The sequence below is a fragment of the Amblyomma americanum genome, chromosome 9 (assembly GCF_052857255.1).
Source record: "Amblyomma americanum isolate KBUSLIRL-KWMA chromosome 9, ASM5285725v1, whole genome shotgun sequence".
In the NCBI taxonomy this organism is placed as follows: Eukaryota; Metazoa; Arthropoda; class Arachnida; order Ixodida; family Ixodidae; genus Amblyomma; species Amblyomma americanum.
The window spans coordinates 99,147,137-99,284,609 of record NC_135505.1 but is presented as its reverse complement, the minus strand read 5'-3'; the positions used below and the strand labels follow the sequence as shown (position 1 = coordinate 99,284,609).

Genomic DNA, 137,473 nt, shown 5'->3' with positions numbered 1-137,473 from the left:
CTCCCTCTATTTGAGTACTAGGAAAATACAACATACTGAGAATTTTTTATTAATTGGTACTAACAAGATACTAATCTCTTAGCATATAAAACAATCATAACTCCTATTCATGACTACGATCACACTTCGTTTCCTTAAGCAACCACTTACATAGCAAAAGAAAAGAGTACAAAAAAATTCACTTCGGTTCTTTTATAATAAATATAACTAGACTGGCAGGCTACCAACCATTCAGGTATTCAAGGTCTTGCGATTCTCTCAGTAAGAGTAAATTGCACACGATTTAAATTTTAATAGGAACTGTCTCCTAGCAACTATGACCTAATTATTTCTAAATATAATTCCAAACGTCAATCTGGGCCGACAAGGCGTGAACTTCAACACGTATTAGCTCAAAATTCTCACCACAGGCGCGATGATGAGGATGAATCTCTATGGCGCAAGGGCATCTGTGACCAAACAGCGGCATGCCACAAGGTATTTTCTTCTACTCAAGGTGATATCAAAGACCGATTTCCTAAGAATTTCACCCAAAAGAAGCAGAGGTCAAGGCACGGGAAAGCTTGTACCCATTTTATCACCGGTGGGCACCCAGTCGAACAGGGAATCGAACCCCGCTTCATCTGCATGTGAGGCGGATGCTCTAACGACTAGCCACCGCTGCGGTATGTATTTAAGCGTGCGTTTGCTTTATTTTGTTTTTCATGTCAACGTGTGATATTAGAACTAACTATACGTGTCGACTACCGATGTGCATTTATTGGAGGAGAGTAAATACTTGTTGTGGGGGGAGGGGGGCGACAGGCTCTCATTACTCTACTTGTTTACAATGAATACCGAGTTAAGTTTCATTATTCCTTCTTTTTTCTCGAGTTAACAGCGCATGAGCTCTTGAGTCATCTCCGCTTGACTTCTTGCGTTCAGGTGTCCACATTTCTTTTCCTTTTTAATTGTCATACGCGCAATTTATCTTTTTTAGCCAGCATTTGGATCTTGTTCTTACGTGCATGTTCAATCTTGTTAACTGTCTTTAATTACTTTTATCCACAATCTAATCAGCAATCATTTGTACACTTCTGTGTTCAATTACTTATTGCTGGCTGTTGTGGCTTTATTTTGACACTTTTTGATGACAAGTGAACTTTAATGTACCTGCTATGTCGTCGCCCTTTCTTCGTGTAAACGTTGTGCCTGGCTACCTGCTGCGGCCTCGTCAAAAGCTTGGAGTAATTTAAAAAAGGTTAAAGAAATGACAAGTTCCTTTTTCTGGGTAAGTCCTGCGTTTTTTTCGTTTTGCTGCACCATATATATGAATCAAAACCAAACTAGCGACACTAAGTTTCTCTCAAGTCTTAAAGTATTTTCATTGAGAGCATGATGCAACGTACAAAGCCATCTTAAAGGTTAGACTATGAAAGCATAATTCGAAAGCGACCATTTTCACATTGTCTTTTTAAAGAAAATACGCGAAGCAAATGCTTGCGCCGGCATTTGGAGAAAGATATTGTCATCTACGACGCATTGGACAAGACAAATTCTATGGAAGCGGGCGTTTATGGCAGTACCATGCTGTCAAGGCTATTCAAGCAAGTCATTGAAAGCATATCCAAGGGCCGAATTACAGAATGCCCTGGATCTGAAGGTACTTCAGAAACAGTCTAAAAGCCTCCCCGCCCCCCCCACCCCCACCCCCGCCCCTCTTGTGGTTAGCCCTGGTGTTGCGCTGACCGTGCTCAGGGCCTAGCCCACGCCTCATCTCCTGTTGTGCATATTTTAATTCAGTCTATCCTCCTGCGCACTGCTGACTCTAATATATGTTTTCTTGCAGTAAATGAATGAATTAAATGCGCGGCGCGGTTAAATTTTTCATTTGTGCTGGTTTTAGGACCGCTTTAAGCGGTCTCTTGGTCATGGGTTCAGACAACGATATGCTGTTAATGTTGTTCATTGCATTAATTAGCAAGGCTAGCGGCTTGACAGCTGTTATAAGGAAGAAATTAATTTGTGTGAAAGTATTTATAGGACACTTAAACTCCGCCTTAAGACTATGACGAGATAGCGTTAATGGGTGGACTGTTGAGCGCCCTGTGGTCCTCTTTGCGTATCACCTCGTTTCGAGGGATACTTTTCTTTCTTGCACCGTCATATATACCTTAATTTACCTTTACGTACACAATGACAGTAATTTAGAGATCCCTACCGCGCAAGTATGCCTCCTCTATCGCCTTCATTGGTCGTCTCTACATTATATTCATAGATCGGGGGATCTGCTCATACCACTCCTGGCGCAGCGGTGCAGCGACTAGACTATACTCCACCGCCTCGGCAGGCGGCTATTTCAACTACAGCCCCCAGTAGGGCTTTTGAGACCCAGGCTGCTGAAGGAACCTTTCGCGACCAATCACTTATTAAATGGCACTAAATTTAAATTGCAATCACTTAATATTGCACGGTCTCACAAACCAGTAGGCAGGTTGCCGCCTGCCATGGTGGGCTGGTTTTTGTAACGTTACAAGGTAATATGACCTCGGTGAAAGGTGGGTGACTTTGCTTTCTTCGATTTTTTTGCTCACGCCGCCTCTGCTGCCGCCGACGACACTGCTAGGTTTTTCGCTCAACGGGACCCTTAACGCTGCCGCTGTAATATTTTCAAACAGTATGTGTTTAATATAAGGAACACCCACATCAATTTTGACCACATGATGTCGTATCTCCTCGCAGCATCTATCTGTTCGACATAAAGTTTGACTGCAAGCCTCCTTATTTTCGTATTCTGTAAAGTAACACAAAGAACATCTTCCTTCTGTATAGATACTCCTGTATAGAAGTGATCCCGGAATTTTTTTTTTCTAAAGGTGCAGCTTCTAGGAACCTTCCTGCATAAGCGCTTGATTCAAAAGCATGTCTTTTGTAGCAGTTGTTATTGTGCCAGTATAAATACCTGGTCGTGCCTAGTCCTTCGTTCCTAAACCGATGCCACACAATATGGTAATCTGGGGAAGCCGTTCTTGAACCCTGTGTCGTACTAGAGAAAAAAAAAAGTTTCTTGTTGCCTTCGCATTCAAAGAAAATGAAAAGCTCCCGACTCAGGAATTTTATTCGGGTCCTGCCATTGGTGCGCCGCTTTTTGTGGCGCGAGCTTTGGACGACCGTTGTTGTTCAGGTTTTCCCTTTCAAGCTGAAGCCTGGTTCTTTGCTTTCAATTTCATATGAATTGCGAGCTCCTAAATATGGCCGGGACAGAACGAAATGGCACTGCCGGGCAGCAAACGTTTTAAAACTCGGTACGCCCTATAGAAAACATGCCTGCTTAATGAACAATGCTCTTTTTAAGCTTATATGCGCACTCTACGATCTTTCTTATTCGGTAGGGTACATCTAAGATCTACGTCTAACATTCCCACGAATAAAAGGACGGCGCCACGAATAAAATGAGATGAGCAGTACTTGTTTTGTTTCAAAGCTTGCAAAACTCAAGACCTCTCGCAATCGCTACTCAAGCCATGGCCCGTTCAGGAGAGTTCCTAACACAGCAGGGAACCACTATAGAGTTAAGGCTTCCCGCCGCTGCTCTGTTCGGAGCGCTGTCACTACTTTTAATGGTGAGTCCTCTATACACAATATTATTAATTTCAGCAGTCAAGGCAACCCAATTATTTAGGCGAGACTAGGATCCTGAGACAAAAGGAATCATGCATTATTGAACACCCGCCGGTTTGCTTCGGAATCTTCCCTAACCAGAGCTATTTGCAGTCACAAAGACTGTGCAACATGATATCTCGGTCTTTATGACACTAGCTCCTATTAATGGCTATGTTTCACTCACCGAGCAAGATATTTTCGTGTTCTTCCGCTTTAGGATCATAATCTTTAATGCCCGTCTACGATAAGGACGATGAGACATGCACGACGGAGAAAATTTTAAAAGCCCTGATGCGAGTTTCTGGCGACATAACTTCACTTACGGGCACTCTGCTTTAAGCAGAAATTTTCTATTATTTTTGAACTTAACCTGGCTTTGACATCTAAAAATGTTCTGCGCGTTTCAGAGACAAGTATATGGCCAAGAATGCAAAACTATTTCTATCAGTTTACTTCTAAAAACGAGTTATCAGAGGCCCGTTACATTTGTAAAGGCACCATGTTCAGCTTTTCAGCATTTCTCGAGGAGGAGGAGGAAGATGAGGAGGAAAGCGGAGAGGTTAAGTAGATGAAGCCAATTTTCTACCCTCCACTGGGGCAATGAGATGAAGGAATATAATGGTGAGGGAGAAAAGGCAATGATAAGAAAAAACAGAAGACGAAAAGGCTTCGGCAAAGTCACAGCCTGTCTTGCAGGCCGGACACTCTTAAGAACCGCAGGAAGGCCTGGCAGGAATTCACAGCCGTTTATCGGCGCGACCAGTGTCCAAGAATCTTGATCTCTGTTAGTGGGTGTGAATCGATATGTTCCAGCGCACGGCGTAATGTCTTTCAGAGCCGTATACGCCGGGCATTCAAAATATTATAAGATCTGGTCTGATCGCAGCCACAGATCCTCACATGCAGGGTTATCAGCCACGCCGATCACAGTGGAGTAATGGTTTGTCAATGTGACTATAAGTCACAGGCGACACAGCAAAGTTACCTCACGTCGTGGTAGGCCGGATGGAAGCCGTAGTTTCAGGTCAGGATCCAGAAATAAAAGATGCGGGTTCAAAAACTGGCCAGAATTCCACAAGGCAAGGGTGGTCTCCCGCGCCAATGTTCGTAGCCTACCAGCTGCGCCGGCACTCCAGAAGGGGATGGAAACAAAATCGCCCTCTTGGGGAGCAGTTCTCGCGACATCGTCCAAGCGGTGGTTGCCATTTCATCAATAACCTTGCAAAAAAAACCTCTACACTAGCGAAAGAGGAGAGAGGCTTTATTAGCATGCGCCTTGCACCTTACAGTGGTACATTTGCACCTTCTATGCTTTTCATTTCATAAATGAACTGGAAAGGCATAGGAGGTGCATATGTACAGCTGTGGTGTGAAGGGCGCATACTAGTATAGCCTCTTTCCTTTTCCCCTAGTCTAGAGGTATAAAGGTAATTTTTATCGTCTCCCGAATTTTTATGACGTATCCTTAAGCAGAAGCGAATTTTCACGTCCTGGGATTGATGGCTAAAAAAACGGTGCCTAGATCGAAGACCTCTAGCACTATCGTTACACGGTATTGAATAAAGTGCGTTTCCGAATGATGTAAACACGTGCAACGCTGTGAAGAACGCACCTTTATTAAGCTGATAAGCATGCCAATCAGAATTGACCCTCGTTTCTACAAATCACATGCTCTACGGTCGGTTTTGATAAGTAATTTCTGTTTTGTTTTCCAGCACATTCTTCATTTAATTATCTGCTGCTACCAATATCATTAAGGAGTCAAGGGTTCTATACACGTTGATCAATGACTTCATTCTGCTCATTTATTATTTTACTTCTCAGAAGCAAAAATTATTTAGCATGAAACTTCATGAAAGAAATTTACCGTGGCTAAGGTAGGACTCAACATAAAAAAAAACAGCAGTAGTTAACACTGGGTCATGGTCCGCGGCGTCCTTTATTACTCCGCTAGCCAATCACAACAGTAAACGAAGCCAGCCTTTTAATGTTTGACTATATTAAACCATCCAGGTATAAAAGCTCTAGAGCTTAAAATTTTTGCTTGTGATTATCTTGTTGTTCAGGCAAAACGAAAAGTTTTAACAACGGACTACTTCCTGTCGTGAAGGAATCCTGTGCAGTGGTCCTGAATGTGGCCGGCGAATCACTGTATCCGACTATAGCAAGTGGGACCACGTTAATATGTGAAATTTCTGTGCACGCTGCACCTGAGGGCCGTGATGACGGCTCCGTGCGCATCAATAGATCCTATCACTAACAAGTACGATACGGTACAATGTTTTCCGCATTGCGTTCAGCACCTCAATCCGCATAAACTCTAATCCCATAATAAATGCATTTCTGTTACCGATTGTGTTCGTAGAAAGGTCCTGCGCCCATACATTCCCAACAAATACAGATGGAATGGACCACACCACGTGCGCCCACCAATCGCAGAAAGGTGAGCACGATCAGATTCGTACCTATACTTTCTTTCGTGGCAGATTCGTGTTTCTGAGGGATTCCAACGAAAATGCAGGAATAAATGAAAGAATAAGGTTCGCGATTGCCTCTTAATTCTCTATTATTCTTCCCTACAGGAGCTGGATGCCAACCTTAACAGAGAGGGTAAGCAAATGATCCGTTGTGGTGTCACTATAAGCCGTATGCCTTGAAAAGCGACTATTTCTGGCGACTGCACCAGTATCGACCTGGTTGCCTCTTCAATTCAATTAAATTAAAACAACTACACTGCAATATTGAAACCTTCTTTTACGCAATAATCGCCCATTTTCACACACCCTGCAATTCTGGAAAAAGGCATTTTTAAACGGAAAACCATTTACGAAAGCAATTTTTTAATATAATGTAAGATTTTACTACAAAAATCAACATATCTGCAGATCATCTGATGGCAGTCTCGAATTTTCTTTTCTATTAACATTTTTTCTATCGTTAAAAACGTTCCCATTGATTTCTGTAGCAGTCATCACTGTTCGATACTACCAATAAAAACATTTTAAAATAAAATTTTTATACAAGCCAGAAAAACGGACCATTACCTTCAATATTATCGTAAGGGTATCTCACTGTTTTGCAATGTTTAATATTTTTGTTTGAAATTGCTGGACATGTTTTGAACCAAGCAGGACAGCACTGCTTTGCACTAAAGCGATGGCTACAAAAATAGGAACGCTGTTAGAGATTCGTGTAAAAAAGAGACAGTGCCAACATTTTTCAGGTGTCTATGATTGCTTAGACATAGATCTGCCTTGGCTTAGCGAGCACGATAAAGCGAAGATGTGCTTTCAGCAGTAGAGCTCGCTGCCAAACTGGTTTTCTTGTAAAAACAGCTTCGAACACGTCTTCGATAGAGAGCTGTGGAACGTTTCCGAACGTACTAGGGGCGGTTCTAAAGCCATCACAACGAAGACCCTACTACATTGCAGATTTCGATAGGCTACGAAATTTTTTACAGAAATTTCGCTTTTGCGCTGTAGCAAGCCAGCTCACAATATGTAAAACAATGGTTGTTCAATAATTATTCTGCTTAGCATGAGACTGAAAAAGCAAAAACGCTGATAACGAATGAAAAGTTAAAAACTTACACTTCAGTCTCATTTGGAAACCTTGCTCACCGCTGCAATTCCGTGGTGTAACCGATAGCGCAGCATTTCTTTTCAGTGGTGGTATCCTTTCTGCCGTCTGCTGTCCATGACAGTTTTAGACTATAGACATAGTTTTACTCAATCGTCGCAAGAGCCTAGATGTGAATATATGGTCGGAGAATATGGGTATACATATGCTCTTGAAAACAGTTGTACAGAATTGTTTACGTACTGTTTTGATACCGCACAGATAGAGTGTGTTCACGCGCGTACTGAGAAATTCGAAAATATTATATTTGACACGAATGTGGTGATTCCGTTCCTGATTTTTTTAGCGAACATTGTAAACAAATTTTCAAGGTTTGCCGCCGCGGTGGCTCAGTGGTTATGGCGCTCGGGGTTCTTACCTGAACCACGCGGGTTCGATCCCGGCCGCGGCGGTCGAATTTCGATGGAGGAGAAATTCTAGATGGCCGTGTACTGTGCGATGTCAGTGCACGTTAAAGAACCCCAGGTGGTCGAAATTTCCGGAGCCCTTCACTACAGCCTCCCTCGTATCCAGAGTCGATTTGGGATGCTAAACCGCCACAAACCAAACCAAAACCAAATTTTCAAGTTTTCTTTCGCAAAAACTCCACTCTGGGAAGAAACTTTTATTAGGTACTCGAAAGTAATACTGGTCATCAGTGTGCAAGCAACCGCACAAAATCTTTTCATCCACAAGCATTGAACCACTAGGCCTGGAAAAGAACGTAATTCCCAATAAAGCAATCGTAGCTGTTTGCGCCGAGGGCTGTGAGAACGAAAAAACACGTTAGCTAAAAAGTCGGGATATGCTCGGAAAGAGCTGGTGATCGGCATATACGCGTTAAGGCCTTTTCACGCTGCAGAAACACAGGATTGCGCAAGAGCAGCAGCGCGCCTAAAACCAGAGAAAAAAAGACAGCCTGCACTCTAAACACGAAAACACCTAAATTGGAGTAGAAAGAGAGTCACAACACTTCTAGCGCACACGCTTTTATGAAAGGGTGTGCGCTAGAGGACAGTTTTATTCTCTTTTTTTACTCCTTTCCGTTTAGAATGTAGTGTTTATAGCTTTCGAATACAACAGCAGGCATCTAACAGCGCTAGCGAACACATTGACGGTCTCCTGGCAAGACAACACGAGCGAGTGCACGAACAATTCCGTGGTTAGCTGTTTTTTTGCCAGCAAATATTGTTGTGATGTCTTGCCTGCAGATATTGTTGGAAAAACATTATTTTACTCGTACTGTGCTCGGATGAAGAATCTTCAAGTGCCAGCAGATAAGTCTGCTGCAGCCATCACCGGGGGCCTAACTGCGCTGCGGCTGCTATGCTTCGGAGTAACACTTTGTGACCACCCATTCTTGAAACGCCAGATACATTGTACTCCTGAGAGGCACGACACGAAACCGCGGCTTGCTGGGATATAAAAATCCCTGTATTCTGTAGCGTCGCGATGGCTTGCGAGCCTATTTTCATTTCAAGGGCGCAGCCTAGTGAACTCGCTCGCTGTAGCAAGCACAGACTCCGCGCGCGTGTGTCACGTGAAATGAATTTACGACTTCGACGGGCAAAAATGGTAACGTTTTTCTCCTCCAGAAAAGCGAGCGACCTCACTGTGATAGATAAAGTCTATGTGTTGGAATCAATATCACCGTAATTGGATGGAGCACTTTGACTGCGAGAATGTGGGGCCAGATTCGTTAGGTTCTCACGCAATTGTATGCTCTCTAAATATAGTGTTACACATTTTTCTTGCATCATTTTCTGGTGCAATGATCACGGAAACGCGTCATTTTGTTAGCGCACTCATGGGCCATAGTTCGGAAGCGAGGACACAGAATATGAAGAACGTTTTCTGTCATGTGTTTGCGAATTTTTCTAAATATTAATTTATTCCCACAATGTTTATTTGTTTAAGCCATTACTCTATCGTAAACACGTTCTTTTTGGAGACGTAAACCACCACGCATCTAGGATGTAATTTAAGAATTTATGCACACTAACAATTGAGATTGCACGAGAGCTTAATACCAGAAAAGAGGCAGTAGTGTGTCGCCAAACTTGTTTTTCTTTCTTTATAGCCAGTTTCCGGTCAGGTGACGCACAGGTTGCTGGCAGATGCACCTGGTGGTGGGAAACCACTTTATTTCGAACAATTCCTGGTGACGTGCTGTGACAGAGACGTCAACATTAAGTCTGCGTCTTGATGGCATACGGAGTTCACGAGCTGTTTGCGCAGTGTTAAAAAACTTTTACAGCCCTAATAACGCACGGATTGGTAAAGCCATTCTCAATACGAATGAGCATCCTTGTAATACATGATTGATTACACTCGATGTTCATATTCTACAAAACAGGCTGTGGGGAGGCAGAGCCGATGGCATGGATACACAACGGCAATCCGATAAGGAACAGACAGCAATTACCTTGGATCGTAAGTGACGCCCCAAGCTCGAATTTGTACCGTATTTGCGTTTGACATGTACTTAGCACTGACTCACCTAAACGAAAACCGGAGGCCAACTCTAGTGCTACGCACGAAATTCAGAAAGAATGCAACTTTGCGCAAGCGCCATTTTCTGCATATGTGGAGGAAATGAGAATAGTCGGATGAAAGTTAAACTATAATAGCACAGAGTGCACAAATGACGTCATTCGGTATAATCCATTAGAATAGTTATTTGTAAAACGCAGTCTTTCGTTAATTCCAGAAAACAAGAAGCATACTAGTCTTTGTTAGTTTAATGAAACCTCTTGAGGTGCTCGGCCTCGTTTGGGTGAAAAGTTTGGAAATGGGTCTTTCACCCCACCGTGACAAAATGAAAACGGCTTGTGTCATGGCGCTCTTTGGTCCTAGGTGCCCTTGCGAAATAAAAATTCACAATCCACACTTCATATCCAGATACAAATTTCTCCCAATACTTGCCTGTTCCAAAGCAGCCGCTATATATGCTGGAATTGTTTATTCACTGTTTTGTTTTTGCTACGAAACCACTGACTGACTGCACTGTCGAAATACCAACGCTTACTACGCACGTGCTTGACTGGACCACAGAACGGTACAATTCCGGAAGTCAAGAATGTGCTGTCATGGTTAATGTGCCGGCCTAGACTGGCAGTTGTATATATGTGCTGGAGCCGGCTTCACGTGCGTCTGAACGCCTTTAACGCATAAGTCTTTATATTTGTTTTGTGTTTTGCCACTCCGCAGCGGCATGAAACCGGTAAGTGTGGGTAGACTGATGCGTTTTATTCTTACTGCGTGTAAAGACCACCAGTGGGCTTCGAAAAGATACCCACGTGCTGCTACGTGCCACAGTATATAGCATGGTGTGGTCATAGAAAGCCTCGTCCAGTTGCACTGCGGCTGATTTTGTCCGGGAATACGGCACTGACACCTGACACCAGTGAACTCGAATTAGCGTTGGTCTTGCACTGATGCAGTACAATCAGTGATGTTCCAGTGCAATTAAATCAGAATAAGCAACATCAGTCCAGTGACTTCGACGAAGCAAGAGAACGAGAAGCAAGCATGAACATTTTTCTTATGCAGTAAATGCTATAAGGTGCAGTTTTTATACCCTTGATAAAAATTGTAAATAATGTTTTAGAAGAGGCGTTTGCTAACTTGTCAAGCGCGTTAGGCTTACCACCAAGCACTACCGTAATCATACCAGGATACGTAAATAATCTGCGCTTCAGTTAATATTTATGCTTAGGCAAAAAAATTTACCTAAGGTATTGTCTACTGTAAACATGCAAAACAATTTTAAAATTAACAGCTAGGCAAAAAGTAGGTAATGACTAACACCACAAAAAGGACTACACGTTATGGCGTCCTTGTTTTCTCCCGCTTGAGCCCATTCAGGAAAACGGTATTTGTGCAGGAAGTTCGCTTTAGAATTTTGTGACTTTCAAGCATAAAAGCCTTCCAGAACCTCCTTTGCTCCTTGCATATGATGAACAGGGGATAAAAGGTTGACTCTCAGCTTATCCTTACGAACGCCGTCAGCAACAAGCTAAAAAAAGAAAAACATTTCTTATGAAATGTTGGTATTTCTTCCATATGAATGAACTTCAGAAAGAAAAACATGCAGCCCAAATCGTCTTCAACCAAATCTGTACCAAAATATGCGAACATCTTTCGTATTTCTGACACCCTTTAGCATAATTTGTGTGTATGCAAGCCCGATTTAAACCGTCGCACTACTTGATTGTTCGTTCCTTGGCATCCTGCGGTGACAATTTATAGAACGGACTTTATATTGCATGCGGTGTAGGATTATATTCTATCAGTCTAATGTCTTAGCACTTTCCTGATGCAGCGTTCTATCGTAATCAGACCAATAAGTGACAGGCGTACTATTCCTATGAATGCTTTTAGCCACTTTAGGTTGTTGCGTTTCATTAGAGCAGTGATACTACAAAATGACGAAATTTACGAGGAGCGAAAAAAATTCATGCATAAAGCCATCAAAGCAGGTACATGCTTTGACTCCTATGCATACTTACTGGCTGTCTGCCCACCCAGGTTTCAAGGCCCAGCTGAAATAATACGGACTGCACCTTGTAAAATTTTTATATTTCTACTTGTCTCTTCGCTACCAGCACCTCCTAATAAAGTTCCTTTGAATTATTTTGATAATCTTGTTCTCAACCCAAAAATTTTTACAAGAGGTATCTGTGGGTATGCAAGCCCGATTTAAACCTCTGGGATCCTATAATTAAAAAATTATGTTTTGAAATTGTTGCTGACAACAGATTAGGGAGAAACCTCGACGCGTGTTCTTAGCCACCGCTAACACGATGACGCGAAGTGGGCATCTTGGGCTAGACCTCTCATTGCGAGGTACGGGATGTAAATGGGTGGACTTCCGAAATGCTTTCTTTATTTTATTTATGGTACGCAGGCTTGAATTATATCAGGAGGAGAGGAAGGCCACGCTTTTAATCAGAAATATGTTCAGTGTTTAAGAAGCTAGTGCAGAACTTTTGCATTGTGGGAATAAAACACGGATCGCTCGTATGCTTTTCCAAACTTCTGTAAATATCTTTTTGTAGTGAGTTTAAGCGCTTCAAATCTCTGCACAACATGGCTGGCTCTGCGGTTTTGCATCTTACTGAAATATTTCGTCGCCGGGTAATAAAGTCCATTCTAATTACGGAAAAGACTAATCCCTTTTCACAGGTGGCCGTCGACAAGAGCACTAGAAGTGAAACTCTGTTTTGCAGGAACTGAGTACGCGCTAACTTTACGCGACTTTCAGGGGTAAGTGTGATACCACAGGGGAGCTAAAGTTTTTCTCACCTGTTAAGAAAAATCTTGCTGCAAACATTTTTCAGCCCTTTTTTCATAGCAGACGTTGTAACCAAATTTCCTCGTCATAGAGTGCCTTTTCAGTGTGTTCAACATCATTACTTGTCAAGCACTGGGTTTGAGTAATGTAGTGTCGTTGCTTTTTTAGGCTGCCAAGGGTAACTGCCTTTGCTTTAGTGCATTAAAGCGGCTTTTACATGATATCCTTCCCATGACATCTCTCGGCTTACCGTCACGCATATGCTTCAAGTTTTTTTTATAGTTTTCTTACGGTATATGACGCTGTCAAGCTCGTAAGCTCCTGAAGTTTCGGTCCTCATAATCGTTGCCTAGAGCCTGAGCAGCCGAGAGAGTTTGAAATTTTAGGACTTCATATTTTTTGTCACAGTAATTCTACCCTATGAATTTGTTCGCTTTGAATACAGGTCGAACTGAAAGTAATTTTTGGCACTTTCGGGATAGAATGCGCTGGAAGCATCATATCAAGCAACGTTATATTGACTGCTGCGCATTGTCTTATCAAACCGTGAGTATAAATGTCTAGAGTTTGAAACTGACCCAGTTAGTAAAAGTAGACACTGTTTTAGGTGCATCACAAGCACGGACAAAAAACCCAGTGGGTCATGGGACAAATAGCACTGCGCTATGCAGGTCTTTCTTTGTGTTTTTTCGCGCCTCCTACAAACATGAAAATCGAAAGAATTGCTTCATTCTAGAATACATTACATTCCTAATCAGACGAGTGGTTTTGTTCTTCATACACAGCTACGAATACAGCTTGCCCTAATTTTATGCAAAAATCCGCGCAACTCAAGGACACGGGGCAAACAGGAAAATGAAAAGCTGGCGGAACGAAAGCTAAATGCAATTGACGGGGTAATTTGATGCAGTAATCTACATAACAGCCAACGCAAACCTCAAGGTATTAAGACGGTAAGAGCAGTGCATAAATTGTGCACCAGGTAAAAGGCGGTGTGGATGACTACCAGTAAATATCCGCGATGTCATTGTTAGCCCCTATGTTAACAGTTTTTAGGCTACTTTTGCAGCAAACATTTCTGATAAATCTCAGGGCTTCAACGCTTGCCGGTTGTGCTTGTCATGCTTGTTATTGAAACCCCTTATTGTGTTGTAAACACAAACCTCACCCAATAAACGTAATGCTTCCAATTTCTGAAATAACCGACCGAGTAATAAGCGAGAGTGAAAAGAAAGCTGTATTTTCATTTCTTTCATGCGCTATTGCGTTAAAGGTTTGCTGTTTTCAAGCGTCCTTGCGGGCACTGATCAAGGGGGCTCATGTACTTTTCTTCAAGCTTTATATCATAGTCTTCTATGGTACACTAGATCTGCTCCGGCAAGAAAATAATGTTCCCTGGTAGTTCCTGATGATTCCCTGATTATTCACATACCCTTCATGATTGCCTGATTGGTTGGTAACTGAGAGAAGGCATGCTTCCTGTTTACTTCAGGAAGGGACGTAATATCCCGGTAAGAGAGGTGAAGGTGTACTACAACTCAACGATAAACTGGATGGGTCCTCTCCTGTACGCCGAGAGCATGATCCCCTATCCAAAGTATGACGAGTTTCATAATTACGACGTGGCGCTGTTGAAGGTGAGTACCTGAGGAGATTCGAAGGACCTGGATGAAGCGGAATCTGCAGTTTAAGTAAGCGTTTTATAGAGATTAACAGAAAACTGTCAGAAAGAAAAAAAAACGGCAAGTATGCTAAGGAGGATAAAATGAAAATAAAGAGCCTCAAACGCGAGAAAAGAAAGCAGAGGATGAGAAATGCATTACTTCAATGAAAAAAAAAAAGATTTGCTCAATAGAGAATATGCAATGTGAAATCAAGAGGATTTTTCATGTGATATTTCAAAAGGCAGCGCCCTGCTCTTTGAATCAAGATCAGCCTGCCTTGGAAGGGAAGCCAGCACAAATTATTTACCAATGATATTGACAAAGGTCCTGTACGCGGTAAATGTCTAAAACGCGTTCATTGTATTTGGTTAGGATGTGGCAATGTTCGTTCAAGTGCTGATAAAGGCAGAGTCACAGTCGATGAGGCGCTAGGGCTTAGAAGAGAGGGGTAATGAGATTGAAACTGTGGTCGGTTTCGTAAAAGCATTTTGAAACTTTTTTACTTAAAGCTGGGCAGTGTCGTAAAAATACAAGTGCACGATTGAAAATTCAGAATGCCTGAAATGTACATAATTTACTTAAATTTAAAGGAAGCATTTTTAAACACTAGCTGCGAATTGGACAGCTGCGGTAAAAGAATATGAGAAAACAACCAACAAAAGACAATTAGCACATAACTATTGGCATAGCAATAGTTCTGCAAGCTTGCAGGCTGTACCAGCATTACCACTTTGCAATGCGCTGTTGAAAACGTTAATGCGTGTTCTGTCTACAGCTGCAAAAACCACTCAAGTTTGACGCCTTCGTCAAACCGATATGCCTTCCAATTGACGAGATTCCACTAGCGGGCAAGAAGCTGATTGCCGCTGGCTGGGGAATGACGTATGCCGGTAAGAGACTGCTCATCTGAAAAGCACATAATTGAACACGTTTTAAATTTTTAATACCCTCACCGTGCGTAGCACTTCTCGACGATAGTTTTCGTGTTAAAGAACTTTTTGTGTTCCGTTACATAAAACAACTCTCAATACGCTTCGCTTGCCTTTTAACTACATGACTACACCTGAATGGGTGCTTTTCAGAAATACTGTCGAACTAAAAACTCAATGACAGGGTACTGCCCTGAGCACATTGGGTTTTTTTTTTTGCTTTAAACAATAGTAAAGTGAAGACCGAAACGTGGGCGTTTCAGTCGTGAGACGAACACTGCACGTCAGGCACGGGGTAAGAGCCACCACAGAACCGGAATCTTTCTAGAAGACACTTCCTCCAATCTCGACAAGTCATAAGGGAGGCGGAAGGTGTACTGAGGAATCAGGGAACGTGTGCTAATCTTAAGAGAGGAGGTTTGGTTTTATTGGGCGTCCGCTGTCCTCTGCTCAACATCCTGGGGGCCTTCTTGCACCCATTCTTTGTGGATGCATTTTGTTATTTGCTTAGTAAGATCATGTATCTTCAGAATTGTGCATAGGGGCTTTGTAACGCTTTTGAATTGTTTAATCACCTCTAAGGAATCCATGTAAACATAGGCTATCCTTACATACGCAATTTTATTCGTAGTTCTGATGGCATCACAAATAGCGTAAAGCTTCATCACAAGCACGTTGCGGTGTTTCAAGAACACATCCCCGAGATATGCATAAACTAATATGTGCAGGAATAGCAGTTGCAGTTTCTCCGTTCTTATCCAATATCGATGCGTCCATATAAGCTACATACCTCAATTTGCTTATAAAAACCGCATTTGTATTTTTGAGCTTCGCTTTATAATGAACTTTTGTTTTCTTCTTTGTAGTCATCGTCCCGCGTGGTCGCTAAAGGGCGTCTGTTCTTTCTCAATCTTGTTGCTCTCACCTCATTGTGCACGGCTGCAAGGGCCACAATGCACATTCTGTATGGATCCGCTTTCGCAGCGAACATTCTTTTGCCTTAGTAAGGCCCCTATCGAATGCCAGGGAAATGAAAACTAGCAGAAAGATTTGTATGAAACTTACTAGCTGTGCGCTGAATTATAAGTCCACTGAGTGGGCTGATATTGTTAATGACAAAACACGTGTTCCAATATTGGCATTACCCGCCGTGGTGGCTGAGTGGCTAGGGCGCTCGGCTACTGATCCGCAGTTCCCGGGTTCGAACCCGACCGCGGCGGCTGCGTTTTTATGGAGGAAAAACGCTAAGGCGCCCGTGTGCTGTGCGATGTTAGTGCACGTTAAAGATACCCAGGTGGTAGAAATTATTCCAGAGCCCTCCACTACGACACCTCTTTCTTCCTTTCACCTTTCCCTCCCTCCTTTATCCCTTCCCTTACGGCGCGGTTCAGGTGTCCAACGATATATGAGAGAGATACTGCGCCATTTCCTTTCCTTAAAAACCAATTATTATTATTATTATTATTATTATTATTATTATTATTATTATTATTATTATTATTATTATTATTATTATTATTATTATTATTATTATTATTATTATTATTATTATTATTATTATTATTATTATATTGGCCTTCTCTGAAGCTACTGGTGTTTTTTTTGCATATGTTGCCAATAAAACCTCCAGCATAAAGTTCTTCGCCGACGAAAATGCGACGCTATACTTGTGCCGGGAAATGCCGCGTGTGTTCTTGAACATCACCGATCCTTGCGCGGACGTCATTGTGGGAGCGGCTGCGAGGATATACAGCGCTGCTCGCGAACTGTTTCTGCTTTTTCCCTGTACGTGTCTCAGCGGAAGCAGGTTGCATTGGGTTGATTTCTACAGCACCTTTATGACCACTCTCAACTGCTTGAATTATCTGCAGTCATTTCAACACCTGCCGGTGTGTCTTAGAAGACGGGAACACGGATTCCCGTGGGCGAAAACTTGTAGGCGTCATCAACAATTTTTATCTGTGTGCTAAAATCGTTTAAAGCTACACTTTCCTTTCACCGCCATCCTCAGCCACTGCCATAGAGGGGGTGGCATTCACCTGACATGCGGATGAAGTGCTAAGCGGCAACTGACTGTGCGGTGAAGAGCGATTACTTAACTTTTGTGTTGCTGCCAACTTCCACCCGCCTGGCTCCAAGTTCAGTCATGTTGTCCACAGGAACAAGTTCAGAGAGCACGCAGCATGCCTGGCTTGGCTTGATATCGACAAAATGCTTTCTAGTTAGCTGGCAGCAACTACGCCAGTCAAGTTACCCGACAGTTTTCAGGGCCTCATATGTAGCCAAGGAACCTTTGCGCAACGCGCAGGAGGGTGCAGTGGAGACTCGTGAGGAAGATTAACTGAGCCCTGAAAATGCATACAGTATGCTGAATTCAGCAATTCTATGCCACACAAACTCTGCAGGTCACACTTTGCTTCCTTTTGCACTTGCTTGACTTTATTCTCTGCGGTGAGGATTATCTGGCAAGTCATTGAAAGTCTTGCTGCTCAATCTCGTCATTCGAGGCCATTTGATGCATTCGCGTTGCTCGAGCAGTATCCTCTTCCGCGATAGCATTTAGGTCGTCGCTATGCAGTTTTCAGCATCCCCATACCGAAATTTTCTGATCGGCCAAATTTCGATGACGGCAGCAGGGTCATGTGATTCCAAATAACCAATCATAGATCACAGCAAAATTTTATGTTCTTTGCGTAATCCCATTCTTATTCGACAGAGATTTGTGACCTTGTAACGTCATCATAACTCGCCAATCGTGCAAGATCACAACCTGGCCGCAGAATAATGAAAAACCTTCCCTCTGCTGCCAAATTCAATGTAGTCGCCACCTGGCCACCATGGCACTGCGCATGAGCTCTACGGGAGCTCACAAAAAGCAATGTGGGTCGACAAGCCCCACCGGTGGCTGTTTGAAACAGCCACTGATACAGCCACCTGCCAGGACAGCGGTACATCGCTTGGCCGCTGTATAAGTGCGTATGTCGGGGTATGCGGACTTCCCGCGATTTACGAATGCGATTTCGAGAATCTTGACGTCATCAATACCACGCGACTGCCAGTGGACCATTCATACTTCACTTCCTAAATATAAAATGTGAGGACTTTTAAATTTGTAAGTGACTCACCACAAAAATTCTAAACGCTGCCAAAGTCTTTGAGTGTAGCCCCAGCCCAGAAAGTGGACACAGGATGATTAGTGGGCCAGATTACACTAATGCTATATCATAATTTTAAAAAGATACTCCATTATTCTAAGAGGTGGTGACTGTTACATACCTTATAAGGGGCAACAGAACTGGATTCAGCCAGAGTTTTTGCGGGGAAATTTCAAGAACTTTGAAGAGTCATTACGCATTCTAAAACATTAAAAAAATGCTATCGCTTTTTTTTTACCGACAAGGCTAAGATGGTCGCAGTTTTAACTTCTTTGATCTTTATTCACCTTTCAGGGTCTCCTTTGAGTCATAACCTCCTGTATGTTCAACTTGTTGCCATGTCAGACGCGCGATGCCGAAAACATCTCGCGGCAAGCACAATGCAGGGAGGGAGAAGAAGAATGTTTGGTCCAGCAATTTGTACGCTTCATCGAGCGAAGGGCACCTGTGAGGTGAGTAAGATGTGAAGAAAATGATTGCATAGTGGTTTCGGTTTGGTTTTATGAGGGTTTAACGTCCCAAAGCGGCTCAGGCTATGAGGGACGCAGTAGTGAAGGTCTCTGGAAATTTTGACCACCTGGGGTTCTTTAACGTGCAGTGGCATCGCACAGTACACGGGCCTCTGGAATTTCATTTATATCGAAATTCAACCGCCCCGGCTGGGATCGAACCAGCGTCTTTCGGGTCAGCAGCCGAGCGCCGTAACCACTGAGGCACCGCGGCGGCACGCATAGTGTTCTTAAAGACGTCCCTGGTTGCACTGGCACATTCTGACAGCGCTACTTGGTAACGCACATAATGGGCTCATAATTCATAAGGCTAAAGGAAGCTTTAATGTCTTGAGGATGGTACTCGCCGAGTGCCGCTAACGGTTAAATTTGAAGACATTTCACTGATAATAATTCGTATTTTAAGGACCTTCACAATTTCTTTAAATACTGACTGTATGCTGTAAAAGTGCGGTATATACAGCGAATCTCTCCGGTTAAAAGGGAAATAACTGCGTCACAAAACCTGAGTTTATTAGGTGTACTCTGTAAAGACGCTGAATAGACGGCGAATCTGTCCTGTTAAAATACAAGCCATCTCACAAAACCTGAGTATGTTTAGGCAGCCAGGCGAAGTCACCTATTTTAACGCGAATATTACATGTTATTTTCAAAGGGAATGCAGACTTGTTTTCAAATATGTTTTCGCGGATATCAAAATCCTCCTGGCCAAATAAACTCATACCCAGCTGTGGCGGTCACAAACGCGGCAGGGCAATTGGACATCATAATTTGTTCATGAATGCATCTCCTACATGGTAGTATGCGTCTGCGGACACTAGCAGTAGAGGCGATGATTGCGAGGCACCTAGGTGGTGGTTACTTGCGGTGATGAACATGCCAATAACGATGCAAGGCCCGGCAAAACGACTGCTATATAGAATGTAGTGGCGAGAACAACTTTCATCACCGTGCTGAACTGCACAAATTGCTCGCACAACAAACAAATTCTTTCCTAACATTTTTCTTCCAGAGCTAAGGAAAGTGATAGCTGTCAAAAATGCACAGGAAAAAATAAAAACTAACTTGGTTCAATATCTAGAAAAATCACAGAACCGGTAAAAGTATCGTTCTTTTTACTGCTGCACTGTCAAGTGATGGTGCAGGTTCTAATTTTTGCATTTGTCTTTTACATGTACCTGCACATTTACTTCATTTTATTACCCAAGAGGACACAGTTATTGTAGCCATTAGATAAGTGGTCGAGAACTTATGTGAAGCAAATTATAGATGTGAAATAATGAAGTAGACGTATGTTCGCTGCTAAATATGGGTGCTAAATATTTAAAATGTAGTGAGCATGTCATTGTGGCGACATCATGAAGAACACCGTTCCAGTCCGTGGCTGGGCGGGGAAAGAATGATGTGGAAAACGTAGCAGTATGCGTACGCGGCTGAGCTTTTAACAATAATATCTTGTCTTCCTCTAATTATCACGAATCAATGAATCTATTGGCTAGATTCTATACATATTCTAGAGAATTTAGTAAGGCATATTGGGCTGATGCTCCAGATGGCAGCGAAACGTTCCAGCATAGATGGGGCGTGTGATTTGTAAGCGAGCAATTTAAGCTTTGGTGGCGTGTTGTGACGTGCAAAAGAAAGGAGCATGGCAGCTTAAATACAGGGCGTTTGGCAATTTTATCGAGTGTTTGTCGTAACTGAGCATTACAGGGTTTCACAAATACACTTCATTAGGTAAACATAGACGTCGGAGCACTGGGGTGGCTTTAAAAGAAAGTTAAACGTACAAATGTGGTGGTTTATTCTCTACAAAGCGTGGAATACTGACTTCAAAATTACGAGCGTGTTCCGATACTTTTGTTGGCATCCGTACACAGAGATATGAGCAGACAAATCATTATGGACTCGCATTACGACATTCGTATTAAGCGCGGCAGCCCACGTCAAGTGGTAGCTACAGTGTAACACGTGGTGGATGCCAGCCACATCTTCGTATGATGGGATCACATTGTGGATACAGGTTCTACTGCATTATTGAAGGGGGTTGCTCACTGCTTTCATGCAAAGGAGAATGAAAACATCTCAAACTTTACGAAGGACTCAGACAGGGAAAATTAGACACAGGCGTGAGACACAGGGGTCTTCCCTTTCTAGTCAAGTTTGAGCTGTTTTCATTGTGATGAACGACCAACTAGCTCATGGTGTGCTCTTCATGCAGAGAAGTTCATGAATTCACGCCGTAACCAGTGCGTTTAGGTCGCTGAGATCAGTCTCCGCAAATGAATGCAATTTTTTCAAATTCTCCCATCATGCACACTGCGGCTTTGCTGCAGTTCAGAAAACCCTGACTTTATACTTCAGCCGATTATGGTATTTTTCCCCGCAAAACTTTCTCTTCTCTTCTGTAGCATTATGCTTTTTCTTGCTTTGTCACAATGCCGTGGACTTCTGTCCTCATTGAGGAGGTGAGCTTTTTGTCGTGGTTTATTCAGCTTCGATTTTAGCTTTCTCGCTCTCAACTGCTTTCCTGTTTTCATTCTGTTGTTTAACATACATGACCTGGCAATGTTTGCCATTCAAAACATTTTTTCATGTGCAGAATCCCCCGGAAAGCAAGGCCACGCACGCTGTGGTGATTAACAAGCTCTCTGGTTCTGACTGGAGAGATAAAATTTCCAGAAATATTTCTTCCTCAAAAAACTCCCATCTGTATTTTTCCGGCATTATTCAGAGATGTTTGAAACCGTGGAAAAAAGCGCCAACCGGCCGCTTAATTAAGTGCAATTATTTCTCAACTAAAAACCAAAAAAACAATAATGTATTTGCAAGATGATGCAAAGCATGTCCGGAAAAAATGATGATTTCTAGCATGCAAAACACTTCAATCAAAGCACTCCGTCAGTTTAGATTTGTCATCGCTGGCTAGGAAAATCCTTTTTTTGGCGGTAAATTCAGCGCGGAGGGACAAAGGACAGAGAAAGGGGACAAAACAAGCGCTGTTTTGTCCCCTTTCTCTGTCCTTCGTCCCTCCGCGTTGAATTTACCGCCAAAATGAACTACATCCAACTCGCCCAAATCACCATTTTTCTGCTAGGGAAATCCTTTTTTTTGGCAGTAAATTCAGCGCGGAGGGACGAAGGACAGAGAAAGGGGACAAAAAAAGCGCTGTTTTGTCCCCTTTATCTGTCCTTCGTCCCTCCGCGTTGAATTTACCGCCAAAATGAACTACATCCAACTCGCCCAAATCACCATTTTTCTGCTAGGAAAATCCTTTTTTTGGCAGTAAATTCAGCGCGGAGGGACGAAGGACAGAGAAAGGGGACAAAAGAAGCACTGTTTTGTCCCCTTTATCTGTCCTTCGTCCCTCCGCGTTGAATTTACCGCCAAAATGAACTACATCCAACTCGCCCAAATCACCATTTTTCTGCTAGGGAAATCCTTGCTTGTCGATCATTTCCAACGTTAACGATCAAGTGCATCTACACCAGGCCGATTTCTTAACAGTATGACCGAGTGTCGAATAAACACACAACTCTTAGTTTAAAACTGGAGCTTTTAAAAAGGCTGGAAAAGCAGCACGCATTTCTTTGTGCACATTTATCCTTGGCTTCGTCAGCCGCTGTACGGCCGTTCCTTCATTGCTCCCCAGATATCGTTGAATAATTGACCGTGTGTACAAAAATATTTGTACCCGTTCTCCTGCAAAGCCGTTTGAGAACTTCGTCTGCACATTATCGTACTGTGAGCCATTTGCTTCCCATGATAGCGGATGAGACAGGAAATTCGAACTGGCCGACATGCGATGGATGTGCGCGGTTCTTTGCTACAAAGAGCTTGCCAATATGCGGACGGCTTCAGTAGCTTGGCGGACTCAAAAACACCTCGTAAAGACCAAAAAGTAGAGTCCCGAGCAGAGCCATTATCTGCAGCAAACTCCACTTGAGAAGCTTGGCTCCTTGTCTTCTGCTGGGTGATGAAAAGAAAGAAAACACGGTGTTCTCTACGATATTTATAGGTTTTTTCTGACATTTATTTCTGTAGTTTTTCACAAAAGACGTAGGTTGCAATCCGGATGACAACTTATTCGGTTGTACTCTATTTTTGAGGGCTTTTGAATCGGGGGCTTTGAGTTACAAACAAAACGATCCACGCGTTGAGAGGAAAATGCCGCTGGTTCATGGAATCCCAAAAACCCTCTGTCTTAATATCTGGATCTTATAGATAGCATTAACTATTTTTCTTGGTAGCGTACTTGCCAACAGCAGCGCCACTGTCAAAAGAAAACATTTAGGAACTTTTCTAAATATATTAGGAAAATGAGGAGCAACACAGATAAACTGCGCAAAAAACGGCGAATTCTTAGAATTATGAAGAAAGGAACAGAGCAGAAGCAGCACGAGAAAGGTGAGCGACACAAGCGCTCGGTTGTTAACAACGCCAGGGTCGTTCCCGTTCTTCGCGTTGTGTCTGCGCAATTCCTTTCTTCATGTCGAACCAACCAGCCCACAACAGTGGCTCTTGGACTTGTGCAAGAATAATTGAAGCTGTCTCAAGTATGTTTCAGCAAATCTAGTGCTCCGTATGGCTCTACGTATCGCCCGTAAGGCGCGGCTCCCAACTCTGCCTAATCGTCAAATATGAACACAGTACAGCACCTCTGTTCCATCTGGCCTGACGTTTCTTCCGAACTTTAAATATAAATTTCTGCAAAACTGCGAACTACGGCGGTGAAATTGTGATCAAAGCAAATGATCTTGAAGAATAATACAATATTTTATTGACCTTTTTTTGTAGGGCACTCTCCACTTTGAAGATGTCAGCAAATGAAATGCAGGGTACTAAATGAAGGCACAGCGCACGAAAGGCGGGACTGAGAAAGAGACAAACACAGCGCTTTCTCAGACCCACCTTTCGTGCGCTGTGCCTTCATTTAGTACCATGTACAGACTAGCCCAGACAAACACCTTATTGAAATGCAGGATTCAAGCCATCATGTTCGGGCACTGAGACCAGTAGCGGTGGCCTAGTGGTTGAGCATCTTCCTCGCATGCGGGAAGTGCGGGGTTCGATCGCCAGTGCCGCCGGGTACCCACCGGTGACACAATGGGTACAAGCTTTCGCCTGGCCTGGTGCTCGGCTTAATCAAAGTGAAATGCTTGGGAAATGGGTTTTGGGTTTTTAACCCCGCCTGTCGAACCCGACCGCGGTGGCTGCGTTTTTATGGAGGAAAAACGCTAAGACGCCCGTGTGTTGTGCGATGCCAGTGCACGTTAAAAATCCCCAGGTGGTCGAAATTATTCCGGAGCCCTCCACTACGGCACCGCCTTCTTCCTTTCTTCTTTCACTCCCTCCTTTATCCCTTCCCTTACGGCGCGGTTCAGGTGTCCAACGATATATGAGACACATACTGCGCCAATTCCTTTCCCCAAAAAGCCAATTATTATAAACCCCGCCTGCAAGTGGAAAAGAAGAAGCACTAGTAGTGTCACAACACCAAAATTCGTGCGTCCCTCTGCAGCCTCGAATACTGACGCCGCCATGCTCCAGAAGCACCACCCACCGTCACCCTCGATTCACCTCCCTTTTCCACCCCTGCTCACCCTCTCTCTACAGAAACGCCATCTAAATCGACCACTTATTCGGCCAAAAAGAGCGCTCCGCTACCAACCAACCTACCTCTTCCATCCAGAAGGCCTTTCCACAGTAGAAGCTCATGCAGTAGTGAAAAAAGAACTGGCAATCAGTGTGCCAGGCAGAAGAAAATGCGTAGCATTACACTTTAATTTCCGTTTGCATGACCTGACGCATCACACACATTTCTTTACATCTACCTTCACTGCACAACTGGTCTCTTTAGTACTTTTGCCACTTGCATGTTTCTGCTTGTTCTCCCTTCGAGAGCATGATCTCCCGTCTGTCACGGACGCGGTCTCCGAAAGCGTAGCTCTTCGGCTTGCAGGGCTCGCCGCGCTTCTTCGACACTTTGTATGCTACTTTCTAAAAGTTCCCCTTCCATGAAACAGACTCACAAGGTCCTCAGAGCGCAGTTGCAATTCCAGGACAAAAGCATTTTTAGTGTTTTTAAGAGACACCGGTTTGGTGGACATTCTTTAACAAGTTTGTGTGTGCGTGTGTGTTTGTGATTGGGTAAGTGTGCTTGGTTTCACCATTCACCCTTTCTTTCTCTCTTTTCCTTTTCTTTTCACCATCCTCTTCTCTACTCTTCTCTTCTTTCGCCCTCATCTGGAGTAGCATGCCAGGCCGACAACCAGGCAGACATCTCCTATTCCATTAAAGTTCTTTTCCTTCCTTCCTTCCTTCCACGCACACAATCACATCACCATAAGTGCGGCATCCGCCCCTCCCGCGCCACTCTGGTATCTATGTTCATCTTATAAGCTTACTTTCTCATCACCCTACACGGTAGCCACCCTTCTTGCTTCTCCCGTGGAGACCACCCTGAGATTGCGCATTCCTACGCCAGGGTGACAGCATCCTTCGTCCACGCTAGTAACCCCGTGTGTTCTTCTCATGACAACCACCTTTCGGCATCCCTCTCCTTTCCCACACAAGTGGAGAGATTCCTCTTTCTATTTTGTGCCATGTCAACCGAATCACGTGGACCCGTCAGAGAAAACCACGAACAGGCAATTCATTTCTCTGCATTGCTGTTCTAATGCTACTTACTACAAAGTGACGGCAAATACAAACAGAGGCTAGGGGTGTTGAGGAGAGAGCCTTCTACCGTTTAGAGGTACCGTACACCAGCCGCAACCCCCCCCCTCCCTCGAGCTGAGGATTTCACCACCCTCACACTGCCACTGTCTGCCCACCTCTCCAGCCGAACTCCACTCTACGAAAGCTTCAAACCAAGTGTGTGAAGCCTCTGCTTATAGTTAAAGCATCAAAGTAATCAACGAGGATAAATCCAGCTCCTTTCTGGGATTCAGCAACATTACCTATTGGATCAACACACAGCACATAAAGGTCGTGTCTACCTTGATGTGCCATGTGTCGGTCCCTTTGTGTTGCGTTACGAAGGTTCCTGGATTGAATTACGAGACCACTGGCGCCAGAAAAGCGCTGCTTACAAAGAACTGTGCTGTCGGATGTGTGACCATCCCCTCTTTTTTTTCATAAATTTCCGCAGCTTTGCGAAATTTTTTTTCATTTCTGTAGTGGTGTGCTCTTTTGTTGGTATAACCATTTTCTTGGCTCGAAACACTTAACGCCATTTAAGACACAAAGACTGAATTTTATACATGCTAATAACGAAACAACTAACCAGGTTCCTATCTTTTGTTCTTCTTTAAAGGGTGACTCTGGCGGACCGGTGTCATTCCTGGGCGCTAACGGAAAAGCATTACAAGTCGGTGTGGTGGGTGCTGGTACTAACTGCACTAAAGGCGAAGTCTCATTCAAAGTATTTGCACGGGTATCAGCGTACACATCGTGGATCAAAGAAGCACTCACCGATCTTAAAGGATGGAAGAAGATTTCTAAAGGTCACCATATATACTTCAGCTAAACTCATATGCAAATGCTGAGCGCTACACAGCAGGAATTCTACGGACAAGTAGCCCTAGTGCATCGAACAAGAGCCTTCCAATTCTCCAATTCCTGCATAATGGTACGTAACAAGAAACTTATGTTGGAAAAACAAACATCAGCGACTGCTGAAAAAATAAAGGGGTCATGTAACTTGAGAGTATGCCTCAAGTGACACCAATAAAACTTTTTAGCGAGGCTTTACAATGTTTCTTGGGAAAAATGAAAGATACATGTGGGGTTCAATATTTTGCAGCTTCACGACATGTCGCGGTACATAGCCGCGAGCTTATTTACTAACCTACGGTTCAATAGCGTCTATGATAGGTAAAGCCATAGGTTAGTAAATAAGCCCGCGGCTATGTACCACGACATGTCGTTCAATAGCGTAGGTTCAAAAGCGTCTATGAGAGGTAAAGCCAGGAAGAAGACGAAGACGTTGTTTCATCTCTTGTCGCCTCAGCTCTGTTTATTTACCTAATTTTCCCTAATTTACCTAGTTTTATTTGAATATTCGAGGACGGCAGCATCTTCAAGGCGGTACTATCCCTATGGGAAGAGTACGGCTGCTCCGGCGCCGGCAAGCCTAAAGGGACCACGCCATTCAAAGGAGGCGGGCTCGGAAGAAGCGGCCATGGCTTCCCAGGCTGTGGAGCGACCAGAACATGGACACGACCAGCCATCCAGCGATGCCTCATCGCTTAGTGGGGATGAATCAACTATCGTGGACGGTGACGAGTCAGTGGCCGATATGGCTGACGTGGACAACGAGAGCTTCAAGTTGGTGAGTCATCGCAAGCAACGAACGGTAGGGATCCCGGTAGTGGTTGAAATCACAAAAAAGGGGGTTGATTTAAGAGAGAAGAATCCCAACTTAATTTTCGCGGCCATTCAATCACTGCTGGGATCAGCTCTGATTCGAAGTCGGTTCACCATGCACGGGGCTCTTCAGCTGAATGTCTTGACCGAAGAGCAGGTTGACAAGCTCCTGCAGAGCTCTCAGATTTTTGGCATCACTGTTAACGTGCGGTTGCCCCATTCCTACATGAAGAACACCTGTGTTATTAAGGGTGTACCAAAGTGGTATTCAGAACGCGACCTACTTGATTATCTGAAACCACAAGGTGTACTGCACGTGAAACGACTTGTGCGTCGTGTGGAGTCTCCAGGAAAAGAATGGCCTGCTAAACCCACCAACTCTATCGTGTTGAAATTCACTCCCAACTCAGAGCACCCCGAAACAATTGATCTGGGATTCACAAAACACGCAGTTGCGGATTTCACTGAAGCTCCTCCACGGTGTTTTAGATGCCAACGGTTTGGGCACGTGGCCAAAGTTTGCACAAAGGATCGACGCTGTAAGCGGCGCGGAGGCGACCACGACTTTAAAACATGCAAGGCAGATTTGGCTTGCGCCAATTGCGATGGTGATCATCCAGCGAGTTTCGGAGACTGCCCCTTCCATGTGAGCGCTCTGCACCGTCGGATATCCTTTATTGCTGGTCCAAAAACCCCACCGACTGAGACGCCTGTCCCAGGATTATACGAGTTCCCAATGTTGGAGTCTGATGTTGCGTCGCCCAACAATGCCCTAAGAGACCTGAGCCCAGCAAACCGCCAAAGTCCAGTGCGCGCGAGTCGGCTGTTCGATCTCCAGCAAAAAGCTTCCATGTTCCTGAGCGGCCGGATCACAGCAGGACTCCACGGCAAGGGGGACCCTCATATGCACAAGTGACAAAAGAACCAGCTACTGCGGCCAAGAGTGTGTCCCCGTCGGCATCTTTTGTCGATGTAGTAAGTGGGTGCGTTGCGCAAAATAAGGAGCTCAAAAATCAAGGTATGTATGGCCTTCTTCACGTTTTGTTTGGGGCCCTGCGTTCACATGCTCCAGTGCTGGCGCCTGGTAACCTGAAGAACTTCCTACAGCTCGTGCTTTCTTTTGAGTCCCTAATTACAACCTTCGCAGCAAACTTCCTTGCGATCTAAAATGGATGGTGTTAAACCTCGTGGATCTCATATGCACCGAAAAGTGCCGTTTATATTGCAGTGGAACTGCGCTGGGATTTTAAGTCGGTTAGCTGAACTAAAACTATTCTTGAAACTTGTGTTCCAGTATTGGCACTGTCAGGAGCTGACCTGCCAAGCAGGAGACGTTTGACTGGATATGTCGCCCAAAAAAACTGCAGCGTAAAGTCATTTCCTGTAGGCAGTGCTGCGCTTTACATAAAAAGGGAAAGTCCACATGTTTCTCTAAGCGTTGCCTATCTTTACATGGATGATATTGAGGTAGCATCTGTGAGAATACAGCTCAGCTCTCGAACCCTTTCTATTGCATCCGTGTACGTGTCTCCGCGGAATAAGGTAGCATTGGATTTGTTTCTACAGCAGCTCTGCGAGCCCTGCCCAGCTCCTAGAATCATCTGCGGTGATTTTAACGCCCATCATGTCATCTGGGGTGACAGGAGCACAGATTCTCGTGGACGCAAACTCGTAGAGGTTATTGACAGTTTGGAGCTGTGTGTTGCCAATGACGGAAGCCCCACTTTCTTCCGGCCTCCAGCCTCAGCGACAGCTATAGACATGACACTGCATTCATCTCACGTCCGCGTGAGTTGGTCAACAGCACCCGACCGCATGGGAAGTGATCGCTATCCAATTTTTGTGTTTGTTGCCGACTTTCGTATGCATGCTCCTAAAATTAGCAACGTGGTCAACTGGGACAAGTACAGAGAGCACCTATCACGAGGTGTGCCTCAAGGAAGTGTTCTTTCTCCCACGCTCTTTAACGTCGTAATGGCTGCCCTTCCCGATTCGTTGAAAAAGAGTTGCAGGCAAGTGCGTATGTCACTTTATGCTGACGACATCTGTATTTGGATTACTGGTTACCAACACAAGTGAATAGCCCTGATAGCTCGACAGGCTCTACTTTATGCACAAGCTTACCTTCAAGGTGTGGGGTTGTCTCTCTCAGTGCAAAATCCGGCTTTGTTCTGTTTCCAGATGTAGGAAGACGCCAAGCGCGGTTGAAGATAGACCTCGGTCACTCTTGCATCCGTCAATTCAACCACACGCGTTTCTCGGGCGTCATTATTGACTCCCGTCTACAGTGGCGAAAAGCTGTAGACGCGATTGTTTCGTCTATATCTTCTCGTCTCAATGTGATCCGTAGAATTGCACGTGAGCAATGGGGAAACCATCCTTCTTAAATGGTCAAACTTCATGAAGCGCTGGTGGTCAGTCGCATGATGTATCAATTACCTTTAATTTCTCCCTCGGCATCACAACTTGAACGTCTCGAAGTTGTCCACAGAAAGGGCCTAAGAAGAGCCATTGGAGTTCCCCAGGCGGCTGCGAATAAGGCAGTACTTCATTAGTCCCTATCGAAACCTCTTAGCCTTATCGCTTCTCAGAGACTATTAATGCATCTTGACCGCTTACGAGAGACGGTAGCTGGGCGATCCCTTCTACAGCGGCTCTGCAAGAGATATGAGTCGAAGGCTTACTTGGCACTCAATACTCTTAGTTCTTTAGGCATTATTGCCCGAAGGCAAAGGAAACGATTGAAACCCCCCTGGTCTTTTCCGACACTCGACTGTAAGGTCACAATTCCTCATATGAGCGCAAAGCGCAGCTCTCCTTTGGCAGCAACGCGTTCGCTTGTACTTGAACACTTGGAAACAGAGTATGCCTGCCATCTTCAAATTTTCACGGATGGCTCTGTGGACAAGGTCAAACAAGCTAGCGCAGCGGCTTTTTACATTCCTTCTATGGACTGTAAGTGGTCCGTACGCTGTACTGCTGTCGTATCCTCCACAACGGCTGAAAGTGTTGCTATTGAGGCGGCTTTACGGAAGTTAGGGTCTTGTCCGGCTCAACCTGTTGTCATCCTAACTGATTCAAAATCTGCCCTTCAGAGGTTAAAGCGCGGATTCCCCACTGGCGCCTTGTCTATAAGCTATCTGCGCTTGGTGCAGAATCTGCACAGCAGAGGCTTTACTATACATTTCCAAAGGGTGCCCCCTCAGATAGGAGTCAACTAATGAGGTGGCAGGCAATCTCGCCCATAAAGCGCTCTCAAGGATTCCATCAAAAAAGCACCTTAAGATGGAAAAAGTCTCTGCAGGAAAACGGTGCTCGATCACTTCAGTACCCTGTGGAGTGCGTCCCACAAACCATGTGTGACCGAGGGACTGAAAAGATCTCAGGCGACCCTTCTACATCGAATTCGCACGGCCTCTGCTCGGACTCCTGCATGGATGCATAAGACCGGCATAGCATCGTCTCCGCTCTGCTCTTTATGTGGTGCGTGCGGGGATATCGATCATTATATTATGTACTGCCCAGAGTACAACGCGGAAAGGCATGTGATGTTCGCTTCCTTCAGGAAGACATGAACCCGTCACAGCACAGTTCAGGACATTGTCTACCCGAGTGGAAACCAGACATGCAGAAGGGAGGCTGCACGCCTTCTTTTAACATTTCTGCAGGACACGTATCTTGTTTCTAAATGGTGACAGCAGGAACGGACTATGGACTACTCTGATGGAATGTGTGCGTACATGGTGTCTTCCGGAGTGGACTACATTATACTGTGAGTGCATTGTGTATGGATTGTGGCACAACAATGGCTTATGTTCTACTGTGACTGAATATGTGCATAGATAGTGACTTCTGGAGTGGACAGTGATGTGGACTATGTGCATTGATTGTGTGCATAGATGGTGACTACGGGAGAGAATGTGTGCTATTATAAGAGACTGTGCGCATAGCAGTGTAGATGCGAGAGGCATCAGGACATTGTTAATATAGAAGGGACGATACGGTGGAGCAATTGCCGGCAGATAAAGCAAGGCTAACCCCACCTGTAGCTTTCAACTCCTCAACTCAACTATGGTAAAGCCACGGTCGGTTTGCATTCAGTAAGCACAAAAATGCAGCTGATGGGGCAAAATAATTTACACCAAGCCTCAGCGCTGGCTGAAAAGACAGTACAAGAAAAAAATTGTACAAATCCTTAAGTGATCTTTTTGAAATAAAAGACGTTGTTAATAACGCGAAAATCTCACTTGGTTGGAGCTAGAGTAAACACGTCGAAAATGCCCGCTACCTTAGGCATTTATCGTACAATAATAGAAAACAAATGCCGAAAAGCCATAGTCATGTTTGAAAGATAGCTTTCTATTTTTTCTCCTCTCATTCCTTGATTAAGCCGCATCCAGTTTGTTTCATATTACTTCTCGAATTAGCCGGCCGGTATTCTGTCTCCACGAGACACACGACAGCCTTCAGGCTGTTGGGAGGCGTTTTCTTGATCTTATTCTCTGAAATTCAAACAGATCTGCGCCCTTCTATTGAGCGTAAGTCACTACTTTGCCCCAATAATGTATAATATCTCTATCTATTGGAGGGAGCTTTTGATTTCATTATTCTCACGGCTGTATTGCGCTTTAAGCGCCAAATGAGAACTAAACAGATCGCCTATGCTGGAAAATCATATTTTATATAAAGGCAGAGTGCACTTTTTACGTATGATCTTCACTAAAATCAGAAGTTTTCGCTTTGTTCTTGCGTCGTCCAGAATCTTTCTCGTAACCTGATTCACTGGGGGTACATTATGGGATAAAAAGACACCATTGTAGTTCACTCGAAGCACACTCATTGCTAGGCATATGACTGGTGCAGTACGGGGACACTCAGCGGGCACAGCGCTCCAGGTTCTGTACTTTTTTTAAACACTGTGATTAACAGAACGCGGCAATTTATGTTATGCCTTATACAGGCATGCCGTCATGGTAATCTTCGGCATCACCCAAATAAGCCTACTGCAGGAGGTCGGCGTCTCCTAACGGCGTACATTAAGCCCCGTACATCGGCGCTAACGCCTACTTGTCGCAGCCACTTTCGTATTCACGTATCCTTATTTAATTTCTCGCCGGTCAATAGCTGCGTACCACTTCGCATGGGTAAACTCTCCTGCGCTTATAGTCGAGCTCTTTAGAAATCCTGCGCTTGCAATAATGCTACGACACCTTTAGGATAGTATGTCGCTACTTCCCTTTTTTTATTATAAACTCTCTAACGCTAACAGTTAAATGCTTGTTTATGTTGCGCTTTCAGTATATAGCTTAATCCACTCTCTCGTTGTATCAAGTTTTCCGGCCAACATTTAACAGCGTATCTTCTCGGCACTTTTCACACGGCATATATCCTTTGAATTTTTGTCAGATCCTTTACGAAGAGGGGAAACTTTATAATTCTACTGCGGTGTATATATATATATATATATATATATATATATATATATATATATATATATATATATATATATATATATATATATATATATATAGTCTTGAGTCTTGAGAAAGGACAGGCTCTGTCCGAAACGTCGACTCAAAACAAATCTATGGCTAAATGAAGCGTTTTCAACTTTGAATTTTTGCCTCTAGCAACCAAATACGTTTATCTTTCTATAATATATATATATAAATATATATATATATATATATATATATATATATATATATATATATATATATATATATATATATATATATATATATATATATATATATATATATATATATGGCTACATGCGCCTCCCCACGGTATTAGCCCTCTCACGATTAAAGTGCATCGCTTACCAATACTTCTCTTCCATTAAATTAGAATATTCGAATACAGGAGTTTGGTCTCTAGTTTTTGCTACCCAATTTTCTTACCGGACGTTATCTGAACCGTTCATGATACTGTCACTGATGCTGTTCATAACACTACCGCGCTCCAGCGTTTCGGCATATTCGTGCTTCCGTCCGGGTTTATACGTAATTGTGTATGCCAATTCCTAGAGGGCGAAGACTTCACCTTCCTCGGTTTCCGATTGGTCCCAGAGACTGGCCAGCAAGCGCAAGGAATGGTGATCTACCACGACTTTGAAATGGCGGCCATGGGGAAATTGTCGAAATTCCATCGTGGGCTACACAACCGCTAGGCGCTCGCTTTCCGAGGTAACATAGTTTATTTCGGCGCGAGACAGAACGCGATTTGCATAAGACATCACTCGTTCCACACCTTCTGGGCGTTCGACTGGAACAGCACGAAAGTCGATGTTGATCGCGTCCGTGTAGATATCGGTGGCAGCGTTCTCATCTAGATGAGCAAGAATAGAGCTTGCGAGAAGTCATCACAGCAGCTCTGAGAAAACCTCCTGTTGCTCGGCTATCCAGACGAGTATGTACCGTCACGCGTTGAATAGTGCAGTGGCTCGAAAACCTGAGAGGAGTCGGCGATAAATTGACGGCAGTAGGCGCATCGACCAAGGAAGCATTTCAGCGTCTTCTTTGTTTTAGGAATGGAAAACTCGCCTACAGCGCCAGTTAGGTCAGAATGGGGCAGGACGCCGTAGGCGCTGAAATTTTTGCCGATAAACGAGGCTTCTTCGTATTGGATGAGGGATTTTCCGACTTGGGATTTAAATTGGCCGACCACAGAGCATTTAATACAGTCCGCAGGTGTTCAAGATGTTGGGCAAAGGTTCCAGAAAACATGACCACGTCATCAAAACAGGTTTCCCCTTTGAGGCCAGCAAGGACAGTATTCATCATTAGCTAGAACGTCGCCTAAACAATGACCTAAAGGGTAACACCTTAAACTCATATAGGCCGTCGGGTGTGACGAAGGAAGTTTTTTTCCTGCACCATTCATCACCTCAATCAACCAGTACTCGCTCCTTAATTCACTCGAGAAAAAATAGTTGGCGTAGCTCAGTCTGTCGAGTGAATCTGATCACTTTCTGCACCTCCTCGGGCATGACGCTAGCAAGAGAGCCAGCCGACCGTTGGCTGCGAGGTACCGCAAAGCATCTGGAGCTCAGCGCGCAGAATAAGGCAGACTGTGTTCCTGAGGAGGTCTGGTTGCTTCGCTCGGAAGGCCGGGAGGGACTGCGTGGCTCACGAAGCGACTACCAGTCTGTCGTACACGCTTGAATGTTGCTGGAGGCCCTGCGTCATCATAACCGCCTTCTTCAAAAACTCGGCGGCAGTAGGAAAGTGCTGCGCACGAGGCCAGCGAAAAGGGGTTCTTTCTCTCAGCGCCTTAAGTGGCGCTGCTTTTTACGGCGTAAGCCTTTCTTCGCTCATGAGTGGTGTGGACAGAAGTTGTGGACGGAAGTTTGTGAACGGAAGTTGTCCGCTCGAAGAATCAATCATAAGTTGTATGGTAAGTAAAACAAAATGTATAAGTAGATTGAGCAACAGTTCGTGAGCAACATATATGTAATGAAATAAAAAGCAAGAAATAGAAGCAAAACAATAAAAACAATAAAAATAGAAAGAAATATAAAACGCGAAATAAAAACAAACCACATAAAAACAATAAGTATAAAGATTCAGGAAGAGTGGACAGGGAAAGTCTCGCATTTCCGCTCTTTAGCCGACAAGTGCAATCCAGTAATTTTTCTCGCTTCCTACATGGCTGGGTAAGCTCGCCCAAACAGCGGCGTCATGTCTTCTACTCAGGCTTACTGAAAGACTCAACCGAACACTTACATATAAATTTTATATTCATGTCCCTGTCCAATACCACGATGGGGATGAGGTTTTACCTGATGTCACATTGGCTTATATTAGTGCGAAAGCGCTATTCCGATGTGTAAACCATCAGCAAGATCTTGCAGTTTTTTTATTGCTGCCAAGTGAAATAAATAAATGAAAATATATATCTGCCACTAGTATTCCAACCCGCGGCCGCTCGAACACATTTCTTATGGTTCTTGTGGTTCAAAATAAGCTATACCACACTCCCGATATCTCAGAACATTAGCACCGGGACGGTTCTTTTGCCGACAAGGATTGTGTCACGGCCGCAGGCGTGCAGAAAGAAGAGGACGAAGTGGCTGCTCGGGTTCGTCGAGAACATCAGCGCTGCTTACCCTAGCTGCTTCTGGCTGCACTTCTGCCAGTCTCTTTCAGTGCATATATTTTCCTTCTGTAAATACATTGCCCAGAATATTTCTTTGGACTGTTCGATCACCTAACTGGCTTAGCAAGGCATATGTTTTGCTTGATCAATAGCAAAGCGAGTTGCCTTTATGAAATTATGCCTCCTTCAAAGATTTTCCCCAAATCCCATTTACTTCTAAGTTCCGTTTGCAGAACACGTGAACAGCGGTCTTTGGGATTCATACTAAAGATCTGAAAGCAAAGCAAGTGCCTCCACAGATTCAAGAGAATCAGGTGAACGAACATGAATATGAAATATGCTGATAGGTTAAGAGCAGTGTAATATGTACCAGTGTTATATATATATATATATATATATATATATATATATATGAAAACATGAGGTACTTGACTGCTTAAAATGATATACATCGAAGTATACGCTTCATTTAAGGAAACATTTTTATTTGTCTCGACGTTTCGATCGGAGGACCGATCTTTTCAAGAGTGACCATACAGTCATGGGCGCGTGTTCTTATAGCATGGGACTTGACACACAGAAGGCTTAAAAAGAAAAGAAATAAAGAAAAGTAAAGAAAAGGAAAAAAGGGGGAGGGGGCGGCCGGGAGAATGGAACACAACTGACACCGATGGCATATTAGTGGAGCAAAAGTGCCGCGCCGCGCACCCGTGAACTCACTGCACACACACACACACACACACACACGAAGCGAAAGAGGGAGGCCGAGCTGGGTGCGTACGCGGCTACTGCGACAAGAAAAAAAAGAAAGAGAGAGAGAGAAGCAAAAGCAGAGAAAAAGGGGAAAGCAAAGAAGAAACGTGGTGGGGCTTAACAAAAGAAGGGATACGTCCGCCAATTGTGGGTTTCGGTATGCCTCTGTCCGCGTATGTGCGGCCCCGAGCGGCTCCGAAAGATGGCCCGGACGAGGCGGAACAGGTTGAGACCGCCCAAAGTGGCTCCACATGGTGACACGCGAGCCGCTAAAACCGGATTAGCTTCCCATAGGAAGACCAGATGGAAAGGCTTGTTGACTTGAATGCAAAAAAACAAGAGATATAGCACAGAGAAATTTCAAAAAATAAAAAATATATAAAAATGACAAAAAAGAAGAAAGAGAAGGGGGCATATGGCCCTCGCGGGACCAAAGAATGAGTTGAACGGCAGATGGAAACAAGACGAAACTGACATGCAACAGGGGTATGACCTCAGACGACTCAGTCAGTGGTGGTACTTTGTCTATTAGGGTTGAAATTCTCTTTGGTTTCTGCCATCGAAACAGACGATAGGGTGCAATGGTTTTCGTTGATGCCCTTTTGCACTGTGTTAAATTTTAAAATAAAGTATGATTCGCGTTGTTCGCGCTCCCGGGTGTTTTTAAAGCTACTCGGCAATATTGTTACTTTAAGTTTGTCAAACTCGTGGCCTTTTTCGCGGAGGTGTCTCGATAGTGGGAGGCCAGGGAGAGATTGAGTATGTGAGCGCTGGTTATTAAATCTTAATCGGAAGGAATTGTCAGTGTGGCGAATGTCAACACGCGAGGGCCACATGTCCCCTTCTCTTTCTTCTTTTTTTTGTCATTTTTATATATATTTTTTATTTTTTGAAATTTCTCTGTGCTATATCTCTTGTTTTTTTTTGCATTCCTGTCAACCAGCCTTTCCATCTGGTCCTCCTATGGGAAGCTCATCTGGTTTTAGCGGCTCGCGTGTCACCATGTGGAGCCACTTTGGGCGGTCTCAACCTGTTCCGCCTCGTCCGGGCCATCTTTCGAACTCGCACGGGGCCACACATACGCGACCGGAGGCATACCGAAACCCACAATTGGCGGACGTATCCCTTCTTTTGTTAAGCCCCACCACGTTTCTTCTTTGCTTTCCCCTTTTTCTCTGCTTTTGCTTCTCTCTCTCTCTCTTTCTTTTTTTTTGTCGCAGTAGCCGCGTACGCACCCAGCTCGGCCTCCCTCTTTCGCTTCGTGTGTGCGTGTGTGTGTGTGTGCAGTGAGTTCACGGGTGCGCGACGCGGCACCTTTGCTCCCCTAATATGCCATCGGTGTCAGTTGTGTTCCGTTCCCTTTTTTCCTTCCTTTACTTTTCTTTATTTCTTTTCTTTTTAAGCCTTCTGTGTGTCAAGTCCCATGCTATAAGAACACGCGCCCATGCACTGTATGGTCACTCTTGAAAAAGATCGGTCCTCCGATCGAAACGTCGAGTCAAATAAAAATGTTTCCTTAAATGAAGCGTATACTTCGTTACGAAGTATACGCTTCATTTAAGGAAACATTTTTATTTGACTCGACGTTTCGATCGGAGGACCGATCTTTTTCAAGAGTGACCATACAGTGCATGGGCGCGTGTTCTTATAGCATGGGACTTGACACACAGAAGGCTTAAAAAGAAAAGAAATAAAGAAAAGTAAAGGAAGGAAAAAAGGGAACGGAACACAACTGACACCGATGGCATATTAGGGGAGCAAAGGTGCCGCGTCGCGCACCCGTGAACTCACTGCACACACACACACACGCACACACGAAGCGAAAGAGGGAGGCCGAGCTGGGTGCGTAGCTGGCATCCATATTTTGGGGTTTTGTATATATATGGATGCCATGGATGCCAGCCCTGTGGTAAGGGTCGCTGCAAAGTTTGCAAGCACATGCAGACTACGTGTTCCGCAACTAGTACGAGGTCAGTTTTCCAGCATTCAATCAACGGTAACTTTGACTGCGACTCATCAAACATTATTTACCTTCTTGAATGCACTTTGTGTAACCAGCAATACATAGGACAGACAAACACTGCATTCCGCATTCGATTTAACAATCACCGCGCACACGCCAAGTCTCTCCCAAACCTTCCCCTATCCAAGCATGTAAACGCAGAAGGACACCCATTTGACCAACTAAAAGTAACAATTATTCAAGGGGGCTTCAAAAACAGGCGAGAACGTGAACAGCGTGAATCCTATTTTATCCACAAGTTTAATACTATTCAAGAAGGTCTTAACGAAAAGCCTGGTACCCTTTCTTTTATTCACGACCTCCAAACAAAATAATACTACACTTCTCGTTAATTGGCTAACTCAGATATACCTTTTATAACTCCTAGTGTATATCCCAGGCAATCATACCCCTCCTTACTTACACTATCCTGCCTCGTGCAGTATTGATAAGCTTTTGACGTTCTTTCCTTACATTTTCCGACAATTTGAAATCTTTGCACACAGCTAGCCCAGCCCTCCTCCCCTACAAACAAGTTTTCCCGGCGAGGTCGGTTCAACGACCCACCCACGGAGAGGGGTGCACCGTTCAGTGAAACCCAGACCCCGTGAGTAAGTTCTTAGACATGTGCTCGTTAACGTAGCCCACTCCTTCCTTAACGTTCTAGCCCTCGGCTCACCGGAAATTAGTGAGACCCCCAAAAGGCGCCTGGTTTGGCCTGTTCGTCACTGCCAGTGTCATTTGCGCAGCGGCTCCTCTTTGGCCACGCATCTGCAGCGGCGCCCTTTGTGTTTGTGCATTTTGTTTGTGTGTTTTGTTTGCACGTTTTGCTTTCGTACGCCTGCGGTTGCCGTGCTGCCCATGTCCCCCGCACCGTCTTCCTCTCCCTTTCTCTCGTTTCGCCATCTCCTTTTGTACCCCACCCTTCCTTACTATACTAGTTTTCCCCCTTTTTTTTCTTTTATTTCAATTTTTTTGCTTCCTCCCCCAATATTGTCCCGGTCTGCTCCCCGCACCCCCATCTTTATTTTCTTTTTTTCAGTTTTTTGAACCGTTGTTGCTATTTGCGTGTTACACTCCTTTCTCCCTCCTCTTGAGCTCACAAACTTAAAACGTCCATCTGACGCGAGACCACTACAGTCCTGAAGAAGACCGCACCGCGGTCGAAACGTTGATAAATAAAAGTGTCTTTGTAGAAGTGCCCACTTCTCTTAAATCTTTATTCTGCGGAGCCAACGCAACCTACGTTCGTAACATATACTTATATATATATATATATATATATATATATATATATATATATATATATATATATATATATATATATACACGGCGAGGGCAGAAACTGTGCGAGAGCCCTCTTATAGGTAGCATAAGAGGGCTCTCGCACAGTTTCCGCCTTCGCCGTTAGATGACAATCTACGTCACACACGCGGTATTACAGGACGGGCTACGTCCACCGCTGTGGATGAGGGTGGCGCTGGTCAACACTCTCAAGGTTCGCTTACAAGCAAAAACATAAATACCCACGAAAGCAGCAGATTGGACAGCCGTCGCCGTAGGTCAATTGGTAAGAGCACCGGACGCGATATCCGGACGCGATATCCCACCGGCGGCATGGTTGTTTTTTCTGCTGCTTTATAAGAAAATTTATTTAAACCAATTGATTGGCATTACAAATTTAAGAAAAATTAGAAACATTCCCCTTGCACCTTGGTTTCGGTGAATGCTGGATATATATATATATATATATATATATATATATATATATATATATATATATATATATATATATATATATATATATATATATATTCATGGCCCTTTTTCTCTCCATTCCCATCATTGGATGTGAGAACGAGTGAGCTGGTGGAATTCCTAGGTATAGTTGGCAATTTAGAAAGCAGGCACGTAGTCTGATGCATCAGGATTGTAGGAAAGAATTGTGTCAACCATACTTGGAGGCTTGCGTCTGTATAAAAGAACGGAGAATACCCGGGGGTGGACTGGACGGCCGTATTGTAGGCTTAAGTGAGGAACGGAACTACGAGGCCAAAGTTAGAATGGTCCGAAATCATGTACATGGTCTGCATGTCATTGAGTGTTCGGTTAAACCGTTCGATGAGGCCGTTGGTCTGGGGACAGCACGCTGTGCAGGTTCTGAGAACATTGAGGCGTTCTTCGGGAAGCGCCTGAACAACGTCCGATAAAAACACGTGGCCGCGGTCGCTCAGAAGCTCACGAGGCGCGCCGTGGTGGAGAATGAGATGGCGGAGAGTGGAGAAAGCCACATATCTCGCTGTAGCCGCCCGCAAAGCCACCGTTCTGGCATTGCCCGTGATATAGTCTACGGCGGCTATCACCCAGCGGTTACCAGAATGAGAAAATGACAGGGGAAGATGAAGTCGATGTCAATGCGATCAAAGGGACGGACAGGGCAAGGTATACGTTCGGCGTGGGCGCAATCGGCGACGGCGGAACACTCAGATAAAGTCCAATTCTAGAATTACGTCATGCGTGAATGAGCATAGGATCATGAACTGAATTATGTACAAGACTTTTTGAATAATGACTCGTGCAGTGCACACTGCCAGTGGCTCCTGCTGGGTGGTAGCAGTGCGAACTGTAGCTCCAGAAAATGGCGTCATAACTTTCTTCAGTGTTCGGCAGAATTTCGCGTCCATAATTGACACAGCAGCCCCGGTGTCCGCAAAAGCACACGTCGAGACACCTTCTACAAAAACATCAAAAACTTTTGTCGCTCACTGTTCCTGATGCCCCCTGGAAAACGGCGGCTTCACCAAAAGCACGAGGAAGACATCCACCTGTATGTCAATGGCGGAGAGATCCCCGCGGTTGACAGTATCCGCGTCCTCGGGCTAAGGATTCAGGCGAATCGGAAGAATCATGAAACGCTTGCTAGGTTAGAAGCTAGTGCAAATCAGACGTGTCGTCTTAGAAGAATAGCGAACAGGCACGCTGGGATGAAGGAGGCGAATCTCTTGAGACTCGTGCAAGCCTTCGTAATCAGTAGGATAGTGTACGTGGCACCCTACCTGAAACTCAACGGAGCGGAACGGAACAAACTCGAAATCATTATCAGGAAAAGTGTCAAGGTCGCACTTGGCCTACCCCCGAACACATCCACCGAGAGACTTATGAAGCTAGGGGTCTCCAACACTCTCGCGAAGCTCATTGAGGCTGCCCTTACCGCTCAGCATCAAAGGCTACTCGGTTCTGAAACGGGGAGGAAAATTTTAGAGAGATTGGGCTACGAGCCCAAGCATGAACATGCCCGCTCACGAGACATACCACGACAAATCAGGGACAAGATTAAAATCCCTCCGCTGCCCAGAAACATGCACCCCGGCTTTCACGAAGGCAGGCGCAAAGACAGGTCAGAAGCATTACATGCTAGGTATACAGGTCGACAGAACGTCCTGTATACGGACGCTGCAATATATGAGAGCAAAGCCGCACACGCGGCTGTGGCGGTTAAGGAAGACGGAACCCCGGTGGCGTGCTGCACAGTCAGTGGTGTCAAGACAGTAGAAGCTGAGGAAGTGGCGATAGCCTTAGCCGCCAGCCAAAAAGGGGTCAAGGTGGTCATTAGCGATTCAAAAAACGCTGTGAGCAATTACGAATCGGGGAGGGTGACAGAGACTGCCATCCGTATATTAAGCAGGGAAGAAGGACCCAGAGAACTGGTTCTGCTCGTTTGGGCACCAGCTCACCAAGGACTTAAAGGGAACGAGGAGGCTCATTCTGTCGCCCGAGGTCTCACTTACCGGTCGACCCCTGGGACCTCCCAAATCTCTGGAAGTACAAACAGCACAGAGGATATGCGCGCATATCAGGAAATCACACAATACTACAAACTAAATCGTCAGATTTATCCGGGAGCGGACAAAACGCTCAATAAAAAAGAGGAGGTTCTTTGGAGGAAATTACAGACAGGGGTTTTTCCCAACCCAGTACTCTACAGCAAGTGGCATCTTACAGTATTCAGGTCAAAGTGCAAATTTTGCGATCAGCCAGCAAATTTGGTCCACATGATGTAAACGTGCCCAGCTAAATATGATAGCTCACGCACTATAGAATCCTGGGAGGCTTTGCTCCGCAGCCCAGACCCCAACGTCCAGCAAGACATCATCGGTCAAGCCCTTGCTGCTGCTGTATCCCAAGGGATCCCGGCCGACGGCTAGGGCCGACAGGGGAGATGGACTTCTCTCCTGGCGTTCATTGACTGGTGTTACAATAAAGTTGTTTCTCTCTCTCTCGTCGTTGTCAATCCGCCTACGTCCTTGCCCTTGTGGTGCCACAGCACTATAAACTCGCATCAACTCTCGCAATTTTTAGCCCATTTGTATTTTAAAAAACGCTCTAAATAGTTCTCAAACATGAGGTTTGCGGCTATGTAGAGCAAATAATAGATTTTTTTAAAATTCTGTTTAAGTTGTTATCATATAAGGATCAATGTGCTAATTTTGGTTCTACTTGGGTCACATCGCTCGGCATACCTCAAGCTGTGCAAGATACAACTGTGGCAGGCTGTGACTTTAAGCGCTTGTGTCATTGCCTGTCGTGCTTGCAACGGACCGCATTGCTCTACTTCCTCTTATCCTTTTTGCGCCCCCTCATCCCTCTCCCCCAGTACAGGGTAGCCAGCCAGAACATTCTTCTAGTTAACCTCCCTGTCTTTCCTCTGCTACTTTTCTCTCTCTCTTTTGGTATATTGAGTGTAACCCAAACGCTGTTTGCTGAGTTGCAGATGTTCTTCAAAAATTCCGTATGGATTTATTTTACAGTAACGAACCTCCTTCGTGGTTCTTTTTCAAACAAAGACGCGAAATGTGGTCACAGCCACTTTACTGTGCGTGTGACCCCTAGGAGAACTTTGTTGAAGTTGACGTCGTAACTCTCAGTCAAGTTCAGGAAGCACTTTATTGTCAATGACTAACCACACACGCTTTCGAGTGGCAGTTTCAAGAACAGGAAATACGGAGGAAATTGTTTAACGTAGGGAAGAAGTGCCAGAAGACGGCAACGCAGATGCCGGCGTAGGCTCTGTCGGCAAGAAGTATTTGCGGAACATGCGGCGGATGTGTTGAATCATGATGTAACAATGACGCTGGCACATGTGTCAAAGCAGATAGGGTTCAAGTTATTAAATATGCTGAAGCTTCTGAACGATGTCTTCAGTAATCATGTAAATGGCCCGAGAAATCAAAACACCTCTAAGAGATTAAATATATATGCGGGCACGTAGGCATTCTTGCACTAAATAAATTTCTTGCCGGCAATATTTCTATGTTTCTGCTACAGTTTCAGGCCTTGAAAACCTTTTCGTAAAATTTATTAGAACGTAGCGTCCGTTCGCACTTCGATGCGGTAACCTAGTACGGCGCGCTTCCATGGGCTTTGTTCGAGAGTCATGTACCGGGTCATGACGGCCATCGAACCCCACAAACGCAAAGCATTTTGACATAATTTAGCGAATCGTCTTGGATGTTACGACAGCTTTAAGATAAATATTGCGGACAGTGTTTAGAATATTACCTGCTTTGCTTTCGTAGAATAAGTATGGCGTAAAAGCAATAATATAAAGGCGGAAAAAAGGCTAGGAAAATGCGATCCTCAGAATTCGGTTTCAACAGGGCAGCAAGAACGACCAACGACAGGGGCGAAAACGACAACCCGAGCCCTTCGTTTGAAGAAAAATTAATCGAATTACGAAGTAAGTGATACACAGTCAACAATGGGTTCACTGATACTTTCTGCTGCGTGAGCTGGTCAGTTTTGCTACGATTGGGAATGCATGCAGCGCCAGAGAATAAACAAGGGACAGCAGATGAGTGATGCAACCACTACTCTTTGAAGATCTATGAAGGTCTGCCTTTCCGAAGTACTGTATGTGAGTGAATCACCTGGCAACAAATGCTGTGCCGGTATATCTTAACAAACCTCGATATACTTTTTGTCAAAGACCCTTCTGAAACCTGAAATTCGAGCGACATAGCAAGCTTTTTACGAAATAACAGTTTCAATAACCATATGCTCTCGATTGACGTTGATTACCTTTTTTTATTCCCCACAAAGAACTCTTTTCTTCTGTTCTTCAGTGCATTGAACAGAATGGGGTCGTAACTTTTCAAGACACAGCTGGCGTTACTGTTGAATGCTTCCTGTCACTTTTTGAATTTTATTTGAGTGCCACGGTTGTTAGTTTTGAAGGCAGATTATTTGTGCAAAAGTCTGGCATATGTATTGGATCTTGTGTTTTGCCGGTTTTGTGCAAGATTTTCTTCTCTTTCTTCTGACCGAATTTTATATGATGTGATAGATCAGGACAAATTAACGTATTAAAATACGGTGATGATTATCAGTCATTCTGAGAAAAGTAAATTTTTGACTTACCACAACACTCTGGTCAAACTATCAGCTGCATTTTAAACAGTTTGGAAGCGGGCTAAACTTCACGTGTTAGGCTTTGACAGATAACAAGATCAAGTACCCAGCTCTTCAAGTTTGCGGTGTAGAAGAATATGTTTTCTTGGTCTGCAATCCTCATGCCCCGAATGAAATAATGCTTTATGATTTAGCCCCGTCCAACTCTGTCAAAGGGGCTGTTGCAGCCATGTGCACGGAACAAACTATAATAAAGTCATGTTGTCAGACAGCTAAGCATACTTTTTGAGCCGCCACGGTAGATCAGTGGTCATGGTGCTCGACTGCTGACACAACAGACGCCGATTTGATCTCTGCCGCGGTGGTCGAATTTTGATGAAATTCTAGAGGCTCATGTACTATGGAATGTCAGTGCACGTCAAAGAACCCAAGGTAGTCGAAATTTCCGGACGCCTTCACTATGACGTCCCTCATAGCCTAAGTCGCTTCGTGACGTCAAAACCTTTATAAACCCATAAACCCAATGTTATGACTTCCAGATTTCTAGGAGACACGTTACTGTAAAAAATTAATAAGAGTTCCGGAAATGAGGTTGCTAAGAAGAGAAAGAAAGAAAGAAAGAAAGAAAGAAGGAAAGAAAGAAAGAAAGAAAGAAAGAAAGAAAGAAAGAAAGAAAGAAAGAAAGAAAGAAAGAAAGAAAGAAAGAAAGAAAGAAAGAAAGAAAGAAAGAAAGAAAAACAGACGATCGCTGCTATTACCGTACTCGCCAAAGCTTTTAAGCTTGAAGGTGGCCAATAAGTACAAACTGCCAGTTGTCTTTTCGGCAACCTTCAAAACTTAAAAGCACTTGACCAAAAGTAAATAAAGTGAAAAGGCAGAATGAATTCTTATCAAACCATGAGCACAGATATTTTGCGTGCGAAATCGGTATTTTCTGTTAAATACCGCTCTCACGTGGGAAAGTGATCGGTCAGCTCGGACGTTGTCTCAATCACCGCCTTCGTGAGGATGAAAGATGCTTAGAAAATGTGGCCGGAAAAAAACTTAGTTGTTCATTGCAAGCCTTTGAATGGCCCAAAGTATTCCATCCTTCTTTAAGAAAGACACAAGTAATTGGAGGAAAAAAATGATGCACTATCGCGTGAGTTGATAGAGGTGTTTGACATGCGAAAGAAATGGTCGGATTGCGTCCATAATCCTCTGGTGAGGCTCTACTCTAATTAGTATAATTTTTAGATGACTTATCAGAGGGGGGCGGGGTTGTGTTTGCTTGGTTATTTATGCGAGTGTCAGCAGTGTTTTGTTCATGAGAAAAATATAAATGCGCCTCCTTCATTCGTCACTGAAACCAGTAGACCGTAGCGCTTGTCCCGCTCATCGGTTTCCCTCGTCTGCTCTGTCTAACTACATGTATTGCCGATATCAAATATTGGTATAACTATACAGTGTATCACGAAACAGTCGATATAACTAAAAAATATGCGTTTTCCTTAAAGGCTACTTAGCAGCCTGCGTAGTTTATACACATTTCTGTTAAGCCCCGCCGTGGTGGCTCAGTGGTTATGGCGCTCAGCTGCTGAACCGAAAGACGCGGGTTCGCTCCCGGCAGCGGCGGTGGACTTTCGATGCAGGCGAAATTCTTGAGGTCCGTGTATTGTGCGAACCTCAAACTGTCGAAATTTCGAGAGCCTTCTCCTACGGCGTCCCTCATAACCTGAGTCGCTTTGGGACGTTAAACTCCCATAAACCATAACCTAAAACCTTTCAGTGATGTAAATTCCCCCTAAGGTGAAATATGAGGATCTTCAAAGAAACAGTAAGGTGTAGGACTACACAATTGAGACCGGGCTGAAGACATAGAAATAAAAGCCGGACCACGGTCGCAGACATGCAAATGTTTATTGACGAGAAATGTGTATGCTAAATATGTGAGGAACTGAAGCGTGCAACCACCTTTGTCATTCGCAAAAGGTTTGACAAAATATGACACAGTGATCATATTCTTCCTCTTTTTGTAAATAAAAACCACAAGAAAACACAATTGTTTCATTGCTGGCGGCCAGAGTAAGAAACTGGGCAATCAGGTAGCATCTCGATAGAGGCTGCATGTCAAACGAAAAATAATAAGGATCGGCAATCGACGAGAATAAAGGCAAGGAGAAAAAATGAAACCCGGAGTGACAATGTAGTTGGCAGAATGGACAGTATAGCTGGGATTTCTTGCACGATTCACAAAGGAGGTTTCGCGCTTCTGTACCACGCTTATATAGCACGGGCTTTCACTCGTGAAAAACCATTCCGAAGTCTACGTCCAAGTTTTTGTTTCCGTTGCCATGTCCCCTCTCCCGTCTTATTCGCGCAGTCCTATCATTTTATTGAAATGAACCAACTAGCCTCAAATGATCCGTACGGGCCCATTCAGGCTCGGTATGTCGTTTTTTAACGGCGCTCAACACTTTTGTGTCCATTCGGAGCGCAAGCTTATTTGACCACGCAACCCGTGCTCTGCGGAGCAGCGCACAAAACATGTGCGAAACTTTTCTGTCCTCAAATGGGACCTGCTTGAAGCGGTCCTCTTCCATTCGTCGCCCTCGGCGCGTGCTTTGGCGCCGGCGCTTTACTCTTCTTGAGAAATGGGGCACGCGGCGAGATGAATATACCGAGCTGCGCGCTGTCGTCCGCTGTGCTATGCTACGCTAAGGTTGTACGCGCTACACTGCGTCATGTTAAAATTGTCACTGGAGTTTCTCCGTTCTCCAACCTGCTCACCGCGCAATGTTTATCATGATTTCGCCCTGCTATTCAGGTGCCGTGTGCAGCTGTTTTTTTGTTGTCGCAGTGCATTCGAATTCTTAAAACCATTTTAATATGTGTTTAGTGTACTTGATGGTATCGATGTCTCGTTTGTTTACCACGGCCAACTGGTGGAAAGCACAACTGCAGAGCGCTTTCCGTTCACCATAACATGATCATCAACAAAGAGGTCAGTGGTGGCGAAGAGTATCCGCTACTCCGTCACAGTTCATGTGAAAATCATGAAGGACGCTCCGAAAATGCTAAACCCACCTCAAGAGCAGGGGAGGCCTTGCGTTCCAACTCAAGCCAAGTGTGACAAACACAGATGGCTCACACGTTACAGCAAACAGCGACAGCCGAAGGAGCACTGGACATAGAGGTCATCCCAGTTCGGAGGTTGCGAAGCAGTTTAATAAATAAACTATTCATCAGCACCACTTCCACCATCAATCTGGCATATTCAGTATTCGCAAGGCACTACTCTAGCGAGCGATGAAGTGTTACAGTCCACGCGCCTGTCCGGTATGGATGGCCATCAATGATAGTGGGTTGGATGCGACGTATTCTCAGCCGCGCATTCGCGTTTATCTCTACAGATATGGGGTACACCAATTATAAAGCGGAGCTCGACGTTTCTAGTGAATATCTTCTTGGGCTGAAGACAAAATTTCTCGAAAGCTCGTTTTGTAGGTGCTGACTCCTGTGTGGGTTCGATGAAAACAGGTGGCAATTTTTGGGCGTCGCATATTCGTTTGCTGTCCACATCCTCTGCCACGGCGCGCGTTTTGGAGTCATTCTAACACATACCGGCACCGATTAAGCGCCAGATATGCTGTCGTCAATTTACAGAGCGGTAGATAGGCCCGCTACCATGCGACAATTGACACCAAGATCGTGAACGGCTGTAACGAAGCAGCGTCTATCATAGAGAAATCTTAGCGCCCTACACGCGTTTGCTTGATTTTTTTTCGAACATTCTAAATTTCCGACAACAGCAGTAGGGGCTACACTCGAACGTCCTAATATCAGAATGGCAGGGCCATTTTGTTCCCACAAAATATCGCCGCTTTTTAAAAACAAGTAGTAAAGCTGCTTTCCCAAAGACTTACGTACCCTTATGGATGCGTGGTCTCCTACAGCTAATAATTCTTCCCTCACGCAGTGAAATGTTTTACCACAGGACTCTAAAGCTCCATTTTCGTTACAGAAACTGATTTATATAATAAAGGAAATAATTTTGGGGGGATAGTTCTGCTTTCATCAATCGGGCTACAATTCTTTGAGCGCGGTTGTAATCTGCGTTGCTGTGTTCCTAAAGGTTTTGAGCCTTTATGTTTTTTCTTCTCAAGTTGGTAGCTCCTACAACACATGCCCAAATGTTCAGATTTTCATCAAACGGGGACCATAAAGCGTTTCTGAAAATTGTAGAGCGGTGAGAACTTAAAATCAAAACATCTTCTCAATGTCCTTCACAAACTCTCTCCGGGCTACCACCTGATTGTTTTGTTCGCCGTCTTACCGAACCTACCTGATACAGATGCGTTCTGCCTTAGGAGAAGAGCGCAAAACGGCCTTTGCACTGGCACAGGAAAATGTGAGCTAAAGCAGATTACATATTTCATGTAATATTTCTCCTAAGCGTTCTTGAGATTTCTTTCCAGTCACTGAGCACATTATTACCAGTATTCTGGAAAATATGATTGCTTTCATTATTTTGACATAATCTGTTCTGTACTTATGACAGGTAGTCACTGATTATCCGGATCACGAGAGTGAAATAGCTAGAAGAACAAGAAGGGAATGGGGTGAATTTGGCAGGTTCTGTAAGGTCAAGAATAGTAGTTTACCAGTAGCCCTGAAGAGAATAGTGTAGACAGTAGAACAATTGTGTTTTCCCGCATTCAGCTAATCGAAAGACACTTCGACAAAAACCAAAGTAGTTCCGTTTAAACTCAAGACAAAGCACGGAGCTATGGATAAGAAAATGATAGGTGTACTGCTAAGACAGAGGAAGAGAGCAGAGTACCACATCGAATAAACGCAACTCAGTGACATTTAAGTGGAAATCAAGACGAACTGGGCATGCGCAAGGCATGTAATGCAAAGGCAAGAAAACCACCGGTCGCTAAGGTCAACGGACTGGATTAGAAGAGATAGGAAGCGTAGCAGAGGGCAGCAGAAAATAGATGGGCGGATAAAATTGCAAAGCTTGCGAGAATAAGTTGGCTGCACCTGGCACAGGAAAAGCTTAAGTCAAAGATATGGAACAAGGCATTGCCCGACAGTAAGCGTAGTCGAGCTCACCATGATGACGATGATGATGTCCTCTTTCATTTCTAGAGGGATTCAGTGCGGTTGGCACACCAGGTTTGGGCGACCTGAAATAAGTCACCGACAAAAGAAAGAGCGGTTAGGAACCATCAGCTATTCATTAGTCGTGCTGGAAATTATTAAGCTCCTATTTTGCGATTAAGGAGGCATCTTGCGTACAAGTGCTATTTGTTGGATCTTTTTCGTATTGGTGCATCTGACAAATACTACTTTACACATGCAGGTTATATCTTTATATCCATTACTTAGGCTTTGAAAAAACTTAAGGTCGAATAGAACAGTCGTAGCGCCACTTTTTTTCGCTTTTACCCTGTGCATATCGCGTAGCAGTAAGAATGGTTCAAATAACACTATTCCTTTTGTGCACTCCTCTCAATCCTGCAGATGTTTGCTGAGGAACTTGTGTAAAGCGTGTATTAACAGGTTTAAAACTTTCAAGGCCTGAAACCAGCTTGTAAAACAAACTATCGATACTGCTAATATCATGGTGCATTCACGTTATTAAGCGAAATAACGGCGATGTGTTCAATTTTAAGAAATCGATCGATACAAAAGATGAAGACAGAACGATGCATCTTTTTTCTGACATGAACTTTCATGGCGACGTCGACATGTAAAAGCAGTAAACATAATTCTTGGAAAATCGAAACAGGTTCTGAAAAAAAAAATGGAGTATGCACTATAGTCTCAATGGCTGTGACATGGCAGCAGACTGCTTGCTGTTTCTCTTTCATTGGATTACAAATTTTTTATAGGTGCTGAACTACAATAGTATAATGGCCTCAAGGAATATCAGAGCAATTAGAAGCAATTCTTCTCACAGTACTTAATCAAATATGTGTAGTAACAGTTTCTAAAAAAAATAGCAGTGGCTTATCTCGGCTATGTCAGGATATACGTAGCGTGAGCTACGCTGAGCCGCTGACCATCAATTGCCGCTGAGCAGCAATTTCGCCCTCCTTCTCCATGGCCTTACCACATTGGCAAACGGCCCGCTATATGTATACCCCCACTGATATCTCTGCGCATGAACACAAAATGAGAGGTTCTATCAAGCGGCTCCGGCGCTGCGTCAGACTTGGCTACTGCGCAACGGAGGCGCACAGCAGGGCACGCACCGGCGCCAGTGCGTCTGCCGCGGCTATGACGTCACCACTCTGGAATGCGCAGACCGGCGAGGCGCGCTGCGGCGGAGCCTCCGGCGCGCCAGCTGTGTGTCATGTGACGTCACTCATCCTCGCGCATGCGCAGTACGGCTCTCCAGGAGCTACGCGAAACTGCTCAACCTCGGCCAGTGTAGCTCACGCTACAAATGTTATAGCGCCAACAGGCACAGGCAACAGAAGAACGACGAACACATAAGCGGGAACTGACAACTGGTTTTATTGGCTGAAGGTCGCACCTTATATAGGGCCAATCGTTTGTTGAAAATATGGCAAAGGCACGACGTTTTGCTAAAAAAAACATCGTTGTCTTAGTTGCATGTCGTCTTTCTTCTACTGTGTGTCTGAGTTAAAAAGTTTTACAAGTGCAATACGTACAAATTCATCGCAATAGAAGATTTCTGATGAAACATATTGTTCGCAATCATTTCTTGAAAATGGTAGCTTGGAAACGGCTCAACCGTCGAAATATACTATCACGAATTCTGCTTTCAATGTCTGGAGCGATCGTATGAAATATAGCATTCAAGTGTCGCATCTGCTCGTTGGACCTTTTTCTCGGAAGGGGAGGGATACTGTTCTTCTTTTTGCTAATTATATGCTGTCCTAAATAGCCGAAAACATTTTCCTGTTTCAAGAAAAGCCTCCCGAAGAGAGTTTTCAGAAGGTGCGGCTTGTTGGCATCTCTTTTCAGGAGGACTTGCTTCAGTTATGCCGTTTTCTCACACGTTCCTGTTAGCTAGAGCCGAAATAACTACAGGAGGTCGTCATTTGGCAACATTCTGGATCTATAAAAAGAACTACTTGGAAACGCACTCGTCAAGCATGTGACATCGTGGACAAAAAAGTGCTTTTTCTCGTTCAGGCGCGCACGATAAAATTACAGAAACGCGAAAACTGCCTCAATTGTCTGTGCAAAGTATAAGGCTCTTTTAGGCAGAAGTACGCACGACTTCTTGTCGTTATACAGTACAGCCCACTTATAACGGCTTCAGATTTAACCAACGCTTGCTTATTGCAAAGAAGTGCGTTGCTACTGTCAAAATATGCATTAAGGCATTGGCAACTCGTCTCGAGCACTACGAAGAACTGTGGCAACGCCTATCGCTTACAGCGAACGAGAAGGCGAAGTTAACTGCCTTCAATAAATGAAAAACTCGCGCTCCAAGGTTAACGCGGTGACTGAAAAGCATGTCAGCCTCCGCGACATAACCTGGAAAGATGTCTTCTCAGATAAGCAAGAAAAAGGTGGTAGAGTTTTGCTGTAGTTACACCGAGTAGACGTGCGAAACCATACGCTTAGTCTGGTGTGCTCGTGCGCCGTCAGCACCTCTGGTGACGATATTATACTCAGGTTAAGCTTTAACTGAGATTGAGCTGACCGGATCTGTTCGCGCCGCAGATGGGAGTTCATAAAAATGACGATGCTCAATGCAAAGCGCGAGAGTGTGTTGCAGTTTAACATGAGGCGTGATCGCCTGCAGCGACAGCACAGTACTCTCGTGCAGTGGCGAGCGAATCTGACTTCTTCGCGCCACCATCGGTTTCAAACCCACTCGTGGCATTATTTTAATTCTTCATGGGTTGTTGCTATGCCGGGTTTGGCCAAGGTCGCCCTCCAGGTCACCTCCCATTCGCTACAGCTAACGCGACGCTCTTCCAAACTTACCTCAGCTTGCTTCCAATAGCTGCAGCATGCGCGACGCTCCACCAAAGTAACCAGAAGTGACACGAGATACTACGAGTCTTCACGCAAGATCCTTGCTTGCGGCCGCATTAAGTAGTGCTTTTGCACTGAAAGGTGGTGGTAAAACTGCGGGTCACTACCAGCGAAGCGCGTGCCCAAGGCCTGTATTTAAGGTCAATCATTGTCTTCCTGTGTGCAGGATGGGTGCACCCCTAAATGAAAGAAGGAGCTCGTCGCGCGGAAGACAGTGACACCGTCAATAGTGAAGCTAATGCGCATGATCGTGGACAAACTAGCGGCAGTGATTTTGAAAAGTTTGAATGCTTTTGCTGGCTTTGCTGGTCACGTTACTGCCCAGCGGTCTTCGCGTTTTGGGCTGATTGCATGTAGGGGCAGAGCCAGATAGCAGAGAGTGCAGATGATACATTCTTTTCGCATGTGCACTGCGCTACCATCGTCGCTGCATTGGCCAATGAACGCACCATCATCAGACGCATATAGATTTGCGGTAACGCTACGCTGATGCATATTTCGGCGGATGCTGCCTCAGGTGTCTACGTTTGTGCGTAGAACAGTGGAGAGCTGTGCTCTGAAAAAAATCGGTATTCGCAAAAGGTGGGCACTTTCCTACCGTTGGGAATCTTACGTGGCTGAGGAGCCATTAGCTGCCGTAGTTGCTTCAACAACGATTTGTTTTATCCTTTTTCAAAACCAGATTTTTCGCAACGAGGATTTCGGCGAGGAGGGCATAAGCACCAGGCGAGCCTGGATAGAGCCTTGGTATAGTCTTATTTTAAAAAATAGACATGCATAATGCATTTTCTAAGCACTGGACGCCAGTTTTGGCAGACCAAGATTTTAGTTAGAAAGAACTAATTCGATGCTCCAGAGTTACCACATCGTAGCCTTCTTGTCCGGCAGGGAACGTGAGACTAGTGCCTAGCCAGGTCTCGCGCGAGTGATCCGTGCCGTGGCACTGCCCGCTCACCGTCTTCTACCAGGAACGAATAAATGGGTGAGTAATTATGTGCTGTTCGATGTCCCAGCACGTTAAATATCCCCAGGTGGTCGAAATCATTCCCGAGACCTCCACTATGGTACCTCTTTGTTCCTTTTTTCTTTCACATCCTCCCTTATCCCTTCCCTTACGGTGCGGTTCAGGTGTCCATCGAGATATGTCAGACAGCTACTGCGTCATTTATTTTCCCCAAAAACCAGTTTTTTCCCTAATACGCCATGCTTTCGCACTGTGTAGAAATATTGTACACGTTCTCTGTCCTTTCTGGTTTTAATGCAAGGAGTCCACTTATTGCCAACATATGATACAATGAATGCAACCTGCATGACCATTAGACTTGCTTTAAGTTGACTGAACTGTATTTAAGAGAAAGAATGGAGTGGGAACACTCCATTCTGGAACTGCCAGAGGGACGTCATCATGTCTGAGCTAACCAGTCTCTGCCTGCAAAAAAACATAAAAAACGATCATGTTTTAAAAGCCTTAGTGCGAGCCGTATACCATGCCAAACAAAGAAGTTTGTTTCTCTCTCACTCAAAGACGCCCATTTAACAACTATAACGCGGAAACTTGTTGATGGCCTGTGTAAAGAATTCGGCTGTTTGAGGAAGGAGTAGGGACGACTGAAATTTTTTCGCTGGAAAGTCCCACTCGATTCTTTCCATTCATCAGCGCATCTGTTGCCAGCTCCTGTTTTCATAGGCGGCCCGAAGCCATTATAAAGAGACGCCTTTAAAATTTTGCCTGCCGCTTTTCAGTAGCAATATTTCTTAAGAAACAATGCTCTTTCTCTATTGACGAACAGACCTTGTTCCTTTCTGAATTGACAATGTGTATTGAACCTTTCAAGTCTGGCATTCTCCTTTACGCAGCTGGAGATAAAAACTCCTCGAAAGTATCTTCACCGACGGCGTCTCGCTGACATCATCGCCCCAAGAGGAGCTTTTTTGAGGATATGCAAGGCATGGCTCGTATTCCGAGCTATTTCCAACTGCAGCACCGAACCATTTTTGGGCTAAGTCTCGCTCCTGGCATTTTTTCGGGCTTCTCTTGCTTGTTTTAATGGTGAGTCCTACAAGAAAAATATAATGCTTCTAGAAATGCATATTTTTCTAGCTCACAAAGAGACGACATTAACGCTGAAAACAACCATATAGCCGGTAGTTTTCTTCTGTCATTGGTGTGATTTGGTCACGCAGTTTTACTTGCGGTCATGAATGGAAAAATAAAAGGAAGAACAATATTATGATTACATCCTGTACGTTCATTTCGGAGCCGCATTAAGCAGCACTGTAAACGACAATAAGTTACGCCTATTGAACTAAATAGATGACATTTACTTCACTGAATTTGGTCATTTGATTTTTATTGGTTGTATTAAAAATCTATCAGTGTCCATTTGTTATGACTGTCGGATTCTGCATCGTGTTGTGACTCGCCTATGGTTCGTCGGCGCCCCGGGGCAGCTTGAGCTTTGGGTCCTTTGAATACATTATATTTAGCCAATGGTATCCTATGTTATTCGGTAATTAAATTTGAAGCAAGAAAAGCAAATGTATTACGCAGTTTTTGGTAATGGCGTTCAGCATCTGAAAACGTATCTGATGGTGTCCTTAAATAAACGCACATGTATAATCATGTCTCCGCAGAAAGCCCCTGCGCCCGTAGACTCCTTTGACGTAATCATCAAACTGACAGAAAACCCAAGCGAAAGAGCCAGAGACGCTCCCACCGACCACAGAAAGGTGAGAACAATATGTGCCATATGAATGATTTTCTCAATGACATACCTTCTTGCTGCTGAGGAAATAGAAACAAAATATGTAGAATGAATGAAAGAATTCTAACTAATTAGATTCACTTCTCCGTCATTCACTACAGGTGCCGGATACTAAAATTAACCAAGCGGGTGAGTAAAAGAGGTATTATGATGTCATTTCAGAGCCCTTCTTTGAAATTGTTTGTTTTGAATACTGCACAGGTAATCAGGTAATAACCTGCTTATTTCGTTTGCGAATAGCGATTAGTTTGCTATGAAAGCAACAATGCCCGAATTTTTATTCTGTACCAGGCAAATATGGCTCCATCATTCTATTAGGGATAACGAGCATATATATGGGGCTACTGAGAAACACAGCAAGAAATGGGAGGCGCGTGGAAGTATATAAAGACTCGACAGCGTAAATACTTTCGTAAATACATATGTTGGGATGAAAGTTCCTACAGCCATAAATCTTCTTGTGATCACTTAAACTTCGTAACTTATAAGCCTACCACATTTGGGGATATGATAAGGCTCTTCCTACTCAGATTATGAACTTTTTGTGTGTTTAAAATATTTCAATACAAGGCACAAGAACCAATGCACTGGTGATTTTACACCAACTATATCAAGATATAAGCTCTTCTGAATTACCGTTTTTTTCTCCGCACCTGAACACGAGAATTGTTTTTGTCTTGTTGTCAGGCCTAATGTGAACTTTATATTTAGGTGCAACGCACTGGTATCTGAGTGACGCTAAACTCTGTGCAAGCAATCCTAGTTATAGGCCCGAATATATTCGCTCCAGTATACTGGAAGGATCTATTAATGTCCTGAACTCACAGCGTTTTGAAATGCTTTACTTTTGAGAACTCCAACAGTGTCTGAACTTCGGTACAAGTGGTTATGCCCTAATCACTATACTCAAGTTTTGTTCGAAATGACCGCAAAGCTGACGCTTCAGTGAATGTGCGAAAAGCTGAGATTCTACCGCGGAAGCGTTCGGGCTCCCGAAATTGGCGTCAAGTTTTTGCCTCGGCAAGAATGCCATGGATCAACGGGCAGAGGGAACGAGGTTGTCCGCAGTTTGGTGCATGTCCTAGCCGAAGCGAAATTCTCCCAGACTTAGCTGAAACGGTACACAAAAGCTTAGGAATCAGAAAAACTGAATAATGAATTCAGGGACATTCTGGTATGATAACATTTAAAGCTTAGGAAACAAAGATATAGTAGAAAAAACACGACCAATTCTCAAAGAAGAGTGAAGAAAAAATAGTAGTCTAAACTTTCGGGCTTAGCGGCTTAATCTGCGAAAGCTGAATGGCATTAGCGGCCGAATGTTCTGGATCGGCAGACAGACAATAACTTCATTAGCAGAGTTCGACGAGCAAAGCCCTTCATAACGCAGGAGTTAAACCCCTCCCGGTTTCCAAGAGCTAACGCGCCTCGGCGACCCAGTCAGCCCGCTCGAAAATCCGAGCCAAGTCCTAACTCCGAGGTGCGCCGCGCGATCTTCCACTGCTCTTCATTAGCGATTACGGAGAAGGGGGTGATAGGGCAGGACGACATGATGTGGGATAGGGCAGCAGAATCTGCAGTTTCGAGAGTAGACGATGGGGTGTATATGAGAGAAAACTGCGGGATTCGGGAAGCCATTCGTTTGAGTCGGGTGGCAGGCAATTTCTTGGGTACGGGTAGGGATCTCTCTGCCGGTGGGTAAAGGCGTTGGTCAAGTCAGTAACTTAAGGTTATCTCCTGGTATATGGTAAAGCGGCCCCTCGTTGACCTTTGTTTCTGGCGAGGATAGAGGCGAGGCCAGGCCACGCCCGGAGAGTAACTCCTTGGCCGCAGGATTGGGCAGCCTCGTTTCCAGGGACGGAGGAATGTGTAGGCAGTGTGAGGGTCCAGATCAGCTCGATAGCGTAGGCGGGAGGTTTAGATTGTAGGAGCTGGAGGAGAATGATAAGAGAGATCCGCTATTTAGGAAAACTAACTGCAAGGAGGTTTTGGTGGCGATACACGGTGCCATCCCCATACACCGCCTCCTAGTTATTGCCATAGCGTTTGTGTAGAAACTCTGCCTTTTTCTACCGTCAACCAGTATTGAAGACATGGTGCATGTTACAGGGAGGAGGGAAAATGTCAATGCATTGGGGAACTCAAGAGAGAAAGGAGGCATTTGGGGACAATAGGTACTCGTAGCGTATGGCAACATTGCTTCGGGTGTGGCTTCTCACCGTCGTCAGCAAGTCGTGCTCATATTGACCCACTAAGTGGTACTCTCTGTCCGCAGCGTCTCGATGAGGCCCAGTGTTAGCAAGCCCATTTTGACGTTATACAGGTGGCTCCTTGGTTGCGCGTCTCACAGACCCGTTTTGATGTCCTTACACCCACTTGCATACTCGGTCTTTTTCTCTTGTGATCCTCGATTCGATCGCATTTCCGGTACACTTCATGGATTCCAGGGCCTGGTTGCACGAAGCAAGTAGTCTAACTCCCAGTGTTGTCTCATTTGCAGTCTAAATGATGCGTATCTTTTGAGAAATTGAAGGTCGCACAACTGGCTCGCTGACACACTGATATGCTGATACACGTTAATCGACTGTCAGGTGGCGGTGCTGTTCACTTACAGATTGAGGAAGTTATGAAATAAAAATTGGGTTTTGAGGAAAGTAACCGGCGCATTAATTCTCTCAGATATATCGATGGACATCCGAACCGTGCTGTAAGGGAGAAAGAGCACAAGCTTTATTACCGGAAGACAAGGGTTTCTGGATTCTTACCAGAAGAGCCACGTGGCCGTTAGCTGATAACTGGCGGCGACCTCTTCGGTGCGCTCGATGGCTCCTGCCTAGACGGCGGGGTCCGAGCTGCGCAGCACTTTTTCCCTGGCTTCTTGTGAGGAAGCTTGTATAAGAGCTTCCGGAGGAAGATCCTCCGGGAAGTCCCACAGCATATGATCGATGGTGGCAGTGCTACTGCAGTGGATGTAGGTGGGGTCTATGAGGTCGGGTAGATGTCGGCGTAAGAGTAAGGGTTCGGGCAAGAATGGGTTTGAAGCGATCTCCAAGCCACCTCTTGGTGTTTGGAGAGCGACTTGTGCGGGGGAGGACAGATTCCTTTAGAGAGTTTGTAGGATTGGGTAATGTCGTGGTACGATATCACTGCCTCCGTCTCGGGTCCCCCAGGACGATAGCCCACCGCTCGGCCGACGAAACCTCGAGCGTGTTGGTGGGCTGCTTCGTTCCCTGGGTTCCCTGAATGAGCAGGAGTCCATAACAGTTCTATCTCTCGTTCTATTCTAATATTTGTGAGAATGTTTCTAACAGTAAGGGACATTCTGCCCGCGAGAGGTTTCCTATGGCAGTCTTTGAATCACTGACATTGATGTCAGTGTCAGTATTCGCTATGGCCAAGGCTATGGCCTCTTCTGCTTGATCCCAGCACTCGACCGGGATCAAGGCCGCAGGGATGCACTCGCTTCTTTCTGCTAATAATTTGGATGCGCAGAAGCAAAGGCTCCTTGGCTAAAATTATAACCTGCTGCATCGGTCTATACTGCTTCCAGGATGATTTAGGTACTTTCTATGCAGGCCCCTTGCTCTGGCTCGTCTTTTGCCATCGTGGAAGACCGGTAGCCTATTTTTGGGGAGCGGTTTCATGACTAGTTTGTCGCACACTCCTCGTAGTAAAAGGCCCAGTCGGTTAGACATGGGTTCAGCGTTTACGCCTATTCGATCTGGAATCTCTCTTCGCGCTATAGTGTTGGCCAGTCTGGTTGTGCAACGCCTTGTGCGCAGTGATGAGTTCTACAGTGTTGTGTATACCCAAGGTCAAAAATCTGTCTGTGGGCGCATTTCTAGAAAGCGCTAGACAAACTTTATAAGCTTCTCTGAGTAACCTGTTTAATCTGTCCATGTCCACCTTAAATACTTTGAGGTATGGTAGAGAGTAGGTGATTTTGCTAATGACGATTGCATGTTTAGTAGTCCAGGAGCACGCGAGTAGCATAGGACTCAAATGCTGTAAGAGAAAGGAGGAAGGCGGGAGTGTAAGAAGAAAGAGAAAGCAGTGTCGTAGTGGTGGTCTCCGCAAATATTTTCGAGGGCTTCCTGGGGATCTTTAACGTGCAATGACATCGCACATCACATGGACGCCTGTTGCGCTTCGCCTCCATAGAAACGCGGCCGCCGCGAACGGATTCGAACACTGGCACTCTGGCTAAGTAGACGAGTGCTTTAAATATTGAGCTATGCACGTTTTCCTTTTCAAAACGAACGAAGGATTTAGACTCCGTTGGTGTTGAGGAAAGGAAACGCGCATAGCTGGCTCTCTGTTTTAATGGACATCTCAGTAGCGCTTTCAGCTACGAAGCGATGGTGTCTACCTAACGCGCTACATGCAACGCTTTAACCGGCTGCCGTTGTTCCCTCTCTAATAGCTTCTTATAAATGGCTTGTGCAAAGCTACTACGGCTTCTGTTTTAAAGCAGGTCACGCGTAATGCGTTAAACTTTCTTCTTTCACTCTCTCCTTTATCCCTTCCTTTACGGCGCAGTTCGGGAGTCTACCGGAATATGTGAGAGTCACTGCATCATATCCTTTCCTCATGAACCAGTTTTACATTTTCATTACACAGCTACCGTTGTATCCGCTGTGTGCCTTGTTCTGAGTGGTTTGCACAACGCTATCAGCTTTGCCTACAAAAGCATAAACAGCAGAAATCGCCCAGTTCAAATAAATTAACTGTGAAGAAATAGACTCACCGACGTTAGCGCATCCACTTTAAAGGTCGCATTGATGGAGAGGAGGACGGGAACAGTAAATGACCGCCCTCATCCAGCAAGGCGAATTTGCAAATACTATGATCTCAGATTTGCAATCCTGAGAGCAGGTTACCCTAAGAAATCGGCCGTCATATGTTAAGTGAAGCCGTAGTGATCGACACTCCACTGAAAACGCTCTTCAATATGGAGCGCAAAAGTTAACTTAGAGACATCGGATCAAACGAATTGCCCTTCAGCCTTCAAGTGCTGTTAAGGCTGAAACACCGCCGCAGGGCATAAGCACATGATAGATTTTGCCGGAATCTCTTTAATGGGCCAAACGTACTGAGAAAAATTCAGCGGCAATATTTAGCGTGTAGTATGGGACCCAAACCGAACAATTCAAATTCACTTCCTGCGAATAAATACCTATACGGCCGCTTTTTCGCCACGCTGAAAGGCATGTTGATGAAATTCGTCGTCGTCGGTGTGACCATCGTCGGCATTGTGAGCGGAAAATTCGGAGTGTGCAAACTGCCCACACTCGCCGGTGGCATTCTGCCCACTGGAATGTGAGCAACTGCCCACCCTGGCAGATGAACGGATGGATAGATGTAAAAACAGTATACTCCAACATATACACCCCCCCCCCCCTCAGGATGGGCTTTAACCCTCCCACCTAGAAGGCGGCTAGGAGTCCTTGGATGCCGGCTACATGTTCATCGAGTCGGACGACCCGTAGTTGAGTCTCTAGGTCAAAGCTAAGTAGCAGGGCGCCCTATCATTCTAGCGTCCTAAAATTACTATTATCAGGTGGCATCTCCAGGCATCCTCAAGTTATATGACTGAGATCAGCCCTCTCCTTCTTGACTTACACCTATCAGTGTACTTGTCCGGATAGCAATGGCTACAAGCAACCGGGTATGCATGCCAGTTTGTTCGCAGGCCCGGTCATCTTGCTGCAGGAGGTCATGTCTGCAGGAGGGTATTTGACCCGTTCCGTTCTGTAGTGTTCGGTAATCTTCCGGTACCTGAGTAAGGTGATCACAATCAACTCTTAGCTGAATTAAGACATCTCCAACACCAGGTGCAGGAAGAGGGTCATGACATCGTCTTCCAGTGGATACTGGGACACTCTAGCATTGTTGGAAACGACGCAGCTGACGCTGCAGCTCGAGCGGCTCACGGCAGTGCCAAGACTGTCCAGATACTGTTGACCATAGCAGACGCAGCAAGATATCTGCGAATGCTTGGCCGAAGAGAGCTTTTAGCGTCATGGTCCTCTACTAGCAACTCCACATGCCGTCTGCACCGCCTAGACCCCTTACTCCGACTGAGTCCTCCGTCCGGCCTCTCCCGCTGCGATGCTACGCTGTTCTGTTACAGGAGGGGTAACCAAAGATCACGGTTGGGTCTACTTCTGTTCTCATTATATATTAACGACACTACGCCCGGTGTATGTTGTTGTGTTGGGTTTAGCGGCACATAAGCATATTAGGCTATCATGCGCCAAAAACAAGGTGTAGAAAAATTAGTGTTTGTAAGAATATATAAAAATTGTAAAACTACGGAGACGTTAAGCGCCTAAATAGTTATTTTGTACCACTCTGTGGGTGAAGGGCACTTTTTTAATTTCTAATGGCAAATTCTTTAAGAAGGTCAGGTAACCTCAGCGGCCAACCATCCTCGGCATAGCAAGGATGTCGAGGCTCCCAATCAATCAAATATACACCTCAGCCCTTTACTCAAGAATGAGGAAACAGATAAGGTGTATCAAAGCCAAGTGAGGCGCTGGTCTATAACCCACAGTTTGTCAAGAAAACCAGCTTATCATAAAGAGCTAAAAATACGAGGTATGTCGACAATTGCTTGATCTCCTAAGAGCAGAAAGGGATGAAAAGAAATGTGTTCATTACAAAATTGAGCAAAATACTTTCTTGTTAGTTTTTCGAGTTTTGAGCATCACAGTAAAATATGTTTGATATTGAGCTCATCTCCACATCTTTCACAAAGAGGTTTATCTTGCTTCGTTAGTAGGAAGTTATGTGTCAAGTGTGTGCGTACTAGGCGGAGGCGACATAAAATTACTTCCATAAACCGTTTCTGGTGTGTACAGGTCTTTCATTCCCCGAGGACAGGCTTTACAAAGTGCAGCTTGTTTATTTCATTATCCCAAGTTGTCTGCCATTTAGCCTTCAGATTATTATGTAATAATTTCATACACTCTCTATGGGGTAAGCTGATTTTCTTGATTTCACGACTGCGAGCTTCTGCGGCACACAGGTCGGCTCTTACATTTCCATCTATTCCAACATGGCTTGGCATCCAGCAGAATTTTATTAAAGGTCCCTTTGTTCCGATTTTCTCCATGTTGTGTAGTATATTTCCTACTAATGGTTAGACTGCATTCTGTAGTCTAGTGCCACGATCGCGCTGAGTATGCTGTTCTTAATGCTGTTTTTTTATTATTCTCTCTACATCTTCAGAGACTGCATAATATTCGGCAGTAGAAATGGATGCACAAATAGGAAGCCTGCCTTAGTGTTTTTTGCCAGTTACCTTTTACAAACGCGATTCCAACTTATTGCGCTGTTTTTGAGCCATCAGTGTAAAATTCTATGTAGTTCGCATATTTTCCTTGTAGAGTCCGGTATTCCTGTAATATGTGCTCGTGTGGTGTTTGCTTTCCCGAAAGTGTGGTAATGTAAATCCACATACAGTAGGAAGGCGGTACCATGGGCAGTGGGTCGTGCCTAGAGGCGACATCAGAAAGGGTATCTAGTATTTCCAAGTTTTGGAAAATGCCCTCGAAGTGGTGAAGCAAAGGTCTGATTGACTGCGGTTTGTTTTTGAACAGTGTCCTGGAGGTGCAATTGGTAACTATGGGATAACAGACATGTTTCTGGTGTGAAAGGATTTTCAGGATATATGTGCATGTGAGCATAGTCCTTCTGTCTGTAAGGGAGGGTTCATTGATTTCGACATAGAGGCTATTTATGGGGGATGTTCTCCATGAGCCAGTTGAAAGACATAAACCAATGTTATGCAATGCGTCCAGTCGCTTTAGATATGATCGCTTCGCGAACCCATACAGAACACATCCATAGTCTGAGGTAGAGCGTACTGCAGAGTGATAGATTTGTAAAAGACGTTCTATCAAATCCCCAGCGTTTTCGTGGCAGCACTTTTAGTATATTCAGGAATTGGGAGGCTTTCTTTTTGATGATGTATATGTTGTGGCAGGAATATGAGTTGTTTATCAAAAGTAAGGCCCGAAAATTATGTTCTCGTTTTACTGAAAGTATAATTTCATTTAAGTGCAGGGTAGGATCAACCTGCAAGCCTCTCTTAAACGAGAACCGAACAGCAACTGTTTTTTGCGGGGAGAACTTAAACCCATTTTTGTCTGCCCGAACCGCGAGTCTGTTTAATGTCAGTTGTATCTGTCACTCACTGGTTGGCAGGCTGGAGGATGTGCATGCTTTTTGAAGGTCATCGACATACATAGATTACATGTTAGACTTTGAAACTATTTTAGGTATTGCATTCATTGGCACGACAAACAACGTAGTACCTAAAATATACCTCTGCAGTACCCCATTCTCCTAAATAAATTTTTGGAAAGGGTGGAATCTGGGCGTATATGAAATGAAAGGTCATAAAAAATATTTTAGACTGTTCAGCATCCTTCCACGGATACCTACGTCTGCTAGGTCGCGGAAAATCCTATACCTCCAGGTGGTATGGAATTCTCCATGTCAAACAATGCTGCTAGGCAATGTTTTATATGTATAAATGCTTCTCTAACCGTATCTTTAAGCGAGATGAAATGGTAATTTGTTGAACCAATTTTTTTTTTAATCCACACTAGTGGATATCCAGAAGTTGACAAGATCTAAGAACAAACATCAGCCTAATGTTCGCAAAACTTTCATACTATTTAGCGAGACAGCCTGTAAGGGCTATGGGTCTGTAACTGCTAGGGGAGGTTGGTGGTTTTCCAGGTTTCAAGAAGGGTACAATAACGGGCTTTTCCAAGCTTGGGGTATTTTTTTCTTTTCTAATCTTCATATTTTGTTAAAAAATCTCCAAGACGCTTCCACAGATTGCTGACAAAAATGTGCCAGCATTTCATATTGAATTTTATCAGGGCCGGGCGCAGTCTATTTGACGGCAGATAAAAGTGCGTTTATTACATTAATTGTGACTAATCTATTGTATGCTTTGTTTCTGCAGGTGCATGTAGGAATTCTTTGTTCATGGTGTTTTTGTATTTTAAAAATTGTTTTGTGTAGTGTGATGACCTGGAAACTCTTGAGAACTTTTCACCCCGTATGTCTGCTTGTTCCTCTATACGTTTTAGTGTAGCGGGGACTGTAAGAAAAAGAATAGTGAAAGCGGAGAAATTTCCATTTAATTTGAGAACTTGCTCATACATTTCTTTGAATGTGATTGAATTGTTTATGGAAGATATGTGATTTTTCAAGGAAGCTTTCTCGGTATTTCTACGGATACGCCGTGCATTGACTCTCGCCTTTTTAAAGTTTATCAGGTTCTCGTTCGTCGAGTATCTCCGAAAAATTCCCCAGGCCTCATTTTGCGCTTTTTTCGCCTCTCTAGATTATTTGTTGTACCACACCTTGTGGTTCTGTCAAACCGCTCCGGAGGACTCCTGCTACGCGTGCCGCAGTAATGGTACAAGATGTAAACATTTCATTCAACTCATCAATACTGAGATGATCTGCAAATAATTTTTCAACAGAGGCATTTTACCGAAATAGCTCCTATTCAGCTACGTGAAGATTCCAACAACACCGTTTACTTTGAATCATTGAGTGTGATAACGACAAGTTTATTACCACTGGAAGGTGATCACTTCCGAAGGGGTTGCTCAGGCCTTAATTCTAGCCTGCCCTCTGCGTCGCCCTGTACACCAACCACCGCTCCATTGATTGCTGCTGCTTCACCAACTCCGGCCATCCCGCCGCGCTATCGCTACCGGAATCCTGCGGACTGGAGAAATTCAAACGGCCGGCCTATCTGCTTCACCTGCTCGCGTGTCGGCTACATTTCCTGCCACTGCCGCAGCCGTTGGTTTTCCCCACCTCACTCTAACTCTAATTATGATCGTCGTATGGACTACGGACCTCGTTCTGTTTACGATCGTCGTGATGACCACGGACCGCGCCAGATGTCTCCTCGTCCCGAGTTTTCAGGCGACAACGACACTCCGACCCCGCGCAGGTACAGCCGCTCGCCTTCACCTCAGATCCGTCGCTCCCGTTCGCCGCAACTTCAACGCCCGTCCACTCCGCCCTCACGTGGCTCTCATTCGGAAAAATAACCAATGCAGCTCCCGGAGGTGACGATGCATTGACGACCCGGCCCGAAAATCTTCTCCTGACCCCCGCTCCTCGTCGCAACCTTCTCGATATCTTCGTGGACGGCGCACCAGTTGAGGCTCTCATTGATACTGGCACTCAAATTTATGTCTTGAGCTTTTCCTTTCGCCGTCGTTTGAAGAAGGTTGTCACACCCGCCGTTTCCTCAGCTGTTCGTGTCGCCGAAGGCGGTGCTGCTGCCGTAGTTGGAATGTGCACTGCACGTGTTTGCATCGCCGGGCGTACTACAGCCGTCCTGTTCACTGTGCTCAACCACTGCCCCATGATGTGATCCTGGGCATCGACTTTTTAATTACCCACGCCGCGCTAATTGATTGCTCCACTGGCCTTCTTCGTTTGGACCTGCAGCTCTGCTCTGAGACCACCGATTCCAAGTCACCCCACTTACGTGCCGCTGAATTTACTCGCCTGCCGCAAGATTCTGCAGTCTATGTTCCAATGTCCCCGGATCCCCCCGTACCTGATGGTGCCTACGTCACTTACCCACTCAAGGACGTTGTCCTTCAGCGAAATGTCATCCTTCCACACACCGTCCTGACCGTCATCAGTAACCGCACCTATCTTCCGCTTCTCAACTTCAGCCTCTCTACTCATGTTTTACCGTGTGGAATCACGCTCGCTGAACTATTTCCTTTGGCCGAATGCACAGTTTCTGCTCTCGCAGCTGAGCCTTAGACTGGTCTCCCTAATCCTCGTTCGGCAGCTTCACGTCCGGACCTTATTTCTGGAATGATCGCGGCGTATTTGTCAGTGACCACCCCAGCGCCCTCTCCTCCTTGTTATTTTCCTACAGTGACATCTTTGATTTTGGGAATCGTCCTCTCCGCCAAACTACCATCGTGACCCATCACATAATTACAGGCGATGCCAGCCCCATGCACAGAAGGCCGTATCGTGTCTCCCTCCCTGAGTGCCATGTCATCCAGATGGAGGTGGGCAAGATGCTTACGAACAATATTATTGAGCCTTGGATGGATGGAAGGCAGGAGCATCCCCTTTGAAACTTGGCAGTGGTAGCTGCCACCATGCTCAGTTTTTTCCTTTATTTTTTTATCTCTGCTGTATGTTCTTAATAAAATTCTCCATTTTATTTAAAATACGTCTTCCTACAATTTAAAACTTATGTCACCTCTCTGCTTTAGAGCCACCAATCATCCAATCGCTTTTTGCTAATTTCCACCGCAGATTTATTTACATCACTATTGTTATCTCTATACCCTAAGGACTCAGGAAGAGTGACTGTGCCTGCATCGACATCGGGATGGATACCATCACATTTTAGGATGAGGTGTTCTATTGGTTCTACAGATGTACCACACACAGCACTTGTGTCCTCTTGCTCATTCAATTTCTTTTTGTTGCAGCGCTTTCTAAGACACTCCGACCTAGCTTCAAAGAGGAGGGCACTGCCTCTTGAGTTATCATAAAACGTTTCCTTCCTGATCTGCCTTTTCCAGCATCGATATAGTTCTACACTATGCTTCATTTTCGATGAATCTACCCGATTTTTACCTTCGACTTTTTAACCTGCCGTTTAATGCTCTTTCTTTCCCCTTCCTCGTCTCTGGCAAACTTACTGGCCAGCTTTCTAGTTCGCTTCCGCTACTGTGTGTCAACGCTCATTCTGTACAGGTATTTAAATACCTTAGCCGCGCACCTGTTATCGTCCAATTTCCTCAGGCGTTTTTCGTATAGTTCTTTACTCTGAGCTTCCCGTGCTTCGAACGTTGCCAGCCCATATACCCCTGTACTGCCTCGTTGTTTGTGGTTTTCTCGTGGGCACCTAGTGCTAATCTTCCAATAGTTCTCTGATTTACTTCTAATCGCGACACAACTTCAGCCCTTAAGCATAAAATAGCGTTCCCGAAAGTAAGCCCCGGCACCATTATTCCTTTCCAAATACCTCTGAGCACTTCATACCTGTTTTACCCCCACAATGCCTTATGTTTCATTATCCCGGCATCTCTTCACCCTTTTGCTATGAGAGACTGTTCGTGCTTTTCCGTTTACATATGCCCTTTGTTTACCCATACCACGAGATATTTGTATCCGGTCATTCGGGGTATTTCATGGCCTTGTATTGTAAGCTCCTGAACAGTTGTACCGGTGAAAACCATCACACCTGAATTAGTTGCGCTAAAACTGAAACCTAGACTGTCTTTTTCGTCTCCACAGCAATTCACCAATGTTTGAAAATCTTCCTGGCTATCTGCTAACAGTACAATATCGTCCGCATACATTAAACCCGGCAGTCGTTGCTCAACAACCTTTCCTCCTAATGTGTACGACAGATAACCTAGATTGCTTTCTTGTAGCCTTCTTTCCATACTTATCATATAAAGCACGAACAGCAGCGGTGATAGAGGACAACCTTGCCTTAATCCTTTGTGTACCTGGAAAGTTGTACACTTAATTCCTTCCCATGTTATTTCAACTTCATTTTCTCAATATATTTCCTGTAGAAAATTAATTACCTCATGACTGACACCTTCGCCTTTTAATATGTTCCACAGGAGTTCCCTGCTCACGTTGTCGTATGCACCGCTTATGTCCAGGAAGGCTAAATACAGAGGTCTGTATTCCGCCTTAGCTATTTCTATGAACTGGGTAAGCACGAACAGGCAATCATCTAAGCGCCTACCACTTCTGAACCCGTTCTGAAGTTCTCCGAGTATTCTATTACTTTCTACCCATGACTGCATTTTTATTTCACCGCCTGCATCGCCAGCCTGTATGTAACTGATCTTGTCGTAATACGTCGGAAGGATTTTATGTTCGTCTTATAGCCTTTCCTTTTATAAATAAAATTCATTTTACTCTGTTTCTAGCTGTGCGAAATTTACTGATTTGTTGTCTTCCTCCAATACTTTTATCTGCTTTTCCTTGCCTCTTGGGCCAAGTTCATTAATTAGCTTGATTGGAATTTCGTCGATTACTGCGGACGTACATCTTAGAATATTTGCTTCCGCCTTTTCCCACTTAAAATTTGTCAGTTCCACGCTGTTTTTTTTTATTGTGCTGTCCTGTGTTGCTCCCTCATTTGGGGTGATTATTTTATTGTTTTTATAAATGAATGAGCTATAACTGATGAAATGTAGTTCACAGCGTCATCTCCCTCTAAACATTTTCCCTCGGCATCGTGATTCTGTTCCTGCTTTCAGTGATTCGCTTTTCCCAGACTGCTTATATGGTTCCAGAATTTTCTTGGCCCCTCTTTAGTTGCATCGCGAACTTCAGCCAGCCAGCGATCAGAGGACTGCTTTATTTTAGCCTGGACGAGGACCTGCACTTCCTGTTTCTTTTTTCGATAAGATACCCATTTTCGGGCTATTTCCTCTTCCGATAACTGCACCCTCTTTGCTTCTCTGTGTTCCCGTGATGCCAACCGTCGTTGTTCGATGGCCTCCCTAATTTCCTTATTTCACCAACTTCGTGCCTTCCTCTTTCCTCTCCAGCAGTTTACTCCTTTTACTTGTTTTCTTTTTGTACTAATGAGTAGTTCTAACTTATTATAATCCCACTTTTCCATGGGATGTGTCTCCTTTGCTTCCTCTAAGCAGGCCACTATTTGCGTTATTTGTTAGTCATTTAATTTTGCGTACTCTTTTTGACTCCCCTTCAATTCTCTTTTGAGCAGAGCTCCAAACTGTAGACTAATACGCTTATGATCACTGCCGAGGCTGTCCTTCCTCTTTTCGTCTATTTCCATTATTGCGAGCTTGCTATACATCCCCTGCGAGATTAAGCAGTAGTCACTGGTCGTTTGCCCGTTACGAGATTCCCACGTGATTTGTCCCTCACACTTGTTTCTCTATTTACAATAACTAGGTTCTGTCGCTCACAGAAGTCTAGCATCAACTTCCCGTTACAATCTGTGCATCAATCTAGAGCCTCGATGTTGCCATTCATGTGCCCCAACAGAATAATATCGGCGCCTTCTCCAAACTGCTTTATATCGTCATTGAGACACTTAACTAGATCCGTGTTCTCTTGCCTGCATTTGTCCCCTGTCCCTAAATAAACTACACCTAGCCATGTTCTTTTACTGGCAATTGTACCCGATACCTAGTCATGTTCTTTGCAAGTTGACTTTATTCTTTGCTAATTTGTTTCTTGATGTATCAGCATACCTACTCCTCCTCCCTTCCTCTTCATTGTTGTTCTGTTGCTCCCTTCCCAGACGTAGCCATCAATAAATGGTGAGTATTCTAGATCCCTGATATGTTTCTCGCATAGCGCGTATACACCTACTTCTTTTTCCTTCAACTGCTGTTCTATCTCTAACCGCCTCGCTCTCTTTCTACCGCCTTCAATATTTATGTGTCTGATCCTGGTATTAAATTTCTTTTTAGTAGTTTTCTTCCTGGGCCTCCTAGTGGTCATTTTATTGGCGTCAGCCTCCATTGCTACACTTTCTACTTTGCGTCTATCTACCCCTATGCCCTGAGCCGCAGTGGACCCACTAAAAAAGCTACCGCCCGGTTTGCCAGGCGCCACCCGATCTCAGCTCCTAGCCTTCCGTAAAAATGAATGCCATCTCGCGTAAACCCTGCGCCAAAGCCTACTCTATGCAGTTCCCTGTTTATGTCTGCCACTTGAAAGATTTTCTCCTCGCTTAACTTCCTTATCTTCCGATTAACAACCACAACGTCCTTGGCAATTTCTCCGTTCCGTCCTTGCACTTCCGGCACTGTGCACACCACGATCTGGACTTGCTAGCCTATCGCCCTTAAATCGCCAACTCCCTCCGCTAATCTTTCCACTACTTTTGCGGCTTCACGACTCAACACATTATTTAGCCCCGCAGCTATCACTACCAAATTGAGGTCTGCAACATTCTTAGAAAGTTCTTTTTTTGTCTCTCTCAGTACTGCGTCCATTTTCCTGCCTGGGAATGCCCCGACTGCTACCCGCTTATCACCCTTTACACGCTCCACTATAGTTCTTTTGCATCTACTCATATTTGAGTCACCACCGATAAGCACTTGGCTATTCCGTTTCTCCATCCTAACTTCCGGATTATTATGCCGCCTCTTATCTGTGACTGCCACCTCATTCCTGGAAGTTAGCTTGTTCCCCTTCTCTCCATCTCCTCCAGACTTCCTAGCTGCCACGTTTGCGTAGCTGTTCCCGTCTGAACCTGTCTGACCTAATTCCTTATCGCTGTCCATTCCAGCGCAGGCCCCATCCACGTGGCTGGCGCTGGAATGTCCGCCAGTGATGGCTTCGCTTGGCGGTGTCAGCAATTTTTGCCTCCGACACTTGACTAAGCTGATCTTGAAGTTTCTGGTTCTCTGCCCTCACTACCTGCCGCTCTTTTTCTAGGGCATCCATACGTAGCGCTATGCTGGTGTTCGCTTCGTCAGCCCTGTCCAGGCGTGCACCTAATATGCAGCATTTGCACGTAAAATTTGCGCCTTCGGCTTCCTCTACAGATTCGAACCGCGCTTCCTTCAAATTCACCGACGCCTCACACTCCTTGCATTTAACCTTCAGTTGCTTGACCATCTTAGCAACATTCTATTATTACTACCACAAAATGCTGGAAAAGAAAAAAGCACTTGCAACCACGTGCTCAAACAAATAAAATTCTGCTTATGGCAAAAGCCAATCACCTAGAAAGAAATACTAACTACCTGTCTAAACCAGTTAACTCAGAAATGTGCCCTGCAAATCTATAGCTGCCGGCCAGGAATGACCCGACCGTTAGGGCACTGACCTGTTCTTTCGCGAGCACTTCGCCTAACTAGCCTAGATCTAAAAATAACCTATATCTTAGCCATCAAAATATTAAACAAACAACTCATCTATTTGTTGTAGTCACCGCACTCGCAGTCGTCCGTCCGTCAGGTCCCGGTCACCACGTGTAATCCGAAGAGCACCGAAACAAACGTCCGCACCGCACAGCTGTCAACTGTCATCTACTCTTCTAGCAGTCCGTGGGCGTCCCCTGTTCTGTTGGTCAAAAAGAAAGATGGCAGTTGGCGCTTCTTTGTCGACTATCGCCATCTTTATCAAATAACAAAGAAAGACGTCTATCCTCTTCCGAGAATTGATGACGCCCTCGACTGCTCGCATGGTGCAAGCTATTTTTCTTCTATTGATCTCCGTTCAGGCTACTGGCAAATTGCTGTTGACGAACGGGATCGTGAGAAGACAGCCTTTGTCACCCCCGAGGGCCTGTACCAATTCAAAGTCATGCATTTCGGCCTCTGCAACGCTCCTGCCACCTTCGAGTGTATTCTGGACTCTCTCTTGCGTGGATTCAAATGGACGACGTGCTTGTGCTACCTAGATGACGTTGTCGTTTTCTCTCCCAATTTCGAAAGCCACCTACACCGTCTTTCTACTATCCTTTCCGTCTTCCGCCGCGCCGGCCTCCAACTCAACTCCAAGAAGTGCAGCTTCGGCCAGCGCCAAATCAAGGTCCTCGGCCACATGGTCGATGCTTCTGGTGTCAAGCCCGACCCTGGCATAGTTCGTGCCGTCCGCGAGTTCCCCACCCCCCGTTCCTCGAGCGATGTGCGCAGTTTTCTCGGGCTTTGCTCGTATTTCCGCCGCTTTATCCCGAACTTCGCTGATACGGCCCGTCCCCTTACCTCCCTCCTGAAGAAAGATGTGCCTTTCTCCTGGGGCCTTGACTAAGTTACCGCCTTCACCGAACTTGTTGCGGCCCTCACTGCTCCACATGTGCTGGCCATTTCCACCCTTCTGCACATACGGAACTTCGCACCGACGCCAGTGGCCATGATATTGGGGCCATCCTTTGCGCAGCGCCAGCACGACCACTATCGTGTCATTGCTTACGCCAGCCGCCTCCTATCTCCCTATGAACGTAACTTTTCCATCACTGAGCGGGAGTGCCTTGCACTTGTTTGGGCGTTAACAAAATTCCGCCCTTACTTCTTTGGGCGGCCCTTCTGCGTCGTTACGGACCACCATGCCTTGTGTTGGCTCTCCTCTCTTAAAGACCCCACAGGCCGAATGGGACGCTGGGCGTTGCGCTCGCAGGAACACACATTTACTGTTCTTTACAAGTCCGGCCAGTTGCACCAAGACGCTGACTGTGTGTCCCGCCATCCTGTCTATCTTCCTGATACCCACAGCCATGATACCGACTATTGTGTTTTGTCCATCTCAGACTTTCTTCACATCGACGTTGAGCAACGCCGTGATCCATCACTGCGCCCTATAATCGACCGCCTCCGAAGCGGCACTTCCGATCCTGATCTGATACTTTTCGTGCTGGATCACAATATTCTGTACCGTAGCAATATGCACCGCGATGGCGCCGACCTCTTGCTCGTCGTCCCGACACATCTCAGCCCCACAGTCCTTGCCCAGCTTCATTACGCTCCTACTGCCGGGCACCTCGGCGTGTCCCGCATGGACGACAGCGTGCGCCGGCGGTTCTTGTGGCCTGGCCTTTACTGCTCTGTCCGTGGTTACGTTGCTGTCTGCGATCAATGTCAGCGCCGGAAAACACCCCCGCTCCCGCCTAGTGGCCCGTTTCAGCCCATCGACATTCCGCTGAGCCATTTTTCCGTGTTGGTCTCGATCTGCTCGGGCCTTTTCCCACATCAACTTCCGGGAACAAGTGGATTGCCGTTGCGACCGATTACACTACCCGGTACGCTATCACGGGCGCTATCCCGACCTGCTGTACCTCCGATGTCGCCGACTTTCTCCTTCTTGACGTCGTCCTGCTTCGTGGTGCTCCTCGTCATCAGCTTACAGATCGAGGCTCCTGCTTTCTTTCTAAAGTGGTCCACGACCTTCTCCGCTCCTACTCCACCCGTCACAAGTTCACCACGGCCTACCATCCCCAAACAAACGGCTTTACTGAGCGCCTTATCCGCACCCTAACGGACATGCTGTGCATGTATGTCTCCGACCACCATCCTGACTGGGACGTCAGTTTGCCCTTCGTGACGTTCGCCTAGAATTCCTCACGCCATGATACCACCGAATACTCCCCCTTCTACCGGCTTTTTGGCCGCGATCCGTTGCTACCATTTGAAAGCTTACTGCCTTCTGACCCTTCCACTAGCAGTTATGCTTGTGACGTCATCGCCCGTGGTGACGCCGCCCACCAACTAGTAGGGATCGTCTCCGCGCTTCTCAGACTGCTCAAAAACGTCGTTACAACCTTCATCATCGTGATTTCCATTACCCTCCGGCTCCCTGGTACTCCTCTGGCTCCCTGCACGCCATGTGGGACTATGTGAGAAGCTCCTGCCTTGTTACGTCGGTCCTTACCGCGTCTCGGGGCAACTGAGCGATGTGACCTCTGAACTCACGCCGCTGCACCCCCAATCTCCTTCCGTGGCCCCCTCCACACAGCTGGTGCACGTTGCCCGTCTTAAACCCTACCACTCGCACCCACCCCCTAGACCTCCCCGGGTGTGTGCCTTCTCCCGTGGTGCGAAGGGTCCCTGCTGCTGAACTAACCCCTCGTAATTATATATATATATATATATATATATATATATATATATATGAAGCAACAGAAAAACATGAAGCAACAGAAAAACAACCATGCTGCTTCCTCAGTAATTTTCTTTCACCTACTGATTAATCGTATTATTCTCCCACTGATAAAGACAACAAAAATTTAAAAAATAAAGACATTCCTCTATGCACCTAGTCTTCGTGTACTGTTGGCCTCCATCATATATATATATATATATATATATATATATATATATATATATATATATATATATATATATATATATATATATATATGTACTATTGTTTTGAATTCGTCTTTGAGCTTTGTACCCCTCTCCCCCACCTGTAGTTCTACCGCGATGCGATGCAGGTATCCAATAAATAGATAAATATATAAAATTATCTTATTGGTGAGTGTTGCGCTCTTTCATTTCTGCTGAAAGAACAACGGCAAATAACAACATGGAAAACCCAACATCTTGGAATTGTTTTCAACAGGTTGTGGCACGGCGGAGCCGTTGGGACGTGTAATCTTCGGCGAATCAGTAAGCAACAGACGGCAAATGCCATGGATCGTAAGTGTATTGGCCCCGGCCTTTGTCGTTTACTTAGTATACAGCAGGCACATAACTTTCTTACTGTAGTACACATATATTTTGCTTTCCTAACTCTTCATAATTATAGCAATTATTGTGAGGCTTCAAGTAGGGCGTTTCTCACAGCAAATGTGCCAATTTGGGTTGTGAAACGAAACTAAATCCCACCAGCAAAGGCATTAAAACGTCCTATGTTCATATTGTTCTCCATCGCTTGTAAAGGGCGATAGAGTAATAATATGGCCCTCACCTATATCCTTTCCTTCTCCTAGGCGGATAAATTTTCACGTTGTAATCACGTTAGAAGTCGTACCAGGGAGAGGTATTTTAGGGTCAGCTAGTGGCCGACTAACTCTGTACAATGAAACAAGGGCAAAAGAGATTCAAAACACAGGATTGAGAAATCTACTGTTTGTCTTCGAGGCGCGCCTTTATTTGGTATCTACCAATAAATAACATGAAGTACTAAACGTTGTTCTGTTTAGTACTAAAGTACTAAACAAAATCATAAATTTGTTGAAGCATTTCACTTATAGAATTACAGTGTGTCGTTGCAAAAATCCCAAAGGAGAAAACATGCTCGGCGTGATGTTCGCCCGAAGTCAACCAGTAGATAGAAAGGAAAGCTTCGTGTTCTTGAAATTTTGTTGGGCTTTGGGGACTGACACTGATCTTTCACGCCACGACTGGTAGTCTACCCAGGCGTGTAGTCGATATGGCCCCGTTGGGCTCAATTCAAACCTCATCGAGGTATTAGATCATTATTCGATTGCGCTTATGTCGTTGCATATACGTAAAGCAGTTTCCTGCGTAGACCACAGCAATTTTATTGACCGTTACATTAGCATTGTCGAAGGTCAGTATAACAATTAGAGTGTAAACTCTTTCGTATTCAAACTTCTGTGTTTAAAGCCGTATTTAAGGAGCCAGTACTTAGCACTCTCTAATTATTAAATTTGGCGGGAGGAGAAAACTGTCAGCAAGTATTCTTTGGTGTGTTTTATATATTTATTCAGTTTAGCGCGGAGATTACGCACAAAGGCAAAATTATCTGCAGAGCTTTGCAAATAATAGGTTGCTGCTTTACGCTTTGTACCTTCGTTTACCTGTTGGCCTTTCGTAGTACTAGATAACTCAGCGAGTTTCTTTGATGCATAATTGCAAAAAAGGAAAATAAACGGTTTGGCAAAAGTCTATACCCTTGGTAAAATATAGAAATAAGTCCATTTCGATTATTGGCCCTGAGACATGGTGAGATTGCTAGATCAGTGTCGACTGCGATGGGCTCCGTGATGGGACAGCAGTCGCCGGGGGCAATCTTTCACTGTTGCTGACGCATGGTATTTGTTCGGCCCGAAGCCTCATCCACCTACGTAATAGAAGGTCACAAATACTGCTTACAAACTTTGCAAATGACCCTCGGCACCTCTTCCGTGCAACAGCGATCATGTTCGCCGGCCAATTAGCTGTTTTTCTAAATGCTTTACGTGCGAAGCCGTGGAACCTCAGAACAGGTCTCTCGATCACACTGACATTAGCTCAGGGCTATCACAGGTTCAACACCACTATCTACGTGCCTTACTATGTAACTACACCCTGCCCGTCCCATCTTCTTCGAAAGATAAACAGACGGTTCTTACGAAACACCTCATCATCACATGCGACGATGCCAGCCCCACACGCGAACAGCCGTTCCATATTTCACCTAAAGAACGCGAGGCCATCCAAACACAAGTGAAGGAGATGCTTAATGACGGCGTTATTCAACCAGCTCAGAGTCCATGGTCGTCGCCTGTCGTTCTGTTTAAAAAGAAGGATGGAACATTGCGCTTTTGTGTCGACTACCGTAAGTTAAACTCCACAACTAAAGAGGACTACTACCGACTGCCCCGCATAGACGACTCGCTCGAAAGACTTCACCGCGCCAAATATTTTTACTAAATTGATTTAAAGAGCGGTTACTGGCAGATGAGGTTGATGAACGGGATTGAGAAAAAACTGCTTTCATTACTCCCGATCGCCTATAAGAATTTGAGGTGTAGCCCTTCGCTCTCTGTTCAGCGCCGGCGACGTTTCAGCTACTGATGGATACTGTCCTTGCTAGCCTAAAACGGCAAACCTGTTTAGTTTGCCTGGATGACGTGCTCGTGTTCTCTGAAGCCTTTGACGAGCATCTTGAACACCTGCTATCTGTATTAGATGCCCTGCGGCTGGCCAATTTAACGCTGAAGACAGAAAAAGGGCACTTCGGCTACCAACTCAAGTTTCTCGGCCACGTTATGAGCGCTCACGGTTTCCAAGCCGATCTCGACCAAAACAGCCGTTGTAGCCGCATTTCCGGTTCCTAATACAAATAAAGCGCTCATAAGCTTCCTTAGTCAGTACACCTGCTACAGTCGCTTCATCGGTGACTTCTAGATTGCCGAACCCCTGACCCTTTTAGCGCGTGACGATAACCTGTTCGTCTGGACTACCTAGCAACAGGAGGCTTTTACCGAGCTATGCGAATGCCTGCACACGAGCCCTGGTTTTGCTAGTTTTGAAGAGGACGGTGCCACCGAGTTCCGATGCCACCAACACCGGCTTGGGTGCTGTTCTAGTGCAGCACCAAGATGGCGTGGAACGAGTGATTGCTTATGCGAGACACGTTCTTTCTCACGCCGAAGTCAACTACTCTACCTCAGAAAAGGAGTGTTCATGGTTGTTTGGGCCACGATTAAATTTTGACCTTACCTCTATGGCAGCCATTTCAAAGTCGTGACAGAACACCATTCTTTGTGCTGGCTGGCCAATCTACGGGACCCATCAGGCCACCTAGCAAGGTGGAGCCTCCGCCTCCAGGAATTTGATCACACCATTGCGTATAATTCTGGATGCAAGCACGAAGATGCCGGCGCGCTCTCCCGCGCACCGGTTGAGCTAACAGATGATCGCACGGACGACGACAGCCGTTTCCTTGGAGGGGTTAGCGTTTCCGACGTAATGGCGACGCAGACAGCTAACATGAACTTACGATCTGTTTTTGACCATTTGGAGGGCCGCACTGATACCGTACAGCGAGACTTTTCCCGAAACCTTTCCTCCTTCTGCATGCACAAAGGCACCTTGTTCAAGAAAAACTCAATCCATAGTTCCCGCGCCTTCTTCCTTGTGTTCCCGTGAGACCTACGCCGCAATATCCTTTTTGCCTCTCACAACGAGCCCACCTGTTGTCACTTGAAATTTACACCCACCCTCGCTTGAGTGCGCCACGCCAATCATTGCCCAAGACTTGTTTCCACCATCCGCCGCTACGTCCGAGGTTGTCGTGAATGCCCGCACCGCAAGTCACCTCCAATCAAGCCCACATGTTTGCTCCAACCAGTCGCACCACCTCGCACACCCTTTGGCTAAGTCGGCATGAATCTTCTGGGCCCATTCCCGGTATCATCGGCCGGCAATAAGCTGATCATTGTCGTGACAGACTATCTCACACGATATGCGGAAACCAAGGCGGCGCCGCATGCTACATCGTCTGAAATCGCGCAGTTCATCCACCGCATTATTTTAAGACACGGCGCACCGTACTACGTAAACACCTATCGAGGAGCGGCTTTCACCGCGACGTTCAAGCACGAGGTCCTCAAGGTGACTTACACGAGCCATCGCAAGACTACTTCCTACCATCTGCAGTCAAATGAATTGACCGAGCGACTCAACAAAACGATAGCGGATATGCTCACAATGTATGTGAATGTCCAGCATAATACTTGGGACGAGATAAGTGACTTTCGCACTCAATACGGCCGTACAAGGAACAACGCACTTTTCGCCATTTCGCCTCGTTTATGGGCGAGATCTGCACACAAGGCTGGATGGCACATTTCCGTGCAATACCGGTGACCGGCAGCTCACACCACACGCCGAGAAAAACGCGAAGGAAGCCCGCCAAATCACCCGTTTGAACATCAGGCGGTAACAGGGGACAGATGCACGCCGCTACAACCAGCGAGACCAACACGTCGAGTACCAACTTGACGACCAGGTGTGGGTGTGTACCCCTGTGCGACGCCCACGCTTGTCGGAGAAACTCCTATGCCCCTACAGAGTATTGCGTCGCGTCAAGGATGTAGCTTATGAAGTTCTGCCGGACGGTTCTCTGCAGAGTGCGCGCCGTCAACCCGAGCCTGAAGTAGTGCACGTACTTCGCATTAAGCCATATTTCATGCACTAAGTGATAGCACTTCTGCAGTTTGTTTTCTTTTGTCGAATGGAGACCGTTTGCCTCATGTCATTTTGGCCATTCGTTTGTGGTTTTCCCGTTAACTCCTACAGTTATCTCGCAGCGTCCTAATGGTTTTCAGTTTTCTTTAGGAAGAGGGGAGAACGGAGAATAATTCCACAAGGTGGCCCCAGGCAGCGCCAAAAGACAAATACCTGAAGGTTTTGCACGCGCGCCCTGGGGGCTTTTCTGGGAACGTTGCTGGTGGACGGAGTCTCAGTCCTTGGTTTCATGACAATATGAAAAATTCTTTCTCCAAACTCTGGAACATTATACATCGTAACTTTACATCGTAACATCATAAAGTCTCGCACACACATTGGAGTTTTTCGTAACAAATTTTCTTTCATCGCTATAATCATCATTTCACTATCTTAACCGCTGCGCCACTGTGCTAGGAGGGTTGGCTCTATGCCTCTAAAGTACAAAACGGCCTTCTGCATATATGATTGCCATCGTGTCATGTCGATAACGCGGAGCTGAAATTTCTTCTCCAATTGTTCGCTTGGTTACAGGTTGAGCTCGGATCCGTTACGAGAAACGGCTCATTGTTGCTATGCGGCGGAAGCATCATATCAAGCAATGTAATACTGACTGCCGCTCATTGTGTGTCCTATCTGTAAGTACTATAAATGCTTATTTACGCATATGTTCATATTTTTTTCCTCGCAATGACATTTTTTCCACTAAATACATGGCATCTAGCACGCCTACCCAGACTTCATACAAAGTAACGAGCCCAATGTAATGAGAAAACAAGCAAGTAGATGCATAAAACCACGCACAATTAAACTACAAAACCACTATTATTCTGTAATTAAAGAGTAAAAGTAATGAGCGTAAGGCCTAATACTAATGCAGGAGGCAATGCCAAAAATTCTTCATGCATTAGCCGCAAGCTCAAGTGTATACTTTTCATCGGGAGCCCATGTGCACAATTTCTTTACTTTTGCTGTGCTGAGCAGCGATGAAATGCTCGTATACCTAACAGTGACTTTTACTGTGCTTTTTAAAGGCAAAGAAACCATGAATTCCGATCATGAACTACCTGCGGTGTAACAAAAAATGGGAGCTCATCTCACCGGTTAGACTAGGTGTAAGCGATAAATCATTGCTTTTAAGGCTTTGTCATTGATAGGACTACTCATAACTCGCGCCTTGATCATTGAAAGATGAGCACCAAGTAAGAACGACCATTGATTGCAACGCACTGAATTGTCAGAGAAGGCAAGCGCAGCAACGGACGGCTGAAAGTAGAGTGGACGAACGAATTCCAGTGAGATTTTTGCGAGCATCAGATGGCCCCGCCTTGGACAGGACAGGGTTAATTGATATTACATGAAAGAGGCCTCGGTCCTGCAGCGGTCATAGTCGCGGTCATGTTGCGACTGATACTGATGATGACAGATGGTGAGAGCCGCTCGTTTGCGAGCGACTTTTACGTCAGCTGAAAGTCGTCCGTCCTCATCCGCTTTTAGTCGTCGAGCTAGGCAGCATGGATGGTCTCTCGGGCCCCTTTGTTTCTTCACGAGCCTTCACGATCAGCCGCTTTTCTCCGCAAGCAACGCTGTTGAGTTTGTATCTCGCGCCGGTTCTCTACGTGCCCGCACATTCAACCCTTCCGTTTATATCTACGGCGTCATGAGCGCCTGCCAGTTTCTTCTGCTTAACTACCCATAACGCTTGCCTGCCCCTTTGCCAGCCCTAGCGATACGGTTTGGTGCCTTCTCATCTTCCGCCTTCGGCTACAAAACCTCCAATGAAGACGTAGGTCACCCACTCACACCTCTACACAAACTGCTGAAATGCAGAGCTAAAGCGGTTGCCTGGAAACGAGCAATCAGAAGTGCTGAGAGGACTCATCATGACTATTTTTAGCGCGCAGGCTCAAGAGGCTTCATGCCAGGCTTTATAAAATTCGAATAAAGAAGGGTGTCAGGCAAGGACAGCCCATCTCGCCAATGCCATTCACTCCCTATTTACAGGAATTATTCAGAGGCTAGGATTGAGAACAATGGGGGATAAGCAATAATTGAGAATACCTTAGTGATCTGCGATTCTCTAATGACAATTATTGCTAATTAAATAAGGATATGAACTGTAAAGCATTATCTGTGATTTAGAGCAGATCGGTTTGTCGAAAATTCATTATGTAGGCGGCCAAATTATTGTTCAACTGTCGTGGAAGGCAAAAGTAGTTTACAATTCGTAGGGAGGTGCTGGGAATACATTTACTTATGGCAGGTAGCGACCACAAGTTCGGATCACGAGGGATATTCCTAGGCGAATAACAATGGGGTAGAGGGCATACGACAGATTCTCTGAGATAATCTGTGGCAGTTTACCAATATCTTCAAGAGAAAAGTATGCAACAGCTGAATCTTACTGGTACTAACCTATGGGGCATAAACGTGGACACTAACGAAATGGGTTCAATTAAGTTAAGGAGAGTGCAGCGTGCTATTGAAAAGAATATGATAGGTGTAACGTTAAGAGACAGCAAGAGGGCAAAGTGGGTCAGGGAACAAAGGGGGTTTATGACATCACAGACACAATCACGAAGAAATGAGAATTTGGCAGTGCAGGTAATTCGTAGGAAAGACTGCGATGATCTTTGAGGGTAACGGACTATATTCCAAGGAACTGCAAGCTCAGCAAGGGGCGGAAGAAAATTAGGTGGACGGATTAGATTAAGTTTGTGGGCGTAAGGTGCGCGCACCAAGGCCTTGGTTAATTGAAGAGGTGTGGGAGAATCTTCGGCCCTGCAGTGGTTGTAGTCAGGATGATTATGAATATTGTGAGCATAAAGGAGTCGTGGCAGTCGCTGTCATTAATTAGAAATTGACGGCGGTGTTCCGTACGGCATTATTATGGTCTTCAGACACCATAGCTTGTGGAGGAAAGAATGGCCTTCATATCATGCTGGCTTAATTGCTTCCTAAATGCGTGAACGACTAACCACTTAAACGCCCCACAATGAAGGAATGTCTAAACGATGAAATTTGCTATTGATAGTTAACAAAACCTTTTTTAGAGTATAAGAAAATATATGTCACATTTAAATGACTAGGCATGTTTTTTGCATGTTCCATTTTGGAACTTTGGGTGCTCACATATGCGTAATGCTAAAGGCGTCTGAAGCAGCTTTTACAGCCTGTTCAGCGCGGAATCCTTTTTGCTACCTGAAGCCAACTTTACAAGTTGCCTGAGTGTCCTCGTAATTTATCAAGAACAAATAATTGCGAAAGCCACCCTCCTTAAATAATGTTTTCTTTTACTGTGCGACCTGCATAGCATCAAGCGCGGGAGAGTGGGAGAGCGACTGTATTCTGGACACTATGTGTTTGTGCGCGCTTCCCTTAACGCAAAGAAATGAACGGACGTGGCACACCCTATATATGAAGGATGTTTAGCGCCGTCGGTGAACCGAGGGCCGAAATTCCAGTCTCGACAAAGCGCTCCCGCACGGCTCCCTGGTCAACGCATTTCACGCACAGACACGGGCCACTGACCAGCGAAGGATCACGGGCGGTTATTCTGGACGGCCTCAAGGTGAACAGTCTGCCGTCACACTAACGCAGAGCCCGCTGAACAAATTGCGCTTATGTGTTTGCCTCTCTAGTGTGTTAGTGAACTTTGTCACAAGATCTGTGTTGGTATTAGAGCCTCTCGAGATAGTGACTGTGTATGTGTTTTAGACTGTGTAGCCTCTCTGTGTTGTGTCACTTTGCACTTGGTCGCATTTTTTGCAGAACACTGTCCATGTACTCCAATAAATGCTTGGTAAATCCTTGGTATCATATCTTTTCTAAAAAACCCATTTTGTATGTGAACCTTAAACTCCTACTCATTCCTTGGCATGTGACCGGTGAACGCTGGGCACCAAGCGACCAACCGCCTTTGTCACCTCGTAGCCTGTATGTGGCCGAGATGGCCATGCTGAGTAAAGGACATCTCCTAAGGGACCAGAACAGATGCCACAAGGGTGTACAGGAGTGCAGGAAAAAAGTGCGCATAGGTGACATCTGATTTTTGCTTACATACATGCCCGACGCCTGCTTTGTGGCAGGCACCCCACCTGCTCACTGCAAAGTTTGGTTTGGTTTATGGGCGTTTAACATCCCAAAGCGACTCAGGCTATGAGGGACGCCGTAGTGAAGGACTCCGGAAGTTTCGACCACCTGGGGTTCTTTAATGTGCACGGACTACACACAGTACACGGGTGTCTAGAATTTGGCTTCCATCGAAATTCCACCGCCGAGGCCGGGATCGAACCCGCGTCTTTCGGGTCAGCAGCCGAGCGCCATAACCACTGAGTCACCACGGCAGCTGCTCACTATAATATGGGCAACCGCTAGATGCGTAAGAGTGACAGGCCTTTACCTGTGTGAATTCCATCAACCTAAACGCCTTTAGGTAAAGGCCTTTAGGCGAAAAGCAGTTGTGGTAAATGCCTTAAACTCGAATTCATTTAAATCAAACGCCTTCATGGTGAAGGCTCTCCAGGTAAAGGTATTTAGGCCAAAAGCCTTTATAGTACAGGCCGTTACCTCAAATTTGTTTAGCATATAAGGAATTTAAGTATGCACAGCCATACTAAAACATCTCCTATTATTTGATTTTAGTCTGTGTAGAGCCTATTGGTTATGTCACCCAAGCTTCGGAACACAGCTCGAGAGAGAGAGAGAGAAATAACTTTATTGGCCAAGGAATATGGGACACGTAGGTCCCTCTGTCCCCACATGACCCCACTGCACTTTACATTTATGAGTTCATCGAGTTCCATATTCGGTGGCGATCTTCTTCCTTCGCAGGTCCGTAGAGCACAGTAGGATCTCCCATTCGTCCCAAGTGGTCGGGAGCTCCGTGCCCCGCGAAGAAAGGCCCGCAGGGCATTTGATGAGAATAGCCGCATTGCGAATAGGAGGAGATGCATGCATCCGTGTGGGTGCAGGAGAGCAAAATATGGCGAGGGAAGGGTGCGGGTCTGAAAGCAGCGCCATAATATTTGGGGGTTAATGTCAAGGGACTGGTGGGGTGGGAGTATAGCTGGCGCTCGGCGCATTATACCTGGGTCAGCTCGCTAAATTGTAATAATAATAATTGGTTTTGGGGGGAAAGGAAATGGCGCAGTATCTGTCTCATATATCGTTAGACGCCGGAACCGCGCCGCAAGGGAAGAGATAAAGGAGGGAGTGAAAGGAGAAAGGAAGAAAGAGGTGCCGTAGTGGAGGGCTCCGGAATAATTTCGACCACCTGGGGATCTTTAACGTGCACTGACATCGCACAGCACACAGGTGCCTTAGTGTTTTGCCTCCATAAAAACTTAGCCACCGCAGTCGATAAGAACCCGCGAACTCCGGATCAGTAGCCGAGCGCCATAGCCACTGAGCCACCGCGCCGGGTCAATCTCGCTAAAGGGCTGCATGTGCTTCGCAATAGAGCCCGACTCCCATTACGCCACCGCAGCCCGGTTGATAAGACCTCGAGTGTGGTCACTGGTGGCTTCGTTTGCGGCGTTCCCAGAGTGCGCAAGCACAGAGATCAGCTCCACATGGGAGGGCAGATTTATAGGGGTTAGCTGAGGATACAGAAAGGGAGCTCATGGGCTGGTTCTTGTGCAAAATTAAGAGTGCAGCTTATGAGTCGGTAAAGACATACTTTGCATTAGTGTGTATAAGGACAAGTCGGATTACTGCCTGAATGTGAATGTGGTGAGAAGGTGGAGAGTGGCGATTTGCTGAAGTGTGGGGCTAACGGCTACAATTGCCGCGTTTATGCCCCTGCATGTTGCGTCCACCCATACGGCGTCGGCTTCCGAAGCGTAGCATGGGTGGAGAGCTTTGGGGCAGGCTATACGGTGGGCTGAGTGATAGGTGGCTTGGGTGTTTCGAGGGGGCGGTTTTATAGGAGCTATTAGTGCATAAAGCAGGGGACTGGTAGCAGTGTGAAGGTAGATTTGGAGGGCGTCAAGTGTGTGACGTCCTGTGAAAGACTGATGTACTCGACTGTATTGCGATGTCTGTGGGGTGCGGAGTTGATGTCGGGTGTTGTGGAGGCCTAGGTGGTGAAGTTTAGTGATTTAGATGGTAGGAGGAAGGTTAAGGGCCGCATTGTAAGCTTTATGGAGCATAGCATCTACGGTGGCGATTTCTTCGTGTCGGAGGTATAAGACTGTGTAGATGAAACGACTGAGTATGAAGGCATGAATGAGACGGTACAAATCGTGCTTTTTCATGCCATAGTGTTAGCCGGAAACTCTCTCTTCTCTTTTTAGCATGAGAAGCAGCTCACACTTTTCCAGAGAGAACAGGAGAGACATTTGTGTGCGCTGTGTGCGTGCTGTTGTGTGATGTTTGCGGCGGTTTCCTCTAAGGCGCCATCACTGCTGTTAATGGTCTACAATCACGCCGCCTGCACAGAGGTTGTGTCGAAGGTGAGGTTATTGTTAAAAGAGCGGTCTATGGGAATGAGCGCGAAATTGGGGAGCAAAGGGGATAGTATAGAACCTTGCGGAGTGCCCACTCCCCTAAGGGTTTACGGAAGGCGCGTGGGAGCCCATGTGAACCTTAGCCGTGCGTCTCGAGAAGAAGCCTTCTATGTAAGCGCACATGAAAACGCCTACATTGAGGGAGGAGAGAGCCACCATGATCGCTGGTTGTTCTACGCGATCAAAGTCTGCGGATAAGTTCTGGGTCATTTCGATTACAACCTTTCATGAACTCCAAGAGTGCGCCTTGGAAATGATCTACCTTACCAAACATTTTTCTATGAACTTTAAGCAAAAGCTGCATGCAGGATTATTGTACAGGATGGCGACACTTGACGTTTATGTATGTAAAGGAGCGTCCTGTATTAGACAGGATAACCCTGTATCATGCAGGAAAATTTATGCATTCTACAGAATAGCCACATTTTATACAGAACAGGCGTGTGTCATTCAGAACGTGGGAAAAATTAAATTATCGTTAAATATAACGCATTTCTATTAAACCTGCACAAGGCCTGGGGCCTTTATCCAGCAGGTGTCGCTGGTATACATGATAAATGCTGCAATACACAGACCCTCAGAAGCTGGTAATTTCCGAGTATCTGTCTATGTCACCAATGTCACCAGAAATGTCATCAATGCCCAGTTGATTTCTGCGCTCATGACACCCTTGGAGCGCATAGGGGTGGTGATTTCGGTCTCTCAGGAGATACCCTCGAGTCAGCGTGGCAAGCACAGCCAGAAACAAGCTACCAATTGACAAAGAGAGGAGTAATTTGATGCCTAGCTTTCGTGGTTCGCAAGCCAGAGAATGGGTCAGAGTCGAGGGTACAGAAGGGAAAAGAAGTTTTATATGGCAAAAAACGATACAGAGGAATTTCTAAACACTCGTAAGAACACATAGAAGTTGATATACAAAGCATTGGAACACATGCAAAGAAGAGCTTCAGAAAAGCTAAAATACAACGAAAGATCTGGCTACAAAGTGCAAAACACTCAAGAGAAGCAAAGGAAACAGGACGTAATTTCTTTATCTGTCACTGCGACAATCCTACAGACAGTGGATCACGATGGCCCGTCCCGAAGAATGACACACGCTCCCTCACAACTCTGTTGCTGAGCGACAGTGGTTCTCCAGCAGTTGCACTGTCGTGGCTTGCTTTGCAGTGTGTGAGGCTCCAGTTTCCGCTTCCCCTTGTACGGATCGCTGCTCAGAGCCGGGGGTTGTGGTGTGGGGACGAGAAAGAGTCGACTAAGTCATAGAGTGCATAAAGTGAGCCGCAATCGCAGAAGCTATGCCGTAAGCTAATTCATGGCTGTAAGGTAAACAAGACGTGTAAAAGCTTGTCCAAATGAATTCTTGAAAGTGGGAAAGGCAGCCACGCACGCACTTACGAACCGGCGATGAGGAAGGTCTCTGGTGAGGTCATGTGGCAGAGCTTCAATGACCTGAAGTTTACTGCGCAGGCAATGAAGAAGGTTGACGAGCTTGGAGGTTGATGGAGTGCAGCAGGGAAGCAGTCCTCCATCGTAGGAAAAAACCCCATCGGCTGCTGAGCATTTAAGACTGCTGCCATGGAAAGCTGCGGCGCGGCTGCTTGGAGGTGGGGAGACAGCTGGCAGCTGTCTCCCAGCTTTTTCTGGGGGGGGGAGAGGACGAGGCCGCCTGGGTGGCCGAATGGCTGTAGAAATTTGGTTGCGGTTAGGACGAGGCCGCCAGAGCGACCGATGGGCGACGAAGCTTCCCAGTTGTAGTGGGACAGATGCCGCGCGGCAAGAGGCGCGCGTGGCTTTGCATGTATTCCTTGGAGCTGGGAGCACGAGCGTAGGAACGGAGAAGGGCGCCAGCTGGCACAGGTGGCCCACGGGGGAAGCACCGGCAAAGAACCCCACTCCTCAGACGTAGTCCAGGACAGGCATGAAAGTATGCACGAGCATGATGAGGGACATTGCGCGAGCGGAGCGCCCGAGGGCATCGGATCGACGCGCGGGCGCGTCTGCACTCCCAGGAACCTGGCGAGCGACTGAGCGCTCCAGATAGAGCCGGTTAATCCGGGAGAGCGAGCAACAAATGTACGTTCTGTTCAAAAGCAAGGGCGATACTACCTCGTGACAAGTCCGTCCTTTTAGCAGCGACATCGAGCAGAGTCCCCACCTTGCGACGCAGCGGTCAGCCATGGATAATCGGATTTGAGCGCCGAACCGGACTGATGTGCTTGATTGGAGCTGCGAATGAGACACCAGTTAGAGCTTAATACCTTACCGGTATAACCGATTTGGGCTCCGAACCGCACATGGTACCTCAGGTTCGAGCTCTATACTGGACTGGCCTGCCTGGTGCGAGCTCTGCACCGGACCGGCATAAGCCTGCTTCAAACAGGACTGGTGTCAGCGGTATCAGAGTGGCCTCGAATCTGTATGAAACCTATATGTTCTCGTAAAAACCGGTTTGCAACAATACGGGAATTTTGAACCGGAAACCCATAAATAGGACATGCGGCTCCAACATAAATAATTAAACCTTAGCCATTTAACATCTGTAAGACCAGAAGGTGCTAAAAAAAATACACAAGCACAGAAATAGAATATGTGTTAACAATGCTATTGCATTCGAAGCTGTTGACGAATATGAATGTGCGTCACTTCTGGTGTAGCGACGTCACTTCTCTATATCCAATGCTAATTTTATTTAGTAGTGATGTAACTTCCTGCCAACCCATAAGCGAAATATGTGACCGACGACACACAATTTTCTTCCGAGACTTGTAATGCAGTCACCTTAAAAAGGAAGTTCTGTGCTTTTCAGTTTAAGTTTATATATTTGCTCTTTTTGTTCGCTCATTTTAGAGCGCATGCACCATCTCAATAGTGAATTCTTGAATTTTGGCCGTCAATCCTGGTTAAGAGTCGAATAAATCTATGTAGACTGCCTTCGCTTATATACTTGAGCATGTAGCACTGCCAATTTTGGTTAATACTGTGGCATAATTGTGTAGATTTAGTGCACAGCAGAGCGGCACTCACCTAAGGGGCAGAAACGTGGAGGCTAAAAAAATGGTTCAACTCAGGTTACAGAGAGGGCAGCGTGCAATGGAAAGGAAAATTACACGTGTGATGTTAAGAGACCGGAACCGAGCTTTTGGTAACCACTGAGCCACTGCGGCGGCTTGTGTAAGTTAATAAAAGATTTTCAATAACGGAAATGGCAGAATGGTTTGGTTTATGGGGATTTAATGTCCCAAAGCGACTCAGGCTATGAGGGACGCCGTATTGAAGTGCTCTGGAAATTTCGACTACCTGGGGTTCTTTAACGTGACTAACATCACACAGTTCACGAGCCACTAGAATTTCGCCTCCATAGAAATTCGACCGTTGCGGCCTGGATCGAACCCGCGTCTTTCGGGCTAGCAGCTAAGAGCCATAAATATCAGTGTTTCCTCTGTAGGCAGCTCAACTGCATCGAGAGGGACCGGAAATAGAAGGCAGTGGATGAAGGCCAAAGGAAAGGGTTCAACTCAAGTTAAGGACAACGCAGTGAGCTATGGAAAGAAAATTGGCGGAGTGTGTGAGGGAATAAACGCGTGTTAATGACATCCTAGTCGAAATCAAGAGGAAGAAATAGGCTTGTGCAGGGCATATATAGCCATGACAATATAAACGGTGGCCCTTAAGTGCAACGGGGTCGATTCCTAAACAAGGCAAGCGTAGCAGGGTGGGGGGGGGGGGGGGGGGGGCAGAAAGTTAGGCGGGCGGATAAGATCAAGGAGTTTGTGGGGGCACGCTGACTTTAATTTAACAACTCCGGCACCGCTCTCCTTCCGTCTTTATCTCCCACATTCCCATCCCCACGCACAGCAGCATACCAGCGATTTTTACACGTCGGCTAAATTTTCTGGTTTCCCGAAAAATTAAAGGGTTTATCTCTCTCTCTCTCTCTTACTCTCTCTCTCACGCTTACTTTTATATTTTTTTTCTTCAGTATGTACAATAATTATTTATATTCAAATAGAAAAACGCTCTTTTTTTCCCGACATCTTGAGGCGCATATGCCCTAATATGAACGCGAACAAGTTTTTGTATAGAAATCCTACTCCTTTGTAGTTTATTCGAATAAATTTTCCGGTTTATTATTGACTTCTTTCCACGGGCCGTCTCATTTCATACGAGCTGCTTCATTAACATTGCTATGGGCTGTAAAATGCTTTCTAAAAATCATCTGAAACATATCTTCCTTGAAGCTTTTGTATGTCCCTTTTTCCCGCTAATTACCTAATCCCAAAACAGCGTCTCATGATTTCTTCCGTGACTTTTTTCTTCTTAAGCCTACTAACATGCTGTGTTAAAGGGAACACTGCGTTTTTGTTGTGCACAAATGTATTCTTCTGCCAATGTATTTCGTTCACTTGAATCTTCTACATTCTTTTGATTTGATATAATTTGCTACGCACTCATGCGGAATCAAGTTAAGTAGGTCAACGGACATATCTCCTCGAAAAACGAGAATTATTGAAATTTCAGTATCTCCAGCGTCGGAAACATATTATTATGCATATATGTACGCCTATACAGCCGCTGCTTTGCTTTTTCTGCTTAGCCCTCTCCACAACAATTGTGCCCATCGGCGGCTGTAGCATTAGCATATAAATACAAAATTATGAATGCGTGCAGAGATAGGAAGCGTGCCTTCAAATTTCTAATCCTGACTGCCTCCCGATAGAAGAGGTCCCATATTTGCATCTTGTTTGTACGAACAGCGTGCCAGAGAACCGGAAGGCTGTTAAATTTTTTACCTTTAGTTTCGCAAGATACAATTTATCTAGACAGCATTCTAATTATTACCTAAAAGTGACAAGCAGATTAGCAGCGCTATCACATGTCATCGTTATCATCATAAGCTTTCCCTTGCCGCTCCCAGAGCAAGCTCTTCGAGGAATCATTTTTCCTACCATGAACGGTAACGTGAAGAGCAGCGCCCTAAGTATTTTTTGTATTTGGCAAAAACATCCCAAATTTCTTTTCTTCGGATTTACATTCCCCAAGCTGAAGACTAAACTAAGCTCAGAATACTCGACTCAAACTTGTTTATAAGCAAATACTTTTTTTTCAAAATCGAAGCACTGCTTACTAATGTCAACAGTTTCAACGTTACGCCGGACACTGTATGCCATTACGGTATACCTTGACCACGAAAGACTGAATTTTGGGACATAGTGTGAAAATCTTGGTAATGAGACCGTCTGTGATAACCAGAAAACCAGAGCGTCTGCAGGCAACCCGTAGTACAGAACTGTCTGCATTAGCTAAGCAGAATGAGAAGTTCAGCTTCATATTCAAACAATGCATACCATAATGTAGACTCTATTTTTAAAGTAGTAATTGGTAAAACACTCCTGTGCTGCCCCTTTTCAAGGAAAGTAACGAATAGGCAAGCAGCTAAAATTGACCCGCCAACTTTGGCTTGTGTTGCGCTTTGAGCCAACTTGTATGTTTGTACGTTACACGATACAGAATACAGAGCATAAATAAAGTTTTAATGGCGCGTTCACAGACGTCATAGTGCGCAGAAGAGCCAAAAATTCTGACAGGATGCCTGAAGTTGTAAATGTCACAATTTTGTTATTCTCCAAATAAATAATACTCAGGCAAACAAGGATGTGTCTGTAAGGCACAACTAAGAGAACATTTGCTATGCAGCTACTGGCCAATCACAATAGGCAAAAAAAAAATATTGATCATTTATAAACTTTTCCGAACGCAGCGAGATGAAAAAAAGCCTTTTGTAAGATATCTTTCAACCAACAATTCCCAATAGTGAGATTTTTATCCCAACATTGGGACGGTACAACCAGCATTGTTCACTCCGGGTACACTTTCTATACCTCCACGCCGCACACTAGGCGTCAAAAAAAGCGGTGAACCTCAGGGATCGACTCAGAACATGAGAAGCGCTTGTAGCTGGGCATGTTGGTGCATATTCAGGAAAGACACAGTAGTGCAAAAGCCGCTCACGAATGTAAAGCTTGTCCAGTTCCCTGACAATATCCGTGCTCACATTTTGCGCTACTTTGTCTTTTCTGGAGTCAGAAAGAACCAGTGTTGATGGTAACGCGTTACAAGTAACGGCGTTACCGATAACGCGTTAGTTTTTTCCGTAACTTAGTAACGTACCTGTTACCATTTGGGACCTGTAACGGATGACGTACTTACGTTAACATTTTCCGGTAACACGAGGTGTCACGTTACTAGTTACTGTTTGTTCCAGTTGTCGCCCACTCCGTTCCCTTTTTCTTGAAAAAAAAAAGCGCAGAGCACTTAAAGTGATGTTGCAAATAAACAAACAGGTGCTTTAGACGACCTTTGTTGTGGCTCGCATGCATGCCAGAAAACACCTGCCTTTCACGACGCACCCAACTAAAAAAAAAAGACACAATAGCTATAAAGCACGAAACACGTGCACGAGCACGCATTCCCACACTCGCCTTCGCCTAGCTCCCCTTCCCGAACCACTCACACACACAACTCTCTGCAGAGAAGCATACCGAGCATTTTGGAACATCACATTTTTCAGAATAACCTTAAATTTGTTGAGAGTTCAGCGATGTTTTCTTTGTGAAGATAGAATTGATTATGAAGTGTCATTTTGCGTTTAATGCCACATTCAGAAGGTGGCTTCACTATGTGCCACAGAGTTAGAAATCAACACTTGTAACTCTACAGGAAATTTTAGGCCACTATAAAATTTCTATGCTCCTGCACATTTGTGGAAAAGTATTCTCGTTAAATCAGGATATCGCGTATAATGGTTGTTTGGGCTAGAACTTTTATTTGAAATATGAGTTTAAATAACATTTTATCGTGAGTTTTTAAGGCGAAGATTCACTAATAAAACTTATGGCCGTGAAATAACGGCAAAGTAACATGCGGCGCTTTTTTTGGTGACGGTAACGCTATACGCGTTACTTTTTTATAGGTAACGTATGGTGGTAACACGTTCCTGTTTACTGAGCGCAACGAGTAACGTATTTAGTTACTTTTTTGGTAACGCCTACAACACTGGAAAGAACATGGCGTCCTCTTGACATTGAGCCGGGTAAGCAATTGCTTACTTAATTGATAGCATAAAGCCTTATAATTTCATGCGACATGGTATATCTAAAGCAGACGTTTCACAGGATAGGTAAGCTTTCTATAGTTAAGCTGAGCACTGAAAATTTTCAACTTTTGTTATACGCCCAGGTTTGGTGAAGGAGATGCAGTCGTAGTGATTGTATTCTACAATTCTACGAAAAAACTTACGGGCGTGCGCACTTATGCAGAGAGCATGATGCCTCATCCTCAATATGACCCCGTTCACTCGTACGACGTGGCATTGCTTAAGGTAAGTACCTGCTGCTTTTAATCTTAATCATTGATGTGTACCTAAAAGGAACTTTTATGTGGCGACGCGCCAGTGATCAGCTCGAATACATGCAGACATATTGTGTGGAACTGTTTCCATTGTAGCTCACTACTGATGGAATGGCATAGCAAGAAAGTGTACAACACAAGCCCTAGTATTTCTGAATGTAGCGTTTTGAATGCACATGTGGTCGTCATTAATGCGGGTTCTCTCATTAAGGAATGTGAACTCACTCTGTCTAATATACTGCATGAGTAGAAGCAGATCATGCAAAGAATTAGGACTTCATCTTAAAGTGTGTTTTTAGAAAACTAGGCGCACTTATCGCGCAAGAAAAACAATTTTAGGTGCGCTTTAAAAATAAATCTCAGTCTGACACGTCTACACATTACATGGCTACAAGATAACAGGTCGGAATATAACTACAGGTACAGGGGAAGCGTCCTGCACGAGGAAATATATGGCAGGACTAGCACAGTACACGCAAAAGTAGCCCTCTCTTTCCGAACTGTGCCAAATGTGGCCAGAGATTATTTTATTAGTATGTTGCTTATAGTATAGCACATGTGAAGCCATCAAATACTCAGTAGTTCCGATGTTTTAATGCGTGGTCGATGCCGGTGAAATTCTTTATGTCGCACGGTCGTACACGTAAAGATTTTCACAGATAGCTACGATTCTTCCACTTCGATAGGCAAGTGCCGGAGTAAATTTTGTTTAATGAATCCCTTGCAGAAGTGTCTGGCTGGTGCATGAAATGAGACAAGCTGTTTTAAATTTCACAAGTATTAGTCCTCTGTACATTGGTGCAAGGAATTCATCCTGCAGCATTTTTATTCACTTCAAGCATTCTACTCAAGAAACCATTGGCTGTAAAGTATATCGGGGTCACTTTTGCAGAATATCTGAACTGCAGCGTCCTGAAGTTTACCGCCTTTAGCAAAAATGCGCTCCTAAGTACTTTTATCCAAAGCCTTTATCAAGTATACACAAGCCCTTTTCTAGGTGAAGCTATCAGCGTATAAGGCACTGGTCAGGCAATGTGTTTGTGGGCATCCATCAAGGAGATCAACATTGGCAACTTTGAGTTCAAAGAAAAATGTCTAGATATATTTTTTAGATAGATCTAAAACAGCTGATAGCGTGACGGAATGCATTATGTTCTTCCTACACTTCAAGCGAGACGCGCCGAATCTGGGTTCAAATATTTGTACCTTATACATAGTAGCACGGAACAAAATTGCCAATCATAATTTATTTAGTGTAAGAAGAGAGCAGACTGGGTCAAAGAAAAAGCGCGGGAGGAGGAGGTGAAAACATTGATTACTGCACTGTACTGAATTGGATTTGGAGGTAGGGATGATTGTAGTGATGGGTTGCAGTCCCTACTCCGAGACGCCATTGGCCGCCGTCGCTGCCAGTGGTCTCTGGACCAGGGCCTGCTCGGCCTCCAGGTCAAAGCTGGATATGGCCGCCTCCCATCTCTCCTTAGTTGGCTGACCTATAACGGCTATATATGTATTGTACTGGCAGGCCCACACCATGTGGTACAGTTCAGCATACTGACCGCAGAATTTGAGTGTAGGGTTCGCGTGTTTTAGTATGGCCGGATTTAAGAAAGACCCGGTTTGGAGCCATATGAGGTAGCACTCCTCCGTTCTGTCGATACCCTTGGCGGCACTCGGGAGTACCCTTGTGCAGAAGCGTAGATGGTTTGTAATATCCGCGTAAGAGATTAGCAGGATTGGTATGATTGCCGTGGCAGAACTAGGTGTCTGAGTGGAACCCGGCGTAAAGAACGCTCGGGCAGCCGCGTAAGCAGCGTTGTTTCCTTCAACCCCCTGATGACCGGGAACCTATACTATCTATTTTTTGCTAATCGCCGAATCCGAATTACTCTAAAATGTCTGTAGTATTCTGTGGGCGAGTGGCGCTATCCTACCCCGCACGTAATTTCGGCTGGGCTGCTGCGAGTCCGACATTATCTACGCTGCGTCGGAGTGGGTGGCAGCCAGTGCAATCGCCACTTCCTCCAACATTAGGGCGTCGGTAGTTTTTACCGAGACACAGTTCACCTGCTTTCCCTAGTGCACCATCGCAATGGCGCAGATGCCCTCCTCGGTTGGACCCGCTGCATCCGGGTAGCTTATGCCTGTCTTATACCCGTAGTAATTTTGACTAAATTTTGCCCTGGCTTCACGCCTCCCCTGAGTATACTCCCAATTCATATTTTTGAAGCGGCTTAACGGTCACAGTATTTTCCATGCCTCCGAAATGTCAACTTTTCGTTCGGTGGTGGGGAGCAGTGCTAGACACAGGACTTTTCTGCCGGCGCTGGTCACTGAGAGCCTGGCAATTTGGCTTGTTCTGTGGGCCTCAATCAGCACCTCCACCAAGTTGTGTGTCCACAACTTGGTGGATTACACGTTGGAGCAGGCGCTCCGCAGACGCTTAGGCAGGCAGCCCTAGCACCTTTTCAACCGCCGCCCGAATAATCGCATCGAGGTTCCCGTGGTCGCTCTTCCTAAGCTTGAGATAGGGCGCCACATACATCACGCGACTGACGAACGCCTGAACCAAGCAAACGGTTTCTTTTTTTCAGAATACCGCCGTGCTTACTGGACATCCTGCCAATCAATCTACTAATTTGTTCGCAGGTGGACTTTTTTTTTTCAAGGCCGTGCATTGGAACCCCGGTTATTAATTGGTAATTCGAATACCCGAAGCGTCTCTACCACTAGCATCTGGGTGTCGTTAACGTAAATTTGCATGTTCTCGCTTACGTTTCTATCCTTCCTAATGTGTAAGAGGTCTGCTTTCTTCGGAGCGAATTCCAGACCGAGCTCCCGAGCGTAATCTTGCACTACCGAGGCGGCCTCTTGAAGACCCCCCCCCCCCCCCCCCATTTTCTCCGCACTGCCCCGGGCCGACCAGTAAGTAATGTCGTCTGCGTAGATGGTGTGGCTGACAACAAGCGTGCGTGAATTATTTCCTAGTCGGAATCAAGAATAAGACGGATTGGGCAGGGCATGAATAGCTAGGACAAGATAGCCGATGGTCTGGATTCCAAGAGAAGACAAGTGTAAAGGTGGTGACAGCAAGTTAGTTTAGAAGGGTGAGGGTTCGGGCTAGTGGGTAGTCAACATGAGGATCCATAGCGCACACAATTGAAGGACACAACACGAGCTCTGATTGTGTGCGCTATGAATCCTCATATCAAGTTAGTTTGGTTGATCAGGTTTTAGAAGTTTGCGAGAATGAGTTGGGCGCGGCTGGCACGGGACAGGGTTAATTGGAAAAGTATGTGAGAGCATTTTTTCCTGTAGTAGGCGTAGCTTGGCTGATTTATACTGATAATGAGGATAAATAATTTTATTGCCCTTCGCAGCTTGCACACGAGCTCAAGTTTTGATGACGGCAGAACGGCAAGGAAATGTACGGCGCTAAATACAATATTACAAGCTTTGTGGTTTCAGAAACTGGTGACCGATAGCATAAACTTACAGAGATTCATTGTGGGTGGTCTCAGTGATGAAGGGTGTAATCAAAATTTGAAGAACCGTTTGTTTAGTTCTCCTTTCTCGTGTTTTTTCCCTCTTAGACGTTCCAGCATTATTTTCATATTACTTGTATATAATCAGAGCATTTGGTGCGTTCTTGTGATGCCCTAATTTTTTCTTTCCTCTCCTTTCTGCGCGGAGCTCACTGATTATGCGTCGCTTTTGAATAAATAGACATAAATGACATTCAACGTGAGTATTTCTTACTGATCACAGAATTGAAATGAATAAAATGCATTCATGACAATTTAGAAATAGTCAATAAATAGGTGAAACTATCATGAGACTTAGTTGGAGCGTTTTATCAAATTGAGCTTACGCACAAATGTTTGAACCCTGAAACCTTCCGATGAAAAAGTTTGCCAATTTTCGCCACGTTGTAGAGCTTACTAGGCTCAGGAGAGCACGTTGTTGGGCGAGTCGGTCGTACATACTTAAAGAAGGGAATTGCGCTAAAAAAAGACACGGACGAGAAAGGACAAGAACGGGCGCAAACTCGCGACTGATTTTATTCAGAAAGAACACAAATATATATATACCTATATTCTTATTCAATCATTGCCTAAGCGCACATGCCAGGAACGTTTTCTCTTTCTTATACAACTTGATACTTGAATCGCTAACGCATTCATCACCTGACTTATCAATGAAAAAAGCCTCTGTGAGTTCACGTGCTACCTGGTTACGACTGCGCCTTAAGATTTTTGTTCTAGCCAGCAAAGGCTGGCATGCTTTATCAGGCGTGGCCAAAGGGCATGCGCCACAATGTAAGGGCAAATTTGACCCTTTTCAAGCCTAGTAAGGTTTTTTAAATAATGGAGCAATCTGCGATAACTACTTAAAATTCAAAATAAACAAACTAAAAATACTCAGAGGCGTGTAGATCAATACATATTATTCACGTATAAGCGAGCTGATTAGCCGCGGCCATGTAAGTGCTTACCAAGCTCTAATATTGTGGATTGAACAAATGGAATCAGCATTCCTTCTGCGCATTATGATCAATTAAAAATCACTTCCGCTCCTCAATTTCTTTAATCCTCGCTACCTACTTGGATTTTCTCCAGCTCCTCTCTTTTCCTGCAAACAAATCACCTCTTTCACATTGCGTGTCCTGAATGTCACTTTGACAAAAAAGCCATATTGGAAATATTCAAGGATGTCACAAATATCAAGTGCGATTGAGAGAAGAAAAGCAATGACCGGTTTGTGGTAGAAAGAAGGAATTTCTCGTCCTTTGTCCCGATGCTAAAACGTCGGCAAATTTGAAGATGCTGGCCGGCCTCCCCATCCTGACCTCTGCACAATCGTCCGACAACTCTGTAAATAAATCTCTAAACGCGTTACATGTAATAGTTGTAGTGAAAATACGCGATCGAAAAACACGGATCCCTTTAGAATTCAACCGAGACAGAGATTCACTGGATTCCCACCGGTACCTCCGTATTTTCCCCAATACCACCACGCCCAGCTACAAGCACCCACGGCTAGCCACTGCATGCCTCGTCGCGAACTGTGTACCTTTGTTACACAATCCTATGAAGACGTCGATGTGTGGCTCATGAACCACAAGTGGATCAGGTGGTATAAACATTTGGATGAGACCACTAAACAAGCACACGTCGTTTTGTTTTTTTTTTCAACAACTTTGCTGATTGGTTCGACAGCTATGAATACTTGTCCTCTACATCGGGTGGCTTCACAGAAAAATATAAAAAGTGCAATGGTGAAGCATCTGCCAAAACAAACGCGTAAACCAAACCTTGCATAATAATTGTCGAGTGTCTGATGAGACGCAGGACATGCTCCATCACCTTAAAGATGTGCAAGTTTGAGAACCACCGGACCTCTTAAAGAGATAGAGCTGGTCATCTGCTGAAAGGCATTGTTGAACATGGGATTATTTTGACACGTTCTTTTATTTAAAAAGGTGTTAACTCTGCCACTAACGTCGCCAGGGTCTGAAGAACATTCCAAGCCTTGAAACTGCTGCTATAAACACGAACTTTTGGTGACTGGCAACGTCATCTCCATCCGGACTGTTCGCATACGCATAAAAATGTTTGTTTATCGCAATTGAAACGGAAAATACATATGCCAGAGGAAGCACAACCAATAGCTATTGTGTGTGGGCGATGGCAATCATACGAAGTGCGCACTCAGCACCGACAAAACAACATGCTTTGTAAAAAACGAAGAAACAAAAATTATATAAAAATGAGGCTCAGTTTAATCAAACAAAGCAGAAAATGCTTCAGTACAAACAGCTGTCACACGTGCACACTGTGCAAAATAGAATTCATGTAATACTCATTTAGAGGTAACAACAAAACACAATCGCACTTCATCACCCGTGTCAACAAAACTTTTGGATGCATTTCAGCTGTAGTTTCAATTCAGTACTTAGAGCTTCGTAGACATTCTTAGCCAAGACATTACTTTATATTTCACCTCTGATAATCAGAGTACTTCAATGGAAAGCAGGTTAACATCGAAGAGGATATAGAACATTCGACGCCTTTTCGCGTAGAGCTCTCTGTGCTCTAGCGCTCTGGAGTTGTTTTCAGGATCCTTAAATTTCTTTTAAAAGCACTTTTGCTATTTATTAGGCGTATAAATAAATCTTGAAGGCAGTACACAACAGCTCCATGCATCTTTTTAGTGCTGTGTAGTGTCTCAGAAGACGTACCATACAAAACCTGTTGTCCTAACTGGTAGTTACGTTAAAAATCTAATCCTTGAGCACAAGCTGACTTAATTTAAACTGTTAAATGTCGCTTTGGGCATATACATAGAAGTTACCTGGAGACGTCTGGTGAGGTCCCCAACATCAATTGCCCATGACATGAGCGAGTTAAATTTATGCCCAGATATTTGACCCCTTCACACGAGAGTAGAGGAGCTCCTTGGCATATAGAGCAGAACGTACCGTGCCGAATAATCAATTCGTTTAAAATAGCCTTTTGAGAATATTTTTAAAAACAAACTAGAGCCGTCTTCTGTACCCGCCGTGGTGGATCAGTAACTAGGGCGCTCGGCTACTGAGCCGGAGAAGCCAGATTCGAACTCCAACGCGGCGGCCTCGTTACGATGAGGGCCAAACGGAAAAATGCGCCCGTGTGCTGTGCGATCTCACTTCACGTTAACGATCCCTACGTCGTCAAAAATATTCCGTTTGTCTTTTTTTTCTTCTTTCACGCTCTCCTTTATTCCTTCCTCCCAGGGCTGTCCACCGAGATAGGGGAGACAGCTACTGCGCCATCTGCTTCCTCAACACCATTCCAATTTTTTTCTTCTTGTTCATGAAAAAATGGTTGCCCATTATGTATCTCACAATTTCTTAATGTCCATTTGCTTGACTTCTACAGGCTCATTGTGCTGCAGAACAAGAAACGCCGTGTCATCACTTATCACTGATCAGCATATTCCTAAAGTACAGACTTCAGTCTAAGCTTCGCTAAATTATTTACACGATTATTATAAATAAATGATCTTAAACAGCAGCTCTCGGCACGCCACATAAATGCGGTTTTAAACCGCTGGAGTCATGGGTGGCATCCTGGCTTTACGTGACTGGGATCTAGGGGTCTTGCACATATGGCGAGGGTTATCCGTTGCTGGTATCTGTTCTAAACCGTGATCGTCGCTTCAGATGACGTGGCTGTTGCGACTAGCGTCCTTTCTTTCAATCCTCTCACCTGTATTTCAACTCTCCTACTGTCTGCTCGTGGCCGCAATTGTGGCTCAGCTTGAGCCAGTGGGCAGGCCCGCACACTTTCCTTTTCATTCTTCCAGTAGTCGCAAGAGCAACCACAACACCTGAAGTCATTTTTCTCTTTCACACCCTGAACATGTCACTTCTATCTTCTTCATACCTCATATGATTCGAACAGTTGAGCTTCAGATTGTGCTCCTTTGTCAGGACACTATGCTCCTGACAAAATTTGCATGACTTGCAGTTTGCCAAGAATTTTGAATCGCTTTGGTGACTGTAGTTATCCGCTTTAAAAATAAAGGTAGCAAGTGGACTATCTGCATAAGACCATCGGTGGCAGAACGTTCTGCGGCTATTTCCTACCCATCACCGCCTCCATCTTTCGCCACGTACACCACGCCATGGCACTGAATCTTAGTGGTGAAACTCGTCAGTCGATCTTAGTTCTTCCGCTGTTCTATAACTCCATCCAACCGTCTAGTTCTACCAAGTGAAAGCGATCTTCTACATCGGCAGCGTCACAACGCAGGAAGTTCAGGCTCTTCTCATGTGTGAGGCCTTAATGCCCGGCGGTTTCCTTGCCTTGTTTTTCAGATGAGGTTTGTTTTCTTGACATTCGCAGGAGATGCTCAAGAACGACGGCCCACTTGCTGAGAAAGACATTGTTTACGCGAGCATAAATATTCTGGTTTTATGTGGCTTTCTGACCGCCTAAGGCCAGGAAGCCACCCATGAGTTGGAATACTTCTGTGGGCTGTAAGGCGCTGTGTACAGTCTGCATAACTAAATGACAGGAGCCCATCTGAAACCCCGTATATCATTTAAAAGAACTGGGTCTCCAGAACTATCTAGATAAACAGACACTATGTTGGGAAGGTCACGGATGGAAAAGAGTAATTTAATTACATGAGTCAAAGTTTTTGTCGTGCGGAATCATGCGATACTGTTGTATTCTTTGCCCCAAATGCAACTTAGATGGACCTCCTTCTCAACATACCACTTTAAAACAATAGATGGGAACGTAATGGTGTACGGCTTCTTCTCCATTCGTGGAGTTGGCGTCCTTGAGTGTATTCAAGGTATCATGAGGGAACATATTGATCAAAGCATTCTTTAACAGGTTACGCTTACATATGCACGAAAGAACCGAGGATTTCAATGTGTTCTAACGTTTGTAAAATATTGGATCAAGAAGAAGAGCGTGGTGAAGGTGTGAAAAATTTTAATGCTCAAAAAGAGAGCTTGAGGGTCAGAAGACCCCGCTGCATGGTTGGTATTCTTAGTCCGGGACACCACACGACGGGGCGCCCTCTCGCGCACGCTTTTTCAGAGCTCTTTGCGACTCCAGTGTAGAGCAGCTGAGGAGCACAGTCTCCCATGCCTCTCGGGTAGGCGTAAGGGAAGGGGGACGCTGAGCATTCTGAGTACATGCCCACACCATGTGAAAGATACCGCAGATTTCTCCACAGTGCGAGCAACGCCCATGTTGGGATCAAAGTGGTTCACAACGGCAGGACAGAGAAGAGTTCCTATCTGCAGACGCTGCAGACATCGCTCCTCCGCCTTGCTCAGCCACCTTGAAAGGGGCGAGAGGGGTGCTGTCGGTCGTAATAATGAGTTAAAATTTCGTGGCACCTACACAGTGACATCATTTCCTCGTAGACCTTGGTGGCCAGGAGCCCATATTACGTTTGTCTGAGTTGGATCGGCGGCAGCCCGTATTAAAATTTAGGAGGCAAGAGGTGATATCTCCCCTGCCCAATAGTGTTCACAGGCCTGGCGAAAAGTTGTTATAACTGTCGACTTTAAAGAACACGGTGGACCTTCTGGAGTGGTCAAACCATCCTACCGATATTACTTCAATTGAATATATTTGTATAAACGTCGCACTGAGCCTCGTGCGCTTTCGAGCATGAGGTTAGAATGCTTAGCTCTTGCGAGCCTGAGCATCGAATACTGGAGATGCTTTCGAGGACGGCAAACAGCTCGGGCGCTTTTCTCCTTAGCTCGCTAGGCCTGCGCTGTGCCGGGGTCCGTCGTCCCACGAAATAAACTTGCCGCTGCCACGCCCACATGTTTTTGCACTTCAGTCTTGTAAACAAATAGAGTCTATTATGTCAGTCAAATTCATTTGCATTTCTAAACAGCGCAACGAAACATGGGTAAAGGAGTGAGAGTGTCATTCCACATTAGAAGGTTCCTTAACAATGGTGACGACAGGTATGTTCCTGGCGGATAGTAATATAGGATTAAGTAATCTAATGCGTAGATTCGTGCTGTAAATTGTGATGTGGGAACAGAGAATGGCATAGCCTTAAAATACATTTTTAACAGCAATTGTGGTTGCCTGTATGATAGATTTAATGAGAATGTTATGTAATGAACCTAAACACTTAGCACATATGCGCATGGGAATAGTGAAGCGAATCGCTGATGAAATGAAGGAACGTTCCAAAATCATAAGTATTTCCTAAGATAGATGAACTGAAATACTCCCTGTTTCAGGTAAAAATGTGCCATCCTGATAGGGCATTTAATGACTAACGCATTTTTATTCGCAGCTGCAAGAGCCACTAAAGTTTGACGCCTTCGTGAAACCTATCTGCCTTCCTACGCACAAGATTCGGGTTCAGGGAAAGCCTCTGCTCGGGGCTGGCTGGGGAAGAATAGGCGTAGGTAAGGAGCCATTCATTCAGTTCAAAGCATCACGAAGCCTTACCCGCAGCACGTGCTGCTCTTCCAAGGATTAAGTACCCAAAAATGCTTTTTCTTGTGGTTTTTCGTGTTCGTACCTATGATTGGTTGGGTGTCATCGAGCTATTAGTTCTTTATGGGTTAAGGTATCCCCATATTTTAAAATAATTGCTATGATGACACTACTGTGTCCGCTTTAGGCCCTTGCTGAATGCGAATCTTAAACGTACAAATTAATAGGCGAATTGAGAACAGCCAAGGCGACATTTTGCTCTTAAGTAAATTTTCCTGAGTGATCACTTGATGTGAAATTAAAGATAAATGTACGTTTTCTACACAGGAAGCACAAGATTGCTGGGAAAATAATATTTATTATGCGAGTTGAACAATGTTGCCTTTCAAATATCGGAAAATTGCAAATTTCAAACCGTCTTCAGCACAGCCCAATTTGATCAGCAATTTCACACTTTTATAATGATCCACTACCTTTTTGTTCGACTAAGCAAATTTTTTTTTCGCGGTGTGATTGTTAGTGTCCTTACAAAAAGTGGATAGAATCCGTGAAATAGTAATGGCGGGGTCACATGGGTCACTAAAAACTTCTGGTTGCAGTTTGTTCAGCACATCGGCTTTCTCAGAACGTACTTTAGAAGCTCATTGCCGCGTGTTGTCTTAAGTTTTCCGGTATCTTACACAGACTTCGCTAATTCGGGACATACAATGGCTGTGCTTAATCTCCGTTTTAAAGTAGTTTGAATTGAGATAAGTTTTAAAGAACATTTCTATGAAAGTTTATCGGTCGCTTCATCAAGGCTACGCAGTTTCATGAGTCGTTATTTTAAGGTGCAGAAATTTATACTTGCTCTTGATCGCACTCCACAATATGCCGTTTGCGCCTTAACCCTGCAAAAGCGCGGATTTTCTCCACACAGAACCAAGCTACCCAAGCTTTTATTCTTTTTACAGCGACAGATGCACACAACACGTAGCAATTGCTACACCAGTCTGAATTTATCAGCAGTGAGTGAGCAGCAATGGCACTGGGCATAAATATATAAAAATATGTAGTCTGTAAAATGCAGTGTTCAGAATAACACAAGATGTGTACCACCACAATATAAACAGAAAAAAATGGCAAAAGTGGTGAGAAAAGAGCGTTCCTCTGTGTTTTCACTCCACCCAATTTTCAACGTATCAGTTTCGAAGGGTACTCAAGCGTACAGTTAAAAAATAGAGGTCTTTTTCACGTCTATTAACACCTCGAAGGCTACTCGCAGAGGTCCGTGATAACTTCTGCCGACAGGCTTGAAGATTCACCCAAGAGTGTAGGTTTCATCAGAGCTCTGAGGAAATCGAGGCACTCCTTCACAACTGTGCCTCAATCTATACTTAGGATGCTTGTCTTAATGAAAGCGCCACCTGTCAGTTTATGAATAGATATCAGCTGTAAAAGTTTCAACGCAATTGAAGCAAGGCAACAAAATGTTTCTGCGAGAAATTAATGGCGACCAATATATGCGACGGTGTTTGGGGCTAATGATCGAATAAACAGTTGACATTCTGCTCTCGCCTCGAACTGCGGCGATAGAAACTTCCGGAGCCTTCGCTGGCGCACTTGGAGGACGACTAAACAGTTTAGACCTGCACGAGTTCTAAAAAGAAGTTTGTGAGAAAATACAGTGGGGGCATCTAGATGGTCCCCAGGTGGTAAAGGGCTAAACGATATTGCTAAATGATATTCTAACCTGTAGATATGTACAATAGTTATTTTGTTGTTGATGGCATTGCATGCATGTACTAATTCTACCACTTTATCAGCATGTAGGTATGTATCCCTCTGCCAAGCCAGACATTGGCTTTTTGAGTACACTCCTACCATCCTCAATGTTGAAATAAAGGTACTTGTACTTGCCTTTATTTGTATTTCTAGCCAACGTTTCCAGCACAACCTGTCCCCTTCCCTTATGTACAAGTGGCAGCAGCTGGGAACTAGCTTGCCGACGTGGGTACAAATTTAGAAAACTACAGTGGTGCTCAACAGTCTCGGAAGGTGACAGGAACCTGCAGTAGGTAGCGAGGTACTGTGACATCGACCTAAGGCAATGAATGACTGTACATCAGGCATACAAGATTGAAAGTAATAGAGCAATGAGAATGTGATGGAGCGCATTTTGCAGGTACTCTCAGATTATGAATTGCAGTTTGCCACTCTTCCTGCAGAGAATAATATAGAAGAGCTGTAACTTACCGGTAGACGCCTATGAGAAAGAAACTTCGAACCGAACGAAAATGATTCAGCTTAAATTTAGGACAACGCAGTGAGCTAACAAAAAGAAAAAAATTCAAAAAAAGGTGATATCAAGTGTTGTCAGCGAATGAATGAAAGCGTATATTCGGAAGAATTCTCGAGCGTTTGGGCTGAGCCATCAGTCCCAGGCTCTTACGGAGTCCCAAGAAGGTCTCGTCCGGTCCTCCAGGCATCGCTGGTATTCCAGGTTTGAGCTGGACAAAGCCTCCAAACCAGTGCCACTGTGGTCGGATTTGTATATATGTCTCTTAAGTTGGCGTCGGCAACCCCACGAGGTGTGATAAAATGCAGCCGACTCCCAGCTGCGTGGAAGGGGGGCCCTATAGGTGGTAGAACCAATTTCGCTGAGCTGTCAAGGTGAGGACAAATGCGGTTTAATATTCTAGTCTAAATCAAGGAAACGAAATGGGCTTGGGCAGGTCGCATAAAGCAAAAGCAAAATTACTGATTGCTGTTTCACTCCCTCCTTTATCCCTTCCCTTACGGCGCGGTTCAGGTGTCCAAAGATATATGAGACAGATACTGCGCCATTTCCTTTCCCCAAAAAACCAATTGTTATTATTATTGCTGTTTGAGTAGTGGACTTGATTCGAAGAGATTGCAATGGTATCAGGCAACAAGGAAAAGTTGCTTGCGTGGTTGACATCAGGAAGTTTGCGGGTATGAGATCCTTACAGCTGGCACAGGACCAGGTTAGTTGGACGATATACGAGAGGCTTTGCCCTGCAGTGCGCCTAGTCATCTGACGATAATTGTGATGACCGTCGTGTAATACGAAGAGTAAAACTTTCTTTAGCTATTCATGACAACAGCCAACACGGTAGCATGAAATCGCATTGGAGGAGAGGGACGCGTGTTTTAACGTGCCAGCGTTAAGGAGTTCGTGTCGCAGAAAAGCTGGTGTCGGTGCTGTCGGCATTGTAACATGAGAACTTCCAAATTAAAAGTCTCGTGAAAATACAGGGAATTGAACCCAGCTCTTTCAGACTGTGAGGTGAGCACGCGTGGAACACGCTACGAAGGCTCGTTTGTTTGAACTGAATATAAGTGGGCCTAGCGAATGCGTTGTGGTCTTTGACTTCGTGTAGTGCCTTTGTGTATTGGTGCGTACATGAGCAATACAATGGCAGCCATGCAAACTCTGTCGCGTTCCACTCTTAAATGAGAAAGTTAAGCGTCCTCCAATTTCGGTCCTACCCTTTGATATCGCTTCTGAAGACCGGGATTCCTAATCCTGCCTGAACCCTGTCGCGTCGCCCAATATCGAACCTAATATGTGTGAACGTCGAATGGACCGCCTCGCGCCGGTGCCGGTAAAACCATCCTCCCCTCACGACCCCCTCACGACAGTATGCTTTGCGGCATCGAGAGCCCTGTTTTTAAACAAGGGGTCAAAAACAGCTTTGACGTGCCCCATTGGAAGTTGGCGGTTAATATTCACCACCTTTTCGAAAACATGAGATTAAATTCTATTTGTTTTTACAAACTTTCAACATGTACCAATTGATCAGTTTGGCGAATCGAATTGAATATTTAATTTGCTATTCCAAACTTTGAACGCTCACGCAGCCCTATTTTTATTCTTTGTCATATCTACGTTATTCAGAAAAAGAAAAAGGTTGCGGCGCTCGGCTGCTGGCCCGAAAGACGCGGGCTCGATCGCGGCCGCGGCGGTCGAATTTCGATGGAGGCGAAACTGTAGAGGCGCGTGTACTGTGCGATGTCAGTGCACGTTAGAGAACCCCAGGTGGTCTAAATTTCCGGAGCCCTTCACTACGGCGTCCCTCATAGCCTGAGTCGCTTTGGGACGTTAAAGCCCCATAAACCATAAACCACCAGAAAAAGAACTGTGGCGGTTCTCAGTATTTTGGCGCACCAGTTTGGTCAGCTGCGCGTTTACCTTTGGCTCCCTGGCTTGTTACACCACCCACTGCTACAAGCGGCAAACGCTTTAATCCAGAAAGACAAAGCGCTTCAACTGTCTCTTGGGCTTCCTCCTATATAGTCTCTATCTCTCCTCGCTGTAACAGTGTTGTCCATCAAAGAAGAAAAGTCGCCTCAAGTTTACTCCCGAGCCGACACTTGACCCCACTACTACAACCAATCACGCACATTCGCAAGATAATTGTACGCGTTGTTGGTGTGCGGAAAAAAGTCAGTGTCCTAAAATCACTGCACGTATGAAAGATTCCGCATACTTCTGCAAGAGGAATGAATTAAAGTGGACCTCGTCGCAAGACGGGAGTAGATTAGATTTATTGCCAAGCTCACGTGCACCTGGCGAGCTCTGAGACCGCAGGCGCACTTTTGAGCCAGGTGGGATGACTTCCTAATATTCGTGTTACCCGTACGCCGAGCTGTACAGAAAGTACACCCCCATGTCAACTCTGGCCGAGCACCTCACTTGTCCCCTACCGCAAATAGCACACTTCTAGAATTTTTCCTACTCGACTTCCTCGCCCACTCCGTTCGCTTGTCGCCTTTCCTCCACGCCGCCGCGGTGGCTCAGTGGTTATGGCGCTCAGTTGCTGGACCAAAAGTCGCGGGTTCGATCCCGGCCGCGTCGGTCGCATTTAGACAGAGGCGAAATGCTAGAGGCGCCAGTGTATTCAAATACAAAAATGCCCTATGGCCGGCTATAGACATTTGGCCAAAATAGCTATAAACGTTTCCTATTTCTATCTATAGCTGTAGATACAGGCTGATATATTTTTCTATAGAGAGCTTAAGACAGTTGCATGGTTCCAAAGCTATAGCTTTAGTGGCATAGATTTTTCAATAGCTGGCAATAAGTACCTCTGCGTGTGCTTATAGACGTTCATAAAATGCCATAGACGGACATAGCCTTTTCCACAGACGCCCATAGGACGTTTTTGTATTGCTTGTGTGATGCCCGTGCACGTTAAAGATGCCCGGATGGTCGAAATTTGCGAAGCCCTTCACTACGGTGTCCCTCATAGCCTGAGTAGCTTTGGGACGTTGAACCCCATAAACTAAAAGCAACCTTTTCTTTACCGTCATATTATGCAGCACTAAATAATGGCAGTTGCTTTTCGCATTCCTGCTCCGTGAAAAACAACCACATCTCTATCTTTGAGTGCCCCTTCATACTGCTTCGGCTGTTTTGAAAAAATGTGCAGGTCAAAACCAGAATAGCACTTTATGGAACGAATACATAAACTTGACATGAACTTTCTAGTTAACTTCAGTATGAGCATCGTAAAAGCAAGAGCTAAGGCTTATTGATAAACACAGTATTTGTTGTCAAGTATTACATTTTAAATATTGTTTTCACCGGCGTGGAGCCCGCGTGGAGGAGCTGCCGGCGGCGCGGCACCGTGGGTGATCACGTGGTTCGTCACGTGGTTGGTCACGTGACAAAGTTCCACTCGGCCAGCTGTAGCTATCGCGTATCTCCAGGTTTAACCAAAGCTAAACGACTGCCATTTTTGAGCATTTTACTACGCATTTTATATGTTCTAATTGGCGGAAATAATTCATTACAAGGCACCTATACACCACCGCAGTATATTTGCTACCGTTTTTTATGCGAAAACTTCGACGAAAAATCGGCGAAAAAATCCCAGAGGAGCAACCTTGTAGGAAGGAGGGCCACCTAGGTCACGTTACCTTGCGGCGTCATCGCAACCTGAACACAGTAAGGTGAGCAACCTGCCCACCGTGGCAGGTGGCAGTTAAATGAATGACTGTTGCTCGGGAAGAGCAACCTGGGTCGCATAGGTCCCGCCGGTGCCAGCACCGGCCATGGCAGGGCAGTCGCGCATTGCTCGACTGCTGCACCACTGCTCCAGCAGTGGTATGAGCTCTCCCAGGGATCTATGAATGTAGGGAATGACCAAATCTGCACATAAGAGGATTAACGCATTAAGCTATCGCATCATACACTTAAGGTGGAGCTTATATGACCTCTGCAATTTTTTCAGCTCCTTCGGTATTTTAAATGTTACACCATTTGCAGGGAATAAATCCAGTACAAGGCTCCTATACACCGAACTTCATGCTTTAGAAGACATTATATGTTCCATATCGACAAAAGGACGAAAACTGGAAGGCACGGACCAGGAACTAGTTGTGGGTCCATCAATTTGCACTAATGAAATGAAATCGACCTGCAAGGTGAGTGCGAGCAGCGGCCAAGTTTCATGCATAGACACGTAGCAGGTTTCTATCTATAGAGAGACCTGCCCGCATGCGCGACCGCAAAAACGAAATATCAGTTTTGAGAGTGCATGATAAACTTGAGTACGGCATTCAACGAGCGTCTTTAGAAACGTAATATTGCGTCGTTTTCCAGATAACAGTTCCCAAGTGGTATATTAGACAACTTTCATTACCAAACACGTAGAACCACTAAGTGTGCGTTCCCTATGGCTTCATAGATCTGATTAATCAGAACACCACATTGCAGCAACTCCTGTTCTGGTAAAATTTGATAAAGTTTGTCACCCCATTAACGTATTGTTGCTACCTTCAAATCCCTCCTTTCGTTATTTGCTTCTTTTCGCACCAATTAAAAGTATCACAGTTCAAAGCGCAATCAGCCTGTTTTAGTAAATCGGTAAAAAAGTATGAGAATTTTTTCGCCAGGAGACCACAGATTATTTGAATCATCTTTTTCAAGTATTTTAAGTCTTGATTGGCACCAAGATAAATGTGTAACAGACATCAGGTAAATGTATGTGTGTGCTCTTTTTTATGCTTTGTATTTACGCATGTAATTTTATATATCTTGCGTAAACATGCATTGCTTCACAGTTAATCCTGTGTGTCATGTATGAATTGGTGTCTTCTTTTTTATATTTTGCATTTTCTATATGTACTGGCTGTCGCGGCTATGTAAAACGTCTCCGGGATTGCGTTCAGACCGGCTTGTACCTTTAGCGCCGGAAAATGTTCCAGCGCATCACTGGAGAAATTAAGTGAACGTAATTGAAAAAATCAAACTGATTGGTGAACAAAGCTGAATTCCAGTCATGCTGATTACAATGCAATTCATCCTCTGTTTTCGTTTTAAGGGTGACTCCGGCGGACCATTGTCCCTCCTAGGCGCCAATGGAAAATCAGTGCTTGTCGGAATTACTTCATTGGGCACCGTCTGCTCAACAGAAAAAGTAAATTACGGCACTTATGCCAGGGTATCTGCATACATGACGTGGATTAAAAGTGCACTTGCTGATCCGGATGAATGGAGGCCGCTTCTGACCGATCGCGTAATAGAGTTGAACTAATAGTTTTTCGCGCTGTAATGCATGGCATGAAAATAAATTCCCTCCTCCTCGAAGTCCTCATGCATTTTAGCACTTTTTATGCACTCTTCAATGCTCTTAGTAAGATCTGTATTATCTTCTCCTGTATTGTTCGCATCTACAACAGCTTGGCGAACAAATGGTGTTATCAGATGATGAGAGGATTACAGACCTGAAGTAAGATATTTTCTTACCCCGCCTTTGCTGCGCCTGTTTTCGATGGAAGAAGAGGTCCATCGAAAACTTAACTGCAGCATCTAAATGCAGCCAGCCCAGCCCGTGTTCATTTCCATCAGCTTGGCCACAGGACCCATACACCCAGAACGCTGAGTATAGTCAGCGACTCAAAATAACATGAAAAGAAAACAAGAGATAGAAGTTTTGACGTAGTTAAGGCGTTTAAAGCAGAAACCCGGTTCAACAATCGCTTTTTCTCGGATACTGAGTAATTCAGACTATTGTGGCCAGAAAGATGCGATCGAATTCAAAATGCAACTAAATCGTCGAAAAGCATGCAGATTCCAACTGCGCAAATAGTTTGAAATCACTGTCGTAATTTTCGGTTCAACGGTCATCAAAAAATTTTCGCATGAATTTCGTTTTAGTGTGTGCGCGTACCGTTTATGAAAATAACCAGCGGTATTTGCTCTGCGCCTCACCCATGACAGCCTTGACACTGAATTCCCAGCTGGTGTTCTTCTCTAGAACGCTAATGTGAAATGAGTGAAGGTAGAACCCTCCATCAATTCTTGATTATTGATAGGTGCCGCTACCATTCTCAAACAACATGCAGAAATATAATTTTGTATATGAATCTCTAACCTCGTTCGATTGACCTGAAAAATAAAAAAGCAGCCAAGCATTTACAGCGGGCAGCTTTTTTAGAAAAAAAAAGAATTTATGGTGGATATGATGCATGAATAACGTTAAAGAATTTTTTTGTCATTCCTTTACTTTCTTTTCCTTGCGTTCGAGCGTCGCAGCATGCGGCACTGGTTCCGTGAATAGGTTAAAACAACGCACGCAGTGTTTCGCATGTAGCGTAAACTCCAAATAAAAATATATGAGAGTAAGCTTTACCCTTGGGGGGGGGGGGGGGGGCAGATTCTTTTATAAGAGCGCGTATACTAGAGGACAGCTTTCTCTGTCTTTATTCAATACAGGCGTATGAGTGTTTAAAGTGTACTCTTTGTTGGCAGTAGATCAATGCAGCGCTTGAGTGCACAGCTTTATAATATGCTGCTGAAAAAAGTAGATTTTCTTTTCCACAAACGTCGATAGGCTTCAGGCGGCATCTTCCGTTGCAACTTCCTTTTGTTCAACCTCGGCACCAGTCGAATTAGACTACTGGAGCATAGTTGCGCTTACTAATCAGCACGAACAAATCTTAGGCTTTCGAGACTGCGCCGCAGCTGTTAAGAAAACTCATGTGTGCTTCCTGCAACCGGACAGGTTCCCATCACTTGCTACGACTTCCTGCCCACAGCTTCATTTCTTCTACGACAGTTGGTTACCGCTTACTCTTTCTCTCTTTTGCATAAGGCTGCGTCTTTCTTCCTATTATAAAAACTCTGTTATGTTAACGACCCAACACCTGTTTTCCGCTTTGCATGTGGCTGTCCGTTCCTTCTCATTACATCAAGTGTCCTACGTTAAGTAATTATATTAGGAAACAATCAAAAACTGAAGCGACAGAAACCTCCTTAAAAAGCCTTTCAACCAATGCCTCCGGATATCACAATGCCATAAAGGCTTGTTTCATTACATCTATGAGTAGTACTTGTCATGAAGTAAAAGGACATCTCATTCAAAAGTAATAGTCTGTTAATAAAGAAAACTCAATGCCGCTACGAATGAATATTTTTGCTACGGCTTCGGATTAAACATCTCACAGCAGAACGTCTGTCACTGTAGAAAAATGCATATTAGTCCTTTGAAGGTTATCAACCTCACGTTTATTGGGCATAATTATCCTGTTGTGTCGGCTTATACTAAAGTGGGACTAAAGAAGAAGCCTGTAATATAGAATTGCCCCACCCCGCGCTATTAATTAAAACGTTGTTAACCTAATTCGAAATGGGAAAATACCAAATTATTTATTTTGCCGCGAAACAAAAAAGAGAATTAGAATGACATTAATAACTTGCGAGTACTGAGAGTGGTGTGAAAGACTTTTATTACCTCAAAAAGATACGCAGAGGGAGGTATGATTGGACCGATTCTTAAGGGGCCGGCCATCACAATCACTAGGTGAGGTGCCTTGTACGGGACGCGAGTGTTCTCGGCCGCGGCCCGGGCGTGCTCAGCCAGCGCCTTTTGGGCCTATAGGTCAGAGCAGCTGAGCAAAGTCCCCTCCCAGTCCTCCTAGTCCTCCAACCCAGCTATCTCCCTCCGAGAGATAGCTGGGTTGGAGGGGCAGGCTAACACCATGTGGTAGATGCCGGAAGAATTCTCCGCACAGTGCGGACAGTTGCGCGAGAAATAAGAGTGTAAGTGTTGGAGAGCTTCGGGCACAGCAAAGTATTAGTATACAGGAGGACCAGAAGCCGCCCCTCCGACATTGAGAGGCCGTTAACGGGCGGAGATAAAGGCCCTCGCCAAATTAATAGAGTAAAACAATGTCTTTGAAGGAGTATGCAGGAATGAGTTCGAGTTCCTGATCATCGGTGTCGGACGGGAATACATGGTGAGAGAGCTCGCGAGTGGCGTCAGCTGCCTCATTTCAATCAAGGCCCATGTCAGCAGGAGCCCAAACGATATTCATTTGAGTGGGGTCCCCGGTGTAGACTGTTTTTTTAGAGATTGGTATACGGTGCCAAGCCCTGCTCGGCGTTCCGAGAAGCCCCTCGCAGGTCGGAAATAATTGTTATTCTTGTTTTAAAAGTGTAATGAGAAGCAGCCGACGCAATGGCGACCTCGTCCGCGTGTGTTATGTCATGGGCTCAGAAAGTAAGAATGTTCACTGTTGTGGATTGGTGGACGACTGCGGCCGTGTAACATCCCCCATCGTGGGGGCCGGAGGCATCCACGTAGAATCCTTCGGGTTTCGCTCCATAGTGGCGGGCCAGGGCTTCTGCCCGTTACAGGCGCCTGCCATTATGGTCCTCGTGGTTCATGTTCGCCTGAAGAGGGCGCAAGTGGAGGGCGCATCTCCATTGGGATGGAATACGTACGCGCTCTTTCACGAGAGTGGTGTGTTTGATACGTAGTCAGGCAAGGAGGCGGCGACCCGACGATGTCTTCGAGAGGCGTTTCTTTTTTGGTTGCTCAGGTGGGCTTCTTGGAACTCCCGAAATATGTTCACCATGCCCAGCCTCAGGAGGCGCAGATGGGAGTTGTTCGGGGGAAGGCGCAGAGTCCACCTAATATCTTTGCGGAGGATCAATACAAGAGAGCCGCAGCCTACAAAACGCCTGCTAAAAAGAAGAGGCACAGCAAGGGAAAGGCAAATAACGATGCAATATTTTCTTCCTTCGATGAATTAGCTGAAAAGCCCGGTCTTCAATATGTTCATTTCTGGTGGATGCATGAACAATCTTGGAGGATAGAGGGGAATGGATGGAAGAGCACCTTGAATGCCGTGTCCATCTCTTGCGGCATTGCGGATATGATTAAAACCTGGATCTGAAAAGAAAAGTTATGATAGCGCACGCGCCCTCCCTCGAACTTTGTGTTTTGATGGTTGCTATGAATAACAGGTTGAATGTGTTGGCTCACGGAAATGCCGAAGAGGTCTGCATAATTCGCCTAGAAGGAGCTTTTGCGATATAGTCCCCGTCACCGTTGAAAGCTTTCCACGCCAACTCGCTCAAGTTTTGGAATATGGGTATCAGACTACACCTTGCGCACAAATACCTTTTGCCATGCCGCTATCTTGCAGACATTTATCGAAAGTTACAACAAAATTTGATTTTGAAAACGTTGAGCTTGCACATGAAATTTAACTTTTGTAACTAATATATTCATACTTTATTTACCTTAATTAACAACACACTACCTTTGTATTGTATTCTTGGTCATGAACTGTTAGAAAAATTACTTAAAGTTCTCCCCTGTAGGGGCGGCAAGCGCCAAAGTCTTGCGTTACGAGCAAACTTGCGTACCTGCAGGTAACATTTCTTTAACGAAGAAGCTTCTTTGTGCCTGTTTGGAACATGTGGTGCCTTCATGAGTGAAAGTTGAACCTTCTCCCAAATGTCACGTGTGTCAGAAGATAATTACTGCTTGTGTGGTGCTTTTTTGCTTCAATCTCTTCGCGCCTCGAACTAAAGAAATATCCATTTTTAGAAATATTGCACTTTGCAGAGAAGACTCGCCCATGAGACGAGCCAGAGCCGCCCGAAAAAAAAATGTCATGAGGGGCACAGCTTCTGAGAGGCTCAGTGCTACTCTACGGAATCGGTCGATGTAGGAGAAATGTTTTGTTTATTTCTCTGAAAAGTTCTTCCTGTGGTGAGATTTAAAGACAGACGCTAGAGAGGTGAGGAAAGAAGCGTCCAGACATTCTTATCTGCAGATACGCACAGGAGAATGTCGGACTGGAATTCTTGCACAAACACTGGCGATCCGGAAAGAACAATGTGTCCTCTTTAATGCACAAAGAGCATTATTCTATAAATAAAACCTATTATTGAAAATCGAGAAACAAGTTTTGAAACCTTTTTGTTATTATAATGCCATCCGGTCACCTCGGAAAATATTTAGTAGCTGCAAAAAAAATTCAGATGAAAGCCAAGAATAGAGACCCGCGCGGTGGCGCGGTGGCTCAGTGGTTAAGGCGCTCGTCTACGGAGCCGGAGTGCCAGACTTTCGCGCTCTTCTCGACCCGTCCAACACATGAGATGAAACACAACGCAACCTAAAGCGGACTCTACACATCTACTCGGGCACCAATGCAGAGCTAACTTAAAATCTGTGTGATCGCTACCTACACCGCACACAAGACCCACAAGGTCCTGAGTTCCAGTATGCAGAACAACCCAACACGGACCTGCACGCTCCTTTCGTGCTCTATAACTTGAAAGCAGCCATAGACCAAATAAGAAGGGGTACGGCTCCCGGTCACGATCGCATTACAGTTACGCTGGTTGCGAACCTGCCTGACGAGGCTTATCTTAAAAACCTTGACTACACCAATCCGATTTCGGACGGGTTCAACCTTCCTATTAAAAGGAAAAGCTCCCTCGTAATTTTCATTCCTAAGCCCGAAATGACAGAGCACTCTGACAGCTTGAGACACATTGCGCTAACCTCATATGGTGCGAAACTCATAGAGACGATGGTTCGAGACCGGATTCTGAATCCAAGGACTTGTTGGCAGACACCATGTATGGGTTCCGCCCGCATTTGACGACCCAAGACGTACTCTTACAACTCCGCGAGGACATCATCGATCCTCGGACGACCACACGCAGAGACCGCGCTGTTACGGCATGAGACCTTAAGGACGCTTTCGGTAACCTCAAACACGGTAGCATACTGTCCAACCTCAGCCGCACAAATTGCGGTGCAAAGCCGTCCAGCTATGTCCGGGACTTCCTCTCCCAACGGCAGGCCCTGTTCCGGATCAATGATCAGGAATACGGACCTTACCGCATGGGAACCAGGGACACACCTCAGGGCGCTGCGCTCATGCCTTTCCTGTTGAACATCGCAATTATGAAGCTACCTTCCATCCTGCAGCGGGTGGGGAGGGTGCACCACGTAATATATGCAGACGACGTAACACTATGGTCTAACCAAGGCAGCGTCGGTGAAATGAAGGACAACCTCCCGCAAGCTGCGACCATAGTCGAGACTTACGCCAACTCATGCGCACTCGCTCTTGCCCCAGCCAAATCCAAGCCACTGCATATTCGCGCCGGCAAGGCAGACTCCAACTCGATGTTCGGTTTGGTTTATTTGTGTTGAACGTCCCAAAATGACTCAGACTATGAGGGACGCCGTAGTGAAGGGCTCCCAAAGTTTTCACCACCAGGGTTTAATTAACGTGCACTGACATCGCACAGTACACGGGCCTATAGAATTTCACCTCCGTCGAAATTCGACCGCCGCGGCCGGGATCGAACCCACGTCTTTCGGGTCAGCACTCGAGCACCATAGCCACTGAGCCACCGCGGCGGCTCCAACTCTATGTGTGTTAGCCTCCGCGAGGCCGAGGAGATCAGAGTCTTGGGCTTACACATTCACGGCTGGCTAAAAGCCGATCACGGCTGCGGTCCGTTGGCGGGAACTTTCTCGGGAAACGTACAGAACAACGGAGTTCCTGTGGCTTGAATTTCTGCCTTCGCTTCGCCGGATACTTCCACCGAAGGTACCGGTCCCTGGTAACGCTGTCCACACCGTCGGTGACGTCCAGCTATCATCATTTGTGCATTAGGTGCCCAGCTGAGGACCTAACTTCGCCGTGGAACCAAGTAGGATAGCAGCGGAAGACTTGGGAATTCTGAGGCAGGTGTCTACCCTCGCCCCGGAATCTGAGAGTGCGTGATGTCTTTCGAAGGGTGTGGACGTGATCTCCGGTGTAAGGTCCTTAGTCGAGGGTCACCCATCCAGTGAACTGTCTCTTTTTTTGCGGGAAAACTCTCTAGCACTTCTTCCCGCTGACAAGGAAGGGGCACTTGTGGTGCTTTCTGAGATTGCGTATAAGGCCAGGAAAAAAAGCGGTGCTCTCGGCGTTTGAAACTAGGAATGAGGTACGCCTGGTGCGTGCAAAGAGTGCCGCTCCGCGTTAAGACTTTGCAGCACAATGTATTCGGACAAGTTAGTAAAATCTATAGTGAAGGCGGAAAAGGTTGGTTTGGAACTTTTCTTTACTGCTAGGACTCATAAACTGGATTGGTCTTTGAGGTCATTATCTCTGAAAACGGGACATGGCAGAAGTCTCTTGCAAGCTTCCCGCAACAGAATTTGAACTCAGTACTGACGACCCTTTTAAAGTTAGATCTCTGACGAGGTGATCCAGTTTCCGAAGGAAAGACCCAAGTCTTACCTGTCAGCATTCTCAGCTGACATAAAAGATCTTTATTATTGTACTCCACAGGACGATTTGTTAACCAACGTCAGGAACTGCATAGATTATCAGTGTAGTTTCATTTCAGAACACTACGGGTTTGTCTGCGGATAACTCTTTGGAATTGCTTGCGACATACCTGAAATCCACTTTCGCAGTATGGGAAGGCGACATCGTGACTCATAAAAACAAAATATGCATGGTCTCTTGCGTTGCCCCCATTTTGAGCGATATTTTTCTGTCGGAACACGACCGTGAACTTGAACGCAGATGTAGAGAGTTGAATTTGGCAGTCATTTTCAGGTATGTAGAGAATAACCTTGTTATGACCAACGCACAAGATCTGTCCGATCACGCTGGTATGCTCAGCATATTGTCAGAGTTTTCAGATTGCCTTGAACCACTAACCTTGACGCATGAAGTTGCCGTAAACAACTTAAGGTTTCTTGAACATTTACATTTCTGCTAACCACGCGTGCTGGTCTTACGAATCGCGAGGGAACAAACCCGAACACCCTTTGGTTCAGCACACTCTGAACTATTGAAACGGGCTATTGTGAAGTCTTAGTTTTGTAACGCCCTCGCGAAATCTTGTGAGCATCGACGGGAACCAGCCTTCCATAGCCAGGTGACCCGTTTGAAAGGCTCCGCTTTTCCTAGTACTCTGTGGTTGTCTGTGGCTGAGACCATGCTCAGACACAGCAAAAAGCATGGTTCCGACAAAGGTGGTGCCGACACAGATCAGGTCAAAAAAGTGGCAGTGATTCCTTACATGCAAGTCATCGCCCACAACATCAAAAATAGGCAAGAAAGCAGGGGTGCATGTGGTGCTTCCTGCCCCAGAAAAACTTTCAAAGTTGCACAGAGAGGTGAGTTCCACCGACCTTTCAAACAATAACTGCACTGTTAGGCACCGGAGACCGTATGTAGGGTGCGCAAAAAATGTGGTTTATTCAATACCATTTCCTTGTGGCCGAGCCTACACCGCCCAAACGTGCAGATTGATGTCTGAACGAGAAGCTGCTGGAACATAATAACAGTGTCAGGGGGGCATCTCGCCATCTCAACATACACTGCGTGACTGCGAACAGTATAAAGAACCGCGGTCCCTTCTTCGAAACAACCACGAAAGTTCGCAAATATGTGAACAATGTGGCCAGGGAGATAGCGGAGGCTTGTGAAATTCCAGAGTGAGTGGACGACTGTGTTCGCACGCGATCGATGTTTTTGAAAGAAAAAGAGCGCCCGTTTTAAGGAATGTGACCTGTAGTGTGTCAGGAATCTTCGCTTTTAATTCGGTGCTTCTTGTGTCGCCCGTTATAGCTTTTTTATATTGTGTGTTGCTTGCCTTTTCATGGGAGTGTAGGCCCTGGTGCGATGCGATGTCAGTGCCATATAAAAGCATGATATCTTCCCTTTTTTCCTTTCGTTCCTGAGCATGCGCGCTGTACGGTATATGTACGCGCTGCGCGCAGCAATACAGCTTTATTGAAGTCAGTGCTTTGTGGTGTTTCCTTACTTCTCCATGTTTGTGTTTGCGCTCTGTTATTGTAAGCATGTGAAAGGTATCAGCCATATCCCCAAAGTACTCGCACACGCCATCAAAGCACCGCCGTGCGCAGTCTATTGTTGGTGAGAATTTTGAGGATGAGGCGCTCGTCAGAGCATTCCAGTCCCCTACAAAGGGCCGCGTAGCGCCATTGCACCGTCTCGTAGTATTCGGTGATGTGCTTGAATGTGAGGGTCAGATTGTCTGATCTGAAGTAGGCTTCCAAGGACAGAGAGATAGCCCGGGGAGAGAGTGCGCGTGCGGCCTGACCGGCTTATTCGTTTCCTTGGAGTCCTGCTGACCGGGGGCGCAAATCAAGTTACACGTAGTTAGATCTACGTATCGGCAGATAGGTTGCAGCATGCACCGGGAAAGCGAGGGAGCCCAACCAAGCTAATAGTTCTGACAGACCCGTCGCGAGACGGCGACAAGTTTCGTCTTAGGATCAGTGAGAGCCAGAGCAATGGCACTCTCCACCGCGTGTGTTGCACTGTAGGCTATGAAAGTGAGCCCCTTAACGGTGTGTTGTGTGCGAATGTGGCCGTGTAGCACCCCCTCCCTCCCGTGGTGTGGGTGGGCAACGTCCCCGTAGTATACTTGTTGTTGGAGACCAGATTACCACTCTAACGCTTCCGAGCGCACGCGTGGTGTCGATTGCTATGGTCTTCTCTAGAAATGTTATGGGGAAGGAGTCGGACCTGGAGGGAGCGTGTCCAGGGTTATGACACTCTCTTTCTTCAATGTGGCAGTCGTGTTTCATGTGTAGCCGGCCCAAAAGACGGCGACCTGACGTGGTCTGCGTAAGACGCGTCTATTCATTGACTAAAGGGCTTCTTGAAGGCCACTCCATAAGCTCAAAAGAGCTAACGTCGGACGATTGGACGCCAGTTCTGTATAATACGTATGCCTGCCGACCAGCCAGTTCCCCGAAATCACCTCATCACTCCGGCAACGCTGCCTCTGAGGCAGGTATCCAAAATCTGGAGTACACTATACACCGCATTACAGCCCGACATATGGGAAGACACATCTATTCTAATCTCCTTCGACGCACAGTCCCGCATTCCATCAAATACATGGGAACCAACCACCGCTTCACCCCATGCTGAGGCAGTAGGAATGCATGTACCAAGTGCTGACTTCCGAGTCCACGTCACGACGTATAACCAAGCCCTAAGATCAATCTTTGCAGCCACTGTGGAACACAAAACTCGCCACAAGACGCTCCTTGTAGTTTCGAGTGCACTCTATTCGAGGGCCCTGACCTTACCGGCATGTGATCGCGCAAGGAACGAAGCATTCACATGTCATGCAAACAGCTAAGCAACACACAAACGCAGCAGCAAGAATCAGTCGCACCGTGTCACGGATCTCTCCGGAGAACACTTGGACCGAAAGAATGGACTAGGTGACGGGTGTACCCACACAAACGCATATTTAATACACCCTACGTAGCACACACACTAGAACACAAAAGTAACAAAGCTAACACAAAACACAAAGACTATAAATACACACGACCCGGGCACACTGCTACTAGCGTCTACTAGTAGTGTTCTACTATTAGCGGTCGGCGTTCGTGCTCACGGTTGGTTCGGTGTGGCTGCGGCGTTTTATGGATCCAGTAGGCGGCGTCGAGGTGGCGTTCGCCGTGCTTGGGCTGGCGTTACTGGCGGCGTTCGACGTCCTTGGGCTGATGTCGCTAGCTGCGTCGTACAAGCTCCAGGTCCAAGCGCCCGTAGAGGTGATCGATGCCGGTGTTGTTGGCGTTGGGGGCACCATTCGGATGAGTGGCAACAGCGCTGGAGACACCCCTGGCCGTAGCAGGCGGTAGCGCCCTCCGTTGACTCCCCGGAACGGGCTCAGGCACGGCAGGGAGTCCATGATGCGTTGCCGTAGAACGCGAGCCCACCGGAACAGTAGCCGGCGTCGCTCTCTCCCAGCCAAAGTGTCCCTGACCCACTGGAGCCTCCGCTTCTCTGCTGTTCCCCCCCCCCGGGTCTCGCTCTCACTCGCCCTTTTATAGCCTCGGTGTTAGTCCACGTATGCCTTGTCGTCGTATTCTTCTCTTATCCACCAATCATCTCTCTCCACCTCACCGAATGCTTCTCCACCAATCATCTCCCTCCACCTCACCGAATGCTTCTTCTTCCTCTTTATTCTTCGGTTAATTCACATCGTCTTCTTCACACCTTTTCCCTCTGAAATTTAATTTAGGCTCCTTAATATATGTGACACACCGAGAGAATCTTGCCCAGTTGTCCACTCACCCAACCCAACCAATGGAACCAGGCCTGGACATTGCCATTGAAGCAAGCCTGAGCCATACCACCCACCTCACACAAGCACGACATCCATGACAGCAAATCTTCAATCTACAACACGCCCTGGCGAAATTCCAGGAAATCCATGCCCTCACATACCTACCCCTCATACAAAATAGCAGAAACCGGGTAAACGCATTCCTACCGAGTTGCACGAAAACGGCTCCACGCCTTCTCCCCAGCACATTTAACGACCGGCTCCTCAACCTAAGTGTCCAAAACACCTGTGTGGAATTCACAGAAGCCATCTTTGCAGCACAAAAGTCCCGTCTATCGAACTTAGAGGCTCGCTGTCCTCCCTTATCCCAGTTAAGCCGAACACCAATTACACATCCTACAGAGGGAGGCCCTTTCTGTCCCTCCTCTAACAAAAACCAAATACCCCCCCCGCCACCCCCCCCCGCCGTCCCAAAGAACATGCATGCTGAGCTATACAGGTCGCACAGAGTAGCAAGGGCTCGTGCCCTCCACAGACATTTTAGCGAGGACCATGTGGTGGTCTGCGTGGACGCAGCGGAATATACGTCAGGCTCCCGTAAAGCCCTGGCGGTAGCCGACAATCAAGGAAAGCTTCTAACTTCCAGCTCAATCATCACCAATTCCACCACACAGGCAGAAGAGGCAGCCATCGCGCTTGATCTCATCTCTACATCTGCCACCAAAAGTATTTCAAACTCCAAATCTGCCATTCTCAACTAAGCCAAAAGCTACATATTCCGCACCGCTGCTCGAATACTACGTTTCTGCCAGCTCCGGCGCACAGTAACCTTATCTGGAAGCCAGCACATGCCGGCCTCTCTGACAACGGCGAGGCTCTGTCTTTCGTACTAGCGGGACAAACAAAATGAATACGAGCCCCCGCCCTATCCCTCTCCATAGCACAGGCCGCACACTGGGGACGACTAAAAACTCGGACTACACCATAAGATAACCGCTGATCCTTAAGGGTAACCGAGTGGATACCAATAGAAGGCATGCGTAGCAGGGGCGGCAGAAAGTTAGGCGGGCGGATGAGATTAAAAAGTTTGCGGGCATACGGTGGGCGCAGATGATAAAGAACAGGGTTTATTGGAGAGACATGGGAGAAGCCTTTGCCCCTCCAGTGGGCGTAGTCAGATGTGTGATGATGATGATGATGCTACATGCCCGATACCCAGACCAATTCCTCCCCACATGCAAACCTTGCGGCAAAGCAAGAGATTTCCAACACACCCCTCACATGCTCCATCTGGGGAACAGCATCATTTATGAATATCAAACGGTTGCATTTACTTCAAAAGGAAATTGTTCGAAATATTGTTAACGCTTCATGTTTTGAACATACTGAACTGATCTTTGCATCGCTTCGCATCACCCACCTTCCCCAAGTCCTTGAATCTATACTACTGAGGCGGTATAAAACAAGTATAAGAAAAAATAATCTATTTATGGTGCACCTGTCGAACTTAAAATGTAAAGAACTGATGTATGCCACCCGTACTGGTTTCACATGGTTCGTGCCGAAAACTCGCACGAATTATGGTCGCCAAATGCTTTCACACACTCTTCCGTCCTCATTAAATAAGGCATCTAAATTTGCGTGCACTTAGGTACCGTTAGAGTTGTACTTATTACCAACTGAGAGTTGTACTTATTATTTGTATTTTCTTTCCTGTATGCTTACTTGCCGTTTTACTTCATATTCATGTAATGATCCTGTTATTAATATACATGACACTCTGTACACCATTCTGATGCTGCTGTTAAGTCATTGTAGGGTGCGTCGACCCCTGTCAAGCCTTCTCTCTGGCTTTTTGTCGACGCACCCAACATCCTCAAGATGTTGAATAAATTGAATTGAATTGAATCTTCCTTCATCCCCCGTCACCGACCGTGGCGGAATCGGACTGGTAGGCGCTTCTGACCTGCACTTCCGCTCCATACCAGCGCCTGCTCATCTCCAGCGCATCTTTCCACGACATCACAAGCCGTTACAAATTCAAAAGGCACAACATTCCAGAACCTGACAACACGTTTGATAAGGAGCAAGAGACCGCATGGAGGTGTTTCCAAACGAGGTTCTTTCTTTGCCCTATCTATTGGCAGAAATACGCCCAGATGACTGTAACCCCGCGAGCAGGTTCACCGGCGAGCAGCCTCGTATAATCATATACAATGGCAATGTAAAGAAGGACCTCCACTGCAGGATCTAGTACAAACTGCTTCTCTTGACCAATCGAAAGCCATTCTTCTCAGGTGGTCAGCTCGGACCCAGGAATTAAAGGCTTGGCCACCGAGTGGGCCCCTAAGTTAACCGCTAGCCATGGGCTGGCTACCATCTAGGGCGAATCATCTCCATATGCATTTTGACGAAATAAACATTTCCAAATTCAGTCCAGTGCTATAAGAAGGATTGCGTTTTAATTGCTATCCTTCGCTTTATAAGGTTGCCTCCTCACAGTGAGAGAGCACCCAAGTGCCATTTGCCATTTAGGGGGCTTCGCCTCCACCATTCCTATCCCTGCAATTTAACTTCTACCGCTCCTCATTACAAACCACGCTTCGGGAAGTTCAACCCTATATACAATACCAAACAACTTATCTCTAAATCGACATGAATGCGGAGGCATTTGTGCATGGACTAAGTGCGCTGTAGTTACACTTGTTGGAAATAAAATAACACCGGTGCAGGTAATTCGCACTAATTCCACCACTTACTGACTGACTGACTTTCCTGAGAGGAAGAAGGAAAAGGAAAGTGCACGGGCCTGCCTACTGGCTCAAGCCGAGCCACGCTCACTGCCGCGTGCAGAAAGTAGGAGGGGTAAAGGATAGGAGAGCAAAGAATGAAAGAAAGGACGCGCCGCGCTAATATGCCCCGGGCTGATCCCGGGGGCAGTGCAATACCGGGCCGACCCGTGCCAGAGTGCTTCAAGCCAAGCACTCCGCCATATTTCAAAAATAAGTTTAATATCTGGGGTCGAAGGACCCGCTGCTGATATTAAATCAGGTATCAGATATTATCTCAACCACTTACTACACTTTGAGTGCTGCATGCTGTTGTTTGCAGCGCGAAATAAGCGCAAGAAAAAACTGCATTTCTTCTGTAGATAATTAAAATTTATTAAAGATAGCGTTTTGTACTGCCATCAAATCATTCCCTGTGTTATGATGGCACGCCTTCTTTCTTGCTCTTAACGTGCACACGCGACGCAGCCTATATATTCCACTTTGATAGCTTGGAATAAAATCAGTTGTGAGTGCAGCGCCTGCGTGTGTCTCTCGGTGTCCATTCTTATCTTGTGTGTGTGTTTCTTTTTGCGCTGCTACTATGCCTAAGACATCCCCTTTAAATATGATCACGAAACCTTTAATTAATAGACGACGAGTTCCGCAATGAGAGGGAAAATGAAAAATTAATTTTTCTCATCTGCCATAATTCAAGCTTTCGACAACCGCACCGTACCTTCTTTGAAATTCCTTCATAAGGAACGCTCATGGTGATGTTAGAGGGTAACGAGGAGTCAATATTAATATAATCGGTTTTTTGCGAAAGGAAATGACGCAGTATCTGTCTCACATATCGGCGGAAACCTGAACCGCGCCGTAAGGGAAGGGATAAAGGAGGGAGTGAAAGAAGAAAGAGGTACCGCAGTGGAGGGCTCGGAATAATTTTGACCCCCTGGGGATCTTTAACGTGCACTGACATCACACAGCACACAGCACCTTAGCGTTTTGCCTCCATAAAAACGTTTTGCCTCCATAAAAGCCACCTCGGCGGCCGATTGGGATGAGGTTTTAGTTCTTGCCACATTGGCTTAGATTAATGCGAAAGCGCTATTCTGATGTGTGATACATCAGCAAGATCTTGTAGTGTTTGTGGGTTGCTGCCAATTGGAATAAATAAATAAATATAAATAAAAAATTATCCGCCACTGGGATTCCAACCCGCAGAGGCTCGAAGACATCTCTTATGGTTTTTGTGGTTCAAAATAAACTATGCCACACTCCTAATATCTCAGAACATTAGCACCGGGATGGCTCTTTTGCCGAAAAGAATTGTGTCACGGCCGCAGGCTGGCAGAAAGAAGAGGACGAAGTGGCTGCTCGGGCTCGTCGAGAACATCAGCACTGCTTGCCCTAGCTGTTTCTGGCTGCACTTCTGCCAGTCTCTTTCACGGTATATATATCCCTTCTGTAAATACATTGCCCAGAATATTTCTTTGGACTTTCGGATCACCTAACTGGCTTAGTAAGGCACATGTTTTGGCTTGATCAATAGCAAAGTGAGTTGCCTTTATGAAAGTATGCCTCCTTCAAGACTTCCCCCAAAGCCCGTTTACTTGAAAGTTGCATTTGCTGAACACGTACACAGCGGTCTTTGGGATTCATACTATAGATCTGAAAGAAAAGCAAGTGCTTTCACTGTCTTCAAGAGAATGATGTGGCAAAGATGAGTAGAAAATATGCTACAATAGGTTAATAGTAGTGCAATAATACCAGTGTTATTGCATCACGTGAAGAGCACTTCATGATATATATATATATATATATATATATATATATATATATATATATATATATATATATATATATAAAAGGCGCCATCCTCGTGACTCAAGGTGTAGTGCACACCACAAGGTCATGGTATCACTTCAGGCGTCTGACGTGCACCGTTTCATGGCCACAACGGCAAAGCTCAGAGAAGGATGGCAATAGTTCGGCGACATAGTTCGCAGGCAAAGCTGGAGACACAACACGGCAGGGTCCGCGATACTTGGCGAGGAATCTGGACTACAGGTCGGTGGTGCCAGCAAGGATCCAAAGCCAAAGATGTGAGCCGGTAGGGAGGTTTATATGAAATAACCAGAATTATGCGCACCAGTTCTGTCGTTTCGGATCATCGGGTGTGAGAGAGCGGCTGAGCTGGCAGCATTACTGGGCATACTTGGCAATTTCAGAAGCAGGCGCGTAGTCTGATGCATCAGGTTGGTATACGGAAGAATTGTGTGAAGCCTACTTGGAGGCTCGCGTCCGTAAAGAAGAAAGAATGGAGAATAGCCGGATGTGGTCTGCACGGCGGTATTGTAGGCTTGCATGACGAACGGAAGTACAGGGCCCTACTTAAAATGGTCGGGACTAATGTACAAGGTCAGCATGTCATCGATTGTCAATTCAAATCGTTCGCTGAAGCCGCTGGTCTGAGGATGGCACAATGCACGGGTTCTGCGAACAATGAGGCATTTGAGAAGTGCCTGATTAACCACTAATAAAAACACGCGGGCCGCGGTCGCTCAGAACTTCATGAGGGGCGCCGCAGCGGAGAATGCGATGGCGGAGAACGAAGTAAGCCACACCTCTCGCTGTAGCTGCTGGAAGAGCCGCCGTTTCAGCATAGCGCGTGATATGGTCTACCGCGACTACAACCTAGCGGCTGCCAGAAGGTGAGGCCTGCAAGGTACCGTAAAGCGGTAACCGCATGAGGCAATATTCCTTCGCGATACGTCGCGCGATGCCGCCGCCGTCGCCCATCGCTGCCGCTTGCGCAAAACGCACGAACCGACGGGACTCGGCGTCGGAGCGGCGCGTTTTCAGTGTTGCTCGATTGCGGCAGCTTCAGCGTTCAGTCATTTTGCGTTAATTAAAGCGTAGAAAAACGCTCTTAAGGCTTCACACAAGATAAAACACAATAAAAATGTAGGAAAAATATATTTAGGTAATACTTTTATTTTAGTCGACTACACAAAGTCACGTGACGCAGAAAAGCGCACCCGAGGGACGCTGGGATGAGGCGAAAGGCGACGTTCCTGCGCTCTTGCGACTTATAGTGCATGTAGGACATATCCCACAGCACCCTTTACATTTGAGCTTCATTAATGAGCCTTTCATTAAATTCTTGCATAGCTGTCATGGTGAGGGATGCGTTGGCTGTTGCTCCGCTGAAAGCCCGCGGAAAAAAACAAATCAACATTCGCGTGAAAAACGGATCGAAGGTTACGCACCCGCAAAGCCTACCGTCATCGGCTAGTCTCGCATGACACATCCGGGCGATGGGCGAAATTTTCTGCAAACCCAGAACCTGGGCGACGCGATGAGCGACAGTGCTTCGGTGGCCCTCAGCCCAACGCGCGATGCCATCACGCGGCGTGCCGCCGCGAATTGTCGCCTCATGCGGTTAGTGTTTAAAGGTAGATGGCCTACGCGATCAAAGGGACAAGCAGAGAAAGGTAACTTCGGCGTGGGGGAATCGACGACAGCAGAGTGCTCAGACAGGAAGTCCCCGCCCTAGAATTACGTCATGCGAACAAGAGTATAGGATTAGGAATATAATTATTTACAAGACGTCTTGAATAATGAGTCGTGTTGTGCACGCTGCGGATAGGTCGACCTGCTGGGCGGTAGCAGTGCGAACAGAAACTCTACAAAAATGGCGTCATAACTTTCTTCAGTCTTCCGCAGAATTTCGTGTCCATAATTGACACAGCCCCGCTGCTCACGGCAGCACACGTCGCAACACATTCTGCAAAAATATCGATAACGTTTGTGAGTGATATCAGAGGCCATGTAGATTCCGCAGTGGGGACAGCTCTTGCCTCTGAAGCTGCGCTCGCTACTTTTCCGCGGCGGAAGAGCTGGCTGGACGGCGCATGGAGTAGATGAAACGACGCCGCGGAGATGAGGAGTGGCAGGAAGTGGCATCCTGGCGGTCGGTGGAGAAACCAGGAGGCAGTGGGTGAGTTTGAACGCGGTGTTGCTGCGTGTAAGACCCCTACGTAGGGAGGCGGTGGTTGTGCCACGCGAGCCCGATACGAGGAAACAGCATAGGCCGTCGAAAGCAGTGGAGCTTGAGTGGCGTCTTGAGGAGGGCCCGAGGGATGCGGCACTGTTCTGGCCAGAACGGCGGCGTACGTAAGAGGGGCAGCCACAGTTTGCTGAGGCAGCGCTGGCAGGGCCTCCGCGACCTGGGCTCGGATCGTCTGCTGAAGGGTGGGAGTCAGCGCTGATGGTGAGTCCGGAACTCCATGAACGAGCTCTAGCTGGCATGCAACCTCTCCGCTCAAGAACTGCTGAATATTTTCCATGAGCTGCGGTCCTCCGGCGATCACGGCTTCAGCGGGACAGGGCCCCGGCATACTGCATGATGCGACGAGGGAGGACACGTTGTTTACGGAGCTCCTCGTAGCTCAGGCACAAGCTGATGACGGAGGCCACGGTGTTCGGCTGCTTGGCAAGAAGGATTTGGAAATCATCTTTATCGATACCCTTCATGATATTTTTTTATCTTTTCAGCCTCTGACATCTCAATGTTCAAACGCTTGCAAAGATCTACCCCGTCCTCAACATAGCTAGTGAATGCCTCGCCGGGCTGCTCGGCCCGATCTCGTAAGCGCTCGCCGGCGCGGAGTTTGCGCACTCCAGGACGGCCAAATACCTCAGTGAAGCTTGTATTTGAACGTCGACCATGTGGCTATATCCGCTTTGTGCTTGTGAAACGACAGGTTTGAGACATCAGCGAGATAAAATATGGCGTTGTTAAGTTTCATGATGTCGTCCCAGCGGTTCTGCGTGCTGACCCGCTCGTAGGAAGCCAGCCAGTCCTCGACATCACAGCCGCCATTCCCACTGAAAATAGCCGGGTGCTGTTGTCGACGCATGCCTGTGCAGACAGTCGGCGCAGGTGGCGGCTGGGGTGCCAGGGGGGGGGGGGGGGGGGGGGATTCGGCATTTTTGATATTACAGTGCCGCTGCGCAGCTCCAGGACGGAATATGTGGCAACCTTCACCACTTGAAAAGCTTATTATTGACTCTAAAAGAACCAGGTTCTGAACAGCGTTTGTCTGCCCTTGGGCAGTCGTTCTATAGAGCGAGCCAACTGCACGCGCTCTGCGATAGCACTGCCACGACCGCGTTTACACGTGTGTCGTTACTATATATTCACACTTTTTCTTGTAAAATATACAAGAAAACATGAACTAAAGCAGGAAAGTTTGATCTATGTCGTGCTCCACTTTTATTTTAACAGTAGAGCAGCCACACAAAACACAGAACAAATATTTTCATTTTTGCTCCGCAAAGGAAAAGTGAAGAACAATAAAATATGAACAACAGATAAAACAAACGCTAGAGATAGAAACCCGAAAGCAAGCAGCAAGACGCTACTAAACATAACTAAGATGTAAAATGTGTGCAGTACATTCCTCTCAGCTGGCTTAGAAATACAGTGTTGAATAACCTAGCTTGAGAATCAAAATGGCCAACAATATTTTAATCTCAGTTTAATCTCAGGCACACCTAAGAAATAGATTGTTCAGTGTGCCATTGGCTAGGTGTCTACACCAAACACATTTTTTACTTGTGGTCTCTGGGAATCAGTTTTATTAAAGGAGTTTAGCTGAGAGGTCGTTATAATTTTATTCTGTCCACAAAGATTTCAATACAAATAGAAGTGTGTAGTTATAAAACTATAAAGCGGGAGAATTTTGTGCTCTAAAAATAACTTACTGTCTTAGGGAAGGGCCGTATTAAAGGTGCCCTTAAAAATCTCAGCAGTACTTATACTTGCTGAGTCACTACAAGCTCTCGTTATGGGCACCTGCGCTATGTAATGCACTTTTAAACGCAGCGGAGTACCCACGATCACGCGCGAAAGCTGATGAGCCCTTTCCGCGGCCTCCTTTGTAGCATCCTCCAGTGCGAATTTGTTTCAAGATGGCTATTGGTTACATTCTTTCTGGGATCATGCAGCTACCATGGCCGCGGCCAGAAAACAGCGTAAACAGTAAGCAGCACGGCCAGTCAGAAGCTCCGGCCCCGGGGAATTCCGGCGAACGTAGGCGATAGGGCCAGCTGAGGAGCACCGACCTTTGAGCATGCAAAAAGTGACGATAGCAGAGGGAAAGATGCGAACACGCTGAAATTCAGATTTTAACTACATACAACTTAGTTTCTTCAAAATGCATTTAGAGATGTCTTACTGAAGGATATGCGTGAAAAGACATCATTTAACATCCCAGGAATACCGCACCTTCACTGAGAGCCCCTTTCAGAGCCGCATTTGATATGCTTCCTCATACTTCGAGATCTGAGTTCGTTTTTTAACTACGGGCCGCAGTACTGGCAGGCCATCCGACATCAGCGTGAAGAGCACATGCCCGTAAACGCAGAGCGAACTTGTGATATGTCATTGAAAGGTGGAGTTCAAGCTGATTCGTTCCGAACGGATATATAGAAGTTGCCCAATTTCTGGACCAAATTTTGCAGAGCGAACTTGTGATACGTCATTGAAAGGTGGAGTTCAAGCTCATTCGTTCCGAATGGATACATGGAAGTTGCCCATTTCAGGACCAAATTTTGAGTCTGTAAAAAGTAGCCCAATGTGCCGCATAGGTTTCCAAGACAAATCCCAAGGGTAAGTAGTGCCCAACAATCACAAATTTACTAATTTCTCTGAAGCAATTTCGCGGGTAAAAGGATAAAGCGGTGGTTCAGTGGTTAGGGCGCTCGGCTACTGAGCCGGAGTTCCCAGGTTCGAGCCCGACCGCGGCGGCTGCGTTTTTATGAAGGGAAAACGCTAAGGCGCCCGTGTGTTGTGCGATGTCAGTGCACGTTAAAGATCCCCACCTGGTCGAAATTATTCCGGAGCCCTCCACTACGGTACCTCTTTCTTCCTTTCTTCTTTCGCTCCCTCCTTTATCCCTTCCCTTACGGCGCGGTTCAGGTGTCCAACGATATATGAGACAGATACTGCGCAATTTCCTTTCCCCGAAAACCAATTATTATTATTATTATTATTATTATTATTATTATTATTATTATTATTATTATTATTATTATTATTATTATTATTATTAGCGTATTCGCGAAAGTCGACGATGGAGAAAAACCAACGCTATCATATCTGCCAGAGTCCGCCCGTGAATCTGAGCTACCTTATTTGCCGAAATATAGCCGTAAAGTAGGTCAGAAATGAACCTTCGGCTGTGGCATTATATAAAGGGCATTTCATCTAACTTGCGCCAAACTTTAAAAAATGTTCTTAGAAGTTGTGAAAAGTGAGGTACGTTGTTTACGACTATGTACGGCAACTCATAGATTTTTTTTTATTCTGCTTAATTTGTTATCACCAAAGAATCATTATGCAAATTTTCGTTCTTCTCAAGTCACTTCGCTCGGCAAGCTCTGCAGGATACAGCTGTGGCAGCCTGTGACTTTCAGCGCCTATGTCATCGCATGTCATGCTTGCAACGGACCGCATTGCTCTACATCCTCTTATCCTTTTACGCCCTCCTCATTCCTCTCCCCCAGTCAAGGTAGCCAGCCAGAACACTCTTCTGGTTAACCCCTTGTCTTTCTTCTGCCACTTTTCCCTCTCTCTTTTGGTATTTTGGGTGTAACCCAAACGCTGTTCATTGAGTTGGAGAGTTTGCTCAAAAATGCCCTATGAATTTATTTTAAAGTAAGGAACCTCCTTCTTGGTTCTTTTGCAAACAAAGACGCGAAATGTGCTCATAGCCACTTTACAGTGCTTGTGACCCCTAGAAGAACTTTGGTTAACTTGACGTCGTAGCTCTGAGTCAAGTTCAGCAAGCACTTTAGTGCCAATTACAGACCACACGGGCTTCCGACTGACAGTTTCAAGAACATGAAATACGAATAAATTGTTCAACGTAGGGAAGAAATGCCACAAGACGGCAACGCAGATGCCGGCGTAGACTCCGTCCTCAAGAAAGTATTTGCGGAACATGTGGTGGATGTGTGGAATCATGCTGTAAAATTGACGCTGGCACATGAGTAAAAGTAGATACGGTTCAAATTAATAAATAGGCTGAAGCTTCTCAAAGAGGTCATCAGTAATCATATAAATGGTCCAAGAAATCAAAACACCTCTCAGAGATTAAATATATATGCGTGCATTAAGCATTCTTGCACTAAATAAAGTTCTTTTGGGCAATATTTCTGTGTATCTCCTACGGTTTCAGGCCTTGATAGCTTTTTCGGAAAATATATAAGAACGTAGCGTCCGTTTCCAGTTCCATGCGCTAACCTATTACGGCACGCTTGCATGCGCTTTGTCCGAGGGTCATGACATGTCCAGCAATTTTGAATAAAAATTTTGAAAATTGTGTATTTGTAAGACACTTTTACGGTGATAATAAAGTCCATGGTTCATTTCTGAAGTAGGAAAATCTTTCTTTTAAAGTGTGTCCATCGGCTGCATGGAGTAGTAAAGACCCCCATATATAACCAATGGGGAACACTTTTTACCATCGCAAAAATGTCAATCGAAAAAAAAAACACAGCCGTCTGGTGGTCTGCAGATATATTTATTGTTACAATGAAATCTTACATAATATGAAAAACTGCGTCCATAAATGGTTTCCCGTTCAAAAATGCTTCTGTCCAAATTTTCTGGCTATGACTGTGCCATAGCGGCTTTCGAACCTTAAATAGCAAAGCACTTTTAAATAATTGCGCAAAGGGTTTCGGATGTTAGGAAAGCTTTTATGATAATATTTCAGACAGTGTTTACAATATTACCTCCTTTGCTTTCTTAAAATAAGAACGCCGTCAAAGTAAAAATACAAAAGGGGACGAAGGGCTGGAAAAATGTGATCCTGAGAATTCGGTCTCAACAAGTTAGCAATAACGACCAACGACAGGGGCAAAAACAACAACCGGGGCCCTTAGTTTAAACACAAATAGAGAGAACGAGCGAGTAATTTATACACAGTCAAATATGAGTCCACTAATACTTTCTACTGGGTTAGTTGGTTTGTTTTGCTATTGACAATGCATGTAACGCGACAGAATAGCCGAGGAACAGCAGATGAGTGAGGCAAGCGCTACTCTCAACTGGTAAGCATAGCTGACTGCTAAGAAACTAGTTTGAAAATCTTTGAAGATTTCTGAAGGTCTGCCTTTCCGAAGTACTGTATGTTAGCGAGTCACCTGGCAACAAATGCTGTGCCGACACGTCTTAACAAACCTGAATATACGTTTTGTCAAAGACCCTTCTAAAACCCCAAATTCGCAAGACATCGCAAGCTGTTTATGAAAGAACAGTTTCAATGGCATATGTTCTCGATTGACGTTGATTACCTGTTTTATTCCCCCACAGAGAACAGTTCTTCTCTATTCTTCAGTGCACTGAACAGAATTGGGTCGAACCTTTTCAAAACGCATTTGGCATTATACTGTTGAATGGTTCCTCTGACATCATTAATTTTATTTGAGCAGCACGGTTGTTACTTTTGAAAGCAGATTATTTGTGCACACGACTGGCACATGTATTGGGTCTTGTGTGATCCGGTTTTGCCCAAGAATTTCCTCTCTCTCACTGACCGAATTTTAAACGATGTTATAGATCAGAACAAATTAAGGTTTTAAGATACGGCGATGATTTGTATTCATTCTAGAAAAAGCAAATCTGTGACCTAACATGACACTCTGGTCGAATTTTCGCAATGTTTAAACAGCTTGAAAGCGTGCTAAACTTCACGCATGAGATTCTAACGGATAACAAGTTCAAGTTCCCAGATCTTCAAATGTGCGGCCAAGAACAGCATGTTTGCTGGGTCTACAACGCTCGTGCCCACAAAAAATAATGCCGTTTAATTTAGCCCAGTCCAACACGGTAATAAGGGTTGTTGCAACCACGTGCACGGAAGAAGCTATAAAAATGTCGTTTCGTCAGGCAGTTAATCATAGTTTTCACTCTCAGATTTTTAGGAGAAAGGTTTCTACAAAAAATTAATAAGAGTTCAGCAAATGAGGTTTTTAAGAAGATAAGGAAAGAAAGAGAAACAGATGACCCCAGGTACTACCGTACTCGCATCGTGTTTCTCGCAAAAAGAAGGTGCTCAATAAATACAAACTGCCAATTGTCTTTTCGGTAACCTGCAAGCCTAAAAGCCTTTGACCGAATATAATCAAAGTGCAAAGAAAGAAAAAAATACGAAACAAAGCATGAGCACAGATATGTTGCCGTGCAGAGTAGGTAATTTCTTTCAGATACCGCTCTCATGTGGAAAAGTGTACATTGGTCCGTTCGGATGTCTCAATCAGCGCCTTCGTGAGAATGAAAGATGGTTAAAAAATGGAACCGGAACGAACTTAGCAGTTCATTGGAAGTCTTGCGAATGGTCCAGAATATTCAAACCATTCCTAAAAAAGACACCGGTAATTGAACGAAAAAACAACGCGCTATCGCGTGAGTTGATAGAGGTGTTTCACATCCGGAAGAAATGGTCGGATAGCGCCCGTGCTCCTCTATTTAAGCTTTATGTCAGTGAGCACATTTTTTAGATAGACTTATATTAGGCGGGTGTTTCGGGTTTGCTTGGTTATTTACACGAGTGCCTGCCGTGTTTTGTTCATAAAAAAATTGTATAAAGGCGTGTCCTTCAGCCATCAATGGAACCAGTTGATAGAAGCGCTTGTTCCCTCGTCTGTTCTGTCTAGCTACCTGCATTGCTAATATAAACCATTAGTTAAACAAAACTGTGTATCACGGAAAAGTCGATATAAATAAGAAATGCATGTTTTCTTAAAGACTGCTTAGAAACCTATGTAGTTTATATCAGCATTCATTGAAGTAAGTTTCGTTTATTGTAGTATATAAGTATCCTCAAACAAACAACACAATGCAGGACTACGCGAAAGAGACAAGACAGGAGACGTGGAAATAAAGAAGACACCAAGGTCGCAGACATGCAACTGTTTATTAACGAGAAAAGCGTGTCCTACTTAAGCGAGGAACCGAAGCGCGCCACCACCTTTGTCATTCGCACAGGGTTTGATAAAATATAGCACACTTACCATATTCTTTCTTTATTTGGTAAACAAAAAAGCACAAAAAACACAGTCGAATCATCATTGGTTGCCACAGTAAAGAACTGGGCAATCAGGTAGCATCTCGATAGGAGCTGCATATGCCAAACGGAAAAATAGCAAAGATAAGCAATCGACAAGATTAAACGTAAAGAGAAAAGAATGAAGCGAGGACTGGCCATGCAGTTGGCAAAATGGAGAAAGTAGACCGCAGTTCTTGTACGATTCACAAAGGTTGTTTCGTACTTCGGCTCTGCGCTTCCCTTCCGCGCTTATATAGCATGTGCTTTCACTCGTGAAAAACCTTTCGGAAGTCTAAGCCCATGTTGTTGTTTCCGTTGCTACGTCTCCTGTCCCGTCTTTTTCGCGCAGTCCTGCCATTTTATTGAAATTAACCAACTAGCCTCAAACGAATCGTAAGGGCCAATTCAGGCTGGGTATGTCGATTTGCAACGACGCTCAACACTTTTGTGCCCATTCGGAGCGAAAGCTGAAATCGCCACGCAAGCCCTGCTCTACGGAGCAGTGCGCAAAACATGAGAGAAACTTTTCTGTCCTCAAATGGGATCTGCTTGAAGCATTCCTCTTCCATTCATCGCCCTCGGCACGTGTTTTGGCGCCGGCGCTTTCATCTTCTTGAGAAATGGGGCACGCGGCGAGATGAATATACCGAGCTGCGCACTGTCCACGGTCCGCTGTGGTATGCTACGCTAAGATTGTATGCGTTACACTGCATCATGTTAAAATTGTCACTGAAGTTTCTCCGTTCTCCAATCTGCTCACCGCGCAATGCTTATCATGGTTTCGGCCTGCTATTCAGGTGCCGTGTGCAGCTTTTTTTTTCGTTTTCGCAGAGTATTCAAATTGTTAAAACTATTTCAATATGCGTTTGGTGTACTTGATGGTATCGATGTCCTATTGGTTTAGCACCGCCAGCTGTTGGAAAGCACAACTGCAGAACGGTTGCCGTTGACCATAAGGCGACCATCATCCAAGGCGTCGTCGGTGGCAAGGAGTATTTTTTACTGTGTAAAACTTCTTGGGCTTGCCAAATCATGAAGGACGACCCGAAAATGCTAAACCCACCTCAAGAGCAGGCGAGGCCTTGCGTTACAACTCAAGCCTAGTGTACCAAACACAGATGGTTCACACGTTACAGCAAACAGCTACAGCCGAGGGAGCACTGGACGTAGAGGCCCTCCCAGTTCGTAGTTTGAGAAGCACTCTATTGAATAAAATATTTATCACCACCACTTCCCAAAACAATCTGGCATATGAAGTATCCGCAAGTTATTACTCTACCGAGCGATGAAGTGTTACAGCCCACGTGGCTGCCCGGTATGAATGGCCGGCAACCACAGTTGGTGTATGCGACGAATTCTCAGCCGCGAATTGGCGTTTATCTAGACAGATATTGGCTGCAGCGCTTAGAAAGCGAAGCTAAATGTTTCTAGTGAATGTTTCACTAGCCTGAGCACAAAATTTCTCGAAAACACGTTTTGTCGATGCTGACACCTGGGCGGGTCCGAACAAAACAGGCGGCATTATTTAAGCGTTACATATTCGTTTCGTGTCCGCATCCTGTGCCACGGCTCGCGTTTTGGAGCTCAAACACATACTGGCACCGATTAAGCACCAGATATGGTGTCGCCAGTTTCAGAGAGTAGTAGATAAGCCCGCTAGCATGCGTCAATTGCCGCCAAGATCGTGAACGGCTGAAATAAAGCAACGTCTATGATAGAGAAATCTTAGTGCCCTTTGGCTTCGTTATAACGAGATTAAAGTGCATATGACCCTTTCAGGCCTGCGTCAACTGTTCTGCACGCGTATTTTTATAACTTTTCTTCAAGCATTCTAGATTCACGACAACAGCGATACTGGCTACACTCGACTGTCCTGATTGCGGAATGGTAGGGCCATTTTGTTCCCACAAAATATGATCGCTTTTTAAAAACACGAAGTAAAGGTGCCTTCCACAAAGATTTACGCTACTGTTAAAGATGCGTGGTCTTTTGCTGCAAATAATTCTTCTCTCACGCAGATTAATGTTTGACCAGAGAACTCTCCAGCTCCATTTTCGTTACGGAGACTGCTTCGGATAATAAAAGAAAATACTTATTTTGGCATAGTTATGATTTTAACAATCGCGCTGCAAATCGTTGAGCGCAGTTGTATGCGGCGTTGTGAGTTCCTAAAGGTTTGGAGCCATTTATGTTGTTTTTCTTAAATATGTAGCCCTAACTACACAAACCCAAATTTCAGGTTTTCATCAAACGTAGGCCATAAAGCTCGTCTGAAAGTGGTAGTGGTGGTGAGAATGTAGAATGAAAACATCTTCTCAATGTCCTTCACAAATTCTCTCCGCGCTGTAACGTGATTGTTTTGTTCGCCAACTTACCAAACCTCCCATATAGAGATGCGTTCTGCCTTAGGAGAAGAGCGCAAAATGCCCTTTGCTCTTGCACGGAAAAATGTGAGCTAAAGTTGATTACATATTTTATGTGATGTTTCTGCTAAGCATTGTTGAGATTTGTTTCCAGCCAGACGTGGAACTCGTGTACAATTGATTGCCAGTAGTCTGGAAAATATGATTGTCTTTATTATTTTGGCATAAGCTGCCCTCTACGTATGACAGGTAGTGAACGCAGATCCGGACCACGAGAGC

The 137,473-nt window shown here is 45.4% G+C and overlaps 2 protein-coding genes across 2 annotated transcripts; both read left to right on the top strand.

Moving 5' to 3' along the window:
- The first annotated feature begins 9,627 nt into the window (after nt 1-9,627).
- On the top strand, nt 9,628-26,403 carry LOC144105385 (chymotrypsin-2-like). Its single transcript, XM_077638509.1, has 6 exons — nt 9,628-9,693; nt 13,002-13,102; nt 14,049-14,193; nt 14,996-15,110; nt 18,599-18,756; nt 26,132-26,403. Exons 1-6 carry the CDS (start codon nt 9,637-9,639, stop codon nt 26,342-26,344), a joined length of 789 nt encoding a protein of 262 aa, XP_077494635.1. The 5' UTR covers nt 9,628-9,636; the 3' UTR covers nt 26,345-26,403.
- A 27,960-nt stretch (nt 26,404-54,363) lies between these two features.
- LOC144105217 (venom peptide isomerase heavy chain-like) lies at nt 54,364-110,138 on the top strand. Its single transcript, XM_077638362.1, has 9 exons — nt 54,364-54,506; nt 55,091-55,186; nt 55,323-55,350; nt 74,323-74,399; nt 79,197-79,300; nt 92,408-92,549; nt 102,407-102,521; nt 108,827-108,984; nt 109,884-110,138. The coding sequence occupies exons 1-9, from the start codon at nt 54,504-54,506 to the stop codon at nt 110,094-110,096; spliced, it is 936 nt and encodes a 311-aa protein (XP_077494488.1). The 5' UTR covers nt 54,364-54,503; the 3' UTR covers nt 110,097-110,138.
- The last annotated feature ends 27,335 nt before the right edge of the window (nt 110,139-137,473 follow it).

Excerpts from the sequence above, each read along its gene's own strand:
- LOC144105385 (XM_077638509.1), top strand. The coding sequence starts at position 9,637 with ATGGCATGGATACACAACGGCAATCCGATAAGGAACAGACAGCAATTA. Across the intron at positions 14,194-14,995 it reads ACGACGTGGCGCTGTTGAAG|CTGCAAAAACCACTCAAGTT; the intron begins GTGAGTACCTGA and ends TTCTGTCTACAG. Across the intron at positions 18,757-26,131 it reads GAGCGAAGGGCACCTGTGAG|GGTGACTCTGGCGGACCGGT; the intron begins GTGAGTAAGATG and ends TCTTCTTTAAAG.
- LOC144105217 (XM_077638362.1), top strand. Across the intron at positions 55,187-55,322 it reads CTCCCACCGACCACAGAAAG|GTGCCGGATACTAAAATTAA; the intron begins GTGAGAACAATA and ends CATTCACTACAG. Across the intron at positions 79,301-92,407 it reads GCTCATTGTGTGTCCTATCT|GTTTGGTGAAGGAGATGCAG; the intron begins GTAAGTACTATA and ends TTATACGCCCAG.